General features: G+C 36.1%; 4 protein-coding genes and 1 long non-coding RNA gene across 7 annotated transcripts; 2 read left to right on the forward strand and 3 right to left on the reverse strand.

Annotated features, from left to right (window-relative positions):
• Positions 1-15820: 15820 nt before the first annotated feature.
• Positions 15821-21506, reverse strand: LOC101887491 (neutral alpha-glucosidase AB). Of its 2 annotated transcripts, none has more exons than XM_005177551.4 (6): positions 21406-21506; positions 20178-20316; positions 19975-20116; positions 19819-19913; positions 16601-18590; positions 15821-16532 (listed from the first exon to the last, which is right to left on the reverse strand). In XM_005177551.4, exons 2-6 carry the CDS (start codon positions 20276-20278, stop codon positions 16104-16106), a joined length of 2757 nt encoding a protein of 918 aa, XP_005177608.1. In that variant the 5' UTR covers positions 20279-20316; positions 21406-21506; the 3' UTR covers positions 15821-16103. The 2 variants fall into 2 exon arrangements, with proteins under 2 accessions (XP_005177608.1, XP_005177609.1); XM_005177552.4 differs by having other exon boundaries at positions 21317-21428.
• Positions 21507-22990: 1484 nt separating this feature from the next.
• LOC101888287 (tektin-3) lies at positions 22991-27535 on the reverse strand. The gene is made up of 7 exons (XM_011298289.3): positions 27376-27535; positions 26427-26510; positions 26068-26336; positions 24751-25126; positions 24474-24685; positions 23357-23665; positions 22991-23292 (listed from the first exon to the last, which is right to left on the reverse strand). Exons 1-7 carry the CDS (start codon positions 27481-27483, stop codon positions 23064-23066), a joined length of 1587 nt encoding a protein of 528 aa, XP_011296591.2. The 5' UTR covers positions 27484-27535; the 3' UTR covers positions 22991-23063.
• A 637-nt stretch (positions 27536-28172) lies between these two features.
• On the forward strand, positions 28173-32362 carry LOC101887325 (regulator of nonsense transcripts 2). Its single transcript, XM_005177550.4, has 5 exons — positions 28173-29207; positions 29263-29914; positions 29975-30961; positions 31026-31341; positions 31407-32362. Exons 1-5 carry the CDS (start codon positions 28334-28336, stop codon positions 32097-32099), a joined length of 3522 nt encoding a protein of 1173 aa, XP_005177607.1. The 5' UTR covers positions 28173-28333; the 3' UTR covers positions 32100-32362.
• A 1391-nt stretch (positions 32363-33753) lies between these two features.
• On the reverse strand, positions 33754-60593 carry LOC101901675 (integrin beta-PS). 2 transcript variants are annotated; one of them, XM_005177549.4, is made up of 9 exons: positions 60395-60593; positions 49669-50274; positions 49374-49602; positions 41616-41700; positions 38782-38952; positions 38395-38658; positions 37578-38329; positions 36440-36914; positions 33754-34932 (listed from the first exon to the last, which is right to left on the reverse strand). In XM_005177549.4, exons 2-9 carry the CDS (start codon positions 50159-50161, stop codon positions 34867-34869), a joined length of 2535 nt encoding a protein of 844 aa, XP_005177606.1. In that variant the 5' UTR covers positions 50162-50274; positions 60395-60593; the 3' UTR covers positions 33754-34866. The 2 variants fall into 2 exon arrangements, with proteins under 2 accessions (XP_005177606.1, XP_005177605.1); XM_005177548.4 differs by lacking the exon at positions 41616-41700 and adding an exon at positions 44946-45030 and having other exon boundaries at positions 60395-60592.
• A 1919-nt stretch (positions 60594-62512) lies between these two features.
• On the forward strand, positions 62513-101356 carry LOC131802230 (uncharacterized). Its single transcript, XR_009342087.1, has 2 exons — positions 62513-63898; positions 100645-101356. It is a non-coding gene; the product is annotated as an uncharacterized LOC131802230 (long non-coding RNA).
• The last annotated feature ends 42823 nt before the right edge of the window (positions 101357-144179 follow it).

The raw sequence follows: 144179 nt of genomic DNA on the forward strand, positions 1-144179 counted from the left end.
TTTTTAAGTTCTATATTTTTCACCCAATTTTCATTGGGATTTGTTTTAAGTTTTGTTTAACTTTTAATGGATAAATCGACTTACGTAGTTACCAAGTATTTTGCTGGGTATACATGTAAATCCACCTCAACACAGGCATACATGCACACACATAAAAAATCCTACACCCCTATGTTGTTGGTCCTTGTCGATGTTGCAAAACTACACAAAACTCATTCACAACTAGCCATCCCTCTATCCAACCGACCGACTGCCGGAGTACCGAGTATCACTTTCAGCTGTTCAGACTTGCTTCTGTGTACTATGTGTTATGTTTCTCTGTAACATTTAATTGTTCGTAATATTGTTTGCGGGATTAAAAACATTTTGTGGTCTTTGTTCTGTTCGTCTGTGAGTCTATCGTTCTTGTGTGGAGTTTGTTTCGTTGTTGGACGTTTTGCAGTTTTAGGTTATTTGTTGTTGCTTCTGTTGTTTTTATTGCTATTGCCATGTTTTATGTTGTAGTTTATGTTAACAATGATCTAAAACCAAGCCATTGTTGTTGTCACTCTATTATTTTGTTTTTTTTTTTTTCATTTGCGTTTTATTGTTGTCGTTGCTGTTAGACGCTTAAAACAACAATTGTGCAAATTGTTGGTTTCATTTGAAGTTTGCTAAGAATAGGACGTCTCTGGTCAACAATCATAGTAGGAACAATACAAAACTTTTGCAATTCTAATCCAATTCGTGAACACATGAATGGGGGTGTGTGTGTGGATGTTACATGTCCGCAAAACAAATGTAAAACTAGAAAAAAATAACAGACATTTTTATTAAATAAATAATAAAACATAAAGAGAGATATTGAAGGAATGTGATTTCAGTTGTTTCAGGTGATATCTGCAGTTATTTTATAAATTTTATAAATAGGATCCCTCCGTATCAAGGAGTTTGACTTGGCAAATCATCGATTACAACATGGAAAGCCCTATGGAAAATAGCGTCTACAATAGAAAACAAGTAAGCAAAGACTATAGTCATGCGGGGCAGACTATGTTATACCCTACAACACTTCAATATGTTAGAAGCCCCCTTAGGTCTAAATCCAAATTACAGAAGATATCGCTTTTGAAATAATGTCACGTAAAAAAGCCAGAAGTTCGCCTTTGTGTATTTCGGATATCGCCTGTAGGTAATGCTGGTATTTATTCACACAAATGTAATGGTCCATTCTACCCGCTGTCCTAAACTCTAACTTCATGGAAGATTTCGTGTCCTTTGATTTCTATTTGTGACCTTTATAACGGCTGCAAAATCAGGAATATTTTTAGTTGTTGGTCCATTTCAACCCCCAAATATATTGCGGACATCTTTAAAACCAATAGGCCTAGCCCTTTTGAACCTAACCCTGCACTTATGAACATTTTCGTGAGGATTGGACGATAATTGCAATCTGAATAAAATAGCCCCAACCAGTGTTGTAAGGTGAAAAAATATTACAAAATGTATACTCCAATATTATAAGTCAGATTGAAAAAATCGCATGCGATAAAAAATAGGAAAAAATAAAAAAATGTCATAAAATACTACAAAATCTTTATTTACACCAATATTGGCATATTTTTATGCGATTTTAGATTTTTTTCTTTTATGCCAAGAGGGCATTCTGAATCAAAATCGGTACAGCTATTCTTGAGATATAAACATTCTATCTAACATCCCTTTCATTTGTATATACACATTGCATATATTTCGCTATATATATCCGATATAGTTACTATAGGCATCTACGTAACGGTCAGAATTGACCTATTCGCCTATTTGTGATTTCGCCGGGATTAGACTTTGATTTAACAGAAATGTTATGGTCTATTTCACTCACTAAATATTATCCTACGACCACAAAAATTGGAAGGCTCCTGCCCAGCCTGAAGCTCTAGCCCCATGCTAACTTTTGCTTCGATTGGTCCATAATTGCGACCTATAGAGCAACTGCAAAATCAGGAAAATTTTCAGTTTTTGGTCCATTCCAAAAGAAATAGGGTTCTATTCTGATCATAACCTCACCTCCATTTTCAATTTCGTGAGGATCGGACTATAATTGCGACCTGTAGAGTGATTACAAATTAACATGGACAGACGGACAGACATACATAGCTAGATCGACTCAGCTCGGCGAGATAGGAAGATCCATATATACTTTCCCATGTGGGAAATCAATATTTCGAGGTGTTACATAATTGTTGGCCCAATCAAACTTATAATACCCCCAACACATAGTGTTGTAGGATATAAATATATATACTTATAATACATTATTCATGTTTTCGGTCATTAACTCTTTAAAAATGTTATTTTAATCTCCTTCAAACTTATGCGCGGTCAAGAAGTCATCGAAAAATTATTCTTAAGAAATGCATGCTTTTCTAGCCATAAGGTTAGCTACAAGGCTAGAGAGGTATGGGTCTTTTTAGGTCAAATCCGTTTCAGGACATTTGGAGTCGATGTGGCGATGTCCGTCCGTCTGTCTGCCTGGCTGGCTGGCTGGCTGTATGGTGCGCACGATAACTCTCGAAGAGAGTATCCGATTTGGTCCAAACTTGGTACATCGTAATATTATTATCAAACTTAGATCGAGTTCGGAGATAAGCAATATCGGTCCACTCCACCTGGTACCTCCCTACCAAAAGATCGAAATTTTCAAACAAAATATTTTACTGCACAGAAAGAGAAAGGATAATCCGATTTTGATTCAACTTTGCAAATCCTAATACTGCATCAATGCTAGGTCAGTTGTGAAAATGGACAATATTGATCCATAAACTCCTTCGCGAAGATGGAATATATCAGTTCACTCCTACTGGTAACTCCCCCACAAAGGGTCCAAATTTTTAAAGTTATTCTTGATGGAATTCAAGCGTGATAGTGCGATTTATTTATATTTGGCAGGCATTTAAATGCGAATGTGTCTCGTACCATCGCTCGTTACCGTGATACTGGTAGCGTAGCCCGACGTCAAGGAAGTGGACGGAAGAAAACAGCAACATCAGCAGAAATAGTTCGAAAAGTAAAGATGCGACTCGATCGATACCCGCGTCGCAGTGGCCGAAAAATGGCTCGTGAGCTGAACCATTCGGCTAATATTGAAAAATGAGCTCAGGTAAAGCCATTGAAATTCCAAAAAGTGCAAGAACTTACACGGCAACAGAAAGAAAATAGACTCACGAGAGCTAAAGAGTTGCTTCGCTTGGCCGAAAGTAGTGAACTGTCGAATTTGGTTTTCTACGATGAGAAAACATTCGTGGTCCAGTAGTTTGTAAACAAACAAAACGATCCAGTTTTCTTGCCAAAGAGGTCATCTGAAAATGTGCACCTTCGGTTGGCCACCAGAATTTAAGCGCCGGCCATGGTAATGGTGTGGGCCGCCATAACAGCCGCTCATATTAATCTACCGTGGTTTCAGAATAAATGCCGAATATTATCGCGAAAATACTCTGGAGGGTGTATTAAAGCCTTGGACACGCAAACTTTTTGGCCGCAGACCTTAGATATTCCAACAGGACTCAGCACGCGCCACCCAAGAATGGTTACAAAATGATGTTTCTCGATTCATTTGCAGCGCACAATGGCCACCAAAAATCTCCGGATACCAATCCGTTGGACTATTTTGTCTGAAGTATTTTGGAAAGCAAAGTTGGCACTAAAAAATACCAAAGTGTCGATCACCTCAAGCAAGCGCTTCGCCGGGAATGGGCAAAAAAACGCAGAGAAATATTTGGGCAGCGCGTGACGGTTTCATTGGAAGTTTAAAGGGCCATAATTCGTGCCAAAGGTGACTGATTCGAACAAATCTAAACTTATTCTAAAAGTTGGTTCTATTTTCGATATTTTTTGCTTTCATTCAATAAAATTCAAAAAAATTATGGCGTTTGACGGTGTTGCAGTTTTTTTTTTTATCTCGCCCTGTATATGGGAGCTATATCCAAATTTGAACAGATTTGAAAATAGTTTAACAAAATTTTTCTGAGTTATTTAAGAAGCTATGGTGATCACAAATAATGGCTAAAAACCTTGAAAACCAAATATTTAAGCAGTTGCGATCTTTTTAAAATCTAAGTGCTATTACGTATTTTTGTCCCAATAGTACAAAGCAGACACAGCTCAGAAATAAGTTTTAAAATTTTATCAAGATCGGCTCAGATTTCGATATAACTCCATTATATATCTTTATCCGAATAGCTAATAGCATGGACTGAAATTCAACTCTTCATACGGAATTCATGTGCTTCAAATTTTGGTGAAAATCGATTCAGATATAGGCATAGCTCCCATTTATACGTTTCATCCGATTTTATGTTAAAGTGCCTCACAAGCGTAATATGCACTCCACAACAATGAAATTTGGTACCGGACATCAGATACAGCTCGAAAATACCTTTGCCAAATTTTATCGAAATCGATTCAGATTTCTATATAATTTCGATATACATCTTCATCCGATTTTACGGCTATTACTCACCAATTATGTAATATCAGCCCAAATTGAATAGATTTTTTCATATTCAGCCGAATTTTACCATTTGGTGAAACTCGATCCGGTATATCTATTGTTCCAATAGATATATTTCAATATAATCCTTATCGAAGTCATATATAATATTCTACTATGTTTCGGTCGTTTACATGTTGTACATTTTAGTACTTTTTGTCCTATTAAAAATTAGAAATTACCAGAATACCACCGTTCTCAACCATCTATGAAAAAGTCCAAATTAAAATTCTAAATTTTATACAGTTTGTACATTTCCATACTCTTTGTGCCCTTAAAATACAAAATTTCGAAAGACCCAAAGTCTCTCATCTATCTAGAGAACAAATTGTATAATTTGTAGACAAAAATATAACTTTCTCCGAAATATTTTACTAACCTTCAACACCAAATCACTTTCACATTTAAAATTAAAAAAAATATTACAACAAACCCTAATTTATTGTAAACATTATTTCCTCGATTCGCACAAATTTAATGGAATTTCCTGCATGACCACGTTGCGTATGATTTATAATTTTCTATTTATATCAATTATACGCCCATCCGCTCATTCGGTTACATTTATGTTGTTATTTTTATACCCTCCACCATGGGTAGGAGGGTATATTGACTTTGTCATTGCGTTTGTAACACCTCTAAATATTCGTCGTAGACCCCATAAAGTATATATATTCATAATCAGCATAAAATTCTAAGACGATTTAGCTATGTCCGTCTGTCTGTCCGTCTGTCTGTCTGTCTGTCTGTCTGTCCGTCTGTCTGTCTGTTGAAATCACGATGGAGCCCACATTATTTGACGTAGACCTTTGAAATTTGGCACAAGTGTGTGTATTGTCCCTAGGATGGTTGGTATTGGAAATGGGATATATCGGTCCACGTTTTGGTATAGCCCCCATATAACGGTACCTCCCGATATTCGGTATTTTGATTATTTTTGCCACATTTTTCCACGGATTTGTCTAAAAATTGACCTCTGTAAGTCGTAATGGATTCTAGCTCCAGTGGGGTAACATTATATGTATAGGTCCACGTTTTCATGTAGCCCCCATATAACGGTACCTCCCGTTATTCGGTATTTTGATGATTTTAGCGACATTATTTAAAGGAATCGTTCCAAATTTGGTGTTTGAAGTTCGTAATACATACTGCAGCATAAAAAAGAAAATGGGCCATGTAGGTTCACGTCTTCGTATAGCCCCCATATAACGGTACCCCCCGATATTCGGTATTTTGATGATTTTAGCGACATTATTTAAAGGAATCGTTCCAAATTTGGTGTTTGAAGTTCGTAATACATACTGCAGCATAAGAAAGAAAATGGGCCATGTAGGTCCACGTCTTGGTATAGCCCCCATATAACGGTACCCCCCGATATTCGGTATTTTGATGATTTTAGCGGCATTATTTACCGGGATTGTTTTAAATTTCGCATGTGAAGTTCGTAATGGATACTTCAGCCCATCCCAGAAAATTGTCTGTGCAGGTCCACGTCATCGTATGGCCCCTATATAACGGTACCCCCTATATTCAGTATTTTGATGATTTTAGCTATATTTTAAACTGATTTTTCTTCAAGTTTCGCATTTAAATATTGTAATAACTTATGACAAAATTTGACTATGCAGGTCCACGTCGTCGTATAGCCATTCGGCATTTTTAAGATTTTAACAGATTTTTTTTTTTTGAAAATTGCCAAATTTGTACCAAATGGTGGAGGGTATTAAAAGTTCGGCCCGGCCGAACTTACAGTTTTTTTACTTGTTTCTTTTTCAATCGTTGTTTGTTTTGTTTAGTTGTTGTTTTTTTTTTTTTCTAAATTAATTCAATTAAATAGAGATTTAATTTCTGTGATTTCATAAATCAATGCAATTCAAATTGTTATTATTTCAGACAAAAATTTTAATTTAAATCAATGTTCAGCAATAATCCGAGATAATTATTTAATTCGTCGATGTTGTTGTTTTTTTTTATTTTTTCATTAAATACGAATTTGACATACTATTGAAAACATAATATCTGATCAAAAAAAAAAAAAAAAAAACTGAAAACAACCTTGATTATGTCCGCTTGTTTAAATGTGTGTGCAAATGTGTTTAGAATGCATGCAGGGCAGAAAACCAATTCTATTTCAAAAAATTATGCATTTTAAGCGAAATAACATTAGGCTACAATGCGCGCGATTCAAAAGCGAGTCAGGAAAAAATGTCAAGATTATTAATAAATATTTCGGAAAATTCTAATTTGTTTATTAATTTTCAAAAAAGGGGCATATTTTGAGGCCTGGTACTTCTTCAAAAATATGTTCAAATAATAAACAGGACAACGAAGGAAATTGAACCGTAATTTGAACTAAAATTTGTAAAATGACAGGCATGCTCAAGGACTCACATTTTTAACAGATCTTGTGTTGGTCGATACATTAAGATGTGCCAAGTCTAAATGGAATCGAATGTGTATTTCGCGTTCTATGAGCTTCATGGATATTCCAAATGTTGATATTTTGCGGGGGAGGTACCAGAAGAAGTGGACCTATATACCCCATCTCCATAGCAGACCTTTGTATGTGTGAAATTTGAAAAGAACCGGATGCTTATTTAGGATTTTATAATCGTTTTGGTTATTCAGAACTTTGACCCTTTATAGGCGAGGTACCGGAAGGAATCCGATCTCTACCATATTTTTAACAGATCTTGTGTTGGTGGATATATTAAGATGTGCCAAGCCTGAATGAAATCGAATGTGTATTTCGCGTTTTATGATCTTTATGGATATTCAAAATGTTGATCTTCTGCGGGGGAGGTACCAGAAGGAGTTGGCCGATATACCCCATCTCCACAGCAGATCTTATGTTAGCAAAAATTTTTGTATGTGTGAAATTTGAAGAGAATCGGATGCTTATTTAGGATTTTATAATTGTTTTGGTTATTCAGAACTTTGGCCCTTTATAGGGGATTTACCAGAAGGAATGGTCCGATCTCTACCATGTTTAAAATAGATCTTGTGTTGATAGAAATGTAGAGATGTGCCAAGTCTGAATGGAATCGGATGTAAATTTCGCTTTGTATGAGCTTCATTAATATTCAAAGTTTTGACCCTTTTGTGGGAGAGGTACCAGAAGGAGAGGACCGATATATTCCATCTTCACACCAGACCTTGGGTTAATAAAAATATTGTGATGTGTGTAATTTGAAGAGAACCGGATGCTTACATCAGATTTTATAATCGTTTTTGTTTTTCAAAATTATAGCATTTTTGTGGGGGAGGTACCACAAGAAGTGGACCGATATATTCCATCTTCACACCAAACCTTGAGTTAATAAAAATATTGCGATGTGTGTAATTTGAAGACAATCGAAATCTAACATCATATTTTTAAGAGCTATAATTCTTCAAAATTTTGACCCTTTGTAGAGGAGGTACTGGATGGAGTGGACCGATATTGTGCATTTTCGCACCTAACCTAGCACTGATGCAAATATTAGGATTTGCAAAGTTGGAGCAAAATCCGATTATCTTTTCTCTTTCTGTGCAAAAAAAATATTTTTTGAAAAATACGACCTTTTGTGGGGGAGGTACCACAAGGAGTGGACCGATATTGAACATCTCCGAACTCGATCTAAGTTCGACAAAAATATTACGATGTACCAAGTTTGGACTAAATCGGATACTCCCTTCGAAAGTTATCGTGTGCACCAGCCAGCCAGACAAACGGACGGACGGACATCCCTTGATCAACTCCAAATGTCCTGGAAAGGATTTGGCCAAAAGGGACCTTGGGTCTAAAACCGTTACTTCGATGAGGCACTCTAGCCATATGGTTGAGGGTATAAAAAGTGTATATATGTACATCTGTTGACCCTTTATAATCCTGGTTTAAAAAATTAGAAAATCCCCCAATTTTTTTTTATTTCTTAAATCCATAGAACTGTACAAAAAATCGATAGTTCTTTAAAAAAAGTAAAATACTTAAAAATCTAGGGGTTTTTTGGCATCTTGTATTCTCGAAAAAATAAGATATTTCTTTTTTTCATTACTACTTGTCAAATATTCACAAAAATACACAGTCTTCTCGAATATAATTTTAAAAACATTCCATTTACGAATCTGAAATTCCTTTAAAAAATATTCAACAAGTAATAAAAACACCTAAGATCGACCGGTCCTCCACCATTTGGAAGGAACTTTAATAATTTTTAAAAAATTTCGTCGAAAAATAACGGTGGTATACGGAGACGTGGTCCTGATTTAAGTATTTTTTTGTCATAGGCTGCAGTATCGATTCAGAACTTCAAATGCGAAATTTGAAACAATTCAGGTGAATAATGCCCCTAATACCGAATATCCGGAGGTATCATTATATGAAGGCTAAACGAAGACGTGGACCTGCATACGCAATTTTATGTCACAGGTTGTAGTATCTATTAAAATCTTCCAATACGAAATTTTAAACCATTCCGGCAAATAATTTTGCTAAAAGAAAAAAATACCGAATATTGAGAGGCACCGTTTGGGGGCTACACAAAAAGGTGGACCGATATTACCATATTCGAACTTAGCCTGCCTACCGGAAAAATACAAAAGTGTGCAAAATTTTAGCCATCTATCTCAATTCGTTTGAAAGGTAGGGTGATCACAACAAACAAACGGACAGAAAGACACACAGACAGGCGGACATCGGTAAATCGACTTAGAACTTTGCGCTGATCAATAATATATATAATTTGTTGGTTCTGACTGTAATATTTCGAAGAGTTACAAACGGAATGACAGAGTTAATATGCCCTCCGTAGTATAGTGGAGAGTATAAAAAACAATACAGGTTGAGATGAAAAACTGCAACCAACTTCAGACTGCTATCATTTTTAAGCCACTCGTCCGACAGCTGTTGAAATTGTTCCAGTGACAGTGAATAAATCTTTTGTGTCTCGTACCATCGCTCGTTACCGTGATACTGGTAGACCTCAATCAAGCGCTTCGCCGGATATGGGCCAAAATACCGCATAACAACATTCGGGCAGCGTGAGACGGTTTCATTGGCCCTTTTAAGGCCATAATTCGTGCCAAAGGTGACCAATTCGAACAAATCTAAACTTAATCTAAAATTTGATGCTATTTCCGACAATTTTGTTTTCATTCAATAAAATTTTAAAAAAGTAAAAATTATGGCCTTTGACTTTGTAGCAGTTTATTTATCTCACCCTGTATATACAATTTTATTCAATTTTTTAAATCTTTTCCATTACAGCCTAATAAAGCATTCAGCCACCCGGAATCCCGGTGTTGGAAAAACTAAAAGGATAATTTCCATTTTCACACATCACATTAACATGCAATGCATCCCCTGCATATGTTTGTTTGATGATGATGTTCTCTATCATCAAACATATAAACACACAAACATGCACACACTCAAATCGTGTGCCAAACCGACTGTCATTAACTTTCTTTTCAACTTCATCTCACCGCCACAACCGAACGCACAGCGCACACACACAACAAATGCACGGATGTATGGAATATAAATGAATGATGAAAACTATTAGTAATGATAGTGGTAGTGGTGGTGTTGTTGTTGTAGTTTTTAGTTTCTATACAAAAACTACTATTAGTAGTGGTTATAGTACATATATACATGTGTGTGTGTGTCTGTGTGTATTTATTGTTGTTTTTGTCATTGGTATTGTTGGTTTCCATATTTATTGCTTAATGGAAATTTAATTGAAAATAACCAACAATGCCACATAATAATTAAGCCAAAAACATACATTTTTGCTGAATCGAAACTACGAGCAACTACACAACTGCACTAAATGTACACCGACACACACGCGCACACTCCCACATATGTGTGAATTTTGTAATATAATATAATTTCAATATAATGTCTCATCATTATTAGTGCTGCTGCCGCTGCTGCCGCTGCTGCTGCTGGGTGAGCCATTATAATTAATGTTAATTTTTATAGACAAAAATTATTAATGTATTTCTAATGACATTAGCCAGCCACCCAGCCAGTCAGCCATGATGACACAAAAGAGAAAGTATCCTTAATGGCGTTTTATTTTTAATATGCATTGTTTTAAAATCAATTATCAAAAGGTGGTGATGAACAGAAATGGGGTATATTGATGGGAATTATATATCACCATTAGTTCCATCCAGGTGATTCATAAAGACAAGGACATTAATATGATTTTAATGCAGTATAATTGATATATTAAGGATGTGGGTAATGTGTGTGTGTGTGTGTGTAGGGAGAACAAGAAAGATCCCTTGATATATTGTATTTTAGAGAAGAAGGTGTAACGTGGATTTATCGCTGGCTGAGGAGATGAGTTCAGTGGCGCCCAATGTTTTCACAATGATCTACTAAATATCAAGGAATGGTAAGAGGAGAATGGTGTAACACAACAAACAAACGCATCAACTTGAAAAAATAACATAAAAAAATTTTATAAAAAAATAGAAAATTTATTGTTGATATACATAGTGATTTTTTAAGAGCTATAGAAAAAAACACAGAAAAGTTAAAAAAAACAGTAACGAAAGCTCAAAAGTCGGGCGGGGCCGACTATATGATACCCTACGCCACTATGCATATTTAGTAGAACTCTCGTAAAAGAAAGGTTTTTATTGCAATTTCTGAGCTCTGTGACATATCTGGTACAAAATATCATTATGGTAGAGTACATATTCCAAAAAATTGGAGATTTAAAAACCAAATCGGATGAAACATATATATGGGAGCAAATATGAAATTCTTCCTTCTATGCTAAACTCGGTTGAATTTCGAAAATTCACTCCATTTGGGCTAATATTAGCTATTTAGTGCAAAATAAACCTGAAATCGTATTATGATATATATGAAGGCTATATCCGAATCTGAGCCGATCTTCAAAAAATTGAAAACAGATATTTCTTGGCTGCATCTGATATCTGGTAACAAATAGTATTCTTGTATCGTGCACCAAATTTGAGCTACTTATTTCTATACTAAATTCGGTCTGAAGTGCCAAAATTCACACCATTTGGACTGATATTAGACATTTGGTGCACAAGAAACCTAAAATCAGATGAAGATATATATGGGAGCTATATCCAAATCGCAACCGATCTTGATAACATTTTAATCACGAATTGCTGGGCTGTATCTGATATCTGGTGCAAAATATCAGTCTCGTGGAGTGCATATTACGAATGTGAGGGACTTAAACACCAAATTGGATGAAACATATATATGGGAGCTATAGCTATATCTCAACCGATTTTCACCAAATTTGAAGCACATGCTTGTAGGCTAAATTCGGTCGGATGTAGAAAAATTCACACTATTTGGACTGATATTAGCCATTTGGTGCAGAAGAAACCTAAAATCGGATGAAGATATATATGGGAGCTATAGCTATATCTCAACCGATTTTCACCAAATTTGTAGCACATGCTTGTAGGCTGAATTCGGTCGGATGTAGAAAAATTCACACTATTTGGACTGATATTAGCCATTTGGTACACAAAAAACCTAAAATCGGATGAAGATATATATGGGAGCTATATCTAAATTTAGACCGATTTTCACCAATATCAATAGGGTTCGTCCTTGAGCCAAACAAATGTTATTTAGAAAATTTTATCTCAATCGAATAGTAAATGCGACCTGCATTTTGTTTACAAAAATACATGGACAGACGAACGGACGGACGGACATGCATAAATCGACTCAAAATGTGATTCTATGCTGATCACCAAAATGAGCTATTGGTCTATATCGTTTTTTTCCATGTTACAAACAAATGCACAAAGACATAACACCTTACCACTATGTGGTGTAGGGTATAAAAACCAAGTGAAAAAGTATCGGTCAGTTTTGCTGACAGCCAATATTTGATTATTTAAATATATTTTGACTTCTGTTATGATTATTCAAATTGTTGACCCTCTTTTGAGCAGGTTTCGAAGGAATGGGCCAATATAGTCAATTTCATATCGGACCTAAATATATACATAAATATTGGCACGTGCCATATTTAAACAATATCGACTACTTCCTTCACTTTAGCTATGAAATATGTGATAATTTTTAGTTGAAGTGTGCGTGATATTCCATATATACAGGGTGAGATGAAAAAAATGCAACCATCATCAGACTACTATCATTTCTAAGCCACTCTTCCGACAGCTGTTAAAATTGTTCCAGTGAAAGCTCATTATATTTTTTTTATATTTGCATTTTGGTGAGAATTTCCCAGAAAAGTCATTCGTGATGGAACTCATGTGTGATAGTGTGATTTCTTTATATTTGGCTGAAAACCTGGAAGTGGCTATCGTTAGAGCACTCCAGCATTTAAATGTGAATAAATCATTTGTGTCTCGTACCATCGCTCGTTACCGAGATACTGGTAGCGTAGCCCGACGTCAAGGAAGTGAACGGAAGAAAACAGCAACATCAGCGGAAATGGTTCGAAAAGTAAAGAAGCGACTTGATCGAAACCCGCATCGCAGTGGCCGAAAAATGGCTCGTGAGCTGAACATATCGCAATATTCCATTCGGCAAATATTGAAAAATGAGCTCGGGGTAAAGTCATTGAAATTCCAAAAAGTGCAAGAACTTACACCTGCAAAAGAAAGAAAATAGACTGAAAAGAGCTAAAGAATTGCTTCGCATGGCCGAAAGTAGTGAACTGTCGAATTTGGTTTTCTCCGATGAGAAAACATTCATTGTCCAGCAGTTTGTTCCAGCAAAGAGGTCAGCTGAAAATGTGCACCTTCAGTTGTCCACCAGAACTCAAGCGCCGGCCATGGTGATGGTGTAATAACAGCCGATGGTCGCTCTCCGCTCGTATTAGGCGCCACGGTCTGAATAAATGCCGAATATTATCGCGAAAATATTAAAGCCTTGGATACGCAAACATTTAGGCTCCAGACCTTGGACAACAGGTCTCCGCACCATCGCACTCAGCACGCGCCACCCAAAAATTGTTACAAAATGAGGTTCCTCGCTTCATTTCCAGCACACAATGTCCACCAAAATCTCCGGATACCAATCCGTTGGACTGTTGTGTCTGGAGTATTTTAGAAAGCAAGGTTGGCGCTAAAAAATACCAAATTGTCGATCACCTCGACCAAATGCTTCGCCGGGAATGGGACAAAATACCGCAGAGCAGCGTGTGACGGTTTCATTGGCCGTTCGAAGGCCATAATTCGTGCCAAAAGTGACCAATTCGAACATATCCAAACTTATTCTAAAATTTGATGCTATTTCCGACATTTGTTGCTTTTATTCAATAAAATTAAAAAAATAAATAAAAATTATGGCGTTTGACTTTGTTGCAGTTTTTTATCTTACCCTATATAGACTCGAGAAGATCTCGAGGTAGGTAACCTAAAGAGGTTCTATCTCCTACAGACAATAGAAGACCTCAAGAACTTCTATAGACAAAAAATAACCAGGGTTTTCTATAGAAGATAGGACACCCATAGGTCTTCTATAGGCGATAGTAGATCTCGAGGTCTTCTATAGACAAAAAAATAACTCGAGGTAGGAGACCTCTGGGAGTTCTATAGGCGATAGGTGACTTTAAAGTCTTCTATAGACAATAGAAGAATTCAAGGTGTTCTATAGACAAAGGAAGACCACAAAGTATTTTATAGACAAAAAAAGACCTCAATGCCTTCAAGAAAAAGGTCAGCTATTCTATAGACAAAAGGTCTTAATAAACCTCCAGACCTTCTAAAGACAAAAGAAGACCTCAAAGTCCGCTAAATATAATTGAAGGCCTTTAGGTCTTCTTAAGACAACAGAACCAACGAACCAAAGCTTCTGTGGAACTAACCTAAACTCTGTGGAAAAACTAGTCGGAGTCCCTGTGTAACAATGAACCGAAGGTGCTGTAGAAAACGAGCCCAAATTGCCCTGTAGAAAAATGAGACGTCGTTTGGTAGTTCTCATTATTACTTACTGCTTGCATATGTTGAAGTGTATTCATATGTTATTCTCTGCTACAATGCATACAGTTGAGTCTTAGTCCGGCCTCATGGACGTAGTGCCGTAATCTCTGCTGTAATTTGTGTGACGCAGAAGTTTCTAACTTAAGTGACTGATCCGGTGCATTCGAGTTGCTATTCTCCGACTACTTTCATCAGTTTATATTTCGCTACCGGTTACCTAGGACTATCGAAAAATGGAAGTTTTTTGTGAAGTACTCGAACTAATATTTTAGGTCACTTTAGACGGCCTAACGATTCGGATGACCATGGCTGCGATGTAACGCTTTGGCCTGTCCAGTACACGTGTTAGAAATCCTTCTGGAAATATTTTTAATGTGAAAAACTAAATAATGTTGTTTAAATGACCAGTAAACTTAATTATTAAAGTCGGTTATAAAAAGATCATCAGTCCAGCAGTCTGGAGTCAGGTCAGCAATGTGAAGTGTCATAAGGCAGCGGTGCTCAAAACCGTGTTCTAGAACATGAATAGAAAAAAGAGATAATTTAAGAGAAAATTAAAATTCTGTGTTTCTTTATATTTTACGGTTCTATTTAATTGTTTTTAAACACGAATGTTTGCCAAAATAATTTATAAAGCAAATGGATAAAAAATATTTGTATAAATAATGACTTAACACTGTTTTGTTCTTGATTTAAATAAGCAAAGAGAAATTTGAATGAAAAGAGATATTTCTTCTTGAGCACCGCTGCATAAGGTCATTGATATTGACTTAATTTTGAAATATTCCATTTTTAAAATCATTCATAAATTCACAAATAACAAAAAGTGTCAAATGGTTGATGTAAATTCCGCAACATACATCCTACATCAACATCGCCTTAGCATCTTCGAAAGCACACTGACAACATAACTTGTAGGGATATAAATATTAAAAACGGATAAACTTTTCCGAACGACTGCGCATGCCATACGCTGGCGAACTTTAATACAGCTCATAACGTTATCGTATTAGTTGCTGTTGTTGTTGTTGTTTTTTGCACGATTTAGTTGAAAAGCACCCACATTTTCTCATAAATAATAGAAATGGACTGAAACCACCCATCAGACATTGCCTCCCAACCATCAGCCGAAAAGGGGAATATTACCAATAAAAACTGTAACATTGTTACTATACAAACCAGCCATTGGAGGGGTGTGCCTTATTATGAGTCTGCGGTTTTACATGTTGGTTCATCCGAAAATGAACCCCCCACAAAAAAAAAACAACAAAGACATGTTGAAGAAGAAGTTGGGGGCAATGAAAAAAAAAACAAGGGGAAATGAAGAAAACACTTGTTGAGCAATTTTCAGTTGAGAAGAGTTAAAATTCTATTTTGTTGTTTTTCTTTTTCACATCATGCATCCCAAAATACAATGTTTTTTTTTTTGTTTTAAATCATAAATTAAAAATAAATGTTAAAATGTAAAAAATTGGGATTTTAACGAAGAATGTCTTTAGTAGACGAACATAATGTCGATACATAGATAGAGGGGGAGGGTGGGATGCGATTCACAATATTTGAGTTGTCTGTCCTTGTTTGCAACAAGTGACAACATGATGAATATGCACTAAATTTGTTTATTAACCTAATAGTTAAGTTTAATTTCAAAATCTTTGTGTATAGCCACACCAGGCTTGCGTATAACATAAGCCTTTTCGTGGGCAACAACTTCCAGCTGCTCGGTGACGCCATTAATGGTAATGGTAGCCGACTTTGGTTGGCGATCCAAACCAGCAATGACAACACGTTCAATCCATGATTTCGAATCATAATTTGGTGGTTTAACGAAGTTGTTGGTCAATTTGCTGCCATCAAACTTATAGTTGATGTAGACGAATTTGCCCTGGCGATAATCAAAGGATTTCTCATCATCCAAATAGAGGGTACCTTCAGCTTTACCATTGCGATCCAAGCACACAATCAATGTGTAGGGATCATTTTTCATTAGAGGTGATGAGCGGCGTATGCGTTCCTTCTTGGGTACAATCGAGCCTCCACGTTGGAAAACGGGAATCTAAAAATGTAACAAAAACAAATTGTGAGCCTTTTCATCCAAATTTATAAATGTATTTCTTAGCTTGCCTTATATTCATCAACTGCAATGGTTTCCTTGCCAACACGTTCATATTTCTGATAGCTATCTGCGTCATACCAAACATCACCCACAGTCTTCTTCTCATCCAGAGCGGGGAAGTAAACATCAACCTTACTGACGCCATGCTGCATAACAGGTCTAACCAAAAGGCGATCTTGCAACAAGAACTCATTGTCAATGGCAAAACCATCCTTATCCTTTGGATAATGAGCCAACAAAGGACGTATAACCGGGCTGCCATCCACCTCATGTTCATAAAACATTGTGTACCACAATGGCAAGTAGGAGTATCGCTTGCGTATGGCTTCACGTATAATGAGGCGAGTCTTCTCAGGGAATAGCCAGGGCTCACGGCGCTTAGTGTCAATGTGGGCATGAGAACGGAAGAATGGTAAGAAGGCACCTGTTTGATACCATCTTTCAAATAACTCCGCATCTGGATTACCAAAGAAACCACCAACATCAGCACCACAGAATGAGATACCAGCCACAGCTTCCGATAGGCACATCTTGATCGAATGTTGCAAATGTCCCCAGTCGGCCATATTGTCACCAGTCCAAATGGCAGCATAACGTTGCGAACCAGCAAAATGGGCACGAGTCAAAATGAAAGGCCTCTGGTTGGGATCACGTCTAAGTAGACCCTCATATGTACCCATAATATGCATATGTCCATACAAATTGTGAACATCACGATGTTCCCAGCCACCATGATGTATCAAATCCTTGGGCATTGTCACTTCCGGTCCATTGAATACAGAAGGTTCATTCATGTCATTCCAGATCATAACGTCGGAAGTAACCGTTTTGAAATTTGACAAAAGATATTGATCAGCATAGTAGTCACGCACATCTTGACGGAAGAAATCTGGATAACTTGCTGATCCGGGCCAGCACCAACCTTCATAATCTTTGCCATCTTTGTGCTTGGTATAGTAACCCTTCTCCGTACAATCATTGTGGAAGAAGTAGCCATTGTCACGTTTAATGTGGGGATCAATGATCACCACCAAATGCCTGCCCACATCAGTGAGATTTTTAATCATGCTCAGGGGATCGGGGAATTTAAACTGATCCCAGGTGAAGTATTTTTTGCCATCTGTATATTCAATATCCAACCACATAATGTCCATGGGTATATCGTATTCATCAAATTTGGTCGATACTGTCTCCACATCCTTGGCATCATTGTAATTCCAGCGACATTGATGATAAGCCAAAGAGAAAAGTTGAGGCAAATTGCCTACACCGGTCAAGGAGGTATATTGTTTGAAGGCATCCATGGGTTTGGGACCCAACAAAATAAAGGCATCAATAACACCAGATTCCGAAATGAAATGAGCTGCTGGTGGATCAACCTTACGTGAACCCGAAACCAATTTCACAATCGACGATACCACATTCTGTTCGGTCAAATAAATATCAACCCAGGTTTCGGCAGCATTTTGCCAGAAAACACCAGCCGTACGTTGCGAACCATGGCCATAGAGGACCGGCACCGAACCATACAAAGCCATTTTACTATCAATAATATATTCGAAAACATCCAAGTTATACAAACGATATGGATCCGATCCGGATGTAGATTTCAAAATGAAACTATCAGCATGTTCGGGAATACCGAACAAGACATCCGCCTCAGGGAAGGAGAAATCTAAGGCAATCGCCTCGGGGCCATTGGGTTTCGAGTCATGATGCGATTTAAAGTTTTCTTCCCATGCTCCGGGATCACTATCTTCTGGTGTCTGAGGTGCAACTGCTGCTCCGCCACCTTCCTGTTCATTTTGACTGCCATCCGGATTGGTTTGTGGCTTATTACGTAAATGTTCGAAATTCATCAAACCCTTGGCATTGGCCGATACAACCAAGGCGCCATTTTCATAGAAATCAACACGGAAGGGATCAGCAACAATGACAGCTTTATTGGTGCCGGAGCTTAAGACAATTTCCGTCTTGTCCTCCTTCTCTACGACAAGTCTAAAATGGGGGAAACATATTTATGGGGCTATTAGTGTTGAGGACTGGCTAGATTAGAGTCGTGTAGATGATATCGTGCGAATTTCATTGTTGATGAGTAATGAACAATGCAGTTGAAAGGGAACATTAAAGCACAAACAGAAAGTTAGAAAAACTTTGGAAATATTTTTGTTGATCTATTGCCAATAAAATCTACAATTTTTCTCAAGAAATTATAATAAGACTTATTGTTAGTTTAAAATCTGAATTGAAGTACATGAGAATCAAAGTTTTGTCCCAGAAGAACTTGAGGAATCGAAATTGACATGCTTGTATCAAACCATTTGTTTTCGATGCTATAAAATAAATACTCGAAGAATTTTCAATCAGCGTCAAGAACTTTTTAACCAAAAGACGTTTCCTAAAAATCCTTCAAAACCAGTTACTATATTAACGTGTTTTTTGAGAGTCCTTCTTCGATGATATTGTCATCAGGACAATGAGACATGAAGTATTAAAAGGCATTAATCGCCCATAAGATTTTAAAGTTGCTTATTATCCCTCCTATAAGTATCTCATCTTCCACTGTACAATGTATGAAGGGTGTTTGTGATTGCTCACTGCTACCTACATCCCTACATCCGAGACTCACGGGCCAGAGTTAGTCCATCTCGCTTTATATTGCCTATGGACTTTGGGATCCTTTGGCAGTATCTTACGAAATCTGGCAGTATTATTTACCCCTCTATAAGCTCACAAGATCTGGTCCAAGTTCTATGTTTAGCCTTCTTTAACCAACTTTTGTACTAAAGTCTGAAAGTCTGCCTTAGAGACGTTCCAATCAATTAAGAGTTTAGTTGTGCTACCTTGTTGTTTTCCGAAGAATAGCAAGGTCCGCCAAACTGTCTGAGATTTTCTTCTACTTATTCAATTTGCAGCTTTCTGGGCTTTCCACTATCCGCCATCTATGGACGCGTCCGACAACATAAATCATAATAAACCAAATTCTAGTATATTGGGACTAATATATCACAAGGGCAAATATTGGATTCTATGGTTATACGGGATCTTGTTCAAAAAATCGGTTCAATGTTAGTTATACATGCATACGTAGTACAATTACAATTATATGCACAAAAATGTTTAAATAATCCCAAATATTAGGAAACTTCTGAAGTTCGTGATGTGATGTAAAATGAATTGACATTTAGTTTTATTTCCTTTGGGAAAAATGTTGCAAAAAACTTACGGTTCAGTTTGTGGTTCCCCGACTAAAACATGTTCGACTTTATATCTGGGCTTCAAGGGAGTTTTCTCATCAATCAATAGACGAAATTTGTTGTCCTGCAAACATAAAGCAAAATTAATATTTTATGCACTCTTAAAATTTTCCTACAAAACTTACCACCAACGCTTCCAATTTTAAAATGAACAAATGTTGTGTTTCTTTGTTTATTATATCTGCTGTTATTGAATTTGCATAGGTGTTCATGGAACCGGGCACCAATGCAAATTTAGAATTACCAGGTTGTATTTTACGGCTTCGCCTATAATTTTTGCAAACCAATAACAATTCATCTGTTTTAACAAATCAATCAAATTACTCACCTGCAAAAGCTGCTCTGTTCACATGTTTTGAAATTTGTTGGATCGACTCCAACAGCATATTCGAATATGCAAAATATTAATAAAAATATTGCCAAACGCATTGTATATTATACACAAATTTATCTTCTGTTTGGCGTCACTGCAAATGAACAAGAAAAATTATTATATATTATATAAATTAAATTTGTTTGTGGAAATCATATCTACATTGGAATATTTGCTTATAGAAGATAAAATCAAATAATATAGCCTTCACTACACCTTCAAGATGCGACACATTTCTGGATGTAGTAAATTTAAAATAAATAAATAAGTAAATAAATATTGAAATAAATACAACAAAGACCTCAAGCTCGAGCAACACTTGTTTTAGTAAATTTTGATATCTAAGGAAGGAATGACTACTATAAAATACTCCAATATCTTGGAACCTAGATTGGATGACAATTCTTTTGGAATCTCAATAACTTCATAGAGCGATAAAATTGCCTTGATTGGCTAACCCTTTCTTAAATATTTAAAACGACTATGGCCAGTGGCAGTGCTTGGGTAGTTCTACATGGTTGACCCCATTTTAATGGGAAAGTTGTCTTTTGTGGTCGCTAATCATTCCATATCCTCGTTGTGCATTAAATAAAAAGGACATCCTAATAGTCTCGGCATGTTAGCCTTGGTGCATAAATTGTTTATAGCCAGCACCATCCACTTTAATTAGGAATCTGCTTTCATAATTTTTTCAACTCTTAGACCCGTTATCTTTGTAAGCATTCTATCGAGCACATCTAGAAAATTAACAAAAAAAAAAGTAACAACAAAAACAAAACGCTTGTAAAATACAATACCCTAAGTACACGTCATAAGCACTGTAAAGTAGAACCACTTTAGTTTCATGTTGTTTTGGAATTAACAAATAGGTATATGGACGTTTAAAAATAATTTCCTTTCATATTTATAAGTTCCATTTTATGGGCAGATCTCTGTGTCCTTCATGCCATCAAATTTTCTTCACATTTGGAACGTAAAATTGCAACTTTCCTTGTCCCAAAAAGACAACATTGAACAGAATACATTTGATGTTTTAAGCCATCTTTGGTGTTTTTTTTTTCATATAAATTGTTGAAAACTATATATCGTCATACCTGAATGCTATAAATAACACAAATACTACACAATTTCACGTATTTTTTGCAATAATTATATTTTTCACCGGCATTTTTGCAAAACTTACCCAATGAGCAAACAGTCTTCTTTGTGTAAATTAGGGGTTTGTAGATTGATTTTAGCTAGTCATCGAAATGACATTTAAGTGGAGTACACATTATCGATTAAGTTAATCGGTAAAATATGGTCCGTTTACCAATATCGAAATATTAATGCGAAAGAAAAACGCATATGGGGAGTGATATATTTATCCTGTTTATTAGGAATACTAGAACAATGATAGATCAATCTTCATGCTAGAAACAGAGTACAATGAATGCGTTAGAGGGCAAAGCAGTATGAAAAAGGCATATCCGCAGGATTGCTGACTCTGTGAACGTCGATAAGACATATCATATAACAGATGTTAGCAGAAATTAGGTCTGTCTTGTTATTTTTCCTTCAGGATTTGTCAAGAAGTTTTTTTTTAAAGTATGTTAGTTTTATTCTCTTTTACAAGATAAATGCTAAAAGTAAACATACGGAATTCCTAAATAAACTTGCAATTAATCATCTGATTTGTCAAAACGATACAATTTAAAAATAAAAATGAGAAGAAGAAGAGTTGCAAGTGATTAGGTGTGTCTGGTTACTTTTCCTGCAGGAATTTTCCAGCAACATCTTTCTGAGAGAGTAAGGTAGTTTTATTCTCTTTTGCAAGGAAATTGCGAAAAGTAAACAGACGGTATTCCTCCAGAAGCTTGCAACTAATCAGCTGATTTGTCAAAACAAACCAATTTGTCCCCCATTAAAATAATTAAACGGAAGGAACCACCACCAATTTCACAAGTTTTATAAATAAAAAGGAAATTCACAATAAAATAAAAATATGAGCAATAAAAGGAAGATAGATTTGATGTGTTCCGCGGAATCCTTTAAACCTGTTGCTAATGTCATTTGTCTAAAAATGTTGGGAATAGTCTTTTATTTTCTTATTACATGTTAATATTTATGTTTTTCACATTTTGTAAAGTTGTTCTCCAAAAAAAAAATAGTCTTGTTAATTCCAAAACAATATTTTCAAATTAAAAGCACAAAAAGAAATAAATAAACAATAGAAAACATCTGATTGAATCTCGATCAATGAGAAGAAGAAGAGTTGCAAGTGATTGCAAGAAGAAATTTTTCCAGCAAGAATTTGCAAACTCTCACTGAAAGAACTGTCAAAATTTCTCTCTCTAACCGCTCTCTTTTGCAGAACTTTTGGGTTAACAGACGACTTCCAGTAACAATTTGTAACAATTGTTACAAATTTTAGGGTAACCAGACACACCTATTGCAAGAAAAAATTTGTCCAGCACAAACTTGGAAATTCTCACTGAAAGAACTGTCAAAATTTCTCTCTCCAATCGTTCTCTTTTGCAGAACTTCCGGATTAACAGACGACTTCCAGTAACAATTTGTAACAATTATTATAAATTTTAGTATAACCAGACACACCTATTGATGCAAACTGCAATTTATTTTTTATGATTTTTAAGAGAAAAAGCAAAAACGGCTTCAAGTTTTGGTTGTCTATTTTTCCTTGATGATAAGGTTTTTCTATTCTGATTTTAATTTCTCCTTGATTATTAGCATATGACCGGAAATTAAATTGGAATAACAAAAAAATATTGTATTCCTAAAAGTTGATTTTATTTTTACTATAGGACACTGGAATGAAAATACACAATGGACATTTTAATACTAATATTTGATCATATTATCAACGGGGAATGAACGTCTCAGACCCATGCATTTTTCACGATCGATGAACAAAGCATTGACTTTATTTCGCAAATCACTTTCCAAAGTGGCACGAGTCTTCAGCAAGCTCTGATGTTGGGCTTCGGCCTCCTGAAGTTTGTGATGTAGATTATTGACCACACCTTTGATGTCCTCCACCTCTTGAGTTAAACGTAACTGAGCGTAATCTCTGAAATCATCAAATGAAACAATGAGAGAAATTATTTAAGAATGCTATTTAATTTTTTCCTTACTTGCACAATTCAACACCCGGACGATGAGACCGGGCCTCCAAACGGGTCTGTGCCACTTTCAGGGGGTTCGATTTATCCTGAATGGCTTTTTGCAGCAGGAATATGTGTTTTTCCAAATCAAATAGTTCCTGCTGCGTTTTATGCAAATGCAGTTGAATTTTATTTTTCGATTCTGCCATTTCTTGGGAACGGCGATCAAATGCATTATTCGTATTATTCCAATGATCCCATACCGATGTCGCTATGGCATTGACTGTAGCCTCAGAGTCACTGCGCAATTGAGAAAGTTTCGCTCTCTCGGCTTGTGATCTAGAGAGAAAATAGATATTATATGATTAATCTGAGTGTAAGATTACGTTTATATGAGATACTTGTTTATTCATTAATCGTGATCAATTTGACATTTACGTTTGAAAAATAGATTTTGAATTAACCATTAAAGAGCTCTGTCCCGTCTTGTCTTAATCTAAACCGATTTAGATTGTCATTCATTGGTAGAAGAATACAGGTAGATGCATCAACGTTGGGGAACATTGATAAGTCAAACTTTTTATTTTTTTTTTTATTAACTAGTTTTTTATAAGTTTTCTTATACGACAACAATCGGAGGTTGTTATGAAATGTATTTTTCAACAATTTGTACATATTTGAATAATTTTTTATTCAAATCATTCAATTTCAAAATTGGTTTGACAGCAGCTGTGTCGATGCGACTACCTGTTTTCCTCTACCACTGTCAATTCCTTTTCTTCTACGTCAAATAAATGACCAAAGCTAGTTTATACTGATACCTTAATTACGCGTTTTACCAAGATAGGTAAGTAAATGACGGATTTTGTTAATAAATTAATTTAATTAACAAGATTCCACTGCCAATTTCATTTAATGACGGTAAATCTTGTAATTTTCTATATGATTAATTTAAACGTAACCTAAAAATTTTAATACGAGTTGAAAACACGTTTAAATATATGGAATCCAGTGAAATTCAATTCTAAGCTCCATTGTGTATACGTGAAATGAAATCCACTGCATTTGAAATTTCTTAAAATTTTAAATTTCTAAAATATATTTTAACAAAAAATATTTTTTCTCCGTTTTATCGGTTTTTACTCACCTGCTAACACGTTGACTACTGGCTTCGGCCCAAGATTCTTGGGTGCTCACAGTCGGATCATATTTTTCAATACCACCATAGTAAGCCAAACCTCTGCTATAGTTATTTAACTGATGGCAAACCGAATCAATTCCCAAAGTCGATTCCTTGCCCGAAACATCTTCTTCCAAAAGATGTTGGGCAGCGCGACAATCGTGGGCTTGATTTGTTATCTGAAATTTGAAATATTGTTTTAAAATAAAATGGTTTTTTTACATTTTTTTTAATAAAAACTCACCCTTTCATGTAATTCCTTCAGTTTGTCACGAGAATTTCTCAAATTGTCAATTTCCAGCAGCAATGCTTTCTCCACGCAATCATGAACTTTTTCCACACCGGCACGTCCTTCACGATGATAAAGACACTCTTGGGCTATGTGTAGTGGCGCTTCCAAATCTAACATAGCCTTGCCACATTTACGCTTCAACTCTGAGAATGCTGACGATTCACTGACCAATTTTTCCATTTCCGTATTGAGTTCATTACGCCAAAATGTCACATCCGTTATACGTTCGCCCAAACGACGCCCAGCATCTCTTTGACCCTGAGCGGTTTTCTCGTCGGTTTCACGCATAAGACGTACCGCATCATTCCGCAAACGCTCTGATTGATTGCTACAAATGGAATGGGTTTCGTAGAATTTTTCCGATAATAATAAAAACTTAAAATGTAATTACTCTAACCTCTTATTTACCCCGAACACATTTTCATAAAACGTGTAAAGTAAGTAACAAATGTTTTTATGATGTGCCTTTTTCATTTTTTTTAAAAAATTTAATTAATTTTTCATTTAAAATTTTCAACTCCAAAATAGTTTTCACAGTTCACTGTCTGAACAGCTGTGTCGATGCCACTTTCTGTAGTCTTCTATCATGGTAGAAGAATACAGGCAAAAACATCAACACTCGCTAATATTGATGTGTCAAAAATATTAAAAAATTAATGGATTTTAATACATTTTCTTTTTCTTCCTATTTCAGGAGTTGGTATGATATAAGATTTTCAACAAATTTCACTAATTTAAAGATTTTTTAATCAAAATTTAAAATTCAAAATATATTTTGACAGCTCATTGTACCAACAGCTGTGTCGATGCGCCTACCTGCATCATTTTATCGTGATTTGACGTTAAATCAATGGAACTGACAAATAATACGATTTATTAAAACTTGTCATTCGAAAAAAAAAACGCCATTATCATACAACAAGCTCAGAGGATTTTAACTGTCAATTCCACTGTGTATATGTCACATCACGTTACAATAGTTTTTAACATTTGAAATCCACTGCATTTAATATTTGTCGTATACGCAATGGAAATGACAGTTGGAATATACTGGTCGCAAGTCTTTCAAAACGATTATGATATTTGGCCCCGTTTACTTTTTCCGACCTATTTCATAGTAAAATATTGCTCTGTTTCAAAACCTGCAATAATCTAATAGTTTTGCATTTTTTTCGATATCATAGAAGGTAGTAAAAACTTTTACATTCACGCAGTTCTGGATATAAGAATATGCGTCGTATAGATCTTGAATTATCAACTTTCACGTACCGATTTATATTCGACTCTGCATATTTCGAGAGATTGTTATTGGCCCATTCGCCGGGCGTATAGCGAGTATACAATGCCGCCCTGGCAGCATGCTGAGGATTTCGATGAAAGCCCGTCACTAAATTTGGGAATGTCAAAGGTTCCGTTGTCATGTTAGCCGGAGCAAATGTTGGCTTAACCAATTGATTGGTTACCGGTTGTTCGGCAAGATTTTTAACTTCAATCATTTCATAGCTCAATGTTGGTCGCCATGGATGTGGATGAGCTGTCTGGAAAATTGGCATAGCAACAACAACAACAAACAATATTTGTTATCTATAAAATCTATTTTTTTGGAAATAGAAAGACATCCAACTAACCTGATAGGATGTTCCAACACGAGGTGGTACCGATGGTCCGGATACGGGTTCCATACATGGCGGAGCTCCGGCAGTACTCCATGGCTGTAATTGGGAATACATAACAGTTTCTTCAAATTTTGTAGCCATTATAAAATAAAATTTATTGTGAACAGACAAACAAATAAAATGCAATTTTCTAAAACAAAAATGAAAACTATGGATAGGTTGTAAAAGTCAGTAATAAGTACAGTAAGGTCGGGTTATAACGTATTTTATTGTTCGGGGTTTCATTCCAAATAGGCTTTAAGCACGTTTAGATTTACGAAATCAACTCGCTCTCAAAGGAATTGACATTTGAAATCGAGTAGATTTAGTAGTCTAAAGGTGTGGGTACATAAGCAGTTTGTAGTTTTGACATTGCATATTTTGACATATCATAAAGGGATTCCAGAGTCGCACTCGAATTCTACTGTAATTTTTTCTCATAATTTGCCATTTACATGCCATGATGCCAAGCTGCTTATGTACTCACTCTTTAAACGCGCTCTTTGTCCATAAACAGTCGGGAACAGAATGAGGTAAATATCGCTTTATCTTTAGCCATCTAACATAAAAATTCAATTTTCTTAAAAAAAGAGAGCGAATTAATACTTTAAATAAAAATGTGCCATGAAATAATCTACCAATACTGTGCATGGATATTTTATGGAATGAGTGAAGTAGATGAATACATATGACTCCATTAAATTTCGATGATCCTTGCGTTCCACATATTTATTGCCCTTTTCCGTGGGCCACTGATCGACTAGATCATTTTTTACTAAACGATGGTCGAAAAGGCGATTTTCAATATAGACATCTTTAAAGAATTTCATTTTGAAAAAGTATCTGATATATTTTTAACAATATTTTCCAAAAATATCTATTTTTCTGCTCTTTTTCTTTGCGTAGTTTAATCAAAACTCACAATGGGCACACTTGATTTCAATAATAAATCTTTTAAAGTTTCAGTCTTGGGATACACTGGTGGATAGCGTTGTTGAAGAAATTTATCTTCATTTTGCCAGCAAATCATTTGCACACGCGACACAAAGAAAATAAAGTGCTCCCGCTCACAGTTAATTGAAGACTGATGCAAGTGTAATGGAATTTCCTTGCAAGTTAATACAAATATCCCCCAGGAACCCCGTTGTGCATTGGTTGCTATTGATAAAACTTTTATTTTGGCAAACATGGCAACAGTTTGTTACATAGCCACGAAGGGGTAATTAAAAAATGAGGACTATGTCAATGTGAAATAAATGTTTATAGACAGTTATTTATGTGTTGCTGTTGGTGACAACCACAGACAACATGCAATTTATTGATTTAACCTTGATACTACTTTTTTTGCCCAATAATTTGGACTACCCCCTATTCTCCTAATATATTTCTATGGTTTTGTTTCCTATTTAGCAATTTTTATGTTCCACTTCCTGTAAATCCTTCGAAAATCTTATAACGGCCGAGACGCAATTTGACACAACAAATCCGTGATAGATTAAGATGCACTTAGTATTGTTATTATTATCACAAACATTTGATTAGTAATTTGTTAACAGAATAAACTAGTCACACATTTTTTCATTTCAAGCTTTACAAAAGTTACGAAAATAAAAATCAAGTTATCAATCCTATAAATAGCTGCCAATATTGGTAGAATTCCACCTATTGTGGCATCTGTGCATATGATACGCCGCCATCGTCGATCGTTTGCCACCGCCGTCAAAAAAATCATTTCACTACGTTGTCTGAAACCAGCTATTTCAACTATTTCTGGAAAATCTCAACAAATTAAAAACATTTTAAACATTATTCTGTGGCAATTTTTAAACATTCAAAATTCAGGAGTTATACGAAACAAATAATCACATTCAATCTCCACAATGGTTGAAGAAAAAGATGCTGAAAATAAAGACACAGAACAGGCCGCAGATGACAGTGCTGTCGATGTGGAAGCCCAGGAGAAGGAAGAACTCACGGCATTTCTTAACGAACTGAAAGCAAAAATTTCAGCAAAATCTCAGCTTCGCTATGAAAATACCAATTTCGAACTTCCAGAGGAGTCCTATTTTGTTAAACTGGATTCCAGTCTTAAGCGAAATACGGCATTTGTTAAGAAACTCAAGCAATTTACGGCAGCTCAACTGGATGCACTGATGAAGGATATGAAAGGTTTGAATTTAAGCAAATACATATCGGAAATATGTTCAGCCTTGTCTGAGGCAAAAATCAAAATGACTGATGTACCGGCAGTTGTAATGCTCTGCTCCAAACTACATCAGACGTATGAAGATTTCGATAATGAATTCTTTGAGGCATGGCAGAAAACATTGCAGCTTAAGCCGGGAGAGAAAATTGGCAATGCCAGTAAAATGCGTGTGGATTTGCGTTTGTTTGCCGAACTTGTCAGTTCGGGTGTGATAAATACCAAACAAGGTCTGGGCTTGCTGGGCAATGTGTTGACCAATGTCATATCTCAGGACAAAGAAGATCATAGTAACTTTTCAATTATACTATCATTTTGTCGTCACTGTGGCGAAGAATATGCAGGGCTTGTGCCAAGGAAAATGATAAACCTGGCTGCTAAATATGGTAATCAACCCATACCGAAATCCGATTTCCTAGCTCCCGACAAACAGCAGAACCTAAGGAATCTCCTGAAAGACTACTTCAAGTATTTGTGTAAATATTTGCTTTCGGAACAGGCGGAATTGATGAATATGACCAACAATTTGAAGAAGGCAATGGCCTCCAAAGGTTTGTACAATTATTTTCGCTAAAAAAACACGGTATCATTTTACATTAATTTTAGGTGAAATATCCACTAAAACCAAGGAGAAATGCGAACTAATGCAGGCAAACTTCGACAAATTGTTGTCCTCAGCCCAGACCCTTTCCGATTTACTTGATGAACCCTTGCCCGAGTTGGCAAAAGAAATTGAGCCATGCAATCCCGATGCCGTCATTGAAAATATGATGGATGAAGCAGCTCTGGGTGAACTAGATCCTTGGGGTGATGAAGAAACCAAAAGTTTTTATGTTGATTTACCAGATTTGAGACAATTTTTACCCAATTTTTCGGCCCCCAAAATTGACCCAGAACAAATTGAAGATACCTCAGTAATGACAGAAGAAGCTCTAGATGCCGAAATTGACAATGACATGGATTTAGATGATCCACCCTCAACAACGTCTGATCCAGCCAATGATAAAGATGACAAAGATGATGATATTCCAGTCAGTGGATCATTACCGGATAAAATTGGTAATGCTCTCATGGAAGCGGGACGAATGAATAACCAAACAGCAGGTTCAATAAAACAACAGTTTGCACAATTTCTGAAAAATCTCAATAATTGTGTGAATAAAGAGCTCATCGATTCGGCGGCCATAGAATTTTTACTTAACTACAATACGAAAAACAACCGGAAGAAATTGACGAAATCAATATTTGGGGTACACAGGTAAGTTGCTAAAGCAAAAAGAAAAGTTGCATCAGGATTGACTTAATTTTATTTCAACAGAAATCGCTTGGATTTGCTGCCGTTTCTATCCCGCTTTGTGGCCATTATTAATCTCTGTAATACTGATGTGGCATTGGATTTGTGGGAATTACTGCGCAAGGAATTCAAATGGCATATACGCATGAAAAACCAGCTAAATATTGAATCGAAAATTAAGGTTGTACGTTTCATGGGTGAAATGGTTAAATTTGGTTTACTAAAGAAGTTCGATGCCTTAAGTTGTTTGAAAATTCTCTTGCGAGACTTTCAACATCATCAAATTGAAATGGCCTGCGCCTTCATAGAAGTTGCCGGCGTATATTTGTACAATTGCAAAGATACTCGTTGGCTGATGAATACGTTCCTTGATCAAATGATGCGTTTGAAAACTGCCACAGCCTTAGATTCAAGGCATGCTGCCCAAGTGGAGAATGTCTATTATTTAGTCAAACCGCCAGAGACAGTTAAGCAAGATGTTGTTTTACGTCCGCCCATTCATGAATATATACGCCATTTGATCTTTGAGGAATTAAATAAGCAGAATGTGGAACGATCAATTAAAATGCTGAGACGCATCAATTGGAATGATCCAAGTGTCAGCAGTTATGTTATCAAATGTCTATCCAAAGCATATCTTTTACGTTTTCCCCTAATACGTTGCCTGGCAGATGTCTTGTCGGGTCTTAGTTCATATCAGGAACGAGCTGTAACCATGGTCATTGACAATGTTTTCGAAGATATAAGAGCTGGCCTGGAAATACATTCACCAAAGCTGGCGCAGCGTCGTATAGCAATGGCCAAATATTTGGGCGAATTGTACAATTATAAATTGGTGGAATCTACTAATATTTTAAATACTCTCTATTCTATAATTTCGCTGGGAGTTTCTACGGAGGAGGGTGTTATATCACCCTTAGATCCACCAGATAGTTTGTTCCGTTTGAAATTGGCTTGTGTCCTATTGGACACCTGTGGCCCCTACTTTACCAGTTCAACAAGTAAACAAAAGTAAGTATTTTTACCAGTATTCCGAATTCGAACAAGACTAATTGATGAACATTTTCTTAAATAGATTGGATTACTTCTTGATTTTCTTCCAACATTATTATTGGTATAAGAAATCAAACCCGATTTTTAGTAGAGTTCAGGATACCCATGACTTGTTTCCCATACTGGTGGATCACATGTATCGTGACTGCTTGGCAAATGTAAGACCCAAATTAAAGCTGTTTAAAAACTTGGAACAGGCAAAGGAAGCTATTGAAAAGTTGAGAGAGAAGTTATATCCCCAACTCAAGGAATTGACAGCCCAACAACAACAGCAGCAAGATGCTGACGAAGCCAATAATTTGCAACCAATACCCGAGGATAGTGAATTCGATGATGGAGTAAGTTTTAATTTGTACCAAATATTTTAATTTATTTTAAAAATTTACTTCTATTTCTTCTAAAGGCCAGTGATGATTCATCATCAGAAATGGATCGTCGTCCCCGAGATGAATGCCAAGATGACGAGGAGGCTGCAAATCAGGCCAATACCACAGATTGGACGGAAAATGAAGGTATGCCAGAGGATGATGTTGTTCCCAACATACCTAAAATCTCCGAAAAAACTAAAGAAGATTTGGAATTTGAGCAAATGTTTGAAAAAATGGCCCAGGATTCCTATCAAGAGCGTCTCAAGGAAACCATTAAACCCAATACAAAGGATATTCCTGTACCCATGATGGTACGAAATAATAAGAAATCTTATGAGCAAATCTCTTCTGCTTCAAATGCAGCCCCTGCCCCCTCGTCATCGGCAGCAGTGTCAAATGATTCGAAAAACCCTGCCAGCGGACCAATTAACTTTGTTCTCATGGTACGTGGTGGTAAGGGTGGCAAACAACAATTTAAATCATTTGTTGCACCCTCTGATTCTCAGTTGGCCATAAATTTGAAATTACAAGAAGAGAAAATACGCGAAGAAAAGGAAAAAGTAAAACGATTAACTCTAAACATAACCGAACGTATCGAAGAAGAGGATTATCAAGAGTCATTAATGCAATCCCAGCGCAGCAGTCAAACCAGTCTCTATACCCGTCCAAGTAAACCGAAATTTAAACATCAAAAGGGTGCACCAGATGTTGATTCTATATTCCATTGAAAATGGCTGGACACAGATATGTGTATTAAATAGACAACGACAGTTACGCTTTCTCTAAATCGAAATGGATTTGTTATATTGCTTCCAGACCAGACCAGAAATGAGGGAGTCTCCGGTGTGTATGTATCGAGACAACTACTCCTTCTCCTTCTATGGACTTTCAAGGGGTGTAATATATGATGCATTTGATCAAGTTGCTTCTTGTGGTAAATTGCTGATACTCAAACCTTGAATGACTTGCAGTTAGTTTTTAAAAAACAAAAGCCCATCATTTTTAAAAATGATATAAAAAACAAGTAAAATTGTATACTTATTGTGCGTTTCTCTCTCTCTCTCGCTCGCTAACATAGTTCTTCCGAGAGATTTTTTTTTTTTGTTACAAAAAAACGAGTTCATTTTGGAAAAAATAAAGAAAAATCAAAACTTTATTATGCTGGAATTTGAATTAGATTAATGGATGGGTTCTGAATTTTCTGTATCTGGTTAATGTTTGCTCAAATGTTGAAGTGCTGAGTTAAATGTTACATATTTGGTATGACTTGATAACGATAGAGCACCCTACAAATTTGACAACTTTGTGTAGTGAGTTAGAGACTGAGATATAGCAAAGTCTTTCACCATCATCAAATTGAAATGGTCTGCGCATTTATCGAAGTTTTTGGAGTTTATTTGTTCTATTGCAAAGATGCTAGTTGGCTTATAAAAAGGTTCCTTGATCAAACTCAGGAATACATTTCTTGATGGAGGTTTCTATTATTTAGTCAAACAGCCGGAATGTATACACCATTTGAGGAATATAATAAGCATAGCGTGGAGTGATGTATTAAAATTAAATTAAAAAGTATCAGTCGGTTTTATTTTTAGTTATTCAATATTTTTACAACGTGGGGAGAAGGAGGGGACGATAAATCCAATTTTTCACCAGATCTTGTGTTGATAGGAATATGAATGTCCGAAAAATCGGGTATTTATTTCGCACAAGAACTTACACCGCAACATAAAGAAAATAGACTCAAAATAACTAAAGAGTTGCATCGCTTGGCCGAAAGTGGATAACTGCCGAATTTGGGTTTCCCGCTCCGATGAGAAAATATTCGTTGTCCAGCAGTTTGTAAACAAACTTGTTTACTTGCCAAAGAGGCACCTTCAGTTGGCCACCATATGTGTGTATTCAGCCGATGGTCGCTCTCCGCTCGTAGTCATCGTGACATCATGGACAATCAGCACTCGCCACCCAAGAATGGTTACAAAATGAGGTTCCTCGCATCATTTCCAGTCCACAATGGCCACCAAAATCTCCGGATACCAATCCGTTGGACTATTGTGTCTGGAAAATTTTGGAAACCAAGATTGGCACTAAAAAATACCAAAGTGTCGATAACCTCAAGCAAGCGCTTCGCCGGGAATGGGCCCAAGTACCGCAGAGCAACATTCGGGCACCTGTGACGGTTTCATTGGCTAATTCAAACAAATCTAAACTTATTCTAAAATTTGATGCTATTTCCAACATTTTTTTGCTTTCATTTAATAGAATTTAAAAAAATTCAAAAACTATGGCGTTTGACTTTGTTGCAGTTTCTTTATCTCACCCTGTACACCCACCCATCAAAGACACCCAAAAACAGAGAAAACCTTTTTTTGGGGGGATTTAAGGTTTTTGTTTTTTTTTTGTTTATTTAATTATGTTAATATTAATCAGTTCAACTACATACTGAAAAAAAATAATAATAAAAAAGTGAACTTAAAATCAAAAACATATACAGAGATATTTTTTTAAATTAATTAAAATCATACAAAAAAAAAAAAAAAAAACACACACAATTAAAAAATTCTTAGAAGTTAAAAAATGTAACTTATATTTAAGTAGAGAACACTATGAAATTAAAAATTAACAAAAAAATACATACACAATTTACGTTTTTTAGAATAAAAGACACCAATGGTTAATACAAAAACAAGAAGAAAATAAAAAAAAAAAAAACAAATAAATAAAGGGTAAAAATGAATTATTTTTTTACGGAAGTTTTTTTTTAATAAAAAAATATTATTAGTTTTTTGTTGTTGTTGTGGTAAATAATACAAAACATATTATTGGGTATTTTGGCTTAGTATTGCAATGTTGTTGCGTTTTCGTTTTTTGGGAGGATTGTTGTATAATTTATATAATTTGAAGTTTCCTTTTTGTCTAAAGACAATTTTTGTTTGTTTTGTGTTCGATACGTGTATGTTTTCTTTTAGACTTACTTTTTTAAGTTATTTTTCTTGTTTCTTATATACTAGAAATTAAAAAAAAATCGTTTTTAAATAAAGTTTCGGTTTTTTCTGTTTGTTTCTATTTAAAAAAGTACAAAATATATTTTTGTATGTATGTAAAAAATTGTTTTTGAGGCACATATTTAGTACTTTGTCAAGAATATTATTAAGTGGCGACTAATACAGATCTATAGATGATATAATAAAAAAATGTATATAGGAGGGCATGAAGATACAATTTTTGTTTAGAATATAAAAATTAAGTTCGACTCAATAAATGGCAGTTGAGAGGAGAAGACATTATTTGATCAATTAAAAGAAAGAACGAAACCTATTAGACAAAGACATTCTGACAATTCATTGGTTAGGAGAAAACAAAAGAAGAAACATTGTTGGGATTTTTTATATATATGGCATATTCGGTGTTCGGTATATAATTTTCCGTTTTTCTTCCCACGCAATTATCCTTAATTTAAAGGTGGTTGTAAGTTAACCACGGATATCGTCCCACGACTTATTTGCCAGTATACATGGGATTCCTGATGGTCGTTGTGGCTTGTTTGTAAATTGGATTTTCACCCTGAAATGAAGAAATGAAACAAAACATTTATTATTTAAAGAAAAATAATTGTATTATTTGAGCATTGATTTACATCCAGCAATTTGACTTTTCGTATTTTCCCTCCCAAGAGGGGAGGAAAATTGCCTATTGGAAAAAGGAAGCAATAGATATATATTGGAAATTGATATTCATTTATGGCCAATTTTCGAAGGGAACTCAAAAGAAAAATACCCATTCCTTTTAAGTGTTTTATATTTTAATACCCTCCACCATAGTATCGAGGGTATATTAAGTTTGTCATTCCGTTTGTAACACCTCGAAATTTACATTTTAGACCCCACAAAGTATATGTGTTCGTGATCAGCATAAAATTCTATGTTGATTTAGCGATGTCCGTCTGTGATAATAACTCTAGCTTACGAACAAAATGAAGAAGGTTGATAAAATTTTACTCAAATGTGTATTATGTCTGCAGGACTTTTTGAATTGAAAATGGCTTATGTAGGTCTACGTTTTGGTATAGCCCCCATATAAATGGTACCTCTCTTTTTTTCGGTATTTTGGTGATTTAAGCGACATTATTCACCCGAAATGTTTCAAATTTGGTACTTGAAGTTCGTAATGGGTACTACAGCCTATGATAGAAAATTGTCTGTGCAGGTCCACGTCTTCGAATAGCCCCCATATAACGGTACCCCCGATATTCGGTATTTTGATGATTTTGCCGATATTTTTCACCCGAATTGTTTAAAATTTGGTATTTAAAGTTCGTAACGGATGCTTCAGCCTATAACAGAAAATTCTTTGTGAAGCTCCATGTCTTCGTATAGCCCTATATAACGGTACCTCCCGATTTTCGGTATGTTGACGATTTTACCGACATTATTCACCGGAATTATTTCAAATTTGGTATCGTAACGGATGCTTCAGCCTATAACAGAAAATTGTCTGTGCAAGTCCACGTCTTCATATAGCCCCCATATAATGGTACATCCCGATGTTGGGTATTTTGACGATTTTAGCGACATTATTCACCGGAAATGTTTCAAATTTGGCATTTGAAGTTCGTAACAGATGCTACAGCCTACAACAGAAAATTGTTTGTGCAAGTCCACGTCTTCATATAGCCCCCATTGGTGCTTTTAGCGACATTATTCGCCGGAATTGTGGAATGGATACTACAGCCTATGACAGAAAAGTCTTCGTTTAGCCCCAATATAACGTTGTTCGGAAGTTGCATATTCAGGTCCACGTCGATTTTAATAGAATTTTTAAAGGATTTTATTTTTTTAAAAATTGCCAAAATCGTTCAAAATGGTGTAGGCTATTTAAAGATCGGCCCGGCCGAACTTACAGCTTTTTTACTGAATTTTAATTCAATTAAAAAAGACTCATGAAATTGGCTTTTTTCTTCCCAGTTTTCTTTCCTATCGTCACATAGAAACATGTCTATAGAGAAGCCATTTCATTAACAATTAAAGACCCCATTTCTATGGCAATCTTTCCATCATATTCCACTACTTACCGTATCCCATTTGGCCATCATGCGTTCCTTTTCGAATCGGGCAAATTCACGACGATCATGAATTGTGGTCAGCAATTTCCACAGCAAGAGAATGGCCAAACCAACCAATACAATGGCAGCAATAACACCCAATACAATGCCCAACATGAACACCTTAGGTGGACATTCGCGTTCTGTCTGAGCGGTTACAATGATTTTGTTATCCTCTTCACGATACTTGAATTTGAATTTACAATCGTATTCATCATAGAATATACACAAATATTCATTTTTGGTTTCATCAATTTCCACCTTCTCCACTTCGATGGGTGTGAATAGGGTACAATTTGTGCGACAATCTTCCTCGTCTTTTAGGGGGCCCGTGCGATACACTTGACATTGGGTACAGTCTTTAAGTTCATGGCAACGACCCGTGCACGTGGGGCAGTATTCACAATGATCACCCGAGAAGCGACCCTCTTCCGTCGATTTACATCTGTAGAAATTAAGAATAAGAATTAATATGAATTTTTCATTACAATTTTTTTATGTACTACTGCTACAACAACAAAATATTTGGTGTGAAGAAGGGATGTACCGGCCCACTGCTTCTGGTACTTCCCCCACAAATAGCTTAAATTTTTAAAAAATAAGCATTGAATTATCTTCAAATAACACACATTTCAATTTCGGTCAATTCCTGCTGGTACCTCCCCCAACAAAGGGGTCAAAATATTTAATAACTAAATAATATGCGAAATAATCACCCGATTATCTTAAAACTTTGCTCATTCTAAGATTTCTAACAACACAAGGTCTGATATGAAGATGGGTCATACATGGGTCAAAATTTGGAAAGATCAAAACGTTCACAAAAGTCGAAATTCTCTTTAAATCCGGCACATCCAAATATTTCTATGAAAACAGGGTCTTATGTGGAGATAGGATCACCCCTCTAGGGTACCTCTCCCAAAAAGGTTCCCAATTTTCAATGATTATATCACATAAGATGCAAAACAAGTCAGCGATTTTCTTCAAACTTTGTTTACCTCGATATTTTTATCAACCATAGATCTATTGTCAATGTGAGTCGGTCCATTCAACTATGTATAATTTTCAAAACGTATTATCACAACAACAATAAAAATACATTACTTACTCGCATTTGCCGCACACACATTCACCACGTCCCGAACAAATTTCGCCACCACCTGGTGGATAACAACTTTCATTGGATGTCTTACAATTGCAGCCACTGCCTGACCATCCTGGTTTGCACACACATTGGCCACATTCACAGGTACCATGATCTGGACCCGAACACAACTGTTGCTCGTGACGTTCACACGAGAAGTTATCACATTCACAGAAACGTCCCGAAATTACTTCCTCGGCATTGGCACGTTTTTCACAATCACAAACACCACACAAACATGTACCGCGACCGCTACAATCGACGGCGGAAGTGTTGTCAGCACGGCAACCAAAATCGTTGACCTTCTCCGGATGGATTTCATTGTTGGAACATTCACACGAATGACCAAAGTGCATATCATCACAATCACAAATGCCGCACATCAATTTGCCATGTTTGCTACATTGATCGGAATTCAATTCATAACCAATGGAACCGGGTCTCTCACAATCGCATGAACACAACATTTCCAAGTTGACAATCAAACTTTCATTAATACCAACAGGGTAGATTTGAATAACTTGATTCCATTCGGCGGGATCAGCGGGGCAAGACGTGACCATAATTTTGGCATTGAATGTTACAATATCGCCCACCTTCAGGCCATCACATTTCGATGTGGATAGCTCGGTGTCGCCATTCAAACAGGTCGAGTGATAGGTAATCTTAACATGGCTAGTGGCATTGTCCTTCATTTCAATGGAGGAAGAGATTTTCTGCAAGGATCCAAGATAATTAAAAATAAATTGATATATTTTTAAAATTAAAAACAAACACTTACGCTATATTCCTCTCGAACCAAATCGACAACGTTGGAAGAATCATTGGACAGCACAGCGCTGGAAGAACCCTCAATGTGTTGAGATAACTTTTGATATACCGAATGTTGATTTTGGGTAACAGCGAAAATGATGTTAATGGAGTTCTGTTTGACCTTGTGATTGATTTGTGAAATACTGGGATAATCTTGTATCACCGAATGGGTATAGAGACCAGCCGAATTCAAATGACATTCACCATCGTTGGGTGTAATGACGCCACCAAGCTGGGAATATGAAAATAAAAAGAAAAAAATTAATAATGAAATAAATAATAAATTAAAACATAAATTAATTAAAGATACAAATAAATTGTATTTCTAGAGAGAACTTCGAAAGGGAAATCTTACCTTGCCATCACCAGCATAATGGAAACCAGCATCCGTTGAGAACACCAACAAGCGACGAGCCTGTTCCCGCCAACCAATTTGTTGACGACAAGCTATGGCCTGCATAATGGCATCAAAACCACCCTCGGGAGCATCCAAGTTACCAGACACAGCGGCTTTCTTTACCTCAGTCTAATGAGTTAACAAGGGGGGAGATTTATTAAGAGAGAAAAAAATACATTATTCAATTGGAACATGTGAATATAGTAATCAATACAGTAGTAAGGAACCTTTGGGTACACTCTTGTTTTACGAACCAAATTTGTTATTTTTTATTTGTCAATTTTCAAAAGCAAACCAATTAATTTCAAAGTTAAAAAAAAAACAAATGTTTATCTTGTCAATAGATGGTGGTATCTTCAACAAATGAATGGTTAAATTTTAGAGAATGGTAAATTTAAACATGTTATCTAATGAAAATCCTCGATTGCAATGCCATTGATTTTAGTTCCGTCAAAAAAAATATAAATAAAAAAATAAATTAAGAATTAAAATTCAAGTGGCAAACAGCCCTTGAATGAATATGTAAGCCCCCGTAAGCATTGAACCACAATTGGCTGTTAAGAATTAAAACGGCCGCAACATCTAGGCAATTTTTTACTTTTGCCCTTGACACAGGAGTTCTACCCCCTATAGAATGAATAAAAATTTATTAATACCCAAACAGATCCCGCATTTTTTCAAGTAGGTATTCCAATGCTGTGGGAGTGCATTAGAATCCATGTTCATCCTCAAAATTATTGTTCATTATATGAATGTAGAATCTGTCGAAGGCTATCATATTGTTTCTAATGAACAATCCTGGTATAGTTGGCCACCAGAAAAATCTGCAACCAACTTCAGACTGCTGTCATTTCTAAGCCACTCGTCCGATTTGGTGAGAATTTTCCAGAAAAAAGGTTATTCGTGATGGAATTGAACCACCACGTGTGATTTCTTTATATTTGACTGGAAAACCACAAGTGGCTATCGTTATTGGCACTCCAGCATTTAAATATGAATAAATCTTTTGTGTCTCGTACCATCGCTCGTTACCGTGATACTGGTAGCGTAGCCCGATGTCAAGGAAATGGACGCAAGAAAACAGTAACATCAGCAGAAATGGTTCGAAAAGTAAAGAAGCGACTTGATCGAAACCCGCCTCGCAGTGGCCGAAAAATGGTTCGTGAGCCGAACATATCGCAATATTCCATTCAGCAAATATTGAAAAATGAGCTCGGGGTAAAGCCATTGAAATTTCAATAAGTGCAAGAATTTAGACCGCAACATAAAGGAGTTAGACACAAAAGTGCTACAGAGTTGCTTCGCTTGGCCGAAAGTGGTGAACTGCCGAATTTGGTATTCTCCGATGTGAAAACATTCGTTGTCCAGCAGTTTGTTAAAAAAACGAAATGACCGTGTTTACTTGCCAAAGAAAACAGCTGAAAATGTGCACCTTCGCTTGGCCACCAGAACTCAAGCGCCGGCCATGGTGATGGTTATAGTGCGGGCCCATATCAGCCGATGGTCGCTCTCCGCTCGTATTAATCGACCATGGCATCAGAATAAATGCCAAATATTATCGCGAAAATATTCTGGAGGGTGTATTAAAGCCTTGGGCCCGCAAACATTCCAACAGGAGGTTCCTCGCTTCACTTCCAGCGCACAATGGCCACCAAAATCTCCGAATACCAATCCGTTGGACCATTGAGTCGGAGTATTTTGGAAAGCAAGGTTGGCACTAACAAATACTATACTATCATCACCTCAAGCAAGCGCTTTGCCGGGAAGCGTGTGACGGTTTCATTGGCCGTTTGAAGACCATAATTCGTCCCAAAGATGACCAATTCGAACAAATCTAAACTTATTTTAAAATTTGATGCTTTTTCAACATTTTTTGCATTCATTCAATAAAATTTAAAAAAAATGTAAAAATTATGTTTTTTGACTTTGTTGCAGTTTTTATCTCACTCTGTTTTGCATTTCCCAACGATATTATATTTAGTGGCTATGTTTTTTCACGAACTCATTAATCATTAGGTAGTTATCAATATTTTTAAAATAGTTTCCAATGCATTGCCCTATCAATAACTTCGAGGAATTTTAAGCCATAAGAAGCTTTTCAGACACCATTGGACGACTGATAAAAAACACACACATAACTACCCAACAAACATACATAATAAACAATATATATGTATGTTTCTTATTTCTGTGTATTGCATTGCAAAGAGGATTTCAAAAAAAAAAAAAAAATAAATTAACAAAAAATACAAATAACAAAAAAATTAGAAAATTTAGTAATGCAAAAAAAAAAACAATAATTAATATCGATTAACGGTAAAACTTCACAAGAGTGTACCCCTTTTAATAAAACGGTGCTACAGAGATTGAGAAAGTACTCTTAACTCATCAATATAAAGAGTTCCCCATAAAAGAGAAAAATGTAAGATCTTTACTTTGGAGAGGGGCAGTACTTTTCTCTCTCTCGAGCACCGTATTATTATTAAACAAATATTAAGTGAAATTGGAAACAATGATTAGAATGTGTGTTAGAAGAAAAAGCAAAACATGCAAGAAACACTAAAACAAATGCATGCAAATAACAAGTCAGCCAATTCAAATTGTTAAAACAAAAAAAAAAAACCAAACCAATTATGTTGTTAAAAAATAAAAACCCATTTATAGAGCATGCACAAACAATTTCAATAACATGCCGATTCTTCAAACATCCAAACCAAGAAATTTTAAGCCAAAAAGAAACCAATCGCATGTTAACTAGCTAAAGTGACTACGACAACAAACGAAAAACTTACTGAGAACCGATAGGTGTCCCTGCTTAGTGGCATGGCATTTTTATAACCATAGGGTGCAGCACAGCCTGGACATGGTTCTATCATGCTAATATTTTTTTTTATCAAATGGTTTATATGTTTATATATTGTTTTATAGATAATATATAAATTGATGCATATGCAGAGAGTAGAAGTAACACACAAAATACGATTATATGTAGAGTTGTTGTTGGACGCAATATTTTTGTTAAATGAAAAAAAGAAGAGAGAACGAGAACACAATAATAAATAACAAATGATATATGAAGAAGGTACACTATATATATATTTTTAAAAAATAAATGAAATAAAAACAATAAGTAATACTAACTTAAAAAGAACCAAAATCAAAAATACGGCCATATTAAGTTCAAGGTTTTTTGGTTAAGAGAATTTTGTTTGGAAATTAAACCTAACAAATAAACATGACCTCAGATGTACGGAGCCTCTCCTTTCTTCTGTCATACGTACATTTTTTGAAATGTTTATCTTTTGTCTGTTGTTTTTTACAACTGGAAAAATTCGTCGGTGACTTCAAAAAATAAAAAAAAAATATTTATTCTTGATTTGTAGAAAATTCTGTATGGATTCCGTCATAACCGTCTGTCCGCCCCATCCTTCCATGTGTTGAAATCACGAAAATTTAAAATGCTTAAAAATGTTTATTACCCCTGGGATATTTGGTATTGAAACTCGATGATATCTGTCCTCATTCGTAGTTTTTACCAGTTTTTCCGAACCTATGATTGGGGGCTCTCAGTGGGCCACAATTTCTCTAAAAAATATTCAAAGTACATTGGTTTATACACTTTATATAGCTACCACCTCATATTCAGTATTTAAAGCAGGCGCCTAAATTTTGGAAACAAATCAACTGTAGTTTCAAATCTCGAATTTTCAGTTGGTAAGTTAACTCCCCACGAAAAATGTTGAAGAGAGGCCCAAAATGTGTTGTAGTCGTCCCCTTATAACCTTACCAATAGATTTTCGGTAAGTTGAAGGTTTCACCTCCAATTTCTAACCAAATCAGCTGCTATTTCACATTTATGACTTGCAACAGGTAGGCTATTTCCTTTTTCGAATATACTCTTTAATTTTTCAGTCCTTCACAAAACAATGACATATTGAAGAAAAACGTAACCCAAGAAAACAACAACCTCTTTTTCGATTGATGTTGGTAATCGAGGTAAATGGAGGGTAATTTAAGTGCGACTGAAATCTCCCGACACGATGAGCGGAAAAAATCCAAGGAGGATTTTTAGTCAATATGTCGATAAAGAGATCTAATTGATAAGGTCAGTTATAAGGAGTTGCAGGTCATCACTACGAACCTTTCGTTAGGCAGTTCGAGAGGACATGGTACCTCCGGTTTTGGCACCTCTGAGGATTTCTTTAATGGTTTCCTTTTTTCCATTCTCCTTCTTTCCAGATGAGCAAGGTTTTTCTGGCAGTCGAAATGTTTAAAACCGATAAAAAGACATACAGAACAGTGGTAAATCTTTCGAGCAGTGGTAAACGTCAAAAATGGTGAGGAGTGCGAGAAAACCCTGCTCATCTGGAAAGGTGGTATCGAAGAAAAGAAAGAAAAAAGAAGCCATTAAAGAAAGCCTCTGAGGTGCCAAAACCGGAGGTATCACACTCCACAAATCAAAAGATGGCAAGGCTGAGGACCTTTAAGTAGTGGTAATTGATCACACTGACCCCAATGGATTTAAGTAGTGGGATTTGGCAGGTGCTGAATTCTTTTAATTAGAACAGCGGGGTAGTTCTGAGAGTAGCCATAGACAAGACCGGAGATGCCCATCTAAGAAGTCGAGGTGGCTTTGGGTTTCGAAGGATTCACTTCAACTGTGCAATATTGGTTGGCAACGCGGGCCTGCGAGGTACCGTTTTATACCAAAATATATTCCTATATTGAAAATTTTCTGTAGAATGGTTCTCTACCCCAAAGTAGCCTAAATAAATATTTTTATCCCAAGCGATTGGAAAATTAGTTCACAGCCCTCGGATAAATAAATACATTTTTATCGGCGTTACTCCGAAACATAGACCTACATTGAAAATTCTCTACGAAGTGGTTTCCTACCCCGTTAGAAACCAATATGTCGAAAAAGGGCCCAATCTATTGAAAAATGTGGCATAGACCCCGGATAAAGTTGGGGATACCTTCATGTGAGGTTATACAAAGCATTTATCCAAGCATAATTTTTTACTAAGAACTAAAATTGCCAAAATTTGCTAAAATGTAAAAAAAATACTTGATGTCGGGGTGTACCCTTATATGAGGGAAATATCAAAACGTGGACCGGCATGGCCCATATATTCCCTTCATCAACTTTTAAAGCTCTATTACATATGTTGTGAAGTATAGGGCAAAATCTTTGAGACAATTTGTAAATGTTAAGACTGTATTGTGTATATTTGTCGCACAGTGCTTTCGCTTCCCGAAAAGCAAGGCGTAGTAAACAAGAAGTCTGTCCTAAGCCTGATACAGGTCAATATGTATCACTGCAAAGCCGCGGCTACCAAACTCCAGGTAATTCTCTCGAGTCGAATATTGATATCGCCTTGATCCAAGAACCCTATCTATTCAATGGCAAGAACCTATACGAATTTCGCCTCCCCATAAAATAATAGAAAGTGAGATAAGCCTCTCAAAAAAAGGAAACGCAAATGGGGGTCGGTTCCGCTAATATAATATGGCCATCAGTACATAATTTCATCAAATTTTCAGCAACAGCTTAGTTAAACTATGAAAAATTAAGCAACACCAATCAAAACATGAAATAAAATATAGAATTTGTTTTATAAATTACAAATGTGTTTGTGTATGGTAAACCAATAATAAATGACTCAAAATGCTTACATTAAAAATACATCGAAAAAAGGTAAACCACAGTATATAAATGTATGTGTAATTTGGCTATTTAAAATTATCATCTTACCATTATTTAAAAAATACACAGATACAGAGATAAATATGTAAAAGCTATTAAAACATTTAAATATTAAAACGACAACAATTCTTAAGCAAAACATTCAAGTATTCATAACAACCACACATAAAATTATACTCATAAATACAAAATAATTAATTAAAAATAAAAAACAAAAATAAAAATTGTTAGTAAACAATGATATGGTTTAAAAACAAAATATTAATGGGACAGAGTGTGCAATTGATAAATGGATATGTAAATTACAGCATATGTATATGTATATATGTTAGGGTAGATGTAGTAGATATATATGTATGTAGGATTATAGATAAATATGTTTAAAAAAATATATAGTTTGTTTTTGGATTCTTACAGTGAATTTGGGGGTATCTGTACTCAAAGGCATATGGTTGCGATAACCATAAGGAGCTTCACATTGATCACAGGGATGTTGGAGTCTGTTGGTTTTACAGTTTGATTTTTTTATTGGTGATGGTGGTGTGCAACAAAATTATTGGTGATGATATAGTAGTTATGTGGCATTTTAAGGTAGTAGGGATTGTTTTTTTAGTAGAATATGGTTTTTTACATATTTTTTTTGGTAGTTGTTGGTTTTTGTTGTTCAGTTGATTTGATGTTAGTTGTAAAATCATTAAATTTGTTCATGTTAAAAATATAAAAAAAGAAACAAGTTATGATTAGATTTGGAAAATATAACAAGATTAAGAAAAACATTTTTTTTGGTAAATAAAGGGATTTGTTTTTTTAGAAATTAAACTTAAAGTAAATATACAAAATTAAACGACGTAACAATATGTTACAAAATGAAATAAATTTGGGATTTTTACAAAAATCCAATAAAGTGAATAGAATATGAAATGCTTATTATATTGTACAATAAAAAATTAAAATAAACTAAATGGAACAAGTCCACAAAAATTATAAAATGGTATTTATATTCCCATGAATATAGTGGAGGCTTTTGATAACTAAAGTATGCAAAATTGTGGAGCTAAATTATGTTTGTGGAAAATATATCGCCCACCGACGTAGTAACCAGAAATGCCCTTCGAAACCGATAAAAAGAATGATTTTCGACAAAAATGCTCCAAAACAAGTTAAAAAGTATCAGTCGGTTTTGCCGACAAATGTATACACTCAGCCAATGTTCGACTGATTAAATATATTTTGACTTCTGCTATGGTTATTCAAATTGTTTACCCTCTTTGGAGTAGGTTCTGAAGGAATTGACCAATATTGGCCATTTTGTATCGGACCTAAGTAATTTTATGATATAAATATTGCGATGTGCCAGGTTTGGACTATATTGGTTACTTCCTTCACTTTATATAAGATATGTGATTACTTTTAGAAAATGTTAAAATGTGCGTGATGTATCAGATATAGCCGACCGAGGTATTTCATTTCCATCTAATACAGATAAAAATATTCCTATGGGTAAGAAAATCGAACATTTTTATCCACTTTTATGAGAAATCATAAATTCCATATTCATCTCAGGTTTCTAGTTGAGAAAAATATTTAGATATAGCAAATTGTAAAGAACGACAGATAAAAGTATTGGAAATTGTGACCCTTTGTAATAATATTGATATGTGCCAAGTCTGAATGGAATCGGATGTACATTTCGTGTTTTAAGAGCTTCATTAATATATTCAAAATATTGAACCTTTGTGGGGAAGTTCCAGAAGGAGTGGACCAATATATCCCATTTTTACACCAGACCTTAAGTTCACAAAAACATAGTGATTTGTGTAATTTAAAGAGAATTGGATGCTTAATTCTGATTTTGTAATTGTTTTGGTTATTCAAAACTTTGACCCTGAAGGGGAGGTACTTGATGGATAATAGAGTGATAATTGAGTGATTGCCTGAACGAACTAGATGTCCACGAAATGAGGTTTTCAAGCTAAGTAGTTGGTGATATCGCACCCTGATCTTTATATCAAAGGCTCTGTAAATGGGAAATTAATAAATTTTAACTTATTTTACATAAACTCGTATATATAATCAGGAAATTGCTTAAACAAACCAAGGGGTCCGCGATTTTGCATACTTTAATATGTTTAATTTTAAAGCGTTCTAAATATTATTTTATTTTATTAAGTTTGCAGATTGATTTTGAGAAATTTGCAAAATGAAATGATCGTGAATGCATGTGTTTTTCTTTAAAACACAAAACGGCTTAATTTACATATTTATAAAATAATATAAATTACTAAAAAAACTGTAGCATAAAACATATGTTACCATATTTAAAATAATGTATAGAAAATAATTAACAAATGCGAATTTATTCATTTTATATATAAAATAATAAAAATAAAATAAATAAATAATAAATATAAATAAAATAAAAATTAATGAATAAATGGCACAATGTTTTATAAAAATAATTCTGCGGATATAAAAAGGCTTTTTGCAAGTAAAACAATTTTTTTGGGCCCTATACATCTTTTCAGTTTTTTATAAAGCAATAGAACATTATTTTTATAGTCGACACAATGTCATATGTTGAGTCAAACCAAATTTATAAAAATAGATTAAAGAACAGAATGATGCAGATCATTACAACAGTGAGCGAGATAAAAAGCTGACGAACTGGCGAGAAAAAGCTAACAGAGACTTAAGATTTAGAGATCATAGACACAATAAGCTGCGCGTTTTTAAAGCTTTTTTTTCGTTCTATTGTGAGAGAGGCAATGTATTTTAGTTCACGGCAGAGAGCAACTTTATTTAGTTGAGTTCTAAAGTTGATAATTTCGTCCGATTTAAAATCTAGCCAATTTCAGAAACGAAGAAGCCTCTATCAACTCCCGTTTCGCTGAAGGACTTAAGTGGTCAAATTTCTTTTTCAGTATCATATAAGGGTGGTTTTTGAAGAGCTATAGTGTATTCTGAAAAATGCTTGAAATCTTCATCTAAACTGATAGTACGGTCCACATAATTTGATGTTGTAGATTTTTCCATGCATATATTGTCCGCCATTGTGCCTCAATGCCATTTTGGCGCTTTGTCCTATTTTGACATACTGTTTTCAACAGTTCGGCTGGTATCTCACGAAAAAATGTTTTCTTCCAATGCGTCAATTGAAGGGGCTCGCCTGTATAGACATGAACTTTAAAATAGCCCCACAAAAAGTAGTCTAAAGGGATTAAAAAAGGTTCACCAAAGCTAGTCTCTCAATAATTTAATTGTTACGCGTATTGGCATGTGGCAGCGTCTTTTTGAAACCATATGTCATGCAAGTCAATCTCTTGCATTTTGGGCAAAAAAGTGGGATATCATCATAAGGTTCGCAGCATATTTGAAGAAGTCGGTCTAATGATTCCACAGCCTAATGCTTCTGGTTTATCTTCACTCTAAATCATTAAGGAGACGTCAAAAGTCGGGCGGGGCCGATTATATGATACCCTACACCAATATGCGTATAAAGTAGATTTCCCGTAACAAAAAAAGTTTAAAGTTTTGAATATGAAAAAATCTATTCAATTTGGGCTGATAATTATGGATAGCAATAACGGTAAAATTGGATGAAGATGTTTATCGAAGCTATATAAAAATCTGAACCGAACTGGACAGTATCTGATGACCGGTATCTGATATCATTGTTGTGGAGTGCATATTACACATGTGAGGGACTTAAAACCCCAAATCGGATGAAACATATATATGGGAGCTATAGCTATATTTGAACCGATTTTCTCCAAATTTGATGTACTTGCTTCTAGGCTGAATTCGAATTTGGAAAATTTCATATTAATCAGATAATAAATGCATTTTGTTCACAAAAATACATGGACAGACGGACGGACGGACAGGCGGACTGACATGCAAAAATCGACCCTGAAAGTGATTCTATGAAGATTCTCAAAAATAACTATGGGTCTATATCGCTTCCTTCTCCATGTTACAAACAAATGCACAAAGACATAATATTCTTACAACTATGTGGTGTAGGGTATAAAAAGACAACAAACCAATGTTGCAAAAAAGATAATAGCTACATACAAAAATCGCCCTTTAATTCTTTTGAAACCCAGACAATTACCCACAATTTTTTTTTTTTTTTTTTTTTTTTTTTGCTTGAATAAGCTATAATGTATAATGTAACAAAATGTAGCCCTGTGTAGAAGATCGACTATATATCATTCAATATAGCACTTCGGTCGCCTTTTATGAACTTGGAAAAATATTCTATTGTTTTGCTATAATTACATAAAACATGCGCTATCATCACATAGAAAAAATTAACAATAACTTTAAATTGGCCTTAAAAATTTTATACAATAAATTTTAAAAACTAACAATAAAAATATTCATTCTTATAATTATATATCATTCTTATAAATATATAGTAAATCTACAGATATAAAGAAAATATTGTCTAATAACATTAATAATAAAAATGTGAATTGAATGGAATAGAAAACTATTGTTGGCATATAGATATAAAAACATACAAAAAAACAATAACATGGCCAAAATGAACTCCAAAATGTTTGTTGCAATTTTCTTTTGTAAAGAATAATAGTTAATTGTGTGTCAGTATTTGCCTGATAAGAAATCGAAATATGGCGCTAGAATTTTATATTTAATTCTGTCATTATAATTTACATATGATGACTGGTTGTTATAAGTCAATGGAATAAAAATAAATAAAATTCATTTCAACCATGTCCTTCTAACCATAAATAAAAACCAATAATCTTAAAATATAAAATGGTGTATATAAATGTTTACAATTTCGAATTTAAATCGTACGAAAAGTAATACTTACTTTTTGGGTATAGTAGAAACATATGGCATCAGTACTTTGTCAACGAAGGAACCGAAACCTAGACGGAAATTGGAGGTAATGTTACGCATAGTTTCGGACAGTAAATCACCCAAGGCAGAGAGTTTTTCTTTGTCGTCTTCCATAGATTTGGACAAGTCCATAAGATAATACAAATCAACGGGATAGTCTTCGGCTTGGGAATAACGGAATTGTAAATTATGGACTTCGTCTGCAACAACAAAAAAATTTGATTAATAAGAGTAATTAAAAAAAATGTCCACAAATATAAACTTACTTATGCGCAATTTAAGATTAACCCTTTGTGGACTGATTTGTACAATTTCACCAGCACTGCTAGCTGATCCCGAGGCGCCATAGGCACCCGATGAACTTGATGAGGCACTATATGATCCTGAGTATGAACTACTTGATGAGGCATTATAATAATAAGATCCTTCGGCTGACATTTGTCCACCGGCAGCGGCACTAGCACCACCACCACGACTCAATTCACGCATCATCAATATTTCTTGTACAGTCTTGGGATTTTGTATATACATAGGATTACAGAAATTATTGGTGTATTCCAGGAAACATCTTGGCTTGTCGCCATGTTTTGGATCAGAGCACCAAGCACATTCCGATGTTTGTATACATTCGTGACAGGTGGCTTTATTAACGCAGGGATTTTGTAATAGCTTTCCGGCCAATTGACTTTCAGCCTTTAGTATGCAACATGACAGTGCTATGAACGCCAGCAAAGGCAGGCGTAGTTTGGAAGTTATCATTTTGTCTGTCTGTGTGCTCTAGTTTTTTGTTTGGCAACTAAGATTATGCTGGATGGGTGTTGTGTTGTAGTTTCCAACAACTTCGCCACTTAAATAAAAAAATCGTTCGTTAACTAAAATGAAAATGAAAAAACAATTGAAAAATTATTCACAAACATTTCACAGTTTTTTTTTAATAAATAAATTTAGACGACTTGATGCAGTCATACCCAAGTGACGTCATTTTTTTCCTATATTTTAATCAGTCTTTTTGGTGAATTGTTTTGTGTAGTTTCCAAACCGTAGACAAATATTATTAATCAGTATGGTAGATAAACTGTTATATTGTGTATGGAATTTCAAAAAAAATTGTTGTTTTTAAGAACAAGAGTCATGAATGTTCGGCGAATTACCTCTTGAGGTCATTCAAAATTTAGTCATATTAATGTGGTAAAATTTCGATGACAAAATCGGTCTGAGTAATTAATTTTACAAATATTCTTAATTAAATCCTGTAAAAACTGATATTAGGTGTGCTTGATAATACAATAATCAAGTAAATGAGAACGAGTTGGGAGAACAATTGTGACAGTTGAGTTGCTCAGAGTTTGCAAATTCTTACTGAGAAGCCATTAACAGCTGATTGTGTGTGTGCTGTGGCAATGCCAAAATTTACAGAAATTGTCCAGAATTATTTAATTTCTTCTAGATGAATGGCATTATACTACTCAGTAACTGATTTTTCATTATAAAAATTAAAATTTTAGATTCTGTTTTTCACAAGTTTAAAAGTGTAACGCATACATTTTACAAAAGTGCAATATTCTTTTTGATATTTGTGGGTGTAACAAAATTATTTCGGTATAAGATTCTGAGCGATTTCTACTGGGAAAGTTATCAAACACAACTATTATTACCCGATGCCAATGATACTGTTTCGGAATGTGTGATGTGGTTTGGCATGCGCTTTTATTCCTTCCATATATATTATGTTCATTCCTCGAAATATATATTTTAGACACCACAAAGTGTACAGGGTGAGTTGAAAAAACTGCAACCAACTTCAGACTATTTTCATTTTTAAGCCACTCATCCGACAGTTGTTAATTATTCCAGTGCCAGCTCATTATATTGTTTACAAGCGTACAAAAACGTTTTGGTGAGAATTTTCCAGAAAAAAGTTATTCGTGATGGAATTCAAGCGTGATAGTGTGTTTTCTTTATATTTGACTGGAAAACCACATGTGGCTATCGTTAGAGCACTCCAGCATTTAAATGTGAATACATCTTTTGTGTCTCGTACCATCGCTCGTTACCGTGATACTGTTAGCGTAGCACCAACGTCAAGAAAGTGGACGGAACATTAACAGCAACATCAGCAGAAATGGTGCGAAAAATAAAGAAGCGACTTGATCGAAATCCGCGTCGCAAATATGGAAAAATAAGCTCGGGGTAAAGCCATTGAAGTTCCAAAAAGTGCAAGAACTTACACCACAACAGAAAGAAAATAGACTCAAAGGAGCTAAAGAGTTGCTTCGCTTGGCCGAAAGTGGTGAACTGCCGAATATGGTTTTCTCCGTTGAGAAAACATTCGTTGTCTAGCAGTTTGTAAACAAACAAAATGATCGTGTTTACTTGCCAAAGAGGTCAGCTGAAAATGTGCACCTTCGGTTGGCCACCAGAACTCAAGCGCCGGCCATGGTGATGGTGTGGGCCGCCGTAACAGCTGATGATCGCTCTCCGCTCATATTAATCGACCGTGGCATCAGAATAAACGCCGATTATTATAGCAAAAATATTTTGGAGGGTTTATTAAAGCCTTGGGCACGCAAACATTTTGCCCGCAGACCTTGGATATTCCAACAGGACTCAGCACCCGCCACCCAAGAATGGTTACTAAATGAGGTTCCTTGCTTCATTCCAGTGCACAATGGCAACCAAAATCTCCGGATACCTACTATTGTGTCTGGAGTATTTTGGAAAGCGAGGTTGGCACAAAAAAATACCAAAGTGTCGATCACCTCAAGCAAGCGCTTCGCCGGGAATGGGTCAAAATACCGCAGAGCAACATTCGGGCAGCGTGTGACGTTTTCATCGGCCGTTTAAAGGCCATAATTCGTGCCAAAGATGACCAATCCGAACAAATCTAAACTTATTCTAAAATTTGATCCTATTCCCGACATTTTTTGCTTTCATTCAATAAAATTTTTAAAAAAAATGTAAAAATTATGGCTTTTGACTTTGTTTCAGTTTTTATTATCTCACCCTGTATATGTCGCTACATATCATTCTACCATTCATTCTTCTACTAATGACTCCCATTTTACCTCCGTCACTCACTGCCTATCCAAAGAGTAAGTAACATATACCAAAACCTGCGGTCTTGGAGTGAAGCGCAACAGAGAAGTTGCAGAGCCTCTTCAAACAAAGTCAAGTCGGCTGGGGTATTTAAATCTTATAGCATTTAATCTGCCTTATTAAGGATTCTGCGTATTCATCTGTTATATATATGTATTTAGACCAAAAAGTAGGTTGTTTCCATACTGTGGACAATATTAGGGAGTAGAGCGATAGAAATCTTAATCGAAAAAAAAACATATTGATACGAACATATACTTTTAGGCATCAAAAAAGCCAGACACGACAATGTGTTATTGGCAGTCAATTATTTATAGTCCATTATTGCCTTTTGGAGATATAATAGTGTATAAAATTATGTATCAATTATGGGTTCTAAGCCAATACAAACTTGCGAATATTATTTAATATCTTCTACGCCCAAAACTGAATGTCAACTTTTCGATCAAAAAGGAAATGGCGAAAAGAAAGACAAACGAGAAACATGAACAAAGTGTTTTAACTTTTACGTGAGTTGAGGTGTTTTCGAGTTCTGTTATTTTAGGTATTTATATTTTTTCTTTCTTATTATTATCGCTGAAGTGACGAGGCCATCCATATGTGGACAATGTTAACGCTGCTGCCTCTGCTGCTGTTGTTGTTTTTATTCATTTCGGTTGGGCGGTCGTTCATTTTTTCGCTTCTGTTTATTTTTCTCATTTCAACTTTTGCTTGTTTGTACGCTGGCAGTAAACTCATCAAGATTTCGTATGAACCAACATAAAGGCACATACATACGTCGGTCGGTGATATGACTCATACATACTGTGGCCAAGCACACGCCAAAGATCCGTTGCCGCAAAAGATTCAGCCATCCAATTGAAATATACGTTCGGAGGGTATACAAAAACCAGATGAGTAGAAAGAAATTTAAAAAAAAAACACACACAAATGTTGCCATCCCAAAAGTCCAAATGACCAGCTATGAAATCATGGGTGAATGGAGCGCAGGGAGGCAAGGCAAGGTATCTATGCAAGACTTCGAAATATCCATAGAAGGTGTAGGTAGTTATCTGTGCAATCATAAAAATTGTAGAGCAAAGGAAAGAACTTAATTGAATTGAAGTGATTTCATGTCAGTTTCAGGTTAATGGGTGGAGGGAGAGGCAGGCATTTGACCTGAAAATTGCTAAAGTGACCTCACAGCAAACAACCACATACTGGCGTAATTTATTGAAATTGCTGGTGTTTGCGTTTTGTTCCTAGCCAAATGGAATGCTAGACAATATAAAAGAGAAAGAATATTTAGAATTAAAGGTTTTCAAAATCAGGTCAATGAGAAAATAAGTACAATCAACACCGCTTAACTTTTGTAATTTCTCTCCTTGTAACACCCACAAATGAAATCGAACGATTTCAATACCTAACAAAGCCAACACTTTTGAAGCGTGCCGATCGATGGCTATTTAATATGGAAGCTAACGTTCGATGTAACAGTGACACATTGTGAATCATGAAATTGATTCATTGATCTTCCTTTCTTTCGACACTCTTTGTTGTGGTGGTGGTGGCATTGTTTCCGTTAAAACAACAGCAGCAACAACACAAATGTATACCGGTTTTCATTAAATATTTATAAATTTTGCAATATTATAAACATTTTTTTTCTTAAGAAATTCTTTGGAATTCACAATACAACAACAAATAATGCTAATTGATATCTCTGACGCCATTGAGGCGACAATACTTTATTCAAAATAGATAAATTTTATATTTATAGGGAAATGTTTAGCTACATCTTTTTAATCGGTTTATATTAACATCTGGTCTACAGGAAAGAGATGAATTGAATTAAGAAGATTTTTTTATGAAGAGGAATCAAAACAGGGACCAGGAGAATTTGGGATTGTTTATGTCTTCAAGAACGATTTGAAGTTTCTCTTTTAATAGGAGTTTCTACAGACGATAGGGTGCTGGAAATATAGACAAGCTGAAACTGCGGGTCTTTATTTAGTTAATTGGAAACGTAGGGATTTTATTTACAGGGTGAGATGAAAAAACTGCAGCCAAATTCAAACTGCTGTCATTTCTAAGCCACTTGCCCGACAGCTGTTAAAATTATTCCAGTGACAGCTCATTATATTGTTTACAAGCGAACAAAAGCATTTTTGTGAAAATTTCCCAGAAAAAAAGTTATTCGTGATGGAATTCAAACATAATAGTGTGATTTCTTTATATTTGGCAGGAAACCCCCAAGTGGCTATAGTTAGAGCACTCCACTCCATTTAAATGTGAATAAATATTTTGTGTCTCGTACCATCGCTCGTTACTGTGATATTGGTAGCGTAACTCGACGTCAAGGAAGTGGACGGAAGAAAACAGCAACACCAGCAGAAATGGTTCGAGTAAAGTAAAGAAGCGACTTGATCGAAATCCGCGTCGCAATGACCGAAAAATGGCACGTGAGCTGCACATATCCCAATATTCCATTCCGCAAATATTGAAAAATGAGCTCGGGGTAAAGCCATTGAAAGTCCAAAAAGTGTAAAAACTTACACCGCAACGGAAGAAAAATAGACTCAAAAGAACTAAAGTGTTGCTTCTCTTGGCCGAAAGTGATGAACTGCCTAATTTGGGTTTCTCCGATGAGAAAACATTCGTTGTACAGCAGTTTTTACACAAACAAAATTATCGTGTTTACTTGCCAAAGAGGTCAGCTGAAAATGTGCAACATCGGTTGGCCACCACAACTCAAGCGCCGGCCATGATGATGGTATGAGCCGCTCGTATTAATCGAACCGATGGTCGCTCGTATTAATCGACCGTAGCATCAGATTATACGCCTAATATTATCGCGAAAATATTCTGGAGAGTGTGCTAAAGACTTGGGCACGCAAACATTTTGGTCGCAGATCTTGGACATTCCAACATGACTCAGCAGTATCGCACTCAGCTCGCGCCACCCAAGAATGGTTACAAAATGATGTACCCCGCTTCATTTCCAGCGCACAATGGCCACTAAAATGTATGGATACCAATCCGTTGAACTATTGTGTCTGGAGTATTTTGGAAAGCAAGTTTGGCACTAAAAAATCACCCCAAGCAAGTGCATCGCCGGGAATGGGTCAAAATACCGCAGAGCAACATTCGGGCAACGTATGACGGTTTCTTTGGCCGTTTGAAGGCCATAATTCGCGCCAAAGGTGACCAATTCGAACAAATCTAAACTTATTCTAAAATTTGATGGTATTTCCCACATTTTTTGTTTTCATTCAATAAAATTAAAAAAAAATTAAAAATTATGACGTTTGACTTTGTTACAGTTTTTTATCTCACCCTGTATTCTTGGAATATTCTGGTGGCTAAAACTTAATATAATCCAAAACCTAATAAACTCCAGCATGTGATTCAATTGTTCGTCTATTCTCGGTTTAGACAATAGCATCGATACTGATTACAGGTACCTTTCTGAATACACCCCAGGCTGCATGGAACACTCTACTTCACTTAAGTCTGTTTGTTGGGGGACACAGGAAGCTGAAACTGAGTTAGCAAGGAGCGGATTCGAAAAGAGAACGAGGTCCCTTATTTCCATGCCGAAACCTGACCTACAAATTTGTGGCGAAAATCATTACAGGTCACTAGGGTCATAAGGGTCAAGACTGTCGAGAGGGATGGCAACGATTTTGAATACTAAAGGCTCTGTCAAGACGACTTTCACATCTACCGTATTCCATTTCTATATCTCTTTAGGTGAACACAATGAGCCGAATTAAGCAGTTGTCAATGAAATTTAGATTTGGATTCGATTATGCTAAAATACACAATATTACTAAGCAGCAAAGCTCTAATGAAAACAATCAAGGAAGACAGACGGCCCCAAGAATTGTGTAGCTTACATTACAAGACTTAAAACTTTTATATGTGTTAAAGAAGATATCTAAAAATTAAATTAACTAAGTTAGCTAAAAGCAAAAGCATAAGGACTTTCACGGTTCAATCATCTATAAAAAAAACTTAGACTACTACCTTCATAAGATTTTGGGACCTATTACCTATACCAATACTGGTTATTATGGATATTATGTCTTTATGAATAGCGAAATTGACCCATAGTTCCTTTTGATGATCTGCAGAGAATCACATTCTGAGTCGATTTATGCATGTCCCTCCGTCTGTCTGTCCATGTATTCTTGTAATCGTAGATTGTAGATAACATTTATAGCCCGATCCAGATGAAATGTTGCACAAGTCATTTGTTTGACCCAAAGACGAACCCTATTGAAATTGGTGATAATCGGCCAAAATGTAGATATAGCTCCCATATATATCTTTGTCCGATTTGCTTTTATTGTGCACCAAAACATATAATATTAGCCCAAATGGGATGGAATTTGGCACTTACGACCAAATTAGGTGTAGAATCTAGTATGTCAAATTTGGTGAAGATCGGTTCAGATATAACTACAGCCCCCATATATATTGTTCATCCGATTTGATATTTTTGTCGTCCGCACCCGTAATATGCTCTCTGCAACAATGATATTTGGGGAAATATATCAAATACAGTACAGAAATACCTTTCCCAAATTTTATCGAGATCTGTTCAGATTTCGATATAGCTCCCATATATATCGTTGTCCGATTTGCCTTTTATAATGCAACAAACGTGTAATAAAAGCCCAAATGGGATGGAATTTGGCACTTACCATAAGTATATCAAATTTGGTGAAAATCGGTTCAGTAATAGCTATAGCTCCCATATATATTGTTAATTTTATTGATATGAAGCTCTACTAAATATGCAAGGGGCGTAGGGTATTATAAAGACGACCCCGTCCGACTTTTACGGATTTTCATGTAATAAATGCATCAAGTCAAGCTCTACCCCAAAAGACAATACGCTCTGAGACATGCAATTTCCTTTGTCTTCAAAATACAAATTCATCAAAGTAAACCTCTTGATTTGGAAACGTTCATTAATAAAACAAAAAGCGTGTCTGTAAACAATACAGACATCACGTGCCACCAAATACATACAAACCTATACAACATAAATGGTAATGCAATATTGGTATTATTGTAAGGCCAGCAAAAATAAAATTGATGAAATTTCCTATCCAAACAAAAATCTACATGAATTTAGAGGTGGTGACGTTAAGACTCACAAATTCTATAAATAGCCCCCGCAAAAAAAAATAAAAGAAAAATGAAAACAAGCACATCTGCCTTGGACCAAATATTGATAAAAGTGCGGGCGAGAGCAGCATAAATAAAAATTTGATCAATGCAGTCGTCGTCAATCTCAACATTTAGTAGACGAGATAATGGTGGTTGTTTTTTCGTTTTTAAAATGGAAAACGAGGGTTAGATGAGAATTTTGGGAAATATTTTTAAAAATATCAACGAGAGAATTTTGGCGAGAATTTCCAAGAAAATAGTTAATTGTGATGGAATTCAAGCGCGATAGTGTGATTTCTTTATATTTGGCTGGAAAACCACAAGTGGTTATTGTTAGAGCACTCCAGCATTTAAATGTGAATAAATCTTTTGTGTCTCGTACCATCGCTCGTTTCCGTGATACTGGTAGCGTAGCGCGACGTCAAGAAAGTGGACTGAAGAAAACAGCAACATCAACAGAAATGGTTTGAAAAGCAAAAAAGCGACTTGGTCTAAACCCGCGTCACAGTGGCCGAAAAATGTCTCGTGAGCTAAGCATATCGAAATATTCCATTCGGCAAGTATTGAAAAATGCGCTGGGGGTAAAGCCCTTGAAATTCCAAAAAGTGCAAGAATTTACACCGCAAATCTTAAGAGTTGCTTCGCTTGGCCGAAAGTGGTGAACTGCCGAATTTGGCTTTCTCCGATGAGAAAACATTCGTAGTCCAGTAGTTGGAAACAAACAAAATGATCGTGTTTTCTTGCCAAAGAGATCAGCTGAAAATGTGCACCTTCGGTTGACCACCAGAACTCAAGCGCCGAACATGGTGATGATGTGGGCCGTGGCATCAGAATAAATACCGAATATTATCGCGAAAATATTCTGGTGTATTAAAGCCTTGGGCACGCTAACAATCACACTCAGCACGCGCCACCCAAGAATGGTTACAAAATGAGGTTCCTCGCTTCATTTCCAGCGCACAATGGCCACCAAAATCTCCGGATACCAATCCGTAGTGTCTGGAGTATTTTGGAAAGCAAGGTTGGCACAAAAAAATACCAAAGTGGCGATCACATCAAGCAAGCGCTTCGCCGGGAAAGGGCCAAAATTCCGCAGAGCAACATTCGGGCAGCGAATGACGATTTCATTGGGCGTTTGAAGGCCATAATACGTGTCAAAAGTTACCAAATGTTGACAAATCTAAATTTATTTTAGAATATGATGCTAATTCCGACATTTTTTTGTTTCATTAAAAAAATTAAAAAAAATGTAAAAATTGAGGTGTAAGACTTTGTTACAGTTCTTTGTCTCAACCTGTATTTGATCTTTTGTAGAACCTGCAAGAATCTACTATGCAATATTTTTAGATATTATAAAGGCAAAATCGGCTATCGTAGTAAAAATGTTTATGTTCCTGCAGTTGTGGAACAAAACAATTATTTATCTGTTTCAGAACCTGCAAGAATCCACTACATTCGGAATTTGTTTGGATATCATAAAAGGAAAATCGGTTACCGTAGTAAAAACTTTTACATTGTTGCACTTCTGGAACAGCCCAATTATGAGGGAACCTGATGACTATCAGCATATAACATACCTTACACCAATTCTATCCATAAAATGGCCATGACACAATTCTATGTTCGATTTGTTCTTATCACTTATTGTTTTAATTTTCTTTTTCTGAAAATATCTATATGTTTGAAACGATAATATTTAGTCAATATTTATTCAAGAAACCAATACTAACTTATCGCAAGTAAAAATTTCGATTAAGCTTAAATTTGAATTGATGAACTCATATTTAGGTGTGACTCACTTCAATCCAAGAAAAAAGATAAACAAATTCAATCCAGCAAATGATTCATAAAACTTTTTTTTGAATTAAAGATAGGAGGTCGCATAGAACCTCAGGTACATACTCTCCTCGTTATCCTTTCAATTACATGTTACCAATTTCGAATCTATCCCTCGTATAAACAAATAAAGAGGCGGATTCGCATTTGGACCATATGACGATATGAAAGAAACACAAAGTTTACGCCAAAAAAAATCAACAACACAAAGACAGCCACCACGATTACTAATAAAATACAACACCAACAACATACAGAGATCGCTGATTTTCGTTATATACGCTCGCGGACGGCGGGGAGAAACGTGGGCGTTCTAACTTGTTTGTTTTGGGGCTAGCTCAATATAGTGTGAGCGGACAAGTAAATCGAGGGGTAACGTACACTCTCTCCCTCTCTTATAAACTTGCAATATACCAACAACTGTTTGGTTGGTAATGATCTCTAGTCGTATACATACGCACTCACTCAATTTCAATTCTTCCTCTTCCAATATAGAAACTCACTCACATACACACATTTGAATCATATTTAATGGCAATTGGAATGGATGGATTTCTGATAAATGTAAAGTAGCCTTTTTTCATTAATTATTATCTCATTGTAATTCCATTCTTTCAATGCAACACTTTATGGTAAAAATAACAATTTTCCTTTGTCTTTCCATTCTCAACATCACAATTGTATATCTTTTTGTTAATTTTATTCTCCATCGAAGGCGACAAAATTATTAACGATGAAATCATCCATCACCTCCATCATCATCTTCACCACTTGGTATTGCTTCACTTCTTTGGTTTTTTTTATCGAGGTGTATTTTTAACTTTCGTATCTTTTTATTTCTTAAATATTTTCCATATTTTCTTATATAATTTGCAGTGAATCATTTATTTTAACACTTACACTTTCGTTTGGAATTTGTTTTTATTACTAATTTCTAAAATATTAATAAGAATTTCATCGATTTTATGCCATCAGGGCGGAGATAAAATCGATTTTCTCTTTGTTGTTTTTTTTTTTTTCTTGCTCGACTTCTTTCGACGCAGACGAATACGACGTTCTCGGAAACGCACGACAACTAGTCAAATGAGACAAAGTAGTAGTCTGACAGTCGACAAAATATATACGGGGTTTATGAATGGAATAGGTGTCTATAAATCGACTTATCGACTGCAATCGATGGCACCAGGGTTGTCAGATTTTTTCTACCGCCATCGCCAAATCAAGTGTCAGCAATCGCCAAAACGAAAATTCTTCAGTTTATTTCAGAATTTATACTGCAGTTTTCTTTTTTTTAATATGTTCTTATTCATTTATTAAAGGCAAAATTATATTCACTACAAACTAGTAAGGCACACGCACGACAATAGCCCAAGAAAGTTAAAAAAAAATAAACAAACAGGGTAACACAGATCAGCACTCATTGTTTTATGTCAAAGCCGCAATTCTGTCGTAGTTGGAATAGACTATTAAGCAAAAGTCGTTTTGTGCGCTTTGCGAAAATATATCGATTAAGGGTGCAAGTACATAAAAAGCTTGTAGTCATGGCTAGGCATACTAATGTCCAATTATAATGGAAAACGACGGCAGGATTTTAGTGCGGCTCTGTAATCTCTTTGTGAAATGTCACAAAATATGCCTAGCCATGACTTCAAGCTTCTTATGTACTTAGCCCTTTAAGTCTGCGGTAAAAATTCATCCATAAAATATTAACTTTTTCATAAAATACAATTACTCTGTCTCAGAACCTGCACGAATTAACAATTTTTCAATTTTTTTTCAATATTATGTTTATTTATAAATTCGTATTGTATATTTATGACATCATGACTAGGCATATTAATGTCAAATTGCAAAGGGAAACGACGGCAGGATTCGAGTGCGGCTTTGTCATCCCTTTATGATATGTCACAAATTATGCCATGCAAAGACTTCAAGCTGTTTATGCATGAAAATACACATGGAAAATAAAAGTGACACACAAAAGTCACAGTTTTTTTTTTCAAGAGACGAATGCTATGCTTTTACATTCTTACAGTTATGGAACAGATCAAAAAAAAAAAAAATATATATATATATATATTTATATATATATATATATATATATATATATATATATATGGAATTTTTTTAAGGTGTTCTAAGAATTTCGTTGTTATTTTATTGTAATTTCTTACCTTAAACTGTACCATTCTTGTTATTTCTATATATATTTTTGCTTTATAAATACAGAGTTGCATTTGTCATGTTTAAATTTTCCTGTATATACCATGAGAATATAAATAAATACAAATGCCTCCTGTATTTCTCATTTAGTTGTGGAATTACTTTTCAAAGAAAATCATATATAAATTTATGTCACATGTATATTAAGAATTCCAAAAAATTTAAATTGTCCTTTAATATTTTCTTACATGGCAATACTTTTGTCATACATCTATATGAAAGGTCTGTGCTGTGAAAACATTTAGTGGGCGTTTTTACATTATCCCTCGTTGGCAATGTTGAATGTTTTACATGATAGAATACAATGTGGTTGCTATCTTAGTCGAGAAATGAATATAAATATATTTCAGTCGTTTAAGACATTTGAATTCATTGACATTTATATTTAAATATATATTATTTATTATTTATTTTAATAAGAATAATTCACAGGGTGTTTCTAGATTTTTTTTGGATGGGAAATTCGTAGGCACCCTGTACATCGAGAGAGAACAAAGTTTAGCACATTGTGAATGTAACTGCTTTAAATTTGTGTATATTACTATGTAGAGAGCAAAAACCTTCGCCAATTTCTAATGAAATATTTCTGTTTCGGACATGAAATTAATTTAGAATCTTTTTTAATAATCTTTTAATACATTTCAAATAAAATGATCATGCAAGAGGCAATTAAAAATTAACGGTCAATTGTCGCAGGCACAAATCGAAGCCGCCAACATTGCCATAAACACAACTCTGTGTTCTTTTTAATCCCCAGTCGTCAATTGTGCTCTACACCTCATCCGTAATCCAACAAATTTCATTTTGTCGCTCATTTTTATCGCCCATTCTTATTAGCCTCTTTATTCGTATAGGCTGGAACGCTTTTAATCATGTTCGGCTTGTGTTTGGTTACCAAGTCTCATAAGTTTTTTTTCTTTCGTTGCAAAAACCACATTTAACTTACGGCGGATGCATAACGTCGTTTTTTACGACATTTTCTTTTAAAAGAAACAAATTAATACGAAAACTAAACTAATAGTGAGAATCCTAACAGAAAATAGTGTTAAAATAAAATAACAATAAGTGAAAAATCTATAGAAAAACAACGAAAAAATTGTATTTATGAAATGGTGAATGTATGTGGATAGATAATTATAATTGGTGCATTGACGAAAATATTTTTTCTTCATTTCCTTGCCATCTCTTTGAACAACACACAGACAGACTTATGAAAACACGCATAACATTCTCTCTCCCTCTCTTGCTGTCAACCTGATATATGTATGTTGAAGAGATGTGAAATAAAGGAACGTCAAAAATTAGTGCTTAAATATTGGAAAAATAAAGAAAATTTATTCTAAATAGAATCTAAATAAACAACAAAACAGTGAATTTTGTGTAAAATAACAAGCCGATATTTTGAAATTAACAACGAAATATATGTTCTTCGTCGTTTTGCTTACATACTTACGACGTATCTCATTATTTTTCCTTCCTTCACTCGAAAGATAACCAAAATAAAAAAGTGTAGCAAATAAGCAGCAAAGTAAAGTGAAAGAAAAAAAAACCCGAAGAAAGAAGGAAAAAAGAAAGGTGGAAGTGTAAGAAGAAGCAGAATATACTCTGTGCCTGCCTTGAAAATACAACTGCCCGCTGTAAAAATATTTTTGTACCATTAAAACCCCGAAAACGAATAGAAAAATTATTTTGTGTGAAAAAAAGGAAAAATTTTGATGTGTTTTTTGTTGTGTTGTGTTATTCTAATACAATTGAATTGATATTGTTGTGGTGCGTCCAAAATAATTTTGATTGGAAAAAGTGAAATACAAATCGGAAAAGATTATTGAGGATATCATCCGCCGTCTCGCCGCCTGTTGTATGTGTGTGGAAAAAAGGTGTGCTTTCTTTTTTAAGAGTTAAGTTTTTTTCGGTTTTGTGGTCTTATCTTATTAACACGCCGCCACAACCGCCACCTTCATTTGGAATAGCTGAAAACCCCCAAAGGAATATATTTCGACGACGACACCGTCGCCGCCACAACCGTCATCCATTTGTTATAGTTGTTGTAGCTTTTTTTGGATACCTTTTCCCGTGTGTGGTGCTGCGGCAAAAAAGCAGAGTGCGACGTCTACGTCATTTGCCGTTGATGTACTGTATTTCATCTGCTTCCTCTTCATCATCATCATCATCATTTATTAGGTAAGTGCTGAGTGTGTGCTTTTGATTGTTTTCGCTTTAGATTTTTCGGGGGGATCATGGATCTCTCCAAAATGTGTCTCAAGTTTATTTTGTATATTTTTGGTAGTAGTTTGCTGCTTGAACAAACGGTCTTCTTGCTCTGATTTCCAATGTTTGAGCGAAAGTTGTCTTCCCGCTTTTTGTTTGTCTGGATGGAATGGGGAACCATATGAGGTGTGTAGTGTTATATTCCTGTGGCATGGCATGTTAGTCATCGGGGATATAATGACGAAAAAAAAACTAAAGTCAATATGAAATGAAAGAAATAAAAAAGGTTAACAGTTTTGAATGGTTTATGAGAGTCCATATCATGAGTTGCGAGCAGTGCACGGAACGGATAGGTAGTATTGTTGATATTTTAGAAATTGATCCACACCAAATAATTGTCCTTTGTTTCTTACCTCTTTTTAGATCAGGGCAGGTATATCAGATCTCGACATATTCAATATTGAAGGAGTGTGACAAAATTTTTCTTTAGGGAAAAATTGCCAAATCTGCATAACACATATTTAGGCAGTAAAAAATAAACAAATTCTATAGAGATCCTTAGAAGGAATTAGATTTAAGATATAGAAATAAAATAGCTATTAAATTAGACTCCCGAAGCCCATTATAGCCAATGGTTTATAAGGGTCCATATCATGAGTTGTGAGCAATGCACAGAACTGATAGGTAGTATTGTTGAAATTTTAGAAATTTATCCACACCAAATAATTGTCCTTTGTTTCTTACTTCTTTTTAGATCAGGTCAGGTATATCAGATCTTGACATATTCAATATCGAAGGAGTGTGACATAATTTTTCTTGAGGGAAAAATAGCCAAATCTGCATAACACATATTTAGGTAGTAAAAAATAAACAAATTCTATTGAGATCCTTAGAAGGAATTAGATTTAAGATATAGAAATAAAATAGCTATTAAATTAGACTCCCGCAGCCCCTTATAGCCTAGAGTTAGATTTAAAGACTTTACAGGAGTGCAAATAGGTAATATTGTAAATATTTAGCAATAAACCCAGCCTTAATTTAGATTTAGTTTTTTTTTAGCGCTTTTCAGAAAATTTTAAAGAGCTGGGTCAAGGAATTACCTTAACGTTCAACATGGAAGGAGTTGACTGAGGCAATTCCTTTGATGCTTGTAAGAAGACTACTTGAATGAAAGGTACTTGAAAGGTTGAACATCAACCAAGCGAAAATCACGAAAACCAAACGACCTTCACCGTTCATATTTCGTCATCAAACAAAATAAAATTGTGAAATGTCTAATGGTCTGAAACTGTGGAATTACACTGAGGGAATTTGAAATATGAAGTATGTAACCTACAACAAAATAACTGTTGTGTAGCCTGCAACAAAACACTTTTTTCAGAAGTTTGGAGTAGCATCAACCATCCAAATACAAGGGCTTTCATAAACAACAGCCCAGCACCCCATTCTGCGTCTATAGGACCTTTCCAGCGAAATAATGGATATGCAAGTACATAAGATATCCTCCATTTCCAAGAAGTTCGGATTATTGAAAAGTCGTTTAAAGATCATTAAGTCTCTATGCCAGAGTTTTCGTCCAGGGATATGACTAACCAAATCACGCCTTTGTAAGGCTCCCGAATCAACTATTACTTTTAGAAAATCACCTGCCTGAAGTAAATTCGGAATATTGGTCCACATCTTGTTAGCACATAGTGCCTTATTCTTCCTAGACAGAAGTCTGGAAAAATCGTTGCAGATATTTTCGATATTTCTATATGTGTACATATATTTTTCGTACAAATTAACATTTACCAAAAGCAGTTATATGACCCCTGTACCGCATTCAAGATAGAAACATCACAGCCGGATTTGATTGATATTGAATTAGGAAAAAAACGAAAGAAGAAAAACTGATTTAGTGATCCACGATTAAGTATACGTGTGTGTTAGCTATTTTAGTCTTTTTGGATAATTGAAGAATAACAGCAGATTCAGTGTTCAGCCTATATCTGAGAGAAAGTTGGTCTGTGACAGAGTAAGTGCTCGACCATTTCAGTTTCCCCCTCATATTGACAGAGTCTACAGTAATCGGTGTCGGTCGTCACCCCAAATAGAAGTCATGGCCCTTGTGTTACAGTGACCTGTGATGGTTCTCTGTTTTCCCCATTGAGATGAGCGACCTTTTTCTCTTCCCGGAGACTGCTATCCAATTTTTCTTAGTAACATTACACCCCTTTAATTTTGCCAGTTTTGTTGTAATCTCCCGGAGTAATGTTTGTATATCACGAGGAAGGAGGATCCAAGGCTTGTCAATCCAGCTACTTATTCAGAAATGTTGCAGTGGATTGGAATGTTTTTTGAATTCATTCTTACGCTCCAAAACTGCCATAGACCTAATGGTACCTGAAATGAATGCTTTCAAGGCCGCTTGACTATCTACGTATATAGCTCGCCCAGTTGACTATTTCTATTGTCCAACAGATTTATTTTTTTTTTTTCGATAGCAAAGGTTTCTGCGTGATGTTCAGGCTTTTGTACAAGACCCCTGCTCACATTCCCCTTTCCATCTTTGAACCATTGTTAAATGCAGCTATACCGTTTGGAGACGTGACGGTGCGTAGTTACAATCCATACGTCCCTGAAGATTTTATATTCATTTTATCCAACCAGGTCCACTTTTTTATAATGTTGCTTTCCGATTTTTTAACTATCAGAGGGTTACATATCATTTGATGCAATCAAAGCGCATTAGGTCTTGTTTCTTTAGATGAAATTCGTTTCAGAACATTTGGAGTCGATTCGGCAATGCCCGATCCTCAGATGTCCGGACGGGGCAAAAATGTGCTAATGAATGATATGTTATTCTAAGTGTTTTAACAAGATATTAAATGGGAAATATTTCTAGTTAATAATGATAATAAAACAAACAGAGTTGTCAAAGTTGTGGCACCTAGTGATGTTCGTACGTCCGTCTGTCTGGCTGGTGCGCACAATAACTCTTGAAGGGAGTATCCGATTTGATCCAAACTTTGTACATCGTAATATTTTTGTCAAATTTAGATCGAGTTCGGAGATGTGCAAAATCGGTTCACTCCCTCTGGTATCTCCCCCACAAAATGTCGAAATTTTCAAACAATTGTTAATTTTGTCCTCCCTTGTTTTTTTTTTTTTTTGAGTTGAAGTAAAGTTTTTAAATTTTCAGAAATATTTTGTATCCTGTTCAGGACCGATTTCCCATTCTATTACCTTATTTTAGAATGGACCACTCTACAACCTTCTTTAGCCACTCCCATTCTTTTTTTCCTCCTATTTTGCTTATTGATTTTCCCCCTTGGGGTGGTGGTCTGCCATTCAATAAATCACCGCCATTCAATGACATTCTAAATAAAAATTCTAGAAGAAAAACAAAGGTTAAACCGTTTTATTTATTTCCTTAGGTAAGGTAACTTTAGCAGCATTATTATGACATATAATTCTAATAATTATTGTAAATAGAATTTGTTGTTGCGGCTACTTTTAACCAGCAGTATCGGTATCTCCGAGCATATCTCGCAGGCAATCATGTGAAACATTAGTCATTTGTTTTTTGGATGGCGTTTACTCAGCAGTTGGTTGTATCAGTGAATTATGCAGCAGCAGCAGCAACAACACCAACAGCTACTACTTGGTGGCGATGGTGCTGTTGTTGTTCGTGTGATTGTCTTTTATTTTGTTATTGTTTTATTTAGTATCTCTTATTAGATTTGCAAATACACTCCCCAAAAATGATTAATTAGCACAAGTTGTTCGGTTCGTGATTGAAATGAAAATCGTTTGACCAAGATTTTGTGCGATGAATAACAAATAACGCAAAGAGGTAGATTTACAAAAACTATAATTGAATATTTGCGAGAAATAAAAAAACAAAATAAAAATATTTGCTTGCTGTTTAATAACCTATGGTAACTACAAAAGCCTTAACCAAATATAAAAGTTCCTAAAAGCGAATAATGTGTTTAGAAGTATAGGATACCTTAACAGTGGTAGACCTACATGAGATCACTGAGATAGCTAAACTTTTTGGGAATTTTGAGTGGCTAGAATACGTCTGAAAGGTCTTGCTATCCACAAATTGGTATCAAAAAGATCTTTTAAATGTCTTCAATGTCTAAAAGACCTTCTCCAGCTAAAAAATATACAAAAAAGGCTGACATAGCTCGAAAGCCTTCTAACGGTCTTCTGTGACGACTTTTAGGAGTTACTTTATTTACTGCTAAGAGTATTTTGCAGACCTTCTAAATATCTCTTATGGATAGAAGGGCTTTTAAAAGGCTTCTTCTATTGCTACAATACCTTTAAAGATCTTCTATATCCAAAAAGATTCTATCGATGTTCTATGATTATTTGACATTCCTAAGGGTCTCTTAAGCTAAATACTACTGTAGCTACAAGAGTTCTAGTGGTATTTTATGAATGAAGCAGAGCTTCAAAGGCTTCAGGGCTTATAACTACCTTTTGGTATATTCTTTAGTTATAAAAGCTTCAAAGCTCCTTTATACCAAGAAGAACCTCAAAGCTTTTCTATAGTTAGAAGAACTTCTAAAGATAGAAGAATTTCTAATACTCTTCTAAAATTAGAAAGGCTTCCAATGCTATTTTACAGTCAGAGGATCTTTTAAAGCTCTCTTATAGTTCGAAGAGAGAATGCACGTTTAAAGTTAGAAGAGCTTTAAAAGATCGGCTATTATTGAAAGGGCTTCTAAACATCTTCTTTAGTTAAAAAACTTCTGAAGCTTTTCTTTAGTTAGAAGAGCTTCTAAAGGTCTTTTAAAATAACAAGAGCTTAAAAAGCACTTCTGCAGTAAAAAGAGCTTCTAAATATATTAGTGGTAAAAAAGCTTCTGAAGCCTTTCTATAGTTAGAAATCCTTTAAGCTATTTTAAATCTGCTCCAAATCTGTTCCATATTAAGAAGAACTACCAAAGCTGTTCTATGACTAGCTTGTATAGCTCTTCTATAAAAGCTTATAAAGCTCTTATACAGTTAGAAGAGCTTGTAAAGCTCTTATATAGTTAGAAGAGCTTCTAAAGCTCTTATATAGTTAGAAGAGCTTTTTAAGTTCTTCTATAGTCCGAACTGCTTTCGAAGCTCTTTCATGCCCCGAAGATCTAAAGCTCTTCCATAAAAACTTCTAAAGCTCTTCTGTAGTCCGAAGATCTAAAGCTTTTCTATAAGAACTTCTAAAGCTCTTCTGTAGTCAGAAGAGCTTCCAAAGCTCTTCCATGGCCGAAGATCTTCTAAAGCTTTTATAATGCACTAACACTAACTTTTACAGCTTTTTTTAAGTTAGAGAATCTTTTAAAGCACTTATATTGATATAAGAGTAACTGAAGCTCTTCTTAATTATCACACCTTTTAAAGCATTTCTGGGGCTGAAAGACGCTTCAAATGACTTTATGACAAGAAGAGCCTCTTATGAGCTTTTAATGCCTCGACGAATCTCCATAGGCCTCCCTTGACTAGGAGAGATTTTAAAGGTCTTCCTTGGCTAGAGGGGTTTTCCATTAAAATAGTTCCTATTTAGTTCTTCTATAAATAGCCCTGATGGTAATTGTAGTTTTTGGCTAGATGAGTTTGTAGAGAGTTAATAAAGCTCTTTTAAAGTCTTTCGGAGGACAGAAGTCTTCGCTGGAAATGCTTCTTAAGGTCTTTCATGGATATACGAGCCTCTATAGGCTTCTCTAATTGGATTGGCTTTTTAATGGCCTTCTACTACTAGAGGATTCTCTTAAGATCTTCTAATAATAGAGGAGATTCTTAAAGGTGTTTCATAGTAAGACCTTCCATTGATATTCTGTGGTAGAAAGAGCTTTTCTTTTCTCCTCTTCTTCTTCTCTCTTCTGCCTTTTAATACCTTTCTAAGCTATAAACCCCTCTTAAGTCGCTTTATGATTAGGAAAGCTTTTTAAAAAATAAAAGAGCTATTTCAGGTCTTTCAGGAATAGATTAACTTTTTTAGGTGTTATATAGCAAGAGGGCTTGCTAACGGCCTTCTACTAAGGTTTCTAAAGCTAGAGAAGCATCTTTAAGATAAAGAGATCCTTCTAAAGTTCTCCTTATATGAAATATTTTATAAAGCTAGAATTCCGTTTAAATCTCCTCTTTCCAAAAGTTTTTTGAAGTCAGAATTGTTTTTAATTATAAGTCCTGCCAAAGGTCTTCTGTAGATTGCTGTCACTTCCAAAAGACTTACTGTCTGGGGAAACTGCAAAAAGTCTTTATCAATCAATTATGTATTTAGAAGTTCTTTCGCCATCATAACTTGGTGAACGCATTTGATCCTCCAAGGCCAATATTTTTAGAAATCTTTTAGTAAATTGTTGATTATCAAAAGTTCTTAATCTGCTATCGTTTTCAATTTTACGATTTCATAGATACACAGTAGGGTTCATTATGATCACCATCCCCTTCTTACTCCTTCTGCACTACCCTAGCTTAGTTTGCATTTAAATTGCAAACTATTAAGACAATTGTTGTTTTTCTCACTTATCGGTCACTTTTGCAAAAGAAGAAAAAAAAAACACATTCAATTCCACCAAATCCAATCAATAATTGAAAGATAATTGTTTTTGTTTGCTCTGTGTGTGTGCATTACACGAATCTACAGATAAAAACCAAGGGGGATTTTTTTCTTCATGTTCTCTTTTTTGATTCACTTCTCCACTAAGTTTTCATTTTTTTAATTCAATTTGTAATTACAGTTATTTTGCTTTAGTTTAAAATTACATTTTAAGCTTGGCACGAAATAAGCCGAATTGAAAACAAAAACAAAAAAAAACCTGATAGCCATATCCGAAACGTAGCGCATAACTACCAAAGCTTAAAAGCCGTGCAATGGTTCGTTCAACCCCAAAACCCACCAACCAACCTCAAATCCAAATCCAATTCCAACATCACACTTGAAAATGAAACATCAAAAAGTTAATTTCCAAAGCAAAATTTACAGTTACAACAGCGCTTGTTATTGTTGTAACTTCGTTTTGTTGTACAGTAAAGTTTTATTTATTTTGTTGTTTTTTTTACGAGGCTACCGCTTTTGCGGTTTGTTTTATTTTTTTTGTTTATTATCTTTACATTGGGTTTTTGACTGTTGTTCCGTTTTTTTTTTGTTGCCTTACCGCCATCGTCGTCAGTTACTTCTTCTGAATTCACTCTCTACAAGTGCTGGCTTGACTGACCACCGGCCAGTAACTGATATTTAACCAATAAAACCAACACAAAACCTTGAATTTAATTTGTCTTCTGCACAGATATTTGTTCAGGTTCGGGTAAAGGAATAGTGTCTTCAAATCGAAGAAGCGAACAAGGCATAGATGAAATTGAAATCTGTGCTATTTTACACGGATTTGTTTAAAAACGTTTCGCTTTGGATGGAATCAGTTAAGGTGCTGATCTAGCGAAGTTCGTCCCTCTGTCTGGTTGTGGTAAGCACGATAATCCACGAAGAGACAAACTTGACGACAGATGTCTTCCCTCAGCAAATATTCGATTATTTAAATATATTTTAACTTCTGTTATAATTATTCAAATTGTTGACATTCTATGGAGTAGGTTACGAAGGAATGGGCCAAAATTGTCCATTTAGTATCGCACCTAAATAAATATGATATAAATATTGCGACGTGCCAGGTTTGGTTTACATCCAATTTTACGCTTTTTATACCCTCCACCATACTATGGAGGGTATATTAACTTTGTCATTCCGTTTGTAACTCCTCGAAATACTCATGTTAGACCCAACAAAGTAAATATATTCTTGATCAGCGTAAAATTCTAAGTCGATTTAGCCATGTCCGTCTGTCTGTCTATCTGTCTGTTGTAATCACGCTAACTTTCGAACGAATTGAGATAGAAGGCTAAAATTTTGCACACCTGTTTATTTTTCCAGTAGGCAGGTTAAGTTCATAAATGGGCCATATAGGTCCACGTTTTCATATAGCCCCCATATAACGGTACCTCCCGATATTCGGTATTTTGATGATTTTAGCGACATTATTCACCGGAATTATTTCAGCTTTGGTATTTGAAGTTCGAAATGGATACTACAGCCTATGACAGAAAATTATCTGGGCAGGTCTACGTCTTCGTATAGCCCCCATATAACGGTATCTCCCTATATTCGGTATTTTGATGATTTTAGCGACATTATTCACCGAAATTGTTTCAAATTTGCTGTTTGAGATTCGTTATGAATACTACAGCCTATGACAGAAAAATGTCTATGCAGGTCCAGGTCTTCGTATAGCCCCCATATAACGGTACCTCCCAAAATTCGGTATTTTGATGATTTTAGCGCCATTATTCACCAGAAGTGTTTCAAATTACGTATTTAGAGTTCGTAATAGGAACTACAGTCTGTGACAGAAAAATGTCTATGCAGGTCCAGGTCTTCGTATAGGTCCCATATATCAGTACCTCCCTATATTCGGTATTTTGACGAGTTTAGGTACAATACCCACTGAAATTGTTTGAGATATCGTATTTGACGTTAGTAATGGAAGCTATAGCCTGTGACAGAAAATTGTCTATGCTGGTCCAGGTCTTCGCACAGCTCCGATATAATGGTACCTCCCTATATACGATATTTTGATGATTTTAGCCACATTAATCAACGTTTATTTCAAGTTTCGAATTTGAATATGGTAATGGCTAATGGCAAACCATTCCTATGTAGATCCACGTCGTATAGACCCCAATATAACGGCAATATTCGGTATTTTTAAAATTTAACAGAATTTTTTAAGGATTATATTTTTTTAAAATTTCCAAATTAGTTTCAAATGGTGGAGGGTATTCAAAGTTCGGCCCGGCCGAACTTACTGCTTTTTAATTTGTTATGTTTTGTTTTTCAAAATATTGAACCCTATTTGGGGAGTGTACCAGAAGAAATGGTCCGATCTCTACCATCTTTATAGCAGATCTTGTGTTGATGGAAATATTGAGATATACCAAGTCTGAATGGAATCGAATCCTACTTTCGGTTTTATGAGCCTTATGGATATTCAAAATATTGACTCTTTGTGGGGGAGGTACCAGAAGGAGTGAACCGAGATAACCTATTTTCTCAGCAGATCTTGTGTTAGAAGAAATAATGGAATATGTGAAATATGAAGAGAACTCGATGCTTATTTCGGATTTTATAATCATTTTGGTTATTCAAAACGTTGACCCTTTGTGTGAGAGGTAACATAAGGAATGGTCCGATCTCTACCATCTTTATAACAGATCTTATGTTGATAGAAATACAGAGACGTGACAAGTCTGAATGGAATCGGATATAAATTTCGTGTTTTAGGGTCTTCATGGGTATTCAAAATGTTGACCATTTTGTGGGGGAGGTATCAGAAGGAGTGGATCGATATTTTCTATTTCCTCACCTTAGCTAGCACTGATGCAAATATTAGGGTTTTGCATAGTTGGAGCAAAATCGGATCATTTATTCTCTTTCTGTGCTGTAAAATATTTTTTTGAAAATTGTAACATTTTGTGCGGGAAGTACAGGAAGGAGTGGACCGCTATTGCCCATCTCCCAACTCGATGTAAGTTTGATAATAATATTACGACGTACTAAGTTTGGACCGAATCGGATATTCCCTTCGAGAGTTATCATTCGCACAAACCAGCCAGACAGACAGACGGACGGACGGACATCGCTAAATCGATTCCATATATACCCTCTCTAGCCATATGGCTGAGGGTATAAATATACGAATTAAATCCACGTTGGGCGTCAGCATTGATATATAACTTTGTAGTTTTGAAATTGTATTCCCACTCTCTTTTGCATGCTTCTATTCACTTCTTAACATTGAAAGTGAAAACTGCAGAAAAATAGGTCCACGTTGGGCGCCACTATTCGATGTAAAAAATTTTATTTATGATTTTTGATAATTTTTTGGCTTAAAACAAATGGATTTCTTCGAAATGGTCACCTTTGGGCGAATTCGAGCCTTCAAACGGCCAATGAAACCGTCACACGCTTTCCAAATGTTGCTCTGCGGTATTTTGGCCCATTCAAAGCGAAGCGCTTGCCTGAGGTGATCGATACTTTGGTATTTTTTAGTGCCAACCTTGATTTCCAAAATACTCCAGACACAATAGTCCAACGGATTGGTATCTGGAGATTTTTGTGGCCAGTTTGCGCTGGAAATGAAGCGAAGAACCTCATTTTATAACCATTCTTGGGTGGCACGTGCTGAGTGTGATGGTGCTGAGTCCTGTTGGAATGTCCAAGGTATGCGGCCAAATGGTTCCGTGCCCAAGTCTTTAATACATCCTCCAGAATATTTTCGCAATAATGTTTGGCATTTATTCTGATGCCACGGTCGATTAATACGAGCGGAGAGCGACCATCGTCTCTTATGGCGGCAAACACATGGCCGGCGCTTGAGCTCTGGTGGCCAACCGAAGGTGCACATTTTCAGCTGACCTCTTTGGCAAGTAAACTCGATCATTTGTGTTTGTTTACAAACTGCAGGACAACGAATGTTTTCTCATCGAAGGTTTTCTCATCGGAGAAACCCAAATTCGGCAGTTCACCACTTTCGGTCAAGCAAAGCCACCCTTTTAGCTTTTTTGAGTCTATTTTGTTTCTGTTGCGGTGTCAGTTCTTGCACTTTTCGGAATTTCAATGGCTTTACCCCGAGCTCATTTTTCAATATTTGCCGAATGGAATATTGCGATATGTTCAGCTCACGAGCCATTTTTTCGGCCATTGTGACGCGGGTTTCGATCAAGTCGCTTCTTTACTTTTCGAACCATTTCTACTGATGTTGCTGTTTTCTTCCGTGCACTTCCTTGACGTCGGGCTACGCTACCAGTATCTCGGTAACGAGCGATGGTACGAGACACAAACGATTTATTCACTTTTAAATGCTGGAGTGCTTTAACGATAGCCACTTGTGGTTTTCCAGCCAAATATAAAGAAATCTCACTATCACGCTTGAATTCCACTCCATTACGAATAACTTTTTTTTTTGGAAAATTCTCACCAAAATGATTTTTTACGCTTGTAAACAATATAATGAGCTATCACTGGAATAATTTTAACAGCTGTCGATCGAGTGGCTTAGAAATTATAGCAGTCTAAAGTTAGTTACAGTTTTTTCATTTCACCCGAATTTTTCCGATTTTATAATCAAAGTGGGTTTGGCGCTAGGGCAACTGCATAGAAAATGCTGAAATGCTAAAATACTATTTTATTTTAAAAGTTATCTTCAGGGGCATCAATTACGATACAACTCTGAAGTTGTACAATTATTTTCCCATCCTCGTCACTCATTCGCCAATGCAATATTCAACATTGAAATTGAAAACTGAGCCATAAAAGTGAAAAATTTAATTTCGTTGCCTTGATGGCATTCCTTCAAAATAATAAAATTGCTGTTGCTGTTGTTATGGTTTTTGTTGTTGTTCTTCTTCTGACCACTTACCATCATCACTCCTGCACACTTCAACATGGTTGGCTACTATTCAGTCTTTGGTTAACTTGGTAGTTGGCTGAAATATGCAGTTGATACTGGTAGCCACCATATAGAGGCCAGTGTTAGTATCATTTATTGTTGGCTATGCTGCATGCTATCTTCTCCTGCCGAGCGATCAATGAACGTGAAATCGTTGAAAAAAAAAATCCCCAAAAATGTATACCACTTCAATAAATGCCAACAAAAATGCATTTTTATGTATCAGCGGAGTGGAAATGTTGGTAGCCATCAAGGTTTCTGCCACATACATGCTAGCCCGTCCAATGGTCATCATACCAAAAAACATTGATATTAAAAATTTCAAATCTTCGAAAAAAATCCGAAATTATTTTCACCAATTGCTGGTTGTATATATTTATGTTTTGTTGTACAAACTGTTGTAAAATTATTTCATTTCGTTTTTATTTGGCTGCTTTACTGCAGTCCATTGTACCCCTAACATTGGCAAAAACTAGCCGTACAACAGACAGTAGCTAAACAAATGGAAAATACGAAGCTATGTAATATACGTCTGTAACGTAACAAATTTTTTACATACCATTTATGACTAATATGCAGATGATGGAGGTGGTTTTTTCTTCTTTTGGTTTGCATGCTAAATAAATGCCACTGATGTTCATAGATATTATGGGCACCTAGGAAGGAAGCAAATATGCTCTCTCTCTCCACACCATGCAAATGTGATGTATTGCAGTTTATGTGTGTGTTGGTCGGTATTATTTAACAATGGTTAATGGTGATTCGGAAGTGCATTCGAGAAATTCCACATGCAAATGCTAGCTATATTGAGTTAGGAGGTACCATAATGGAATGTATTGCTGAGCGTTCAAAAGGCGCAGTAAAAATCTTTCACAGATAAAACAAAGGGATATCCTCTGGAGATCTAGAGATCACCTATAGTGTGACTCCGAGAGACTTTGAAAAAATGTGGAGATTGAAGTGAATTGCAGAGGTTTTCTATAGAAAAAATCCTTCTAAAATTCTTGTAATGTCCGTGAAGAAATATTTAAAAATATACCTAGCAAAGGAACTAGCGACTCCAATATTACTAGACTTTAGAATGGGATGGTAGTTTAAGGCATTTAAGAATTACATAAAAATAAATGCAAGAACATGCCATTATTCGGGCGCCACTTTCTAAACTAAATACTAAATTGATAAAGTTCTGTGTGTTAAAATTGGTGACCCGACAGTGAAAGTCAACTTCACATTGAGCATTATATTTTTCTTTAAATTCAAGCTAGACAATTGTCGGCATTATCTTCTAAAAAAAATCTCTAAGCCTTGTAACGGAAAATGAGCAAGACGTGAATCACGTAACTGAAAGGCTAAAAAAGGAAAGATGTTAAAGGCCAGGGTTGAGATCATACTTAAATGGGTGATCTCAGGGAGCACTTACCAAACGTATGGAGATTATGGAAAAAGAGAATTATGGATATGGAGTTTGTTTCCGATTTTTCTTGGAAATTTAGCGCCTAAACCTATGGAAATTGCAGATAAAAAGGTTCACTGCACAGAAACTAACAAAAAGCGGGTTTGAGATAAATGGAAGGCGAATGTGTGGATCTTAAAGACAAAAATAATTTCGCACCTAGAGATTTTTCAGAATTTTTGACTAAATATCTTTTAAATGTCTTCTATTATTCGAATACTTTTTGAAGTTATTTTAGTTATTTTATTTATTTTTATTAAAGTATATTATAGAAAGAACGCCTTTTGCGTATCTTTAATAGCCTGGAGTTCATTTGAAGGCCTTCTACAGAAAAAAGCTATTTTTAAAGCTCTTCTTAAAACCAAGATTTTTAAAAATTCTACATCGAAATTACTGATCAAGAATATACTTTGTGGGGTCTAAAATGTATATGTATGTTACAAACGGAATGACAAACTTAATATACCCTCCATACTATGGTGGAGGATATAATAAACCTTCAATAAATGTTCAGACTCTAGAAGACTTCAAAAGGGTATCCGGGATAAAAGGTTCAAGCTATATAACAGAATATCTGAGAAATGTATTCTATCTCGGAAGACTTCTAAAGCTCTACCAGCTAAGAAGCCCTAAGAAGGGTCTTTGCGCTATAGAGGAGTTTTAAAAAATTCTCGGGATTCAAAATGTCTTAAGGCTATTGAAGATTCTCAAAAGGCGTTCTTTCTATAAAATAACTTCATAAGATTTTCAAAAAACCTTAGGGCTATATTATACCCTCCACCATAGTATGGGGGGTATATTAAGTTTGTCATTCCGTTTGTAATACCTCGAAATATACATTTTAGACCCCACAAAGTATAAATATTCTTGATCAGCATAAAATTCTATTTCGATTTGGCGATGTACGTCTATCTGTAGAAATCACTCTACCTTCCGAACGAAAATAAGTAGGTTGATAATATTTTACTCAAATGTATATTATGTCTGCAGGACTTTTGGTATTGAATATGGGCCATGTATGTCCACGTTTTGGTATAGCCCACACATAATGGTACCTCCCTATTTCGGTATTTTGGTGACTTAAGCCGAAATGTTTCAAATTTTGTATTTAAAGTTCGTAATGGATACTACAGCCTATGACAGAAAATTGTCCGTTCAGGTTCACGTCTCCGTATAGCCCCATATAACGGTACCGAAATTCTGTATTTTGATGATTTTAGCAATATTATTCACTGGAATTGTTTCCAATTTAGTATTTGAAGTTCGTAATGGATACTACAGCATATGACAGCCCTCATATAAAGCACCTCCCGATATTCGCTATTTTGATGGTTTTGATGATTGCCAAGTTTTTTACTCCAAAAACCGTTTGCAAGTCTTTTATAAGCGAAAAACCTTTTCAGGCCTTATTTCGCTCGAAGACCTTCTGAAAGTCTTCCGCAGAGCGAAATTCTATTGAGCGATTTCTATGACATCAGTGAACTCTAGAACACCATTTGCATTGGAGGAACATTTCATAGACTACTCATGTTTAGGGTGGTAACCTTTTAATGCCCGTCTTCAATCCAAGGACCTTCTGAAATTTTTAACCGGGTATTTTTTTTGAAGTTTATTTTTGCCGAAGACTTTTCGCAGCTCTATAAAGTCCAAAGAGGTCTTCGGTAGAAGTCCAATCAAAAGGTTTTCATAACTCGAAGACTCTGTTGAAAATATTTTACATATGTCTTTTGAATTTCTTCAATTGCCCGAGGACCTTTCGAAAGTTTTTTACATCGTCCTTTCGGTTGGAGCCCAAAGACTTTTTATGACCTTCTAACCTTTCCATTCCCCAAAAACCCTTTAAAAGGCATTCATAAGAACTCTTGAAGATTTTTTATAGTCTGAATACCTTTTTAGTGTTTTCTATAAACCGATTAACTTTCAAAGTACTTCTATAGCCCGAAGAGGTCTTCGGTAGAAGTCCAATCAAAAGTTTTTCACAACTCGAAGACCCTGTTGAAGATATTTTACATATGCTCTGTCTTTTGCATTTCTTCAATTGCCAGAGAACCTCTTGAAAGTCTTCTACATCTCGAAGACCTTTCGTTTAGAGCCTAAGCACTTTGTATAGGTCAAAGATAGTATGAAGGTCTTTTGTAGCCCTCAAACTTTGTCGGGGGTCTGTTATAGCACGAAGACATTTCGTGGCTCTTTTCTCGCCACAAACCCTTCAAAGATTTACTTTAGTCCGACTGACTTTTATATATCTTCTATAGCCTGGAGGGATTCTAGCCCGAATAGATCAACATTTTTTTCAAGGTATTATAGTATAGTTATATAGTGAAGGCCTTCTATTGACCAGAGTCCTTTTGAAAGATTTTCAAGACTCCAGTGATCTCTTGAAGATCGCTGACAGCACTTATTTATGACCATTTTTTATCACGATTAGAAGGCCATCTAGAGTCCGGATACTTAGAAGACTTATCAAAAGCTCATCCACAACTATGAGAACTTGTATACGTATTATTAAAGTTTTCTATATCCCAAAGACCTATTGAAGATATTCAATAGACCCAAACCCAAAAAGACCCAAATGGGGCCTTTTGTCAGCATGAAGACATACAATAAGTCTTTGGAACGTGGAAGACTATAAGACTTTTCTGCCTAAAGGGAATCTTCTATAGAAGCACTTCTACCTTTAAAAGAACTTTCAAAGGGGCTTTGGTCTACAAATAACCTTCGAAAGCTCTTCTCTAGTTAGAAGACTGTTTACTAGTCTTCTTCTTTTCTGTGAGTTTTTTTCTTCACATTTGTATTGCGAATATTTTCACAAATTGCCTACGTATGAAGGCCACCCAGTTTTCTTAGAATACATTTTTATCAAATTTCTCAAGATAAGAATAATAAATCAAATGAATGAAAGAAAAACCTAGCGTTTGTATCATTCAAATAACATTCAACGACCATAAAATGACAGTGTTCATGTAGGTTTTTTTTTTCTAGCGATTTCCTTATCGCTCATTATAATATGGAAGATAAAAAAATATTTTCTTAACTTGTTTTGTGTGTTTCCATAGAATAATTACTCCAATTTTTGAAAATAAAAGGAAATTTGTGTCGCAATACGTGGGTGAGAAAATGTGCGACAAAAGTCTAGACACTACTGTTGGGTTTACCACGATTTTGAAGAGCGTTACACGAGGAATAGGGGTTGGGTTCTAAAAAATAAAATTTACCCAAAATTCGCAATTATATAAAAATAATAAAAATTTATTTATTTATTTTTTTAATTTCAGGTAAGACTTGGTTATATGATAGAATATCACGAAATGAGTGGTAAGTCCTATATTTTTGGCCATATATCTACAAATGGTAAATACTTTCAAATATGGTCAACCTTTGTGGTTACATATTTCAAACTTAATTCTCAAAAATGTCAATCGTCCTCCTCATCACAAAATAGATTTCAAAGCAAATTTATGCCATCAACTTCATAAAATAATATTCCATAAATAATTGCTGTTTGCAAATCCAAATAGTCAACCACTCCCCTCCCCTTCCCAGTTTTATACAATCCACCCTTTCCAATGTGTGTGTGTGTGTGTGTATGAGCGAATTTTTACTGCATCACTTTCAAATACGACTTTAATAAATTATCGTCATTTGTTATAGCATGGCACGTTTAATTGTCACTGATGCGATTTTAATCTCTCACTCCTGCCTCCAAAGTTGTCCCACCCCAAACAACACAATTTCCAGAGATGCAGACAAATTCAAATTCACTTTTTTTATTATAATAATTGCATTAAAAAAAATTGAAAATTAAAAAACATCAGATATAAAATTTTATATATACTTTCATCCTCGTCATCGTCATCCACATTCCCCCTGGGAAGAAGGATGGAAGGCGGCGCATACAGCCAGTCATCCAGTTATTCAGCCTTTATCTGCATTTAACCATTCATCCAAATATGCAAGCGACGAAGGGGCGGGCGGCGGACGGTCTGTCACAGCCCAGGCAGCCAATACAGACACAAGTATCACATTACATAACATAAGTCATTTTCTGGTGGATTCACAGGAGTCAGGGTTGCCGTCTTGTGGTTTTTCATTGATCAGCTGGTTGTGTTTAAAAAAATTGAAATCTATATTTTTTGTCAAAAAAAAAAAAAAAAAAAAAATCCTGAAGAAATGGCCCGATCTCTACCACCTTCATAACAGATCTTGTATTGATGGAAATATTGAGATGTTCCAAGTCTGAATGCAATCGGATGTTAATTTCGCGTTTTATGAGCTTCATGGATATTCCAAATTTCGACCCTTTGCGGGGGAGGTATCAGAAGAAGTTGACCGATATATTTCATCTTCACACCCAACCTTGGGTTAATAAAAATATAGTGAGGTGTGTAATTTAAAGAAAATCGAAAATTTACATCACATTTTATCTCTACCGTCTTTGTAACAGATCTTGTGCTGGCAGAAATATTGAGAATGGAATTGAAAATTAGTTTCGCGTCTTATGAGCTTTATAGATTTTGACCCTTTGTGGGGGGTGGTACCAGAAGCAGTGGACCGTTATATTCCATCTTCACACTAGACCTTGGGTTAATAAAAATATTGTGATGTGTGTATTTTAACGACAATCAAACCCTTATATCACATTTTATAAGAATTATACAGGGTGAGATAAAAAAACTGCAACAAAGTCAAGGCCATAATTTTACATTTTTTTTTTTAAATTTCATAGAATGATAGCAAAAAATGTCGGAAATAGCATCAAATTTTAGAATACGTTTAGATTTGTTCGAATTGGTCACCTTTGGCACGAATTATGGCCTTCAAACGACCAATGAAACCGTCACACGCTGCCCGAATATTGCTCTGCGGTATTTTAGGCCATTCCCGGCGAAGCGCTTGCTAGAGGTGATCGACACCATCACCATGGCCGGCGCTTGAGTTCTGGTGGCTAACCGAAGGTGTACATTTTCAGCTGACCTCTTTGGCAAGTAAACGCGATCATTTTGTTTGTTTACAAACTGCTGGACAACGAAAAGTTTTCTCATCGTAGCGAAGAAAATCAAATTCGGCAGTTCACCACTTTCGGCCAAGCGAAGCAACTCTTTAGCTCTTTTGAGTCTTTTTTCTTTCTGTTGTGGTGTAAGTTCTTGGAATTTCAATGGCTTTACGCCGAGCCCATTTTTCAATATTTGCCGAATGGAATATTGCAAAATGTTCACCTCACGAGCCATTTTTCGGCCAATGCGATGCGGGTTTGGATCGATAAAGTCGCTTTTTTACTTTTCGAACCATTTTTGCTGATGTTGCTGTTCTCTTCCATCAACTTTCTTGACGTCGGGCTACCAGTATCACGGTAACGAGCGATGGTACGGGACACAAAATATTTAATCACATTTAAATGCTGGAGTGCTCTAACGATAGCCCCGTGTGGTTTTCCAGCCATATATAAAGAAATCGCACTGTCACGCTTGAATTCCATCACGAATAACTTTTTTTCATGGAAAATTCTCATCAAAATGCTTTTGTACGCTTGTAAACAATGAAATGAGCTGTCACGGAAATAATTTTAACAGCTGTCGGACGAGTGGTTTAGAAGTGACAGCAGTCTTAAGTTGGTTGCAATTTTTTCATCTCACCCTGTAATTATTCAAAGTTTTGACCCTTTGTGGGTGAGGTACTTGATGGAGTGGGCCGATATTTTCCATTTTCGCACCTCACCTAGCACTGATGTAAACATTAGGATTTGCAAAATTCGAGCAAAATCTGATTATTTTTTCTCTTTCTGTGCAGTAAAATATTTTTTTTTGAAGGAGTGGACCGATATTGCCCATCTCCTAACTCGATCAAAGTTTGACAATAATATTACAATAGGCCAAGTTTGGATAAAATCAGATGCTCCCTTCAAGAGTTATCGTGCGTACCAGCCAGACAGACGGACGGACCGACATCGCTAGATCGACTCCAAATGTCCTGAAGCGGATTTAGTCCAAAGAGACCTAGGGTCTAAAACCATTATTTCTATGTGGCAATTTTTGGACGTATGATATATACCCTCTCTAGCCTGAGGATGTAAAAATAATGTATAAGCACTTTTTATGAAGTGGCGCCCAACGTGGGATTCTGTGAGAAGTTTTAGTCGTGCAACTTCAGACCTTATATCAAACCAGTCTTGTAAATGAGTCCTCAGTTGTAGGTCTAAAACTACTAACTGAGCAACACATTGGGCGCCACCGACGTAGACAGAAAGGCTTTCAAAACCAAAATTCCTTTAAAAATATCTAAAATTACATTGGGAAATGGGGTCCGGGCTCCCTGGGCCCCCACAATGGCTACGGCCTGGGCGCTACTTCATTAAAAGTGTTTATAAATAATTAGCCGAACAAAAATCGATTTTTTTTAAATATTTTTTAAAGGACCACATCATAAACATACTTGGCCTTGTAATATCCCATATGGAAATCCTCCCCCCCTACTAGGTGGCAACTCTGTTCGCAATCCTTCCGTCTGCTGAATTCCCATTCTCACTTTGAATTTCACTTCCTTGTAATGCATGAAATGTAAAGTACCAACAACGTGAAGGAGGAGCAGCAGGAATATGTACATAAGTATACACCCGTACACGATAGAAGAGGATGAATTGTCTCCACTATGTATGTGTGTGTGTGGAAGTGTGTGCGAGTTTGAATTTCATTCACAAAAAATAGGCGGGGGAGCAAATGTTTCCATATGAATAGATTATAATGGTCTTTTAAACACCTCATTCCATGGCTATGGCTTTGAAACTGCAACTAGGATTTATTTGATGTTGTAAAATTATGTGTGCCTGTGTGTGTGTGTGTTTTGGGTGTGAGCTAGTCAGCCAGCCAGCCTTCAAGTCAAGCCAGTCGTTCGGTCCGCCAGTCTGTCTGTCAGGCAAAAATCCACTTCTGTCGCATGTCGATTTATTCATCAACAGCAATATGTACGGTGTGGTGTGCTGTGTGTGTGTGTGTGACAAACTCTGAGGGTGACAATATGCGTTGGAGGACACAACATTACTTTTACTTTGACTACCAAGTTTTTTTCTTTTCACCGCCCTCCAGCTCCTCCTCTTCAGAGTTTGGTTTTATTTCCATTCGTTGCATTTCTCTAAAACCTTGCCTGCCTGCCTGTCCTTCTCAATTTTCTAGTCACCGAAGCACGTTTACCTTGTTGTCTCGTCTCGTCATTTTTTAGAGTAGGCTGTAAAATATCGATCGTTAAAATGAAATTGTCGCTTTAATAGACACAAAGCGTCAAGCTAAGAGGACATTCAAAAATGGTTAAATGACAAACAGGCAATTGCAAAAGACAGATAGCACTGGCAGAGATGGTTGGTTAATACAAGCTTTCGGGTGGACAGTGGTCTGAGGTGAAATGAAGGGCTTTTCAGATCGTGAAAAGGACTGGACAGATGAATGATTCATTGCAAAGGGAAATCTTTCTAAGGTTTTCTAAAGAAAGAACTTTTTTTAAGGATCTCAAATATATATAGCTCAAATACCTCTCCTTAAGGCCTCTTTAAGCTCCTCGATAGCCCTAAGGTTTCTTAAAGGTCTTTTCTACCAGTAGATCTTGTGAAGATGTTCTATATGCAGAAGATCTTTTTATGATATTCTATAGCTGGGAGAGCTTGCAAAGATCTTCTATAAACAGAAAACATTTTTCAGGTCTTCTATAGCCCAAAAAACTTTTGAAGGTCGTTTGTATACCCAAGAGAGCTGGGAGAGCTTGTAAAAATCTTCTATAGACAGAAAACCTTTCTCAGGTCTTCTATATCCCTATATATCCATTTGAAGAGTCCAAACATCTATTGAAGGTGTTTTTATAGATATTTGAGGCTTTTGAAGGACTTCTGTGGACCGAAAAAAATTGAAGAAATTCTATGGTCAGTAGACCTTCTTAAGGACAGTCGTTGTTCGAAGGCAATTTTAAGGTGTTCCATACATTTTCGAGGTCCTCTGTAAATGAACTAGCCCAGTCAAAGGCATTTCTTGAACATCTATCACTAAAAATACCGGCACATGAACGTAATATTTAATGGTCAACAATATTACACAAATAAAGGAAGGGTCAATTTGCAAATTGATAACCGATTTGGAATGAACATGTTGTCATGTATGAACCAACCGCTGGCAAAAAATCTGACTGAACTTAACCGGAACCTCTTATCATAAATGAGCCATACTTTGTGAAAGGAAATGGGACTGTTTCACTAAAGGTTTCAGTTTGTAACTGGGGATAGAAGGCTGCGAAATATATGAACATTTCCATCGCCGGGAGGTTAGTTTCATATAATAGCGTCCAAATACTTTACATGTTCCTCTGGGAAATTCTTCCATAATTTTTTTTTGGAACTAGTCATAAAAGAAGCCGAAATAAGAACCCTGAACCCTGGTTAATGTATATTTTTTCTGGTTTAATAGTTTTGACGGTATGAACATTTTCAAAAAGTGGCGCCCAACGTAGCATCCAATTAGATACATGATTTATACGATATAAGATTACAAATAACGATAGACGTCGTCGAAATATAAATTGTGTATGCGTCTTGGATTGAGATATATGACCATTTTAATATTTTCAAAAAGCGGCGCCCAACGTGACATCCAATCGAATACATGATTTATAACACCTAAGATTGCAAATAGCAATAGGAGTTGTCGAAATGTAAATCGTAATCCCTCCCCATGCACAATTCAAACACTGAAACGTTAGATTTGTAAAATGGCGTCCAACGTGGGATCCAATCGGACATAGGCTTCACAACTTATGATTGAGATTGCCTTTTTAAAAATAAGGAGTTAGACAAATCACTTTAAGTAGAACTAAACTTTTCGATGTGTTCGATGGTAAAGAATTTTTAAGTGGCGCCCAACGGAATTAAAGTCCCTAAATACGAGAAAATTAAATACAGGATGCGATAACAAAAAAACAGCCAAGTTCAGACTGCTGTCATTTCTAAGCCACCGGTCCTACAGCTCTTAAAATTATTCCAGTGACTGCTCATTATATTGTTTACAAACGTACAAAAGCATTTTGGTGAGAATTTTCCAGAAAAAAAGTTATTCATCATTGAATTCAAGCGTGATAGTGTGATTTCTTTATATTTGGCTGGAAAACCACAAGTGGTTATCGTTAGAGCACTCCAGCATTTAAATGTGAATAAATCTTTTGTGTCTTGTACCGCCGCTCGTTACCCTGATACTGGTAGCGTAGCCTGGCGTCAAGGAGTGGACGGAAGAAAACAGTAACATCAGCAGATATGGTTCGAAAAGTAAGGAAGCGACTTGATCGAAACCCGCGTCGCAGTGGCCGAAAAATGGCTTGTGAGCTGAACATATCGCAATATTCCATTCGGCAAATATTGAAAAATGGGCTCGGGGTAAAGCCATTGAAATTCCAAAAAGTGCAAGAACTTACACCGCAACATAAAGAAAATAGACTCAAAAGGGCTAAAGAGTTGCTTCGCTCGGCCGAAAGTGGTGAACTGCCGAATTCGGTTTTCTCCGATGAGAAAACATTCGTTGTCTAGCAGTTTGTAAACATACAACATGTTCATGTTTACTTGCCAAAGAGGTCAGCTGAAAATGTGCATCTTCGGTTGGCCACCAGAACTCAAGCCCCGCCCACGGTGATGGTATGGGCCGCCATAACAGCCGATGGTTGCTATACGCTCATATTAATCGACTGTGGCATCAGAATAAATGCCGAATATTATCGCGAAAAATTTCTGGAGGGTGTATTAAAGCCTTGGGCATGCAAACATTTTGGCCGCAGACCTTGGACATTCCAACAGGACTCAGCACTATCGCACTCAGCAGGTGCCACCCAAGAATCTCCTAATACCAATCCGTTGGACTATTGTGTCTGGAGTATTTTGGGAAGCAAGGTTGGCACTAAAAAATACAAAAATGTCGATCACCTCAAGCAAGGGCTTCGCCGGGAATGTACCAAAATACGGCAAAACAACATTCAGGCAGCTTGTGACGGTTTGATTGACTGTTTGAAAGCCATAAATCATGCCAAAGGTGACCAATGCGAACAAACCTATACTTATTCTAAAATTTGATGCTATTTCCGACGTTTTTTTGCTTTCATTCAATAAAATTTAAAAAAATAATGTAAAAATTATGGGGTTTGACTTTGTTGCAGTTTTTGTTTTATCCCACCCTGTATAGTACAAACCTGGCACGTCGCAATATGTATATCATACTTTTTTAGGTTCGATACGGCACATTCCTTCGGAACCTACTTCATAGAGGGTCAACAATTTGAATAATCATAGCAGAAGTCAAAATATATTTAAAGAATCGAACATTGACGTCTGTCGGCAAAACCGACTGATACCTTTTAACTTGTTTTCTTAAACAAGAAATTAAAGTATGTTTAGTGAAATGTTTAAAATGGATACCCTTTCTTAAGGAGGCTACCAATTTATAAAACAATACATACTACCTCCTTTCCGAACCCAGAGATATGTTTAAAGAAAGGTTTTTAACACTGAAACAAAAGAATTTTAACAACGCAATGACGCTAAACCAAATAATAAAACTGGCGCCCAACGTGGGGCTTGATCAAAAACGTGACTTTTTATTTATATAATTATTTGTAGGATACTGTCACTACTAGGTAATCATATATTGATTCCCTAAAAAAACTAATAACTCATTCAAGTCTTTTTGCTCCAGGTTTTAAAATGGCGCCCAATGGGGGTCTCTGTCAACAAGGAATTTTCTGAAACAATTTTTTGATTCGAAGATTCTATATCGAACACTTTTATACTCTTTTTTACTACAGAATGATATTCGCTTTTAATTATTACAATAATTGCATGGCATATCCGATTTATCTCTGTCCTAATTCACTGACCTCGCAGTGTCACAGTGTCTCCATTCAAAACAGATCTGCTGGCGTCGAATGAGGTCTATGTTTAAAATTTGCAAACATATTATGCTTAACTGGAAACAAAGCGCGATGTGAATTAACTCCTTTCGGAATGTACACCAACCACAATAATGGTTGGCTCACAGAGAATCTAACCTGACCTGGACTTACTTATTACAGCTCGTGTTTTGGAAACAAACAGGCCGCAGCCACAGTAATTTCTGGGATGACGACAGTGATTCTTTTCGTTCCGTACCGTCATATGGAGGAAACCCACTTTAGCACGAGACAAGATGACAGCATTAATGATATGAAAACGTGTGTGAAATGTGACAGTGTTGCTGGTTTTTTCCCCTCTCTCTCTGTCTCTCCTTTATTCTGTGTGACTAAACGCATAACACGAAACGAGAAAAATCTTCGGCTTCGGATGTTTGTTGGGGGATATGAAAATTTAATGTGACATAACGAATAAAGTGCCCATTGGATGTTTAAATCGTTTGCGCTTGTCTAATGGAATTATTTAATTTTTCACACACACACCGAAGGAGTTATTGAAATGGGAAGGGAAGTGAGGATTTCAGAGAGGGAAAATTAGGCTTTATTCTCTTGCTCAGGCGGGTTTAACGAAACAAAATGTACACGCTACGCTACTCCGTTTAGTGTGGAGTAGACGACCTCTGAGTCCTTCAACTCTACAGTAGATGGCCTCTGGATCCTTCAACTTTACAGTAGACGGCCTCTGGATCCTTCCACTCTACAGAAGACGGCTTCTGAGTCCATCTACCTCTGGGTCCGTCTACAGTAGACGGTTTCTGGGTCCATCCACACTACAGTAGACGGCCTCTGGGTCCATCTACACTACAGTAGACGGGCTCTGGGTCCATATACTCGCCAGTAGACGACCTCTGTAGTAGACAGTCTCTGGTCCATCTACTCTATAGTAGACGGCTTCTGAGTCCATCTACTCCACAGTAGACGGCTTCTGAGTCCATCTACTCCACAGTAGACGGCTTCTGAGTCCATCTACTCTGTAGTAGACGGCCTCTGGGTCCATCTACTCTACAGTAGACGGCCTCTGGGTCCATCTACTCTACAGTAGACGGCCTCTGGGTCAATCTACTCTAAAGTAGAAGACCTCTGGGTCCGTCTACTCTACAGTAGACGACCTCTGGGTCCATCTACTCTACAGTAGACGGCCTCTGGTCCATCTACTCTACAGTAGACGGCCTCTGGTCCATCTACTCTGTAGTAGACAGTCTCTGGTCCATCTACTCTATAGTAGACGGCCTCTGGTCCATCTACTCTGTAGTAGACGGCCTCTGGTCCATCTACTCTGTAGTAGACGGCCTCTGGGTCCGTCTACTCTACAGTGGACGACCTCTGGGTCCGTCTACTCTACAGTAGACGACCTCTGGGTCCGTCTACTCTAAAGTAGAAGACCTCTGGGTCCGTCTACTCTAAAGTAGAAGACCTCTGGGTCCGCCTACTCTACAGTAGACGACCTCTGGGTCCATCTACTCTACAGTAGACGGCCTCTGGTCCATCTACTCTGTAGTAGACGGTCTCTGGTCCATCTACTCTGTAGTAGACCGTCTCTGGTCCATCTACTCTATAGTAGACGGCCTCTGGTCCATCTACTCTGTAGTAGACGGCCTCTGGTCCATCTACTCTACAGTAGACGGCCTCTGGGTCCATCTACTTTAAAGTAGAAGACCTCTGGGTCCGTCTACTCTACAGTAGACGACCTCTGGGTCCATCTACTCTACAGTAGACGGCCTCTGGTCCATCTACTCTGTAGTAGACGGTTTCTGGTCCATCTACTCTGTAGTAGACCGTCTCTGGTCCATCTACTCTACAGTAGACGGCCTCTGGGTCCATCTACTCTAAAGTAGAAGACCTCTGGGTCCGTCTACTCTACAGTAGACGACCTCTGGGTCCGTCTACTCTACAGTAGACGACCTCTGGGTCCGTCTACTCTACAGTAGACGACCTCTGGGTCCGTCTACTCTACAATAGACGACCTCTGGGTCCGTCTACTCTACAGTAGACGACCTCTGCGTCCGTCTACTCTACAGTAGACGGCCTATGGGCCATCTACTCTACAGTAGACGGCCTCTGGGTCCACCTACTTGGCAGTAGACGGCCTCTGGGCCCATCTACTCGGTAGTAGACGGCCTCTGAGTCCATCTACTCGGCAGTAGACGGCCTCTGGGTCCACCTACTCGGCAGTAGACGACCTCTGTGTCCATCTACTCTACAGTAGACGGCTTCTAGGTTCATCTACTCTACAGTAGACAGCCTCTGGGTTCATCTACTCTGCAGAAGACGGATTCTAGGTTCATATACTCTACAGTATACAGTCTACGGGTTCATCTACTCTGCAGTAGACGACCTGTGAGCCATCTACTCTATAGTAAATGGCTGCTCTTACTCCTGAGCCCATCTCTGACCCTGGCTGTTGTTCTCAATTCCATGTGTACACCTCCTTCCCTTCTTAGCTGGTTCCTTTTTGCATCCCATTTTCTTGTTATTGTTTTGATTTATTTTGTACTAAACAAGACTTTGATGTTGTCTAGTGGTGGTAGTTCCCGGCTACATGGTCATCGTTGTCGTCATTACACGTTTCCCGTTTCGCAAAACTTGGCAGAGAACATATTGTATGTTTTTGTTTGGTAGCATGGTTTTGAAACAAGGCTGTTTGCTACTGCTGCTGTACCTGCCTTCAATTTGCACTGCGTACTTTTTTATGTTCTGCTGCATTTAAGGTTGTCTGGTCTGGTCCTTGAACTGTCAATATATGTGCAGGGATAGGCAGCAACAAAAAACTAAGCGAACAAGTAACGTACAATGGCAATGGCAACAGTACGTAGAGGATGATGATGATAATGGCAATAACATCCTCATCGTGTCGTCATCATCCTCACCGTCATTCGTAAATATTGCCGTTGTGGTAACATTTATTAAACCCGAAGTACAGGCCAAAAGAAGACGTTGTGCGTTTACATCGTCCCATCCGTTCTGGCCACAATGGATGATGCTACGCCAAGCATGGTTTTGGGTAGTTGATTATAGACGACAACTTGCCTCGGCTTTGTAAATGCACAAGTCGGTAGGTTACGCTGTCTGCTTAGGAAAAGAATCAAGTTGGAGTCTTTCGAAGTTGTATCTTTTTCCGTTATTGTTATTCTGTTATTCTTCCTTAAGATGCTACATCATTCATGTTTTTATATGTTGTTGCTATACTTGTAATTCTTGCAAAAACATAAACGCATTGTTGTAATGTGTTTGCAACAGATCACGTAAATGTAAATATGGAAATCAGTTCGTGTGGTCAAATGCTTGGTTGGGGAATTTATGGGCTCATTGTTTTTCGTTGCCTTACAAATCTTCTGATTCTACAAATATTCTTAAAAAATCCTCATCTGCAGCTTTAAAGGTCCTCAAAAAAATCTTAAAAAACGCATTCTTAAAAAAATCCACGTTTGTAGGTTTAAAGTTTTTTTGCTCTAAAGATCCTTCAAACCCTATTCTATAAAAATGCACGTCAGCTCATGTGTCGCAGGACAGTACCTTAGGAAAACATTCTTCAAAAATATAACAGAACCTTAAAGAAATATCTTCTTCTTAAACAATATTCCTTAATGTTGTCCTTGGAAAAATACGTAAAGAAAATCCACGCTTGTTGTCCTAGGGTTCCCATTAGGAGTTTTTGCTCTACACCATAGAGTAGATGAATCTTGGGATAATCTACCAAAAAGTTGATGAGCCCTGGGATAGTCTCCCATATGGCCCTGGGGACATTGAGTAGAGGAGCTCGCCCGCCATATTCCATAGAAACCTGGGGTAATGTACCTTAGAGTAGATGAACCCTGGTGTCATCTACCATAGAGTAGATGAACCCTGGGGTCATCTTCCATAGAGTAGATGAACCCTGGGGTCATCTTCCATAGAGTTTATGAACCCTGGGGTCATCTTCCATAGAGTATATGAACTCTGGGGTCATCTACAATAGAGTAGATGAACCCTGGGGTCATCTACAATAGAGTAGATGAACCCTGGGGTCATCTACAATGGAGTAGATGAACCCTGGGGTCATCTACAATAGAGTAGATGAACCCTGGGGCCATCTACAATAGAGTAGATGAACCCTGGGGCCATCTACAATAGAGTAGATGAACCCTGGGGCCATCTACAATAGAGTAGATGAACCCTGGGGCCATCTACAATAGAGTAGATGAACCCTGGGGCCATCTACAATAGAGTAGATGAACCCTGGGGTCATCCAACATAGAGTAGATGGATCCTAGGGGCATCTATCATACAGTAGGTGAACCCCGGGGTCATTTACCATAGAATAGATGAACCCTGGTGTCATCTACCATAGAGTAGATGTTTTATTTTTTTTTAAGATAGAGTAGATGAACCATAGGGTCATCTACGATAGGGTAGATGAGCCATAGGGTCATCTACGATAGAGCAGATGAGTCCTGGGTTCATCTACGATAGAGTAGATGAGTCCTGGGGTCATAACGATAGAGTGGATGAGCCCTGGGATCTTCTACGAAAGAGTTGATGAGCACTGGGGTCATCTACGAAAAATTAGATGAACTCTGGGGTAATCTACCACAGAGGAGATGAACCCAGGAGTCATCTACCATAATTTGTAAGGGGTTTAAAAGCATTTTCCCAAAATTTCACGTTTTTAGCCCTGGTAATACCTCACGTCCTTGGCTCCGGCCGGCATATACAGCAACCATGCGGTGGGATAGATTTTTCATCACCATTTCTGGCCTCATTGTTATTGCTGCTGTTGTTGAGAATAGTTTGCGGGCACTTAATTCTCTGTGTTTGCTTGCTATTCATTTATTCCATACATTTTAAATGTTTAGAAATTACAAATATTTTACATGGTCATATAGACTAACTGACTGCATGTGGACTCGAACTATTCAGTTTTAAATGGACGCCGGAAAGCGATCTCCAGGTTCGTCTGTCCATCAAACTTTGGTTGAAACTCAGCTCCTGTTGGCTGACTGCATGTGGAATAATTTAAAAGTTCCCTATGGCAACGGTTGGATTTGGCTTTTTTCGTTTTGGTAAATACGGCTAGACAATGAGGAAACCTGGTTGGCTGGTCGGCTGGCTGACTGGCCGCCTGACTACTTGCTATGTCAGTTGGATGCCATAGAAGAGAGAGACTCTGTGACTGTACATACGGTGTGTCTGTCCTCTGCTGTTGCTACTCCATTTTTCCCGCATTGACTCTTGAAACATTGCCTCAATCCAGCAATCAAACAGTCATTCAGTTAGCCAGTCATGCTGGCAGTTTCGATAGCCAACTTAAATCCGAGTAAATGGTCCATTTTCCTTTTGCGTTGCTCTGTTTCTATGACTCCCTAACTCATTCCTTTCCATGAGATGGAGATTTCATTTTCTGTTTTTTTGGATTTTTAGAAGTCTTGTTTTTTTCAGCAATTTTTTCTGCTTCTGTAGCAATGATTTTCCTTGAGACTAGAGTCGTTGTTTGCCATCTTGCTGCTGCTGCTGTTCATTGAAAATTCCCAAAACAGATTCCAGCTGTGAAAGCGTTTTACGGTAGCCATTACGGTTACAACAATTGTGGCAGTAGATGTGTCTGCCATCGATTTGCTTTTGAAATGCCAGGCGAAGGCAGTCGTCAGACAGGGCTGGGCTGCCATGCAAAATCCTGTCAAAACCTTATCCCAATCCTAGCCATTCGCTCAGCGGTGGCTTGGTGTGTGCATTTCATTAAATATTCGTTGAAAAAAAAATTGCAGGAAGTTTATTTCGCCTAAAGTTGTTTTACTTCGTTTTCATGAATCCTTTTATTGTTGCTGTTGTTCCTGCTGGTGGTGGTCATGGTGCTCAATTGAAAGTGGTGGCGGCGGCAGCATTCAATTCATTCATCCATTCATTTGGCAAGTGGGAAACATATCGACGTTTCCTGCCTCCTGTTTTGTTTGAAATGTCTTTTGTTTGAGAGCGCCGTTTTTTTCTTTTTTTTTGGGAGTGTTGTAATGCAATCCGCCCAATAATTACAACGAACCCCTTTTCTTTTTGTTCAACATTTCCAATTAAGGAAGGGAGATTTTGTGCAAGGATATAAATCTGCTGCCATGAATGCAATTTTATCGATTTTTAAGTACACCTGAAAGAAAGGCAAGCGAGTCTTGGTGATATGGGTTTACGAAAGAGTGGAGTAGTAGGGTAGAGTCCAGGGTCCATCTACTGTAGAGTAGATGGAGCCAGGGGCAATCTACGGTAGAGTAGATGGAGCCAGGGGCCATCTACCGTAGAGTAGATGGCGACAGGGACCATCTACCGTTGAGTAGATTGAGCCAGGGGCAATCTACCGTTGAGTAGATTGAGCCAGAGGCCATCTACCGTTGAGTAGATTGAGCCAGAGGCCATCTACCGTTGAGTAGATTGAGCCAGGGGACATCTAGCGTTGAGTAGATGGACCCAGGGGCCATTTACTGTTGAGTAGATGAAGCCGGGTGCCATCTACCGTTGAGTAGATGAGCTCAGAGGCCATCTACTGTAGAGTAGATAAGCCCAGAGACCATCTACTGTAGAGTAGATGTGTCCAGAGACCATATACAGTAGAGAAAATGTTCCCAGGGGCCAACTACTGTAGAGTAGATGCGCCCCGAGGCCATCTACTGTGGCACAGATGTGCCCAGAGGCCGTCTACCCTAGAGTAGATGTGCCCAGAGGCCATCTACTGTAGAGTGGAAGGACCCAAAGGCCATCTACTCTTGGGTAGATGTACCCAGAAGCCATATATTGTAGAGAAGATGAGCCCAAAGGTCATCTACTGTAGAGTAGATGAGCCCAGAGGTTATCTACTGTAGAGTAGATAAGCCCAGAGGTCATCTACTGTAGAGTAGATGAGCCCAGAGGTCATCTACTGTAGAGTAGATGAGCCCTGAGGCCATCTACTGTAGAGTAGATGAGCCCAGAAGCCATCTACTGTAGAGTAGATGAGCCCAGAGGTCATCTACTGTAGAGTAAATGAGCCCAGAGGTCATCTACTGTAGAGTAGATGAGCCCAGAGGTCATCTACTGTAGAGTAGATGAGCCCTGAGGCCATCTACTGTAGAGTTGATGAGCCCAGAAGCCATCTACTGTAGAGTAGATGAGCCCTGAGGTTATCTACTGTAGAGTAGATAAGCCCAGAGGTCATCTACTGTAGAGGAGATGAGCCTCAAGGTCATCTACTGTAGAGGAGATGAGTCTCAAGGTCATCTACTGTAGGGTATATGAGCCCAGAAGCCCTCTACTGTAGAGTAGATGAGCCCTGAGGCCATCTACTGTAGAGTAGATGAGCCCTGAGGCCATCTACTGTAGAGTAGATGAGCCCTGAGGCCATCTACTGTAGAGTAGATGAGCCCTGAGGCCATCTACTGTAGAGTAGATGAGCCCTGAGGCCATCTACTGTAGAGTAGATGAGCCCAGGGGCTACCTACTGTAAAGTAGATGAGCCCCGAGGCCATTTCAAAGCTTGGCGGGACACATGAAATGTTACTTATTATCAATCTCAATAAAGGAAAAAAAGCCCCGAGGCTATTTACTGTAGAGTAGAAGGACCCAGACATGTTGGCTCCCTCGTTGTCTTATTTTCTCCTCCAGTTTCTGACAGTGCATTTTATTTTCAACATTTCCTTTTGCCATCCAATCGCCTACCCTTCGAAATAGATGACGTATTATTTGCATATGTTGAGAGTTTAACTTCCTTTAATTGCTGTGAGGAATTGACAGCAGAATGCACTCACTCACTCACCACTCACAGTTGGGGGTTGCACTTGGGTGTTCCAACTGGGTTTGATTTCTTCGCACTTCAGGGGGTGGTTTTTCAATTGTCAACCAAAAATGGGGAAGGGAGAGCTTTGCATATCCTAACATCCCCCAAATTACGTAAATGTGTAAAACAAACAAAATCCTTTTGGGTGGAAAAATTGCATTGCCACCCCACACCCACCACCCCTTCAACACTGCCACCCACTTTACAGTGTAGTTTAGACTCCGAATGATGGCCGTGTGGTTGCCTTGCTTTTGGCTAAAGGCAGGAAGAGCTTTTTGCTCAAAAATTCATAATCGAATTATGATGCGGTGGTTGAGTACTTTTTAAGCTAGACACACTAAGTGCTCCTTTCATCGATAATGGTTTGAAGGCATTACACTGAGCGATCAATAGAGCGGGTGTGGGGGAAAGAAACAAGGATGCATTGGCCATAACTGGGTGGTTTCCATTGCCATGCCACTTTGTGGGTGGTTTTGTGTGTGCGCGCCCGCTTTTATACAACTGTACTTTAGACTTCTGTTTGTTTTTTTGGTAGCAAGGAAAACAATGTCGAACAGAGTGTTTTTCAATTAAAATTAATTAAAAGTTTTTCATGTCATGCCTGCCACTGGCAGTAGAAGCAAAGCAACAGCAGCTACAACCAAAGCAGTCAGATCAAGCTAAACCGCATCACAGAGAGTAGCATGCCACAATATAGAGAGTTCACTTGGTCCGGCATTCGTTGCTTTTGTTTTCGTTGGCATGAAATAAAATAGTTTTAGATGGAAATACTAATAACAACAAAATGCCGACCAACTTAATTAAAATTTTCACAAAAATATGATATTCTCATTCTGGACATTATGAATGGATTTACATGGCAGGGTATGGCATGATCTATGTATCCATCCGTCCACCAGTAGCGGGCGAGCGTCAGCTATTGTCACAATGTTGGCTAGAATGTGTGCTAATGCCGCTGAATGGCCTCCATTCATAATAGATCAACTGCCATGGCACTAAAAAACTGAATATTTTTGCAACTTGTTGTTGTTATTCATTGGAATTGGCATTTTGTTGTTGTTGCTGTTGTTGTCGTCGTCGTGTTGTTAGCCTCTATATTGAACCTACATCAGTGCTCAGTGTGTTATCTGAGCATTATTGGTTTTAATTGGATCTTTGGCTTACAATAATTCTGTTTTTGTAGTAGTCCGCCACGGAGTAATTTTCAACTATCGCTACCGGTTTAGAGGCGGAAATGTAATTTGTATAAATAATAATAATTTTTATTCTATGTAAAATTGAAAACTAATCTTGTTTTGTAGTTAATATTCCAATTGGCATAGATTACCACGGCATTTGATCTTGTGTGGAGAGGGAGTGAGGGAGGGAGATTTGGTTTACCTAGAAACTATTTTTCAGCTACAGATTATTATACCCTCAGCCATATGGCTAGAGGGGGTATATATCATTTGATACGACCAAAACGTGCATTATCGGAATCGCGGTTTTAGGTCAGAGGTCTCTTTGGACCGAATCCTTTTCAGGACATTTGAAGTCGATCTAAGGGTGTCCGTCTGTCTGCACAGAGGGTATATATCATTTAATACGGCGAAAACATGGCTCATAGAATTAACGGTTTTAGAACTTAAGTCTCTTTGGACCAAATCCGTTTCAAGGCGATTGGAGTCGATCAAAGGTTGTCCGTTGGTCTGTCAGGCTGCCTGGTGCACACGATAACTCTCGAAGGGAGTATCTAACTTGGTCCTAACTTGGTACATCATAATATTTTTAGCAAACTTAGATCGAGTTTGGTGATGGGCAATATCCGTATACTCCATTTGGTACCTCCCTCACCCACAAAATATCTAAATTATCAAAGAAAATATTTTACTTCATCGAAAGAGAAAGGATCATCCTCTTTTGCTCAAACATTGCAAATCCCGATATTTTTGTCAATGCCAAGCCAGGTGCCAAAATGGGCAATATCGGCCAACTCTCTCAAGTACCTCACCCACAAAGGGTCAAAATTTTGAATAATTATAACTCTTATAAAATATGGAATGTTGTCAGATTTTCTTCAAATTCGGTACCTCTCGATATTTCTATCAACACCAGATCTGGTATGAAGTACAGATAGAAAGGACTACTTTACCTCCCCCATAAATGGGTCATCATTTTGAATGAGCAAATCGCATTTGAATGAAAAAATCATCCGATTACATCTCAATATTTCTATCAGGTGTGAAGATGGTATATATTGGTTCAATCCTTCTGGAACCTCACCCAAAGGGGTCAAATTTTTGAATAATCGCTGATAAAATGCAAATCGCTGATAAAATGGGAAATAAAAACATTTCTATTTCTATCAAAACAAGATCAGCTGTGAAGATGGAATATATCAGCCCACTCCTTCTGGTACCTCCCCCACAACATTTTGAAAAATTATATCTCTCATAAATAGGTATTCGAAATAGGTATTCGTGTCCTTTCGAATTTCACACATCCCAATATTTTTATCAACACAAGATCAGCTATGAAGATGGAAGACATCGGTCCAATCCTTCTGATACCTCCCCCACAAAGGGGTCAAAATTTTGAAAAATTGTAACTCTCATAAAATGCGAAATAAGCTTCCGATTGTATTCATATTTCACACATCCCAATATTTTTAACAACACAACATGTGGTACGAAAATAAAATATATCTGCCCTCTTTCTGGCACCTCCCCCACAAAAGGGGTCACAAATTTGAATTATCATATCCTTCATAAAATTCGAAATAAGCTTCCTATTGTCTTCCAATTTCACACATCCAATTATTAATACTGGCACAAAATCAGTTGTGAAAATTAATATATTGGCCCACTCCTTCCTGTAGCTCTCCCACGACGTGGTCAAAATTTTGAATAATTATAACTCTCATAAAATGCGAAATAAGCATCTGATTCTCTTCAAATTTCACACATCCCAATATTTCTATCAAGCGCTGGTATGAAAATTAAATATATCGAACCACTTCTTCTGGTACCTCCCACACGAAGGAGTCAAAATTTTGAATAACCAAACGGTCATGAAATGGGAAGTAAGCTTTCGATCAATTTCAACCTCGCCACTTTCCAATATTTATATTTCTAAAATATATCGGCCCACTCCTTCTGGTACCTCCCTCCACAAAGCGGTGACAATTTTGAATAACCAAATAACCCATAAATCGCAAAATAACATCCTATTACAATCATATTCGGCACATCTCAATATATTTACTAGCACAAGATCAGCTGTATAGATGGGATATATCTGACCACTGCTTCTGGTACCTCACCAACAAGTGAATCACAATTTTGGAAATTATAGCTCTCAAAAACTTCGAAATAAGCATCCTCTTCTATTCGAATTTCATACATCCCAACAAAAGATCTGGGTATGAAGATGGATAATATCGGACCACTCTTTCCACACATAGGTAAAATAGGTAAAAATTTTAAAAACTTATATCTTTCACAACGTGCGTAATAAATTAGCTATTCCATTCAAACTCTCAACCAGAGATCTGATGTGAATATGGAATTTATCCGTCCAATCCTCCACAAAGAATTTTTACATTTTGATTCGCATAAAATTGGAAATAAATTTTCGATATTTTTTCAATTTTTCACATCCCGGTAGTTTTGTAAATGTGTGCTATAATTGTACGTTTTGTAAATGCGTTCTATTTTTGTACAAAGAGTACTAAATTGTACTAAATTTGGTATATGGTGAAGGCATAGAAATGAAATCCTGAAATTGGATATAAATGTCACTGCTAGTATATAAGGTTAAGATACGAAGGTGGTTCTGGGAATTTGAACTTCTATTGTACGAAATGTACTAATTGGCACTAAATTTGATATATTTGATATTGGATGAAGGGATAGGGCTGGAATTCTCAGATTTGATATTTGAAGTTTCTGTTGGTATCTGGAATTGAGATATGGACGTGGTTTTGGAAATGTGCACTATAATTGTACGAAAGTACTTAATACTAATTATCAGTAATTAGATGGAGTTGAACATTTCGGTCCATTTTCCAAAAATTATCACATATTTCATATAAAGAGAAGGAAGTAGTCGATATAATCCAAATCTGGCGCAATGAAATGTTTATATCAGACTTAGGTCAGATACGAAAGAGAACAAATTGGCCCTCTCCTTTGGAACGTCCCTCTTAAAAGGTTAACAATCATGACGCAAGTCGGCAAACCCAACTGATAACTTTTACCTTTTTTTTTGTGAAATATATATTATAGATGAAAACAACATTGATTGCGTTTAAGAGTCATTCAGAAAGAGTTCCAGACCTTTTAGGGCTCTGATACGTAGACTTTTAGACTTTCTGTAAACAGACTTCGAGCCTTTCTATACGAAAACCTTCAAGGCCTTTCTGCGAAGACCCTTAGGTTTTCTATTAGACTACCAGTCATATCTTCTATGTGAAGGTCTTTAAGGTCTCCACACGAAGCCTCTTTAAGCCCTCCATATGAACCCCTTTTAGACCTTCTATAGAAACGAGGTGGTGATAAATTTTACCCTCCCTTCTTCAAATTCTCTTTTCTATTGCGATGAATAAAAGGGTTGTTTAAATTAAAAAAAATAATTTTTTACTAATTGTAATTTAAAATGTAAAAGCTTGTGCTTATAAAACAAATAATTATCAATAAATATTTTTAATATTTTTTTTTGTAAAATTTAGAGGACTTAAGTTTACCACCACGTTATAACCTCGGTTAAAAGTTAAGGCCTTCTAAACCAATTATCTTAGAGTCTTCTTGTCAAGAACTTCTGGGGCTTACGGGTTAAGGACTTCTAAGGCCTTCTAGTCTAAGATCTACCGCGCCTTCTTGTCGAAGACTTTCAAAGCATTCTATACCATGTACTTTTAGAAATCCAATATGAGAATATAAACATGCCTTTTCAACTACCTTTTACCACATTTATCACAAAATCATAAAAGTTTCATTTTGATGACAATATCATTTATAGTTTCTAAGCTTTTTTCCAAACCTATACTAATATGACACCCTTTTCTCATTTATTGCAGGTAAATGTTCATTACAATAGAGTTGGTGAGTTTATTGAAAACAAACAACTAATTAAATGACGTGAGTATGGATGACAATCCATCCCACTTCCCCTCTGGAGAAAACTGTAGTAAAAATCAATCTTTATTTTCCCCTTTTTGGGTATTCCATCCCATTACCGTGTTAGAAACTCCACATTCAATACCACTAATAATGTTATCTTTTGATTACGAAACTCTCACGGAATACATTCTTTCCGCCCCAAACCTAATGTTGATGATTCATCCGGTGATTATAAAATGTCGAAAAAAACCAAAAAAAAAAAAAAAAAAGAAATGATGAAAACCTTTCTCGTGATCATCATTAACCAAAAAAAAAAAAACGAACAAGAACGAAAATCGTATAATTTAACATTCTCGTGTACGTGTTTATTATATCGTCGGGGCTTTCAACTTTGTTGTAACATCATGACTTTTTTGTTGTTGCAAAATGAAAAAAAAAACAAAACAATACTAAATTAAAAAAAAGAAAGAAAATTGAGTTGAAAACAAAAAACAATACTCATCACAACAAACAATTAAAAGAAAATTATAAAAATGGAAAAAAACATTTTTTTCTTTTTACAAACACCACGTAATCAATCTTCGTATTTGTAACACCACGTCTCGCGTTGCAAGAGAGGAAAGCGACGCTTGACGTTGTAACAGAATCTTGCCCGTCATAAAACAAAAACACAGAAACTTTGATTCAATTTGTATTTAATGCAGTTTCAATTTATGCAGCTCTCCATTACCACCCAGAGAAAGAAAGGAGAGTGGGAAAGAGGGCGATAAAATTTAAAACAACATTAAAACTTTTGTAAACCTTGTTGTTTTGGAATAACAACTCAACACTTTGTGGAGAAAATTTCCCACACTTGTCAAGTAAAGTTATTCGCCGGTTCGTCTGGTGATGATAATGGCGTAGTTTTGTCAGTGGAATGCAGGGACAAAATGGGTTGTTTATTTTGAGGTTATATTTGTCTCAATACATAAGAGGGGTTTTATAAGAAGGCCTTCAGGTCTTCTATGAGAAGATCTAAATTTCTTCTATAAGAAGACCTGAAGGCCTATTGGCCTTCCATAAGAAAACCCATTGGTTTTCTATAAGAGGGCCTTGAACACTTCTATAAGACCAATTAGTCTTCTTGGTCTTCTGCAAGAAGACACATTTGTATCCTACATTAAGACCAATTGGTCTTTAATAAGAGGATCAATCGTCCTTTTATAAGAAGAACTATTGGTCTCCTTTAAAAGGACCTATTCGTCTTCTATGAGAAGACCTATTGGTCTTCTATGAGGATACCTAACGGTCTTCTATGAGAATACCTAACAGTATTCCATGAGAATACCTAACGGTCTTCATTGAGAAGATCTGATGGTCTTCTATGAGGTGCCTTCTCTTAGAGGTCTTTTCTAAGAAGGCCTGCGAGTACTGTTGGTCTTCTTTAAGAAGTCCTGTTGGTCTTCTTTAAGAAGACATGCTAGTCTTCCATAAGAAGACATGTTGGTCTTCTATAAGAAGTTTCCCATAAAAAAGAAGACCTGTTGGTCTGCTATAAAAAGGCCTGGTGGTCTTCCTGGTGGTCTTCTATAAGAAGACCTGTTGGTCTTCTATAAGAAGAACTGTTGGCGTTTCCATAAGAAGACCTGTTGATCTTTCATAAGGTTTCTTATAAGAAGACCTGTTAGTTTCCTATTAGAAGAAGAAGACCCGTTGGTCTTTCATAAGAAGAAGACCCGTTGGTCTTTCATAAGAAGAAGACCTGTAGGTCTGCTATAAGAAGACCTAGTGGTCTTCTATAAGAAGACCTGTTGGTCTTCTATAAGAAGACCTGTTGGTCTTCTATAAGAAGACATGTTGGTCTTCTATAAGAAGACCTGGTTGTCTTCTATGAGAAGACCTGGTTGTCTTCTATGAGAAGACCTGGTTGTCTTCTATAAGAAGACCTGGTTGTCTTCTATAAGAAGACCTGGTTGTCTTCTATAAGAAGACCTGGTTGTCTTCTATAAGAAGACCTGGCGGTCTTCTATAAGAAGACCTGGTGGTCTTCCATATGAAGATCTGGTGGTCTTCTATAAGAAGACCTGGTGGTCTTCCATATGAAGACCTGGTGGTCTTCTATATGAAGACCTGTTGGTATTCTATAAAAAGACCTCTTGGTATTTCATAAGGCTTCCTATAAGAAGACCTGTTGGTCTTCTATAAGAAGAACTGTTGGCGTTTCTATAAGAAGACCTGTTGATCTTCTACAAGAAGACCTCTTGGTGTTCCATAAGGTTTCTTATAAGAAGACCTGTTGGTCTTCTATAAGAAGAAGAAGACCTCTTGGTCTGCTATAAGAAGTCCTGGTCTTCTTATAGACGACCAATAGGTCTTCTTATAGAAGACCAATAGGTCTTCTTATAGAAGACCAACAGGTCTTCTTATAGAAGACCAACAGGTCTTCTTATAGAAGACCAACAGGTCTTCTTATAGGAAGCCTTATGAAATACCAAGAGGTCTTCTTATAGAAGACCAACATATAGAAGACCTGTTGCTCTTCTATAAGAAGACCTCTTGGTATTTCATAAGGCTTCCTATAAGAAGACCTGTTGGTCTTCTATAAGAAGACCTGGTGATCTACTATAAGAAGACCTGGTAGTCTTCTATAAGAAGACCTAGTGGTCTTCTATAAGAAGACCTGTTGGTCTTCTATAAGAAGAACTGTTGGCGTTTCCATAAGAAGACCTGTTAGTTTCCTATTAGAAGAAGAAGACCCGTTGGTCTTCTATAAGAAGACCTGTTGGTCTTCTATAAGAAGACCCGTTGGTCTTTCATAAGAAGAAGACCTGTAGGTCCGCTATAAGAAGACTTAGTGGTCTTCTATAAGAAGACCTGTTGGTTTCCTATATGAAGACCTGTTGGTCTTCTATAAGAAGACCTGTTGGTCTTCTATAAGAAGACATGTTGGTCTTCTATAAGAAGACCTGGTTGTCTTCTATGAGAAGACCTGGTTGTCTTCTATAAGAAGACCTGGTTGTCTTCTATAAGAAGACCTGGTTGTCTTCTATAAGAAGACCTGGTTGTCTTCTATAAGAAGACCTGGTTGTCTTCTATAAGAAGACCTGGTTGTCTTCTATAAGAAGACCTGGTTGTCTTCTATAAGAAGACCTGGTGGTCTTCTATAAGAAGACCTGGTGGTCTTCCATATGAAGACCTGGTGCCCTTCTATATGAAGACCTGTTGGTATTCTATAAAAAGACCCCTTGGTATTTCATAAGGCTTCCTATAAGAAGACCTGTTGGTCTTCTATAAGAAGAACTGTTGGCGTTTCTATAAGAAGACCTGTTGATCTTCTACAAGAAGACCTCTTGGTGTTCCATAAGGTTTCTTATAAGAAGACCTGTTGGTCTTCTATAAGAAGAAGAAGACCTCTTGGTCTGCTATAAGAAGTCCTGGTCTTCTTATAGACGACCAATAGGTCTTCTTATAGAAGACCAATAGGTCTTCTTATAGAAGACCAACAGGTCTTCTTATAGAAGACCAACAGGTCTTCTTATAGAAGACCAACAGGTCTTCTTATAGGAAGCCTTATGAAATACCAAGAGGTCTTCTTATAGAAGACCAACATATAGAAGACCTGTTGCTCTTCTATAAGAAGACCTCTTGGTATTTCATAAGGCTTCCTATAAGAAGACCTGTTGGTCTTCTATAAGAAGACCTGGTGATCTACTATAAGAAGACCTGGTAGTCTTCTATAAGAAGACCTAGTGGTCTTCTATAAGAAGACCTGTTGGTCTTCTATAAGAAGAACTGTTGGCGTTTCCATAAGAAGACCTGTTAGTTTCCTATTAGAAGAAGAAGACCCGTTGGTCTTCTATAAGAAGACCTGTTGGTCTTCTATAAGAAGACCCGTTGGTCTTTCATAAGAAGAAGACCTGTAGGTCCGCTATAAGAAGACTTAGTGGTCTTCTATAAGAAGACCTGTTGGTTTCCTATATGAAGACCTGTTGGTCTTCTATAAGAAGACCTGTTGGTCTTCTATAAGAAGACATGTTGGTCTTCTATAAGAAGACCTGGTTGTCTTCTATGAGAAGACCTGGTTGTCTTCTATAAGAAGACCTGGTTGTCTTCTATAAGAAGACCTGGTTGTCTTCTATAAGAAGACCTGGTTGTCTTCTATAAGAAGACCTGGTTGTCTTCTATAAGAAGACCTGGTTGTCTTCTATAAGAAGACCTGGTTGTCTTCTATAAGAAGACCTGGTGGTCTTCTATAAGAAGACCTGGTGGTCTTCCATATGAAGACCTGGTGCCCTTCTATATGAAGACCTGTTGGTATTCTATAAAAAGACCCCTTGGTATTTCATAAGGCTTCCTATAAGAAGACCTGTTGGTCTTCTATAAGAAGAACTGTTGGCGTTTCTATAAGAAGACCTGTTGATCTTCTACAAGAAGACCTCTTGGTGTTCCATAAGGTTTCTTATAAGAAGACCTGTTGGTCTTCTATAAGAAGAAGAAGACCTCTTGGTCTGCTATAAGAAGTCCTGGTCTTCTTATAGAAGACCAATAGGTCTTATAGCAGACTACCAGGTCTTCTTATAGTAGATCACCAGGTTTTCTTATAGAAGACCAACAGGTCTTCTTATAGGAAGCCTTATGAAATACCAAGAGGTCTTCTTATAGAAGACCAACAGTTCTTCTATATGTTGGTCTTCTATAAGAAGACCTCTTGGTATTTCATAAGGCTTCCTATAAGAAGACCTGTTGGTCTTCTATAAGAAAACCTGGTGATCTACTATAAGAAGACCTGGTAGTCTGCTATAAGAAGACCTAGGGGTCTTCTATAAGAAGACCTGTTGGTCTTCTATAAGAAGAACTGTTGGCGTTTCATAAGATTTCTTATAAGAAGACATGTTGGTGTTTCATAAGGTTTGTTATAAGAAGACATGTTGGTCTTCTATAAGAAGAATAAGACCTCTTGGGCTGCTATAAGAAGTCCTGGTGGTCCTCTATAAGAAGACCTGGTGGTCTTCTATAAGAAGACCAGGTGGTCTTCTATAAGATGACCTGTTGCTCTTCTGTAAGAAGACGTTTTAGTCTTCTGTAAGAAGGCCTGTTGATCTTCTATAAGAAGACATAACCTTTTGGTCTTCTATAAAAAGACTTTTAGGTCTTTTTTAAGAAGAGTTATGAATCTTCTCTAAGTAGACCAATTAGTCTTCTCTAAGAAGACGACCTTAAGGTTTTACTATAGGTCTTATAAATGACCTTCAGGTCGTTTTATAGAAGACTAATCCTCTATAATACTGCCTTAAGGTTCTTTTTAAGACATTCTAATTTTCTTCTATGAGACGATTTTAAGTCTTCTATGAGACGACCTTAGGACTTCTATGAGACGAAGATCTATAGGTACTCTTTCGGATGACTTCTTGGTCTCCCATAGAAAGAATTTATGTCTTCTATAGGAAGAATCTAGGTCTTCCATTGGAAAATGGAAGAAGAACTTCTGTAGAAAGTCCTTAGGTATTCTCTAGGAGGACCCTAGTCTGGTATGTGAAGAACTTTAGGCTTCTAGACGAAGCCCTTAGTTTCAGTCCTTCTAAACGAAGACTTTGCCGGGGCTTTAAATGAGCATTTATTTCTAAAACTGTTGTAACATTTGTGTAATCACGTCAGCCGCTTGGGCTGCATTACACCAAGGCTTTGTAATAATGACACATGTCATGATTTTGTGTTGTTATTGTTGTTTTTGTTTTGTTGATACATTATTCCGTACACCGCCACCACCACTGGTGGTATTATTGTGAAATATAATGACACTTTAGTAACACATAATAAGAGGGGGTACGTCATCCGTCAAAGCGTTGTACATGTGTGTGTTACAGATAACCTGTATGCACCGAATAGCGGTGGAGGCCGCTGACATGTATAAGAAAGAACCATGGAAACTTCTCTCCGTCGGCAATGTGTAATGGAAACTACTTAGCCCACGATTTAAACCACAACAATAAATGTGAGCGAACTTTAGCTTTTTTACCTCCCACACCCCCATATACTCTCCACCTCGTTCCCTTGTTTCTTTGATGCACTCATAGCTCATGGTGGTGGTTGTTATTGTTTTTGTTGTTGTCTCTGATTGCATGTGCATATTGGAATTCTAGGTGGTTTACCTGTGTTCCAACCTCGCCCCACTACAGCTACCCTCTTCCCCTTCTCGGCAATGTTATGTCATTTTGTAAAACTTTACTAGAATCCATGTCACCACCACAACAATTGATTCATTCATGCAGCGGCATTTCCAAATGCAAAACATCAATAGCAGTACCAGCAGCAACAGAGCGCCCCTTGCTGCACTTATTCTTCCCAGCAACTTGTTATTGTTTGTAGAACAACAAACCATAACAGAGAACAAGCTTGCTCCCCATCGTAGCAAATATCACCTTCCCTTAACCGTAGCCAAACAACCCTCATTGAGTAATCACGTGAGTATTCATTTTCGTTTTCTAAGGCCCTCGTTCTCTTGTTACACGCTCGCCAGGCCTCTTGGCTTTGTCGTCAGACACCCACTTAGGCACAAGCTTAATCTCAACATCCGAATGTAGTTTTTTTTCGTCCTGACACTTGCACTCTCCGTTGGATAGAATAACATGTCAGGGAGAGAGAGATAGGGTGTGGGGAGAGCGAGATCCGTACACCACTTCCTAATTTACTGCAAGTGATTATGTTTTGATGAGTCGTTCCTTTGGGCTGCAAGCAGCAAAGCTTTTATGGTTTCTCGGCTCTAATATGATCCTTGAGGATTTCTGTTGTCAATTCCTTGTTACGTGTTCTTCAATGTTTTTTGTTTTAATTTGGCTGTGGATATTTTGAGGGAAGAGAGGGCAGGGATCTCCTTTCTTACTATATAGTCTTTTTAAATTTACGGAAATATCTCGAGGTGACTAAGAAAAAAGACTGACTCAATTGTCATTAAAAGATGATATCGTAAAAGCTTCCAGACGTCTACCTATAGCGTACTCCCAGATACTTCTAATAGATGACCTCAAAGGCCAAATTTTTTTTAGCATCTTAAAGGTCTTTCCAAATCAAACTCAATTACCTTCCCATAGAAGACTTCAAGAGTGTCATATTAAAATAACTGATAGGCCTGCTTATAGAAGATTTTAGAAGCTTCGATGATATTTTTTAGAAAACTTTTAATACAATCAAGGATTTCCTGCAGATTATTTATACTCTTCCCATTCTTAACATAAAAGACTTCTTCAAATGGTTTCTTGGATAAGATCTCAAAGGTCTTCAAAATAGAAGACATAAACGAGCGTCCTATAGAAAATATCAAAGGGCTTCTTAGAGATCACCTCAAATGTTATTTAATAGGCGATTTCAACGTACTGGCTATAAAAGACCTCGACTTACTCCTATAAAGGTCTCCTTATAGAAATCTTCAAACCACTCCTCATACAAGACTTCAAACTTCAAAGGTCTATAAAATGTCGCAATGGTTTAGTAATAGAAGACCTACAAGGGTTTTCTAATGAAGATTTCAAACACCTTCTTAGAGAAATCCCAACATTTTTGCCATAGAAAACCTCAAAGGGCTTCCTATAGAAGATTTCAAAGATCTTTTATGGAAGATAAAAAAAATTCTTACAAGTTCTTGCCATATAATAATTTAAAAGACTTTCTATAGAAGACCTCAAATGTATTAGTAAAGGTCTTCCTATAAAATAACTGAAAGGGGTTCCTATAGTACAGTTATTTCTGTGGAACATTCCAAAGGTCATTCTTAAGATAACCTCGAAGATCTTCGAATAGAAGAACTCAAATATCGTCTTGCCGATAGACCTTAAAGGTCTTTTTACATATGACCTCAGAAGTGCTCTCCCATAGAAGTACTCTTTGGACTAAGTCTGGTTTAGTAAAAGCTCTCGGATTTTTTTAAACAATTTCTAGACGTAGGTATGTATATCCTAATTCCGGAAAGTAATTTTTTCGCGGGAATTGACTCGAATATCCTTACATTTAGATCCAGGTTTACTAAACCGATATGGACAATATAGGTATAATTTGAAACCGAATTAGAATGCTCATCCAACAAAGGGTAAAATGATGGGTTATCTAAAACGGTTCAAGTGCTATTCCAAAGAAGTCTTAGGCTTAAACCTAGTTTTTAGAAAAACTCTGATTTTTTTTTACTTTTTTTCCAGAGGTATGTATATGTATCCTGATTCCGGAAAGTATTTATTTTTGGGACAGACCCGGAAACCTGGGTATTTGACCCGATAATCCGGGTTCAAGTTCTGGGTTGGATCCGAATCTACTAAACCGATACGGACAATATACGTATCATTTGAAAGCTACTGAAAATACCCTAAAGAGCACAGGGTGAGATAGAAAAACTGCAACAAAGTCAAACGCCATAATGATTACATTTTTTTAATTTTTTTGAATTACAGCAAAAAAGTCGGAATTTGCATCAAATTTTAGAATAAGTTTAGATTTGTTCGAATTGGTCAACTTTGGCACGAATTATGCCCTTCAACGGCCAATGAAACCGCCACACGCTGCCCGAATGTTGCTCTGCGGTATTTTGGCCCATTCCCTGCGAAGCGTTTGCTTGACGTGATCGACACTTTGTATTTTTTAGTGCCAAACTTGATTTCCAAAATACTCCAGACACAATAGTCCAACGGATTGATATCATGAGATTTTGGTGGTCATTGTCCGCTGGAAATAAAGAGGGGAACCTAATTTTGTCCAAGGTCTGCGGCCAAAATATTTGCGTGCCCAAGGCTTTAATACACCCTCCAGAATATTTTCGCGACAATATTCGGCATTTATTCTGATTCCATGGTCGATTAATACGAGTGGAGATCGACCATCGGCTGTTATGGCACCCCACACCATCACCATAGTCGGCGCCTGAGTTCTGATGGCCAACCGAAGGTGCACATTTTCAGATGACTTCTTTGACAGGTAAACACAATCATTTTGTTTGTTTACAAACTGCTGGACAACGAATGTTTTCTCATCGGAGAACACCAAATTCGGCAGTTCACCACTTTCGGCCATGCGAATCAATTCTTTAGCTCTTCTGAGCCTATTTTCTTTCTCTTGCGGTGTATGTTCTTGCACTTTTTGGAATTACAATGGCTTTACTCGAGCTCATTTTTCAATATTTGCCGAATGGAATATTGTGATATGTTCAGATCACGAGCCATTTTTCGGCCACTGCGATGCGGGGTTTTTCGATCAAGTCGCTTCTTTACTTTTCGAACCATTTCTGCTGATGTTGCTGTTTTCTTCCGTCCACTTTTTTGACGTCGGGCTACGCTATCTCGGTAACGAGGGATGGTGCGACACACCAAAGACTTATTCACATTTAAATGCTGGAGTACTCCAAAGATAGTCACTTGTGGTTTTCCAACAAAATATAAAGAAATCCCACTATCACGCTTGAATTCCATCACGAATAACTTTTTTTCTGGAAAATTCTCACCAAAATGCTTTTGTACGTTTGTAAACAATATAATGAACTGTCACTGGAAAAATTTTAACAGCTGTCGGATGAGTGGCATGGAAATGACAGCAGTCTGAAGTTGGTGGCAGTTTTTATACCCTCCACCGTAGTATGGAGGGGGGTATATTAAGTTTGTCATTCCGTTTGTAACACCTCGAAGTACACATTTTAGACCCCACAAAGTATATATATTCTTGATCAGCATAAAATTCTATGTCGATTTAGCGATGTCCGTCCGTCTGTGGAAATCACTCTAGCTTCCGAACGAATTGAAGAAGATTGATGAAATTTTGCTCAAATGTATGTTATGTCTGCAGGACTTTTGGTATTGAGAATGGGCCATGTATGTCCACGTTTTAGTATAGCCCTCATATAACGGTACCTCCCGATATTCGGTATATTGATGATTTTAGCGACATTATTCACCGGAATAATTTAAATTTTGGAATTTGAAGTTCGTAATGGATACTTTAGCCTAAGACAGAAAATTATCCGTGCAGGTCCATGTCTTCGTATAACCCCCATATAACGGTACCTCCCGATATTGGGTATTTTGACGATTTTAGTGAATTTATTCACCGGAATTGTTTTAAATTTGGTATTTGAGGTTCATAATGCATAATAATAGGTTCATAATTTCATAATACAACAGCCTAAGACATAAAATTGTCTGTGCAGGTCCACCTCTTCGTAAAGCCCCCCATATAACGGTACCTCCCGATATTCGGTATTTTGATGATTTTAGCGAATTTATTCACCGGAATTGTTTCAAGTTTGGCATTTGAGGTTCATAATGGATACTACAACCTAAGACAGAAAATTTTCTGTACAGGTTCACGTCTTCGTATAGCCCCCATATAACGGTACCTCCCGATATTCGGTATTTTGATTTTATCGATATTATAGCGATTTTTTTTTAAGTTTCGCATTTGAATATTGGTTCATGTCGTCGTATAGACCCTAATATTATAGCTACATTCGGTATTTTTAAGATTTTAACAGAATTTTTAACGGATTTTATTGTTTTTGAGAATTGCAAAATTCGTTCCAAATGGTGGGGGCTATTCAAAATTTGGCCCGGCCGAACTTACTGCTTTTTTACTTGTTTCATCTCACCATGTATGCTAAAATGCACGGGTTCCGAGGAATCTTAATGTGGACATTTCCAAGAGTGCGGAAAAGGGGAGAATTGCCCCCTCTATTTAAGTTACTTTACGATGTAAACTTACAAAACGCCGCTAAATTTCTCTATTTTCATAATCTGCTGGTTTTCTCCCGTAATTATTGAAATTGAATTTTATCCGATTCCAAGGAATCTTAGTTCGAAAATTTCCAAAAATGTGGAAGAGGGAGGATCTTGCCCCATCTATGTTGGTTACTTTGCGAGGAATTTTATTTCGAAAAACTCCAAAAATGTGGAAGAGGGAGGATCTTGCCCCCTCTATTTTGGTTACTTTGCGATGTAAACGTTTTAGGTCAACTTTGAAAATATACTCAGCTTTTTTATTGTAACCATTGACAAAATTGAAACACTGTTGCATAGTGTTACAATCTTTCGCACTTGCCGGTTCTCTCCACCATTTCTCGAATATCATCTATTCATTCAATATTGTTTTCCCAAAAATCGTACATTCATTACAGTCACTTCTAGAGTATATTTACCTACTACTTATCCACAGTCGTTGACTTGGGATCTATAATATAATAGAGGCAAACTTTGTTCTCCATAGTCATTGTCGTATTTAATTATAACATAATTAAGTGAAATTAATTAAAAGAATTGTTTCAACTAATGATGAAAATTAGAGCGATACATGTTTCCACACAGAATTCTCCAAAAAAATCATATTCATTTTACCATTTCATAACCTGCCGCTGTGTGTAGACAAAGGCTAGGGGGTGGGGGATAACTCTCATTGAAAACGATGACGAAGCAAACAACGCTCATTACGTCGTTCTCTAAACCAGAAGAGAAAAGGCGATGACACTTGGAAGTGTATAATATCTGACATTATAATGTCGCAATTTATGTGGATGAAAGCAGGAAAATGCTTTTGTTTTGGAGAGAGAGTGTGGGGTGGACTTGGGGAAACCCTTGCTGAATAATTGTTTGGAAACACCAACAACAACCTTAACGTTAAAGCCAAGTCGTCGGCGTCTCTTGGAAAAACGTAGCCACCATTAGACAACAATGACGCCTCAGCATTTCTGCGTTTGTTCTCTACTGTTCTCTTCCCCTTTGTTTGTATTACAAACGACGTCATCATCATCAACGCCAACAACATCGTCATACAGAATTTTCGTAATCATCATCCTTTTATTTTATTTATTTTTTTTCTGAAGAGGAGCAGTATTCGCTGGAAAAGGACTTGAAACTCAAGTGTTTTGCACAAAAAACACAATTTCAACTCGGAAGTAGGCCCAAATTAAACGCAAAACGCAAGGAAAATGTTTGTATTGCCGCGAATGTGGTAATGATGATGACGAATGCCTATGAGGAGATGTTGGCCATGTATTGATGGTTGTGGAGCTAGCTCGGATGGCTGTGGTGGTGGCAGTTTGATGATGGAGTTTGATGTATGACTAATAGGATGTGAATGTGAACTGTCAGTTAGGCGACAGTTATATTTCGTTTTCTGCTCTCTATGACGTTTATCAAATATCCTTTGCAACCTTACACATTGATATGTATATCAGCGGATAGAAGTACGAAAATTGCTTAAACGACGGCGTCAGGTAAGATTGTAAATTGTTTTTTTTTTGTGGCTGGATGAGAGTTAGGTTCATGACATCAGACAGGGGCCCAGTGCAATAATAATAAATATATTAAATAAAAAATACTTTTAAAAAATCCACGTGAAAATTGTTGAAGACATATCTTACAAAATTTCAGACCCGGTTCTGACCCAACAAATTTTTTTTTTTTTAAATCTATGTTTATGAATGTATTCCTTAATAATCGACATGGATTTAAAGGCAAATTATAATATAAATATTTTTAATAATATAGACATCACTACAAAAAACCCAAAAATAATTTTAAACAATTAAAAAAGCCACTAAGTTTAACCGGATCAAACTTTTAATACCCTCTAACATTTGGAAGGAAGTAGAAAATATTCCAAAAAAAGCAATTCGGGTGAATAATGTCGATAATATCATCAAAATACCGAATATCGGGAGGTGTCCGTTATGTGGAGGCTATACGAAGACGTGGACCTGCATAGGCAATTTTTCGCCACAGGTTGTAGTACCGATTCCAAACTTCAAATTCGAAATTTGAAAGCAATTCAGATGAATATCGTCATATTTTTATACGAAGACGTAGATGTTCATAGGTAATTTTCCATCGTAGGTTGCAGTACCCATTACGAACTTTGAATAAGAAATCTGAAACAATTCGGGTGAATGATGTCCATTACCATTATAAGGGAGCTACACAAAAACGTGGACCTACATGACCCGTTTACGGACTTTACCGAAAGGCGGATATTCCTTAATCGACTTCAAATTTTACGCTGAACCAGAATATATACAGGGTGAGATGAAAAAACTGCAACCAACTTCAGACTGCTGTCATTTCGAAGCCACTCGTCCGACAGCTGTTAAAATTATTTCAGTGACAGCAATATGGTGAGATTTTTACACCGCAAAAGAAAGAAAATAGAGTCAAATGAGCTAAAGAGTTGCTTCGTTTCGGCAGCGGTGAACTGCCGAATTTGGTTTTCTCCGATGAGAAAACATTCGTTGTCCGGCAGTTTGTAAACACACAAAATGATCGTGTTTACTTGCCAAAGAGGTCAGCTGAAAATGTGCACCTTCGATTGGCCACCAGAACACAGGCGCCGACCATGGTGATGGTGTGAGCCGCCATAACAACCGATGTTCGCTCTCCGCTCGTATTTATCGATCGTGACATCAGAATAAATGCCGAATATTATCGCGAAAATATTCTGGAGGGTGTATTGAAGCCTTGGGCATGCAAACATTTTGGCCGCAGACCTTAGGCATTCCAACAGGACTCAGCACACGCCACCCTAGAATGGTTACAAAATTATGTTTCTCTCTTCATTTCTAGCGCACAATGGTCACAAAAATCTCCGGATACCAATCCGTTGGACTATTGTGTTTGAAGTATTTTGGAAAGCAAGGTTGGCACTAAAAAATGCCAAAATGTCGATCACCTCAAGCAAGCGCTTCGCCGGGAATGGGCCAAAATAACGCAGAGCAACATTCGGGCAGCGTGTGACGGTTTCATTGGCCGTTTGAAGGTCATAATTCGTGCCAAAGGTGACCAATTCGAACAAATCTAAACTTATTCTAAAAGTTGATGCTATTTCCAACATTTGTTGCTATCATTCAATAAAATTTAAGAAATCATTGAACAATTATGGCGTTTGACTTTGTTGCAGTTTTTTTATCTCACCCTGTATATATAGGGTGCTTACAACCTAATTTTGAACAAAAGTACCTCTTTGCTGGCTCGCTTAAGAGTTACAATTTCTGACTCAAAAAAATCCTCGTATTGTTATCTGTAATATTGCCGAAGGCACTATATACCTAAAAGGAGGAGTAAGGATTTTTTTGTCCGAAAATTTCCATCAGGGTCTTGGACTTGGGTGGAACTTTTGTTTACTGCGTGAAAACGCCGATTCACATGTCTTCAATTTTATTATGTTTTCCTGTAATTTTCGAAAAAAATCATTTTGTCGCATAAACCGGCTGCTACATTCTGAGATAATCCGGCCTCGGCAGCATTTTTTATATTTTCCTCAAAAATTACTTTTTAAGGTCTCTTAAAATTCTCGAAAAAAAACTTAAAAATTCTTAAAAAATTGCTAAAAAACCATGGTCCTTAAAAAAATGCTTGAAAACCCCACTCCATAATTTTTCTTTTAAAAATTCCCCATAGCCTAACCCCTGAAAATTACTTGTCTGGCAAGATCTTTAAAATAATGTACAAATTTGTCCCCTATATTTTCACTGAATACAAATTTTAATTATGGTGACGTTTTCCCAAAATCCGTCCCCAACACCCTAAATTATTCCGACATAGTTTTATGACTAATCGTAAAAGAATCGCCTCTTCGGCAAATTCATTATTCATCAGTATATCAAAAGCATCATTACTGTTTCCTTAAATAAATCTTAAAATAGAACAACATCTCACTACTGTCAATGTTAGGAATCCGGAAGAAAGCAACAGCGAGAGCAACAGCAGCATCATTCGACGACATTCATTCATTCACTCAATACTACAAGGGACACCATCAAATTAGTTCGACAATTTCAATTTCATCTAATCAGGTCAAAGGCCTATTAAAGTGTTGAAATTGTATAAATTATTCGAATATTTTTTTATTTTAAGTGGATGTGCCAAATGGTTTTGACAATTTGTGGTATTTTTAAATTTGCCGTGCAAAAAAATGAAAGGAAAAGAAACAAGGGAAAATATTGAAACAGAAAATAATTCTGTATTTTGCCTGCCGTGTTTCAATGATAATGGGATTCAATTTCATTTCAAGCCAAATTTTTTTTCTTTAAAAAATACCCAAAAAATTTAGAATTTTCTCCAATAAATAATGTTTAAAACAAGTTAAAAAGTATCAGCTGGTTTTGCCGACAAATGTATACCCTCAACCAATGTTCGATTATTTAAATGTATTTTGACTTCTGTTATGATTATTCAAATTGTTGACCCTCTATGGAGTAGGTTCCGAAGTAATGGGTCAATATTGTCCATTTAGTATCAGACCTAAATAAATATGATGTAAAAATTGCGGAGTTCCAGGTTTGGACTATATTGATTAGTTCCTTCTCTTTATACGAGATATGTGATAATTTTTAGAAAATTGTTTAGATGTGCGTGAGGTACCAGATATATTCGACCGAAGTATTCCCCTTTCATACTTCACCTAATAGCGATAAAAATATTGGTATTGGCAACATTTACAAGAAGGTCGAACATGCACATCCAATTTTAGGCGAAATCATAAATTCCATATTCATCTCAGGTTTCTGGTTGGGAAAAAATGTACATATAGGAAGTTTTAAAGAATCGCTTACATGTTGTAAGCCTTTGTGGGGGAAGAATCAGAAGAAATGGTCCGATTTCTACCATCATTATAACAGATCTTGTGTTGATGGAAATATTGGGATGTACCAAGTCTAAGTGGAATCGGATGTTAATTTCACGTTTTATCAGCTTTAAGGTTATTCAAAATGTTGACCCTTTGTGGGGGAAGTACCAGAAGGATTGGACTAAAATCATAAAAATATTGTATTGTGTGTAATTTAAAGATAATCGGACTCTTAAATCATATTTTATAAGAGTTATAATTATTCAAAATTTTGACCCTTTGTGTGGGAAGTACCAGAGAGAATGGACCGATATATCCTATCTTCACAGCATATCTTGTGTTAGTAGAAATAATGGAATATGGGAAATATGAAGAGAACCGGATGCTTATTTCGGATTTTATGATCATTTTGGTTATTCAAAACTTTGACCCTTTGTTGGGGGGAGGTACCAGAAGGAATTGTTCGATATGTGCCATCTTTATAACAGAACTTGTATTGATGGAAATATTAAGATGTGCCAAGTCTGAATGGAATCGGATGTTTATTTAACGTTTTATGAGCTTCAAGGATTTTCAAAATGTCGACCCTTTGTGGGCAGGAGTGGACTGATATATTCCATATTTACACCAGACCTTTATATAATAAAAATATATTAATGTGTGTAATTTAAAGATAATCGGACTCTTACATCATATTTTATAAGAGTTATAACTATTCAAAATGTTGACCCTTTGTGGGAGAGGTGCTTAATGGAGTGGACCGATATTGTGCATTTTTACAGCAAATCTTATGTTAGTAGAAATAATGGGATGTGTGAAATATGATGCTTATTTCGGTACCAGGAGGAGAGGACCTATACTGCCCATCTCCGAACTCGATCTAAGTTTGATAATAATTTTACGATGTGCCAAGTGTGGACCAAATCGGATACTCCCTTCGAGAGTTATCGTGTGCACCAACCAGACAGACAGATCGACTCCAAATGTCCTGCAACGGATTTGGTCTAAAGCGACGTGGGGTTTAAAACCATTATTGCGATGAGTCACGTTTTGGCCGTATTAAATAATATATATACCCTCTCTAGCCATATGGCTGAGGGTATAAAAATTTTATCTCGGAACGGAATGGGTTAAGAGGATATTTAGACAGGTCATAAAAAACCTATGACTCAGAAATATTCCTAAAATTGAATATTAAGTTTTGAATTGAAAACAAGTAAAAAAGCCGGGCCAAGAAAAATCCCTTAAAAAATCTGTTAATAAGGGTTTACACGACGACGTGGACCAACATATACAACTTTTGTCATAAGCCATTACATGATTCAAATGCGAAACTTGAAAAAAGGGGAATAATGTAGCTAAAATCATTAATATAGGGAGGTACTATTTTATGAGGGCTATATCAAAATATGGACAAGCACAGACAATTTTTCTGCCTGTACAATTTCTGCAGATCCATTACGAACTTCAAATACAAAATTTGAAACAATTCCTGTGAATAAAGTCGCTAAAATCATCAACATACCGAATATAGGGAGGTACCGTTATATGGGGGCTATACCAAAACGTAGACCTACATCACCCATTTTCAATACCAAAAGTCCTGCAGACATAATATACATTTGAGTAAAATTATATCAATCTTCTTCATTTCGTTCGGAAGCTAAAGTGATTTCCACAGATCGACAGACGGACCGACATCGCTGAATCGAAATAGAATTTTATGCTGATCAAGAATTATATACTTTGTGGGGCCTAAAATGTATATTTCTATACTATGGTGGAGGGTATAAAAATTACATGTGATAGTTAGTCACGCAATTTTATCGAATTTTTAATATTTTCAATTAATAAAAGTTTTTATATTTTTATTTTTAATAACAAAATCTTCCATATTTTTTGCTGAATTTTTAGAGAACATTAAAACTAAAAAGCTCATTTGCGATCAAAACAAAGAATATTGTATTTATTTTGCAAAAAAAATATACAATCAAGCAATGACGACATAATTTTCACCTCTTTCTTAGTATTTTCTTCAAAGAACAAATAAAAAAGCAAAACGATATTTACCTGGCCGGGGGAAAAATAATGAACGAAAAACGAAACAACTGCTGCTTTTGCTGCTGATTGATATTGTCGTACACGTTTTGCTGTCGTTGCGCTTCTTCGTCTTCTCCTCCTCCGGTGGGGGGACTTGTTGTTTCAATGTTATTTTTTTTCTCCACCCCAAGTATCAACAACAACAACAGCAAAATATATGATAGATACGAAAAACGTGTAGCACGGAAAAATATACCAAGACAGTAAATTGTTTTTATAAATAATTTTTTGTTTTTATCACATTGTGCGTTTTTTTTAAATAAACAAATTTTAAGTCTTAAATACACAAATACAATAGACACCACTATTATTTACTTCTTGCCGTAATTATTAATTTTTTTTATGATTATGAACTTAAAACAGGTGGATGGAGGAGAGGAGAGAAGGGGTCTGGGGGGAGGTAGATCACATATTTTCTGTTGAATAATTTATGATGATGATGATGATTGTTGATTAAATTGTTGACACTCATGTCTAAATATTTGAAAATCATTAAAAAATAAAAAAATGAATTTCGTTCTAAATTTTTGCAAAAATATTGCAGAACCATGGTTCGTTATCTCAAATATATAATAAAGATATTGTTAATTTAATAGTGTTTTGGTGAATTGTTATTCTATTGGAAATACTACTTCCATTGAGAAAAAATTAAATCATAACCACATCTAGGAGCTGACTAAAGGCATCAAGAGGTTATGAAAAATTTAAATATTTTTTTTTCAAATCTTTAATGCGGCATATAGAAAGACCCTCCACCACACTTTTGAGGGTGTGTTTACTTTGTCATTCCGTTTGTAACTTCTCGAGATAGTCTTGTTAGACCATGTAAAGTACGTATATTCTTGGTCAGCGTAAAATTCTAACTGGATTTAGAAATGTCCGACTGTCAGTTGCAACCACGGTATTTTTCAAACGAAATTGAAATTGGAGGATAAATTTTTGCACTCATGTGTATTTTGTAAGTAGGCAGGATATGTTCATGGGGCCATGTTGATCCACATTTTTGTATAACCCCCTTATAACTGTACCTCCTGATATTCGACATTTTGCCGATTTTGATCACATTTTCGAAGAGTTCGAAGGAATAATCCTTTCCTTCTGTGGGAGATTATTGTTATTATAGGTTCACAGTTTCCTATAACCCCCATAAAACGGATCCTTCCGATATTTTAGTATTTTGATAATATTAGGCACATTTTTAGCGGAATCTCGTTTGTGGCAGAAGGTCCATGTTTTTTTTATCAACCAAATAGCTGTACCTTATTATACCCTCCACCATAGTATGGGGGTATATTAAGTTTGTCCACCACGATATATACATTTTAGACCCCACAAAGTATATATATTCTTGATCAGAATAAAATTCTATGTCCCTCTGTGGAAATCACTCTAGCTTCCGAACGAATTGAAGTAGATCGATAAAATTTAACTCAAATGTATACTATGTCTGCAGGACTTTTGGTATTGAAAATGAGCCATGTAGGTCCACGTTTTGGTATAGCCCCGATATAACCGTACATCCCGATAATCGGTATTTTTGTGATTTTAACGACATTTTTCACCGGAATTGTTTCAAATTTAGTATTTGAATGGATACTACAGCCTAAGACTGAAAATTGTCTGTGCAGGCCCACGTCTTCGTATAGCCCCCATATAACGGTACATCCCGATATTCTGTATTTTGATGTTTTTAGCCGTCCGCCTGACTGGTGCGCACGATAACTCTCCAAGGGAGTATCCGATTTGGTTCAAATTTGTTACATCATAATATTATTATCAAACTTAGATTGAGTTCGGAGATAGGCTATATCGGTCGAATCCTTCTGGTACCTCCCCACAAAATGACAAAATTTTCATACGAAATAATTGACCTCACAGAACAAGTAAAGATGTTCTAACTTTGCAAATCCTAATATTTGCATCAGTGCTAGGTTAGGTGCGAAAATTTACAATATCGGTCCACTCCATCAAGTGCCTCCCCCACAAAGGTTCAACATATTGATAAAATGTGATATAAGTGTCCGATTGTCTTCGATTTAGACACATTAAAACATTTTTATTAACCCAAGGTCCACTGTGAAGATGGAATATATCGGTTTACTCCTTCTGGCACCTCCCACACAAAGGTTCAAAATTTTAAATATCAATGAGGTTCATAAAACTCGAAACTAACATCCGATTCCATTCAGACTTGACACATCTCAATATTTCTAACAACACAAGATCTGCTATAAACATGGTAGAGATCGGACCATTTCTTCTGGAACCTCTCTCACAAAGGATCAAGGTTTTGAATATCCGAAATAAGTATCCGGCTCTCTTCATATTTCTCACATCCCATTATTTCTACTAATACAAGAGTTGTTGTGAGGATGGGATATATCGATTCACTCGTTCTGGTACCCACCCCACAAAGAGACAACATTTTGAATACCCATGAAGCTCGAAAAACGCGAAATGAACATCCGATTCCATTCAGACTTGGCACATCTCAATATTTCCATTGACACAAGATCTGTTATAAAGGTGGTAGAGATTTTTCGCATAAAATTGGATATAAATGTTCGGTTTTCTTATAATTTTGCACACACCTATATTTTAATCTGTATTAGATGAAGTATGAAAATGGAATACTTCGGTCCACTCTATCTGTTATCTCAGAAATATTTTCACATTTTCCAAAAATTTTCACATATCTTATATAAAGTATAGGAAGTAGTCGATATAGTCCAAATCTGGCACATTGTAATATTTGTATCAGTCTGAGGTCAGATACGAATTGGTTAATATTGGCCAAAAGGGTCAACAGTTTGAATATACATAACTCAAACCTACGGGTATACATCTGTCGGCAAAATCGACTGATAATATTTTTTTTTTTTTTTTTTTTTTTTTTTTTTTTTTTTTTTTTTTTTTTTTTTTTTTTTTTTTGAAAATTTCGACACTTTTGTGGGAGAGGTACTAAAAGGAGTGGACCGATATTTTTCATCTCCGAACTCGATCTATGTTTGATAATAATGTTACGATGTACCAAGTTTAGATATTATTTTACTGGTTTTTCGAAAATTTCGACTTTTTGTAGGGTGGACCGATATTGGAGTGAGTGGACCGATATTGCCCATCTCCGAACTTGATCTAAATTTGATAATAATAATGTTACGATGTTCCGAGTATCAAATCGGATACTCGCTTCATGACGGACATTGTTAGATCGGCTCCGAATGTCCTGAAACGGATTTGATCTCTTTGGACCTATGGTCTAAAATCGTTATTCCTACGAGGCATGTTTTGAACGTGTCAAATGATATATACCCTCTCTAGCCATATGGCTAAATAATTCCGATTTCAAGAAGATCTCTTGCCATAGCAACAATGCCACTATGAAGACTTCACACACACAAATTGTTTACAATTTATTGAAGAAGCAAATCGAGAGCAATTGACATGACTTTTATTCAGAAAAAAAATACAAAAAAAAAATGAAAGAACAAACAATCTAACAAAACCGAAGCATAGAAAGCAAAGCAAAAAAGCTGACAACATTCATTGACTGATTTTAAGTTTAAATAAACAGAATAAAATAAAAGATAAAGGCAGAACAAACAAAAAAAATGCGTGACGATGGCCAACAATGGGAGCAATCACCCAAGTCATTCAACATTTCACATGGTTTGACATATCAAGGAAATTGTTAATGAAAATAGAAATCTCAAAGTGATTTGTTTCGTTTTTCTTCTATTTGGGGCTTCGCCCTCCACCATGCCTTACTGGTGGATTCCCCCTTCCCAGGCGGTTGGTGTGTGAAAGTTGGCGGGAGCTGGGAGATATACAATTAGCTTATTAAAAAGAAAAGAGATAACATTAGCTTATGGTGCGAATCAAGGACAACATAAAAAACAACTCAAATTGATAAGAGTATGTTAACAATTTGCCAATAGCGTATTCGAGGGAGAATATTAACAACTTTATGAAATCATCAAAATACAATAACACACACATTCACACACATAAATATTTTGACCTCTGGAAATGTACTTTTGCATGTTTTCATGTCATTTGTGATCCAATTAATGCGAACATAAATTAAAAATATCATTATTAATGGATGTCACATTCAAACACACGTACACATAAGGTGTGTTCCGCAATTTTACATTTTCACCAACACACATCTAATTTTCAAGGTTTTGGAGATAATTTATACCTTAAAATTTCATTTGAAAAGGTTTAACCTTGTAGAAGAAATTTTTCAACAGCTTTAATCATGGGAAGCCACAAAATCTTTGAAACTTATTAGAGTGTGACCTTGTGATAGGGGTAAGTCTTTGAGAACTTAAAAATATTAGTATAAATGAGGATAAAATTTAAATTTTCTTACAACTCAGGCGAATTTTTCTCGAGTTCAGAAAGGTTTAATGGAGAGAGAGAGAGAGAGAGAGAGAGAGACAGTCTAAAATATTGTTTGAATCAACTTTTCCACTTTTTTCTACCAAATTTCCAACATTTCCTCGTCGAATTAGCTGTAATATCCTTGGTAGGGCCTTTTGACAGACCTGCCATAACAAGAGTTATGTCGTCTTGTTTCTCTCTATAAACGGCTTTCCATCTATTTCCCTTTAAAGACTTTGTTTTGAACATCAAATACTTCGGCCTTGTGCTGTGTCTCCAACTTACTGCCCCATACACTGACCTAGAAAACGTCGCTTTTGGCAGATGAAGAACTTTAATTAGCTCGGAGCTTCCACATTTGATTGCGAAACAGAGTCAATAAGCAACATGACGCATTTTACCTCGCATTTCATTCTGTCTGCTTGGGCGACACTTGGTCGGTGATATTCCAACATCTTTTTTCTGAAAAGATCCACAGTAAACGGTCTTGCGCTGGTTTTTGCTGAGCTTACCGGAACCCCACTTGCTATCGATTACTGCATAAGAGATTTCCCAGATTTTCGCGATCCCCTTCTGCCAAATTTGTTATTTCTGTAAAAAAAGCTCAGGAGTAATCTATAAGATCTTGCGACTTGTTATCTTCTGTCCAAATCTCCTAGGAATTATTCTTTGTGTTATTTATGACTTCTTTTTTTGTGTCGGCTACACATTCGTTTGTTCTGTTTCTTCTACCAGATTTATTCCTTGGTATTTTCCTTTCTGGAATTTTCAACAACGTTTTAGTTTGTATAATTTTCGGAATCCTCCCCCTCTTTCTCTCTATTTATTTACCCGTATGCTATGAGTTTTCCACCATAACTTCTGTCTTTATATGACAAGGTATCCGGCGGCATATAGTTACTTTGATCCTCCACTGTAACTTTATACTTTTAAAAATTTCTTCCATATATGTTTTTATACCTTACACAACAAGGAGGTTAGGGTATTATGTCTTTGTGCATTTGTTTGTAACAGGCAAAAGGAAACGAGGTGGACCCATAGTTCCCTTTGATGATCTGCATAGAATCAAATTCTGAATCGATTTATACATGTCCGCCCGTCTATCCATGTATTTTTCTAAACGAAGTACAGGATAAGATGAAAAAACTGCAACCAACTTCAGACTGCTGTCGTTTCTAAGCCACTTGTCCGACAGCTGTTAAAATTACTCCAGTGACAACTCATTATATTGTCTATAAGCGCACGAAAGCATTTTGGTGAGAATTTTCCAGAAAAAAAATTCTCGTGATGGAATGGCAGCGTAATAGTGTGATTTATTTTTATTTGGCTGGAACACCACAATCGTAGTGGCCGAAAAATGGCTCGTGAGCTGAACATATCGCAATATTCCATTCGGCAAATATTGAAAAATGAGCTAGGGGTAAAGCCATCGCAATTACAAAAAGTCCAAAAACTTATACCGCAACAGAAAAAAATAGACTCAAAAGAGCTAAAGAGGTGCTTCGCTTGGCCGAAAGTGGTTAACTGCCGAATTTGTTTTTATCCGTCTCCGATGAGAAAACATTCGTTGTCCAGCAGTTTGTAAAGAAACAAAATAATCGTGTTTACTTGCCAAAGAGGTCAGCTGAAGAGGTGCACCTTCGGTTGGCCACTAGAACTCAAGCGCCGGCCATGGTGATGGTGTGGGCTGCCATAACAGCCGATGGTCGCTCTCCGCTATTAATCGTCCGTGGCATCGGTATAAATGGCGAATATTATCGCGAAAATATTCTGACCTCAGACCTTGGAAATTCCAGCAGGACTCAGCACCATCGCACTCAGCACGCGCCACCCAAGAATGGTTACAAAATGAGGTTTCTCGTTTCATTTCCAATGGCCACCAAAATCTCCGGATACCAATCCGTTGGACTATCGTGTCTGGAGTATTTTGGAAAGCAAGGATTGCATTAAAAAATACTACAGTGTCGATCATCTCAAGCAAGCGCTTCGCCTGGAATGGGCCAAAATACTGCAGACCAACATTCGGGCAACGTGTGTCGGTTTCATTGGCCGGTGGCCAAAATTCTGGCCAAAGGTGACCAATTCAAACAAATCTCAGCTTATTCTAAAATTTGATGCTATTTCCGATATTGTTTGCTTTCATTCAAAAAAAAAAAAAAAAAATAATAAATAAATAAATAAATAAATAAAAATTATGTTGTTTGACTTTTTTGCAGTTTTTTTTTTATGTCACCCTGTAGGTGGTATTGGATATGCGTACTATAATTATAAATTAATAATTATACATTTGGTAATGGGGCATATTATAGAGATTCTGAAATTAAATATTGCTGTCAATGTTGGTTTCAAGGGTGAGATATGGAGTTTATTTTTGAAATGTGTACTGTAATTGTACGAAAAGTACTAAATGGTACTAAATTTGGTATTGGTTAAAAATATAGACATACAAAAACGAAATTTGATCTTTAGATAACTGTTAATATCTGAGGTTAAGATTTGGAGGTGGGTTAGGAAATGTGTTCAATAGTTGTTTCAAAAGCAGTAACTGTTACGAAATTGTCTATATCTCCGAGTGATTCATTAATTTAGCTTTTTCTTGTTACAGGTAGGCGTTTGTCGTCATTGCACAAAACTTCCGCTGCCTCCTCTTACATTTTCCTTTCATTGCTGCAGGTCTGGCTATTTCTATCTTTTTTTCTTCCTTGACATTCAATCTGTTGTTGTTGCAGTAGTTGTTGGGATTGTGATTTTACGCATGGCGACTACCGTGATATGTGAAGACAATTTGATACGATTCAGTTTTCGTTGTTGTTGTTTTCTTGGCATTTTATTTATTTGTTTATAACGTCATACAAACATTGTTTTATTGGTGTTTTTTGTTGCTGTTGTTGTTACTATTATCAGTTTATTTTCTTCTATCTTGAGAACATTTTATTGTCTCTTCTATAGCGTTTTTTTCCGTTTAGTTTTCCTTTCCGATACACAGAGATGGGCGTACGATGGACGGATAGTAGATGAATGCCGGAATGGATAGACAGCTCGATGGACATGTAGTATAACGAAATGATGAATGTGTGCGAGTGTGTAGGGTTAGTTAGATGAATTACTTGTCGTTTTGACATGAGAGAGTGTGTGTGTATGTGCGTGTGTGTTTGTGGATACATGTGTGTTCCGTGTGTGGCGTATTGCCGGCATGCTTTCACTGCCAACCAGCCAGGCAACCAGATGTTTTACAGAGAGGCCCCAATGCAGGACGGCAAGGGGCAACAACAATTGTCTACAACTAAGGCCGAAGAGAATACAAAGTAATTTTTTTTAACACCAACCAACGCCAAAAATAGATATTGACGTTAAATGCTTTTATTATTAAATCATTAAAAGCGAATAATTCCGATATAGCTGCTATTATGTGAAAATCGTGTGGCACAGTGGTGTGGCGGAATAGATTTTTTGGTTTTTTTTTTGGTTTGTTAAGGCAGAACATTTGTTAAGGCCCTGCACAAAGATAAAAACTTTAAGTACAATGCCTGGGATATATGATAATTCAAAGGTCCACTATAAAGCAACGATTTTATATGGACAGAAGACCATTTTGAAAGATCTTCCATTGGCAAACGACCTATCAAATGGGACCCAGCTCAAAAATCTCACTACCAAATAATGGGTTTGCAAAGTACATATTACTAGCAGTCACTACTTGTAATACGGTATAACTTTTGAAGAGACATATTACCGAAAATGGTGGATTTCTTAGACAACATCTTTAATGAAAATCGGTGCTGTGAATTTTTAAGAAATACATTTAAAGCATGTCTTTGGCCAAAAATTGGTGATTTTTAGATATCTTTTTTCAAGGATCTATTGACCCAAAAACGTAGACATTTTCAAGGACCTGCTGATGGAAAATGTTGAAATTTTATTTTTTCCAAGGATCCGAAAGTCGTGTTTTTTATGATTTCTTTGGCCAAAAATTGTTGATATTTAGATATTTTTTTTCAAGTATCTATTGATCCAAAAAACGTAGACATTTTCAAGGATCTGCTGATGGAAAATAATGAAATTTTATTTTTTCCAAGGATCCGAAAGTCGTGTTTTTGTGATTTCTTTCCAGAGGTCCCGGCCCATGAGTTTTGGACCGACTTTTTAAGAATTTTAATTCAAGACTCTCCTGTTTCAAAATCAATATTAACAACACTTTTTTCAAGGTCCTCTTGTCTGAATATTGTAGATCTTTCAAGCACTTCCTGAACTGAAAATAATAGTAAATAATGGATTTTTAGAAAACAATTTTTTCGAGGACCTCAAGATCGAAATCGTTCGTTTCAAATTTGTTTTAGGACCTATTGACCTTAAATCCAAAACATTTGTTTCCTGACCAAAAATCGTTGATATTTTAAAGAATTCTTAAAGACGATCCTGTTTGAAAATCAAAACTAACAACATTTGTTTTAAGGTCCTCCGGACTGAATATCCTGGATTTTACAAGTACTGTCTGAACTAAAAATAATATATTCTTTAAAAAACAATTTTTTTCGAGGACATCAAGATCGAAATAGTTCATTTCTACAGCCACATTTGTTGTAGGACCTCCTGACCTAAAATCGTAGGCATTTTTGCAAGGACCTCCTGACCAAATATTGTATTATTTATACCGCATATCAAAATAGCATATTAAAAAATTGTGTTTTTTTTCAAGGACCTCCTGACCGAAAATTATGCATATTTGAAAAAATGTATAATATTTAAAACCGAAAATAGAGGAAATTTTAAGAAAAAAAAAATGTCAAGTGCTTTGGGACCGAAAATGGTAGAGTAGACGATGTCCTCAAGAATCGTAGGTTTTTTGAAAAATAGTCAAGGACCTTCTGACCGAAAATCGTAGAGTATGGAATTGTAAACAAATTTCAAAAACACCCCGAGCCAAAGTCAGGGAATTCTGAAAGCCATTGATTCGTTATCGCTATGAATGAAACAAATTCTAGACATCTCTTTGATCACAAATTGTGGATTTTAGCACACTTTTTTCAAGGACCTTTTGTGCCAAAATAGTTCACATTTTCAGGGTACTCCAGACGGAAAATTGTGAATTTTAATTTTTTTTCAAGGATTTTTTATTTTTCTCAATGCATAATAGTTTTAAGACATTTTTTCCAAGACGCCCTTGATTGAAAATAAGGGATTTTTAAAACATTTCCCGAGGACATCAAGATCGAAAAAGCCACTAAGCTTCATTTATTGGACCTCCTGACCTAAAATCGTACACATTTTTTCGAGGTTCTCCTCAACAAAAATTGTGGATTTTTGAAAGAACATTTTAAGGACCTCCAAACCAAAAATCATGGATTTTTTTTTTAGAAAAAAAATATTTGTTGGTCCTCCTATTTGAAAATATTAAAACTTTTAAGGATTTCTTTTCTAAGAAATTTTTTTGAAAATTGGTTTCATGGCCCTACTGACCAAACGTGGTAAAAAAAATCGACTAAAAATTTATTTTTTTCATAAAATATCGAAGTCCATTTTTTTCATTATGAGGTTCATAATAAACAGTAACTGTTAATTTTTTAAAAAAAAATTTTCAAGGACCTCCTGACTGATAGCCATGAATTTTTAAACGATTTTTTTAGAAAATTAGTTTTAAGAAACTCTTGACTAAAAATCAAAGCGAGAATGTTTTAAGAACATTATAAGAACCCTCCTGATAATTTTTTCAAGTCAAAAATGAAAGTTATCAAAAAAAAAAAAAAAACTTTTTTTTGACTGAAAATTATTTTTTTTAAGAAAAGATCTGACCCAAAATTGTGAACATAAAATTTTGAAAGATTTTTTTATCAAAGCGGAAGTTGTTAATTTTTAAGAACCTCTTGGCCCTTACTACTTAATTTTAGATTTTTTAAGGCCCTCCTGATTTTTGGAAGAAAACATTTTTAAGGTACTGAAACATTTAAAGACATCCTTTTGGAAAACCTTGGAGGTTTATGTAACAATTTTTATTAAACATGTTTCATGGAAAGTCCTGCAATTTTTTTTAGGAAATTTGCTTTAAGGACTTATTGTCTAAAACTCGTATATACCTTAAAAAATTGTATCACATTTTGAAACTCCTTAATTTTTTGAAACAATATTTCATAGATTTTTTTCTATCAGAAATTCCAACATATTTTTTAAGGACAGAAGATTCCATAACCAAAAATAATGGAAATTTAAGAAACAAAAATATTACTTTGTTGGCTTTTTTGAGGGTTAATATTTTCTATCAAGATATTCTTCGTATTTTTATCTGCAATAAGGCCGTAGGTTACTTTGGGATTGCGATGTCGATACACGTGTCTTCTTTTTTAGCTCTACTTTAAATATCTGCTAGATATATATTATAGATGTAACCGCCTAAAAGTATGCATCATACATTTCAATTTATATACTCTAAAAGGTAAAACTACACGGATTTCTTGTCCTAATTTGCATAAAAGAATAATAGTAAATTAGGACACAGTTAATTCTTAATCTTAGATTTTTTCCTTTTTTTGCTAACCTCTTCATGAAATTAAAAAAAAATAATCTGCTTAAAAATTTACTTTATTTAAATCCTGCTTAACATTTGACCTCAATATTATTTGCCAACAGTCGTCGTTTTCCGTTTTTTTTTGGGTTACATCCATAAAAACCGAATATGCTTAGCAAATGAATATAATTTTGCAAAAAAATTCTTCTTCTATCACGCTCACATACATATGTAGATTTACATATTTATGATGATGATGACATAATTCCATTTTGTTCCATGTAACCCAAAAAAATATATATATCCCAGCCAGGCCAAAAGAATTTGTGTAAACCTCTTTTTTGGGGGTATTATATCTCTTTATAAGTATGTAAACATGTGTATGCGTATTTCTATTTACATATTTTTTGTTATATTTGTATACTATTTCAGTTCTATGGGCACGATGTTGTTGTGAACATTTTATCCGGAAAGGGATAAAACAAAAACGATAAAAATGAAGGAAAAACAAGGTCAAGGCAATGTGTGGATTATGATTTTATTTCATTGTTTTTTTTTTTTTTTTTTTTTTTTTTTTTTTTTTTTTGCATTTTGAGCTGCTTATGTCAGCCAGTTAGTAGCCAAAGTGGCGTTTGTTCTATATATTTTTTTGTAGTTAAGCTTTTCATATTCTTTTGCAGTTTTCCTTGGAAATTATAGTTGCTTTTGATGCAGGTTGTAAAGTATGTTATACAAATTGGGATATGTATACTTCAAATCAAACTTCAAATTGACCTTGAAAGAATCAGAAAGATAATTCGTATTAACACTCAAGCTGACCTAACACAATTTTCCTCGATTTTTTACAATATGAGAATGGGGTACCTAAAATAATGCATCATACATTGTAATTTTAGCAAACAAGAATTAGTAATTCTTGTCAATAAACTAATAATACTTTTTACCAACTCTTCAATTTTTCTTCTTTCTTTACAGGTATGATTGTGAATATGTTCGTAAGTACTTATCACTTTGTGCCCACTAAATCCACGATTAAGGCTTTAAGGTGTCCTAATTTTTGCAATTTTTTTAAAAATAATGGATCTCGAAATTTTTGAGAAATATCATAACCTTGAGGTTCTCTAAAACGTATCTTTATTAATTTCGAATTAGAGGCTTCTTAAAAGTATCAAAGTTGCTAAAAAATATTTTCTTTTAATTCAATCATCTCGAAATATTTTTAAATTTATTTTAAACATGTAAAAAAGCTTCGGCCGGGACGAACTTTGAATACCCTCCACCATTTGGAACGAATAACAGCCACATTTTCTTAAAAATGCCGAATGTAGCTGCTATATTAGGGTCAATACGACGACATAAACCTGCATAGGTAACATTTGTCATAATCCTTTACAATATTCAAATGCAAAACTAAAAAAAGTCGGTAAAAATGTAGCTAAAATCATCAAGATACAAAATATCGGGAGGTACCGTTATATGGGGGCTATACGAAGACGTGGACCGGCACAGACAATTTTCTGTCTCAGGTTGTAGTATCGATTACGAACTTCAAATACCAAATTTGGAACAATTCCGGTGAATAACGTCGCTAAAACCATCAAAATATCATTGCTAAATCGACATAGAATTTTATGCTGATCAAGAATATATATACTTTTTTGGGATCAAAAATGTAAAATTCGAAGTGTTACAAACGGAATGACAAACTTAATATACCTTCATACTATGGTGGAGGGTATAATAATAATTCGCTGTTATGACTTATGAGGTCCTGAAAACTTTTCTTAAAAAATCTATGGTTTTTGGAGTGAGGGTCCTTGAAAAAGTATTTTTAAAAAAAATATTCTTGAAAATATTAATGAATATAAAACCGCGTCTTTAAAATCCACCTCTGTATCGCTAGAAGACGTCGAAAATTATTTTTATAAAATTCGTGCTCTGCTGGATCTTGGAAAAATCCTCGTCTGTATGTATAAAAGTCCTTGAAAGAAATAATCTTAAAAACACGTCTGTAACTCTAAAAGTCCTTGCAAAAAATATTCTTTAGAAATCCTCGTCTGAAAGACTAAAGATCTATGCCAAAAATATTCTTCAAAAATCTACTTCTGTAGCTTTATACAGACGAGTATATCTGGAGGTCCTTGCACAAAATATTGTTCAAAAATCCACATCTGTAGCTCTGCTGGTCTTTAAAAAATCCTAGTCTGTATATCTTGAGGTCTTTGTAAAAAATATGTAGCTCCTAAAAACAGAATTCTAAAAATCCTCGTCTGTATATCTAAAGGTCCTACAGAAATATTCTTTAAAAATCCACGTCGGCATATCTTAAGGTCCTTGCAAAAAATATTCTTTAAAACTCGACGTCTGGTGGACTAAAGGTCCTTGCAAAAAATATTTTTAGAAAATCAACGTTTATTTGTCCTTCAAAAATCCTTGTCAGTATATCTAAAGGTCTTTGCAAAAAAAAATAGAGAAATATTTTTTGAAAAATCCACGATTGTAGCTCTGCGTGTCCACGAAAAAAAAATATTGTTAAAACTCGAAGATTTTAGTTCCAAAAGTCCTCGAAAAAATATTCCTAAAAAATTCAAGTTTGTAGTTCTGTTGGTCCTTAAAAAATATTCATAAAAAAAATCCACGTATATGGTTTAGAAGGACCTTGTATAAATCCACGTTTGTACCTCTGATGGTCCAAGTTTGTGGAAAAAAAATTCAACGGCAAAATCTTCAAAAAAAAGTTTTAAGCCCTGTTGATCCTTGGAAAGATTAAACTTATCCAAAATAAAATCACGTTTTTAGCTTTAAAAGCCCTTCAACATTTTGTTAAAAGATATTCTTAAAAATAGAGGTTTGGGGCTCTGAAGGCTCCTTAAAAATATTCCTAAACATTTTCGTCTGCAGCATTGAGGGTTATTGAAAAAATATTCTTCCAAAAATTCTCGTTAGACGCTTTGAAGGTCCCAAAAAAATATCCTTCAAAATTCCACATTCGCATCTCGGGGGGTCCTTGGAAAAATATTCTGTATCTGTAAAGGTTTTTGAACATTTTTGTTAACCAATCCAATATTCTTAAAAATCCGCGTCTATAGTTTTGAATGAACTTCTTAAAAAATCCACGATTATTGTTCTGCTGGTCCTTAAAAAATGTTCTTTGAAATCCAAGTTTTTTGTCCCGTGCCTTTGTTTGTTTATGGCCCTTAAAAATATGTTCTCCAATAATCAACAAAAAATTCTTCAAAAATCTACGTTTTTGGCTCTGCTGATCCAATTTTGAACCCAGATCTACAGCTCAAACAGTCCTCGGAAAATATTCGTAAAAAAACCTCATTTGTTTCCCTTCACATTTATTAACCCGTGACTTCAGCTCCCAGAGCTTTGTTCTCATGGGTGCCAGCATTGCCTCACTTCATCGATTTTGTTTGTCATCCACATCACGTAGATGCTTTGACAAATGGTTCCAGTTATTTAACAATAAAACCCATTTCAAATGTCCTCGAATCAATGAATTTTTATGGACAGCCATAAATCTTTGACAAGAATCTTTTTCAATTCGACGATTTGAAAGAAACAAGTGTAGCTTTTTGTATGTGCAATAACTTTTAACAAAACACACACGCACACACTCTGCCAAACAAACGGTTGTTCTTTTAATTGTTAAACGATTTATTATCGGGTCTCAATTACCTGTGAAGCATATTAGAAAAATATAAATTTTCTACACAACTTTCTTATCGATGCTGTCAATCTGGGGAGAGAGAAAAACCGACTGCTGTTGTAAATTATGCGATCGAATTGTTGTTGTTATTGTTGTTGGCTGCTGCACTACGATGACGACGACGACGACCCCCTGCAATTTCCTGTGCTCTAGCTTCCAAATAACCAGATTTCAATCATTTGATAACAATTTTTCTATAATTGTCTGGTCTATTGCGAGAGAGTCGTGGAAAACAGTTGCAAGACAAGGAAACCCAAGCATCAAAAGAAAAACAACAAACCACCATCATTCCATGGCATATTTAGACTTTAAGGTGTTTCCAGGTGTCATACTAATTGGTTGTATCCTGCCTTTTGTAAAAAAATACCATAGAAAGAAATGCCAATTTTGCGGGAAAGGCATTTCAAATGGATTGCTTTCCTCTCGAAGCCAAAAAAAAGAAGAAAGAAAACAAGTTAAGCTTTTCTGTAAAGAGATCACGATGAAAGTGAAATTATAACTCAATCTAACCATTAATAACATATTTTCCATTGATCTTTATTCTTCTCCTTTACCGCTATATCCCTCCTCTTCAAACATCTTGATTTAATATCGCATTTATTGATCTGCACCCCACTTGGTGGGCTATTCGTATTATTAGAGCTAGTATCCGACTGCCTGGCCCCTGCTGTTATCGTTATTATTGACCATTTTAAGTTTCACATTCCATATTTTTTTGTTTTATTATCACGCCGTGAAACTATTTCACACCCATTCCCATCATCATCACCAAACATGTTCGTTTGAGTGTGTAGCACAAGTTCGAATAAAGAATTCTATTCAATTTCAAAGCGTAAATTAATGATAATTTTTTTACCAGTTTTTCGTTTTTATTGATAGCTGTCAGAGGGTGAGTCGTTTGGATGACGAAGATGAACTATTTCAGTCATTCTAGAGATGAAAATGTAAACAACTCTAATGGAGACGAAAATATTTCAGATTTTGTCGTTCTGTCATATGGGATAACTTTATGTCTGAGAAACTTAGGGGGAGACTGCTGGGAGCTATTTTTGATGGGAAAATATGGAAATATTGAATAAAGGCTCAAAATTCGAATTGTAGACCGAATTGATCTCAGTTAGGCCAAATTATAATGATAACGTTATGGAAAAAATATAGGGTGATTTTCTAAGAGCCATAGGAAAGTTAAAAAACAAGTGAAAATATACAATAAGTTAGGCCGGTTGAACGTTGAATATAAAATATAAAAAAACATTCAAATACCGAATATAAGGAGTTACGATTATAATGGGGGCCTATACGAAGATGTGGACCTGTATATGCAATTTTTGCCATAGGCCCTTATGATATTCAAATATGAAATTTGAAACAATTCCGGTGATTAATGTCACTAAAATGATCAAAATACGGAATATAGAGGGTTACCGTTATATAAGACGACCTGGTCCTGCATATGCAATCTTCTTTCATAGGCTGTAGTACACGTTGGAACTTGCAATACGAAATTTGAAACAATTCCGGTGGATCGCCAAAAGCATGAAAATAATGAAGGAAGTACTGCAATATGGGTGACGTGGACCTATGTAGTCCAATTTCAATATCAAAATTCCTGCAGACCTAACACACATCTAAGTAAAATTTTATCAACCCACTTCATTTCGTACGGAAACTAAAGTGATTTCCACGGAGGGCCATGGCTACATCAATATAGAATTTAATACTGATCAAGAATATATATACTTTGTTGTGTCTAAAATTTATATTTCGAGGGTGTTTCAACGCCTTTTCATAGTAAAAATTGTCCACCGCCATTGCTAAATCCTAGGAACCAAAAGTAACCTCAGTATTAGATTACAGGATTCAAGCTCTATATATTTACTCTACAGCAAATTTAGTACCATTTTGTACTTTTCGAGCAACAATAGTACTCCTTCCGAAATCCACCTCCAAATCTCAATCTCAAATACCAACCGTGACATGAGTATAAAATTTCAGGATTTCAGCTCTGTGGAAAATATGGAAAAAATTCATGTTTACTAGTCTGATGAGGGACTGTGGAAAACTATTCTTGAAAAAACCACGTATATTGGTATTATTTTTAAAAAATCCACGGATATTGGTGGTGGTGATAAATCTAAGGGTCCTTGGAAAAATATTTAAAAAATCCATGTTTATTGTCCTGAGGGTCCTTTGAAAAATATTTTTAACAAAACTATGTTTATTGGCCTGAGGGTCTTGGAAAAATATTTTTAAAAAATCTACGTAAATTGGTCTGAGGAAAAATATTTACAAAAATCCATGTTTATTGTCCTGAGGTTCCTTGGAAAAATATTTTAAAAAATCAATGTTTATTATCCTGAGGGTCCTTGGAAAAATATTTTTAAAAAATCCATGTTTATTGTTCTGAGGGTCCTTGGAAAAATATTTTAAAAAAATCCATGTTTATTGTCCTGAGGGTCCTTGGAAAAATATTTTTTAAAAATCCATGTTTATTGGCCTGAGGGTCCTTGGAAAAATATTTTTAAAAAATCAATGTTTATTATCCTGAGGGTGCTTGGAAAAATATTTAAAAAAAATCAATGTTTATTGGTAAAAATATTTTTCAAAATGGTCCTTGAAACAATATTTTTTAAAAATCAACGTTTATTGGTCAAATGGTCCTTGAACAAATATTTTTAAAAAATTCACGTTTATTGGTCAAATGGAACTTGAAAAAATATTTAAAAAAAAATGCACGTATATTGGTCTGTGTGTTCGCGAAAAAACACGTTTATTCGTAAAAAATATTTTTAAAAAATCCTAGTTTTTTGGTCCGAAGGTAAGTGGGAAAAATCCACATTTATTGGTCTGAGGGTCTGTGGAAAAATATTTTTAAAAATCCACGTTTATTGCATTGATACTCCTTGATAAAGTATTATTTATACCTCAGCATATGGTTAGTTATATCCTCAGTCATATGATTACAGGGGTTTTTTGATACGGCTAAAATGTGCCTCCTCGAAGTAACGGTTTTAGATCCTAGGTCTTTTTATACCAAGGCTAGGCAAAGAGTATCCCTTGGGATATCTGTGTGCTCACCAACACAATTGTAAAAAATAAATTGTTTTGAATTTTCTGTCAAATTGGTTTTGGGAGAATATTTAGTTTTATTCGGGCAGTCGTTGAGGAAGGTCCTGTCGGATATTTTTATGAATACACCGCAAGAAATATTGGAGCACAAATATATCTTACTACATATTCGGAACAAATATTTCCGAATTTGTAAAAATTATAAATTTTAAGATTCATCTTTTTTGATTGAATTCTATTTCACAAAATTTGCATACGAATTCACATGTTAGGAATATAAATTTATTTCATATTGTTAGACAAATTTATTGTCCTTCCAAATTAATGGACATTTTCATATCCCTTGATTTCTCCGAAATTATATGTACGTTCTTAGTCAATATTTGGAAAAATAACAGGATGTGATGTTTGTCATTCTGTTTGTAATTCATAGAAATAATATTTTAGGACCCAACGCAGGATATGAGTTTCTGATCAGCATAAAATTCTACGACTATTTACGTATGTCAGCCTGTGGTAATCGGTATTACTTTTTAAAGGGTCAACTTAGGTGGTTGTCCGAATGTTAAGTCCGAAATTATTAAACACAAATAACATCAAAATTATATAAAATTTCTGAATGTGTCATCTTATATATTTTTTATTTTAAAATGAATCAAAATTGAAATAACTATGCAAATATATATCCGAGTTGTCTGATCAAAATATAATTTTTTATCAGTTGTTTGGAAAATTTTAAATTGAAAATTAAAAGATAACCAATTATTTCTCCCTCTGTAAAGAGAGGCAAAAAACACTTGCAATATTTTGTTATTTCAAAACACATACAATCACAAAAAAATTTTGAGGCTCTCTGCCTAGCCCTGTTTTATACCAAGTTTCAGGACATTTGGAGTCGATCAAGCGATGCCCTTCCGTCTGTCTGTCAAAGACATAGAAGTGTAAAGATGGGACAAGACAGAGTCAAGATATGGCAACCCTGTGAAAATACCTCTGTTGTTATGATATCGTAACAACATAGTTAGCAATGTTAAGCGATTAAAACCGCTTAGGCAATATGCAATTAACTGGGAAAGTCTATGGAGTAAAATTTTGAAACCCAATTTTTGGATTTTTCAGATTTTTGTTTGTCTTATATTTCTATAAATGGGTTTTTTATATTATCATGGTCCTGTCATGAGCTGCTATCTGGATAGTATAGACACAAACCATTTGCTCAAAATGCATTTTGTCTAGTCTTTACCATTTTAGGTCTTTGTGTCTGTCTGGCTGGTGCGCACGATAACTCGAAGGGAATATCCGATTTGGTCCAAACTTAGAACATCGTAAGATTATTGTAATACTTAGATCGAGCTCGGAGATGGTCCACTATCGGCCCACTCCCTTTTGTACATCCCCCACAAAAAGTCGAAATTTAAAAAAAAAAAAAATATTTTACTGCTCAGAAAGAGAAAGGATTATCCGAATTTGCTCCAACTTTGCAAATCCTAATATTTGCATCAGCGAAAGTGGACAATATCGGTCCACTCCATCAAGTACCTACTTCACAAAAAGGTCAAAATATTGAATAAGTATAACTCTTATAAAATGTGATGTAAGAGTTCGATTGTCTTCAAATAACACACATCACAATATTTTTATAAACCCAAGGTCTGGAGTGAATATAGATTATATTGGTCCACTCCTTCTGGTACCTCCCGCACAAGGGTCAACATTTTGCTTTTTTCTCACCCACAATTTTCAATACTTTTATCTTGCGAAACAAGTCAGCGATTCTTTACAACTAGCTACATTCAAATATTTCTCTTAACCAGAAACTTGTGATGAATATGGAATTTATAATTTTGTCATACAATTGGGTATAAATGTTCGATTTTCTTATAATTTTGCCCATACCAATATTTTTTATCTGTATAAGATAAAGTATGAAGATGGAATACTTCGATCGCCTATATCTGGTACCTCATGCACATTTTATCATTTTCTAAAACTTGTCACATATCTCATATAAAGTAATGGAACTAACCAATATAGTCCAAACCTGGCACATCTCAATATTATTTAGGTCCGAAATGAAATGGACAATATTGGCTTAATCCTTCGGAGCCTACTCCATGGAGCGTCAACAATTTAAATAATCATAACAGAGTTCAAAATATATTTAAATAATCGACCATTGACTGAGGGTATACAAATGTCGGCGAAAACCGACTGATACTTTTATACCCTCCACCATACATAGTATGGAGGGTATATTAAGTTCGTCATTCCGTTTGTAACTCACCGAAATAATAATTTTAAACCCAACAAAGCATATATATTCTTGATCAGGGTAAAATTCTAAGACGAGACCTGTCCGTCCGTCCGTCTGTTGTAATCACGCTACAGTCAAAACGAATAAATATAGGAAGCTAAAATTTCGCACAGATCTGTCTTTTGTCTTCAGGCAGGTCAAGTTCGTAGATGGACTATATCGGTCCACGATATCGTATAGCTCCCATATAACGGTACCCCTCGACATTTGATATTTTAATGATTTTAGCCACATTTTTCAACGGAATTGTCTGAAATTCTACACAAGGAGTTCCTTTTGAGCAATTTATATAGGTCCATGGTATCGTATAGCCCCCATATACTGTACCACCCCACCGAAATTCGGTATATTGATGATTTTAGCTACAATTTTCAACAGAGTTGTCTGAAAATCTATACAAGGAGTTCTTTGTGAGCACTTTACTCCCTGAAAGAGAATTGTCTATATGGGACCACGATATCGTATAGCCCCTATATAACGATACCTCCCGATATTCGGTATTTTAATAATTTTAACCACATTTCTCAATGGAATTGTCTAAATTTTTAATGGATTTCATTTAGAGGGTATTCAAAGTTCGGCCCGGCCTTTTTTAGTTGTTTAACTTGTTTTTTTTTCTTTTTTTCTTTTTTTTTTAATTTTCCTCCCACATAAAAAATTAGAATAGAATAGATAGCTATTTAAAATAAATGCTATCAGTAACCGGCGACTAACCTTGATATCTATCATCAACAATAAAAACAAAACAAACACAAAATTCTGTTGTAAAATATAATCGTGCTTTTCACTTAGTTTTGTGATTCTGATTATCTTCAACATTTTATTGGCGGTGCTCTGGTGTTAAATATCAGATCATGTTTGTATTTCACTTAAAATGTGGACACTATAATTAAATTGTTGTAAAATTTTATAAATCTGGTTTTCTAGCTGTTTGCACACCTCAATGTTTCAATGCAGCGACACTTGTTATTTAACACCTCATAGAAAGAAGTGGTAAATGGTGATAATGAGGAGAGGAGGGAACCCCAGTTACTCTGAGACAGATTGGAAATTCAAGAGACAAAAAAAAAAAAATGAAACCTGTCGTTATAAACAATATAATTAATTGTCTTTATGTGTTGTTTTGTAGATCAAAAGTAGTACAGAAAATATGACAACAGGTGTGAAAAATAAAAACAATAAAATTTTGATGGAAAATATTTTGAAATAAAATTTGGAGACACAATCTAAATGAAAAGCCTTAATAAGATTTTTAAATTATTATTTAAATTTTAAGTATTTTCTAATTTAGTGCAGGTTAATAAACGCTTAACGCTTTTTAAACCCAAATTTCATATTTAACCCCCTCGTCACGAAATATTGCCTCTGAATAACCATAATTTCATATTTCTTCCAGTTATTATTTCGAAAAATATGTAATTAAAATATGATTACATGAAATGTTTTATAAGAAATGTAATGACAGGAGGGGGGTTGTTTGTGTTTTTTTTTTCAACATGAAATCTTCATTGCAGACTTTTAGTTAGTTGTTCTTCTGGCTCCAACTTTTTTTGGTTGGTAGGTTTGTTTGCTTTTCTCCACTTGGCTTTTTTTGGTAGTTCATCAACCCTCTGCCATGTTATGAGGAACCAAACGAAGCAGAAAATCATAACTTTTTTATGCTCTCTAGGTATGTAATTTTTTTATTATTTTTGTTTTTTTTATTATTGTTTACTTAGTTGGTTAGATTACACTGCGTTGACTTTTATGAGAGGTAGATTTCAGTTAAGGAGAGCAAAGGTTTTTGGGTTATTGAACTGAAGTGTTTTATTTTCATAACGGAAACATATTTTATTACTTAAAAAAAAAAAACATGTAAAAATGTATGTAGATCACCCTCTCTATAGTTGTAAGCCGACACTTCAGAAAAACGTCATAGTAGGCTGAAAAAATTGGGGACTAAAATTTTTCCTCACTTAAAATTTCGTCTCGAGGAGGTATTCTATCTACAGAGGAGCTCCGGGAGGTCTTCTATCTATAGAAGAGCTCGAGGCGGTCTCTTCTAGCTATAGAAGAGCTCGAGGAGGTCTTCTATCTATAGAAGTACTCGAGGAGGTCTTCCATCTATAGAAGAGCTCGAGGAGGTCTTCCATCTATAGAAGAGCTCGAGGTGGCCTTCCATCTATAGAAGAGCTCGAGGTGGTTTTCATCTATAGAAGAGCTCGAGGTGGTCTTCCATCTGTAGAAGAGCTCGAGGTGGTCTTCCATCTGTAGAAGAGCTCGAGGTGGTCTTCCATCTGTAGAAGAGCTCGAGGTGGTCTTCCATCTATAAAAGAGCTCGAGGTGGTCTTCCATCTATAGAAGAGCCCGAGGTGGTCTTCCATGTATAGAAGAGTTCGAGGTGGTCTTCCATCTATAGAAGAGCTCGAGGAGGTCTTCTATCTATAGGAGAGCTCGAGGAGGTCTTCTATCTATAGAAGAGCTCGAGGTGGTCTTCCATCTGTAGAAGAGCTCGAGGTGGTCTTCCATCTATAAAAGAGCTCGAGGTGGTCTTCCATCTATAGAAGAGCCCGAGGTGGTCTTTTATCTATAGAAGAGCTCGAAGAAGTCTTCTATCTATAGAAGAGCTCGAGGAGGTCTTCTATCTATAGGAGAGCTCGAGGAGGTCTTCTATCTATAGAAGAGCTCGAGGTGGTCTTCCATCTGTAGAAGAGCTCGAGGTGGTCTTCCATCTATAAAAGAGCTCGAGGTGGTCTTCCATCTATAGAAGAGCCCGAGGTGGTCTTCCATGTATAGAAGAGTTCGAGGTGGTCTTCCATCTATAGAAGAGCTCGAGGAGGTCTTCCATCTATAGAAGAGCTCGAGGAGGTCTTCCATCTATAGAAGAGCTCGAGGAGGTCTTCCATCTATAGAAGAGCTCGAGGAGGTCTTCCATCTATAGAAGAGCTCGAGGAGGTCTTCTATCTATAGAAGAGCTCGAGGAGGTCTTCGATGCATAGAAGAGCTCGAGGAGGTCTTCCATCTATAGAAGAGCTCGAGGAGGTCTTCGATGCATAGAAGAGCTCGAGGAGGTCTTCCATCTATAGAAGAGCTCGAGGAGGTCTTCTATCTATAGAAGAGCTCGAGGAGGTCTTCAATGCATAGAAGAGCTCGAGGAGGTCTTCGATGCATAGAAGATCTCGAGGAGGTCTTCGATGCATAGAAGAGCTCGAGGAGGTCTTCGATGTATAGAAGAGTTCGAGGAGGTCTTCTATCTATAGAAGAGCTCGAGGAGGTCTTCTATCTATAGAAGGGCTCGAGGAGGTCTTCTATCTATAGAAGGGCTCGAGGAGGTCTTCTATCTATAGAAGGGCTCGAGGAGGTCTTTTATCTATAGAAGAGCTCGAAGAAGTCTTCAATCTATAGAAGAGCTCGAGGAGGTCTTCTATCTATAGGAGAGCTCGAGGAGGTCTTCTATCTATAGAAGAGCTCGAGGAGGTCTTCTATCTATAGAAGAGCTCGAGAAGGTCTTCTATCTATAGAAGAGCTCGAGGAGGTCTTCTATCTATAGAAGAGCTCGAGGAGGTCTTCTATCTATAGAAGAGCTCGAGGAGGTCTTCTATCTATAGAAGAGCTCGAGGAGGTCTTCTATCTATAGAAGAGCTCGAGGAGGTCTTCTATCTATAGAAGAGCGCGAGGAGGTCTTCTATCTATAGAAGAGCGCGAGGAGGTCTTCTATCTATAGAAGAGCGCGAGGAGGTCTTCTATCTATAGAAGAGCGCGAGGAGGTCTTCTATCTATAGAAGAGCGCGAGGAGGTCTTCTATCTATAGAAGAGCGCGAGGAGGTCTTCTATCTATAGAAGAGCGCGAGGAGGTCTTCTATCTATAGAAGAGCGCGAGGAGGTCTTCTATCTATAGAAGAGCGCGAGGAGGTCTTCTATCTATAGAAGAGCGCGAGGAGGTCTTCTATCTATAGAAGAGCGCGAGGAGGTCTTCTATCTATAGAAGAGCGCGAGGAGGTCTTCTATCTATAGAAGAGCGCGAGGAGGTCTTCTATCTATAGAAGAGCGCGAGGAGGTTTTCTATCTATAGAAGAGCGCGAGGAGGTTTTCTATCTATAGAAGAGCGCGAGGAGGTCTTCTATCTATAGAAGAGCGCGAGGAGGTCTTCTATCTATAGAAGAGCTAGAAGGCCTCCTGGAGCTCCTCTATACATAAAAGACCTCTTGGAGCTCCTCTATACATGAATTACCTGCTCGAGCTCTTCTGTACATAGAAGACCTCGAGCAGGTATTTATGTATAAAAGAGCTCCAAGAGTTCTTCTATGTATAGAATAGCTCCAGGAAGTCTTCTATGTATAGAAAAGCTCGAGGAGGACTTCTTCGTCTAGAAGAACTATGGGCGCTCTTTTACATCTAGAAGTACTGAAGGCGCTCTTCTACGTCAAGAAGAGCTGTAGGCGATCTTATACGTCTAGAAGAGCTGAAGGCGCTCTCCTACGTCTTAAGGTGCTGTAGGCGCTATCCTGCGTCTAGAAGAGCCGTGGGCGCACTTCTACCTCTAAAAGAGCTGTATGTGCTCCCCTACGTCTAGAAGAGCTATAAACGCTCTTCTGCGTCTGGAAGAGCTGCAAACACTCTTCTACGTCTATAAGAGCTGTAAACGCTCTTCTACGTCTAGAAGAGCTGTCGGCGTTTTTCTACGTCTAGAAGAGCTGTAGGCGCTCTTCTATGTCTAGAAGATCTTCTATGTATAGAAGAAATCTTCTTTGTTCAGAATATTAGTGAAAGTGTTTTGAGTTAAACTTTCAAAATTTCTTTGAAATATAAAATTAAATTTCCGTTAGTTTTTGTTTCATTTAATTTCTTGGAAATTTAGCCAAGGAAAAAATATAGCAGCACTAATTTGTTTGTTTCGTTCGTATATTTTGACATGTTTTGCCATTAAATTTCATGAAGTGCAATATTTTATTTTTTTTTTCTCATTTCGCCAATTTTTTATTCCGCAGTTTTTATGGAATAAAAAATTTTCTCAAGAAATTTGTACTTTTTTTGTAGTGATATTGCTGCGGAGCTTTTGACCTTGTTTTCAATACTTGTATCTGTTTCTTATTTTTTATTATTTTTTTTTTGTTGCTGAAAAGATAATTATTTTTTTAAGTTTTTGTAACTGTTTTTCTGTTGTTTCTGTTTTGATATTCAGTTTGGGTTTTGCTGTCAGCTCTGCATTGTTTTGTTTATTTAAGTTGGCGTACTTGAAAATGAAGTGTTTTCACTTGTAGTTCGCAAAGGAAATGAAAAAATACGAAAGAAATGACTGACAGCCTTATATCTGTTTATTTTTGTTTTTTTTTTTTTCATTTCGAAAACCAAGAAGTTTGTAGAGTAAGAATTGTGTCTGTGTGTGTGTTTTTTTCCACTCGTTTCCACGGTTAACGTATTTAATTTCATTCAATTTCTTTGTAATTGTTCTGGTAATTTTTTTTTCGCCAAGTGAAATCGACCTTACTTGACTTTCGCTTCAGTTTTTTTTCAATTCTTTTGCTGTTTCTCTTTCTATTTTCCTAAGTGTTCTTACCGGGCGCTTCCATAGGAGTCTGGTTCTGGTGAAATTCTCTTTCATTTATTAAAAAATAATATAATTTTTTTATAGTTCAATAGTTTGTTTTTTTTTTGTTGCTGGTGGGCCATCAGTCAATCAAATGATCTCGCATATAAAATAGATATACAGACAGGGAAGTTAACTGGGAGAACAATGTGAATAATAGACTAGCATCCATCTGGGTCCTCCATCCATTAAATGTTCTCATGCATATCATACACATAGTTGGTTTTTTTAATACCATACACCCAAAGAAAAAAATAAGTTTATTTTTCTTTCAAAGGATTT

Source organism: Musca domestica, unplaced genomic scaffold (assembly GCF_030504385.1).
Source record: "Musca domestica strain aabys unplaced genomic scaffold, Musca_domestica.polishedcontigs.V.1.1 2, whole genome shotgun sequence".
Taxonomy (NCBI): domain Eukaryota; kingdom Metazoa; phylum Arthropoda; class Insecta; order Diptera; family Muscidae; genus Musca; species Musca domestica.

What these genes read in the sequence shown, in the direction of transcription:
- LOC101888287 (XM_011298289.3), bottom strand. Translation starts at nt 27,483, where the DNA reads ATGATTTGCTGGCAAAATGAAGATAAATTTCTTCAACAACGCTATCCA. An exon ending in TGAAATCAAGTGTGCCCATT is followed by an intron (nt 26,511 to 27,375) that starts GTGAGTTTTGAT and finishes TCCCAATTACAG; the next exon opens with CCATGGAGTACTGCCGGAGC. An exon ending in GTGTTGGAACATCCTATCAG is followed by an intron (nt 26,337 to 26,426) that starts GTTAGTTGGATG and finishes CCAATTTTCCAG; the next exon opens with ACAGCTCATCCACATCCATG.
- LOC101887325 (XM_005177550.4), top strand. Translation starts at nt 28,334, where the DNA reads ATGGTTGAAGAAAAAGATGCTGAAAATAAAGACACAGAACAGGCCGCA. An exon ending in TCAATATTTGGGGTACACAG is followed by an intron (nt 29,915 to 29,974) that starts GTAAGTTGCTAA and finishes TTATTTCAACAG; the next exon opens with AAATCGCTTGGATTTGCTGC. An exon ending in AGTTCAACAAGTAAACAAAA is followed by an intron (nt 30,962 to 31,025) that starts GTAAGTATTTTT and finishes TTTCTTAAATAG; the next exon opens with ATTGGATTACTTCTTGATTT.
- LOC101887491 (XM_005177551.4), bottom strand. Translation starts at nt 20,278, where the DNA reads ATGCGTTTGGCAATATTTTTATTAATATTTTGCATATTCGAATATGCT. An exon ending in GGGGAACCACAAACTGAACC is followed by an intron (nt 18,591 to 19,818) that starts GTAAGTTTTTTG and finishes CCCCCATTTTAG; the next exon opens with ACTTGTCGTAGAGAAGGAGG. An exon ending in TTGCAGTTGATGAATATAAG is followed by an intron (nt 16,533 to 16,600) that starts GCAAGCTAAGAA and finishes TTACATTTTTAG; the next exon opens with ATTCCCGTTTTCCAACGTGG.
- LOC101901675 (XM_005177549.4), bottom strand. Translation starts at nt 50,161, where the DNA reads ATGATAACTTCCAAACTACGCCTGCCTTTGCTGGCGTTCATAGCACTG. An exon ending in TAATCTTAAATTGCGCATAA is followed by an intron (nt 49,603 to 49,668) that starts GTAAGTTTATAT and finishes TTGTTGTTGCAG; the next exon opens with ACGAAGTCCATAATTTACAA. An exon ending in TGATGGCCAAATGGGATACG is followed by an intron (nt 34,933 to 36,439) that starts GTAAGTAGTGGA and finishes TCTTCATTTCAG; the next exon opens with GGTGAAAATCCAATTTACAA.